Raw genomic sequence first — 144,179 nt, forward strand, 5'->3', positions numbered from 1 at the left:
TGATCATTTCTGCTCCATAATATTTAATTATCATCGAATAATCCGACTAGATTACATGATTTTGAGGTTTAAATCGGGGATTTGAAATTAGGGATTTGGAAATAAGATTTGATGATTTGGAGGTCGAGTTGAGGTCGGATTGTGGTAAAATCAGTGTGGTTAGACTCGTGGTTGAATGGGCTATCAGACTTTGTAACATTTATTGGGTTCCGAGACGTGGACGCCACAAGCGATTTTTGAGCTAAATTTCGGATTTTATTGGAAAACTAGTATTTCCTAATGGAATTAATTCCAATAAATTTTGTTGATTGAATCGAATAATTTTTGGCTAGATTCTAGCTGTTTGGAAACTAATTCATGAGGCAAGGGCCTAGCGTAGTAAAGAATTATACGGTTTGAGGTAAGTAACACTTCTAAACTTGGTTCTGAGGGTATAATCCCCGTATTTGTGTTATATGAATTGTTTGGAGGTGACGCACACAATAGTTGACGAGCTTGTGGACGTGCACCATTGAAATTGTGACTTGAATAAATTCTGTGAAGTTGTAAAAAAAATTAAAGAATCATGTTATTATCTGAACATTTTTCACGTGTTAGGGAAATTGAGCTGAGGCTTTATTAAAGATCATGTTTAGGCTACGTGCCAATATTTTGGGGCCCATGGGGTCATGTTGCTGTTGAATTAATTATTTAAAAAATATACATTTCACACTCAGTCATATTCGACCATTGTGAGGATATTTATGGGATCAAGTTGCATGCCGCAACAGGATATATTGACTTTATATATATTATCAATAAATGGATCGATCTGCGCGACACAGCATGCCATAATGGCTTTATACATTATTATTATATGGATCGGGGTTGCCCGCCTACAGCAGGCCTTATAGGCTTTACTATTTTATGGATCGGGGCTGCCCGCCTGCAGCAGGCCTTATAGGATTTGTTATTATACGGATCGGGACTACCCGCCTGCAGTAGGCCATATAGGCTTTATATCATGCTTGGGGTGAAGGAGCCCTTCCGGAGTCTGTACACACCCCCAGTGAGCGCAGATGGTTATATATATTCGGGATGGATTTTCGCAGGGCATGGACTTGCCTTACTTATTTATATTGTAATGATTTTACCTGGATATGGGTCTTGTCCGTATTATTTACATTTGGGGATAAATTACCCCAGGGCTGGATTGTCCTTATACGGTACTGAGTGACTAACTTTCAGTCGATGTGTATTTATATATGGGTTGGAACACCCTTGGGATGGATTGGCTATAAACAGTACCGACTGACCGAATAATTGGTAACCTATATTTACTTGAGGTCTTTCTACTGAGATGTCATATTCCTGATATCATGCAGTATTGATCTATTTCACTTGTACTGAGTTTAACTATTAAACTTGAAAGCATGCCTACATTTTTGTACAATTATTTATACTGGACTGTACCTGCGGAGCTCGTCACTACTTTCAGCCCAGAGGTTAGTCTTGTTACGTATTGAGTTAGTTGTACTCATACTACACTCTGCACCTCGTGTGCAGATCCAGGTGCTCCGGGATACGACGGCTGCTAGATTTCGAAGTTAATTCTGTTGGCAACTATCAAGGTAGTTGCTTGACGTCCGCAGACTGGATTCCTTTTCTATTTAGTTATTATATTGTTCTATATTTTTCAGACAATGATTTTTATCCGTCAGACTTTGTATTCATATTAGATGCTCATGTACTAGTGACATCGGGTTTTGGGAGTGTTATATTTGAAACTGTGAGTTTCTTCCACTCAATTTAGTTATTTTGTTTTTAAACTTAAACGATATGGTGGTTTATTAATATTGTTGGCTTGCCTAGTATTGATATAGGCACCATCACGACAGGTGAGATTTTGGGTCGTGACATGGAGGCACTTAGTATTTGCTCCTAGAAGCCTGTGACTTGTTTCCACCAGGTTTTGGGAGTTTGTAAATTATGGATTTGCAGTTTTATATTTATATATCATGTGTTGAGATTGGAGTTCAATTTATTGTTTATTTATTTTGTAAATTATTAGGCTTACCTAGTCTGAGAGACTAAGTGCCATCACGACGTCCTACGGAGGAAAAAATGGGGTCGTGACACACCCCTTATAAACTCTCTGTGAAAATTGACCCCGACTTTTGTTGGGTACTATCCTACCAACGATAATTTTCACTCACTATTTAGTGTGGATTAGACGTGGATCGGAACGCAAAGTAGTAGAGGGATTACCCTTTGCGAATGCGACCGTACTCACGCGAATGTGAAGGTTTAGGGGATTCTGGGGTGAGGCAGGTTGTAACTCTGCCCGAATGGGCCTGGAGGGGTTAAGCCTTCGCGAACGCAAGGGTTACATCATGAATGCGTAGGCCATTTTGTGCTGCTGCATCGCAATCGCGTCAGGTGCTTCGCGAACACGAAGAGTACCTGACCCCTAGTGATTTAAACATTTCAAAATCGGGATTTCTCTTCATTTTTCATTATTTTCAAGTATGAGCTTGCCCTAGAGGTGATTTGGAAGAGGTTTTTCATCCCAACTTTATAGGTTAGTAGATTTTAACTTATTTCATTAAAAATTTATAATCACCCATTGATTTTGACCCTTAATCAAAGCTTTTTCATGGTAGAAATTAGGGATTTAGGTAAAAATTGGAGATTTTGAAAAATTAAGATTTAGACCTCAAATTGAGGTCGAATTTTGAAACTAATGACAAAACCGAGATCGGGGGTGAACAAAAATTGGGTTTTGGTCCGAATTTCGGGTTTTAACAAAGCGGGCCCGGGGTTGACCTTTGTTGACTTTTTCCCATAACATTTAAGATTGAATCTTTTTCACTCTGAGGTAGTTTCTAAAGCCTATTTTGAATTATTTGAACTATATTTGGCTAGATTTGATTGGTTTGGAGGCTAATTCTAGAGGAAAATCCGTGATTGAGCATTGATTTGGTTGTGGAGTGAGGTAAGTGTCGTGATTAACCTTGACTTGAGAGATTAGAACTTGTTGGTTTATTTGCTACGTGATTATGCGTGGGAATGACGTATATACGAGGTGATGAGTGCATATGCGTTGTTATGAGGTTAAAGCATGCGGGTGAGAATTGTTTCTTTGTTCTAAATTGTTCATTTTACTTTGTTCTCCATGCTTAGGTTAGATTATCATTTTTAATTATTCGTCTCATATTTATTATTTATTTTGAAGATTTTGGAAATTTTTGAAAGTTGAGTTTGATATCATGGACTATAATTGAAGTGAAATTATTTTCCGCCTTGTATTTATTATTTGGATTTGTATTGTTGATTGGTGAGGAAGAGGGAAAAACGCGAAGGGTATTGTCGTGCCTTATTTGCATTCATTATCATATATTGAGAGGTTGAGAGGATTAAAGCATGAAGGGTGATGTCGTGCCTGAGAGTAAAAGCACAAAGGGTGATGTCGTGCCATTTTATTATTATATTACATGGTGACAACGAGAGTAAAAGACCGAAGGGTGATGCCGTGCCATCTTTATTTCATTACATTATTTAATTTCAGGTTTTCGTGATTTACTTGGTTATACTGTTGCTTATTTCAGAAGATGCTATTTGGTGATTTCCTACTTTCCATTTTCATGATATTACCCCTTTCGCATGTCCCCTCCCTGTTAATATCTTATCGGTCTACTTGTCATAGACTCGTCACTACCTCGTCGAGCACTTATGAAGTATATTGTGTTAGTTGTACTCATGCTACACTTCTGCACTTCTTGTGCAGATACTGGTATTGATTCCAGCGGTGTTTAGAGGTGCATCTGCTCGGATCGTATTTTCTTCGGAGACTTGAGGTAGAGCTGCTGGCGTTCGCAGAACTTGAAGTCCTCTTCCACTTTCTATCTTTACTATTTATCTCATTCGAACAATTGTATTTATTTCAAACTATACTTGTAGATTTCTAGTCGCTCATGTACTTGTGACTCCAGATTCTGGGAGTAGATAGTATCGCGTTACTTTTATTCATAGTGTGTTAAATTCTGACTTTATTTCTCGTTAGATGTCATTACTTTATGTTAATTGTTAAAAATTCATTAAATACTTTATTAACGTCGGTGTAACGACCCGACCGATCATTTTGAGTATTACCACCCTGTTTCCCCATTTACTGCTTACTATATGTTCAAATATAATTATGAGACTTATCGGGGAGGTTTCAGAATGAATTGGAACACTTAGTTCCAAGAATTAAGGTTTAAGTTAAAATATTTGACCAGATGGCGAATTATGTGTAAACGACCCCAAAATAGAGTTTTGATGATTCAAATAGCTCCGTATGGTGATTTTGGACTTAGGAGCGTGTTCGGAAAATTATTTGGAAGTCCGTAGCTAAATTAGGCTTGAAATGGCTAAAATAGAAATTTAAGTTTGGAAGTTTGACCGGGGAGTTGATATTTTAATATCGGGGTCGGAATCTAGTTCTGAAAATTTTTATAGCGTTGTTATGTCATTTATGACTTGTGTGCAAAATTTGAGGTCAATTGGAATTGATTTGATAGGTTTCGACATTAAATGTAGAAGTTGGAAATTCTTAAGTTCCTTAAGCTTGAATTAATGTATGATTCCTGGTTCTAGCATTGTTTGACGTGATTTGAAGTTTCGACTAAGTTCATATGATGTTTTAGGACTTGTTGGTATGATTTGACAGGTCCCGAGGGGCTTAGGTATATTTTTGGATCATTGAGAGACTAGTAAAGTTAAGAAATTTGGGAGTTTCCTCATTGTTAATATCTGGTCAAGACGACCTCTTTTCAGTATTTTGAGTGCGCGAGCAGGTCCGTAGCGTGTTTTATGATTGAAATTCATATATGGTATGTGTCCGGGAGGTTTTGGGCGAGTTTCGAATGGCTAACAGAACAAAATTTCGACTTAAACAGATGCTGGAAATTTCTATTGCTGGAAAAATCGGGGTCATGAAAATCGTGGTCATGAAAATCGAGGTCAAGAAAATCGAGGTCATGAAAATCGAGGCTGGAGAAAATCGAGGTCATAAAAATCGAGGCTGAAGAAAATCAAGGTCATAAAAATAGAGGCTGGAGAAAAATCGAGGTCATAAAAACCAAGGCTAGAGAAAATCAAGGTCATAAAAATAAAGGCTGGAGAAAAATCGAGGTCAAAAAAATCGAGGCTGGAAAAAATCGAGGTCATGAAAATTGAGGCCAGGCTGAACAGAAACTTTAAGTTATAAGATAAGGGGGTTTCGTCCCATTTTTCCATTTTTGACAAATTAGAGCTTGGGGAGAGGCGATTTTTGAGAGATTCTCAAGGAAAAATATTGGGGTAAGTGATTTTAACTCGGATTTGATCAATATACACGAATATAACATTGTTTCATCATTTAATTAGTGTTTTGAGATGAAAATTTGGGAAAAATGAGAAAGAGTTCTTGGACAAGAATTTGAGGTTTTAAATGGGATTTTGTTATCGAATTTGAGTAAAATTGGTATGGTTAGACTCGTTAGTGAATGGGCTTTCTGGTTTTGTAACTTTTGTCTGGTTCCGAGACGTGATTTTTGAGCTAAATTTAAGATTTTGTTGGAAAATTAATATTTTGTTATGGAATAAATTACAATAAATTTATTGAATGAATAGAATTATTTGTGGCAAGATTCGAGGCATTTGGTGGCCAATTCATGAGGAAAAGACATTGCAGAATAAAGAATTACACGGCTTGAGGTAAGTAACTCTTATAATCTTGGAGCTGAGGGTATGAATACTGAATATGCGTATTATGTGAATTGTTTGGAGGTGACACACCTGCTAGGTGACGAGCGTGTGGGCGTGCAATATAGAAATTGTGACGTAATTGGTTCCGTGAAATTTTGTAGTCAAATAATCTTGGCATTTTCTATGTAGTTTTATGTGTTAAAGAAATTGAGCTGAGAATCATATTAAAAATCATGCTGAGTCTATGTGTTAATATTATTGAGACCCACAGAGGTCATATTGCTGTTGAATTATTTGTTTAAAATAAAATTAGATACTCAGTCATGTTCATTCATTTCATATCATCTATCAGTCTCTGTTGCTATATATTGATTCATCATATCATCATTTTGCGCTAGTTTCATGATATTGTGAGCCTGAGAGACTGGAGAGATTGATGACTGAGTTAGGCCGAGGGCCTGATTGTGAGGATAGTTATGGGATCGGGCTACACACCACAGCAGGCCATATTGGCTTTATATACTTATTATTATGGGATCGGGTTGCACGCCGCAGCAGGCCAGATTGGCTTATTATAGTACGTGAGTTGTCCGTGTGGATCCAGATATTGATACTATAACGCGTGAGTTATCCGTGCAGATTATAGCGCTTGCGATGAAGGAGCCCCTCCGGAGTCTGTACACACCCCCAATGAGCGTAGGTACCTTTTGAGTGCGAGTGCCGAGTGCGAAAGCTGAGCGATTGGGAGGATTGAGTGACTGTGAGGTCTGAGTAACGAGGAGGACTGTAACGACCCGGCTGGTCATTTTGAGAGTAATAGCCCCGATCCCCTATTTACTGCTTCTCCCCGGGAGGTTTCAGTTTTGGTTTTTGGAGTGTTTTGGGACACTTAGTCCCTAAATGGAGGTTTAAGTCTCAGTATTTTTACCGTAGTCGAAAGTGTGTGAAGATGACTCCTCCAAAATGGAGTTCCGTCAGTTTTGTTGTGTGATTTTGGACTTAGGAGCGTGTCCGGACTGTGAATTGGAGGTCTGTAACTAATTTAGGCTTGAAATGGCGAAAGTCGAATTTTTGGGAAGTTTGACCGGGGGGTTGACTTTTTGATATCGCGGTCGTATTCTGATTTCGAAAGTTAGAGTAGGCTCATAATGTTGAATACTACTTGTGTGCAAAATTTGAGGACAATCGGACGTGGTTTGGTAGGGTTCAGCTTCGTTTGTGGAATTTGAAAGTTTAGAAGTTCTTTAGGCTTGAATCCGGGTGTAATTGGTGTTTTGATATTGTTTTGAGTGATCGAAAGGCTCGACTAAGTTCGTATGATGTTTTGGGATATTTTGGTATGTTTGGTTGTGGTCCCGGGGGCCTCGGGTTGATTCCGGGTGGTTAACGGAAGGTTTGGAGTTGGACAAGTGCTGTTGAAGCTGCTGCTACTGGTGCTTTCCGCACCTACGGAGTCGGAACCGAAGGTGCGAGGATGCAGGAGCGAAGGAAAAGTCGTAGGTGCGGCTAAGGGAGACCTAGGCTCAGACTGCAGGAGCAATGGAAATCCCGCATCTGCGATGGTCGCAGAAGCAATTTGGAAGGCACAGATGCGCAGATGGATCGCATGTGCGGCTTAGGACCCGCATCTGTTGTAACCGCAGATGCGGTCACGTGATCGCAGTAGCGGAGTCAGGCTTTTAATGAATTTTCGCAAAAGCGGAGCCCGTTTTTGAGAGACCAAATGATGTCAGATTTTGATGAATTTAGTATGGTTAGATTCGTGAGTGAATGGGCTTTCGGGTTTGGTGACATTTGTCAAATTTTGAGAAATGGGCCCGGGGGGTCGGGTTTGAGTCGATTTCTGATTTTGGCTCTAATTTAGTAGTTTTCTTGTGGAATTTATCCATTTAGCCTTTACTGATTATGTTGTATTACTTGTGGCTAGATTTAGGACGTTTGGAGGCCGATTTGAGAGGCAAAGGCTTCACAGAGTAGGATTTTTCTTTGATTGAGGTAAGTAACAGTCTTAAATATGATTTTGAGGGTATGCAACCCCGAGAATTTGTATGATGTGAATATTGGAGGTGACGCACATGCTAGGTGACGGCGTGTGAGCGTGCACCATGAGGGATTGTGACTTGGTCCGTCCCGTGAGACTGTAAATTCGAATAGCCATTGTTATTTCTTATTTTTCCTCGCCTTGAGCAGTTGACTGCCTTTCATGCTAGAACCCATGCTTAGGCCATATGATATCACTGTTGGGACCCACATCGGTCAAATACTTGTTGAATTGACTGCTAATTGTTGTCTTGTACTCTATCACAGTCCTACATGTGTGTTATATCTCCATTACCTCTCATTTCTTATTGATACTTGTGATATTCGGTGAGGTTGGAGAGGCTAGTGACTGAGATAGGGCCTGAGTGCCAGATTGAGAGCTATGTGAGGTATATTGGATCGGGTAGCATGCCACAATAAGCCTTCGAGCCATATATCAGATCGGACTGCACGTCGCAACAGTACTTGGAACGGGTTGCGCGCCATAGAAATATATAGATCGGGCTGCACGCCGCAACATTATATGGGTCGGGCTGCATGCCGTAGCAATATAGCGCTTGGGCTATAGGATCCCCTCCGGAGTCTGTACACCACCAGTGAGTGCAAGTACCTTTGATTGTGGGTATTGAGGCTGAGAGCTGAGTGATTGAGCTATTGAAATAGATGAGTGACAGTCGCCCTGTGAGGCTGTACTTGCTCTTATTTGTTGTTGCACTTCGTTGCTAATTGTTGTTGTTGTGAAATTTTCTGGAGGGCTTATATTGTTATACCTTAGCTCAAAATGTTTTGATTTAAAACATTGGATTGAAAGCATGCCTATTTTTCTTACTGAAATGAACTGTATTTGTGTAGCTCGTCCCTTCTTCTCAGTTCCTTATTTAATTCTGTTACTTATTGAGTTTGAAGTACTCACGTTACTCCGTGCACCTTGTGTGAAGATCCAGGAGTGACCGGACGTGTAGGTCATTGAGCTCGTGCACAGTTGATTTTCAGGAGATTTACGAGGTTGTTGCCGGCGTTCGCACACCTTGTGCTCCTTCCTTATTTTCTTTTTTTTCTCTGTATTGATATCTAGATGCAGACTAGTGTAGACACTGTCTTTTTGATTGAGAGTATAGTTGCTCATGACTTAGTGACACCCTGATGTCGGGCTATTTTTTCGCACTTATGTTTTTTTTTGGTTTTACCCCCGTTTTACGGAAAAGTCCGGTTATTTTAAATGTCTTAATTTATTTCTGTTAAATTTTGAAAGTATTTTGGAAAGGCCGGCTTGCCTAGTACCACGATAGATGCCATCACGACGGGTTAGGTTTTGGGTCGTGACAAGTTGGTATCAGAGCCTAGGTTACATAGATCTCACGAGTCATGAGAAGGATTAGTAGAGTCTTGCGGATCGATACGGAGATGTCTGTACTTATCTTCGAGAGGCTGCAGAACCCTTAGGAAACTCCACATTATTGAATGCTTATCGTGTGAATGTGTTGACTCTAGTAACTAAATATATGTTGTTTCATTCTCTTACAGATGGTGAGGTCGCGTACTACGGGACAGGATGGACAGCCACCAGTACCACCAGTTAGGGCCGCGAGTGGACGAGGTCGCAGTAGGGGCAGAGGTGTAGCCTGCATAGCAGCTGGGGCAGTACTTGCAAGTCCACCAGTTGTAGATGTTCCAGCAGGACCAGCCTAGGCACCACCCGTGCCTATTGTGGTTCCAGGCCTTAAGGAGGCCTTAACTCAGATTCTGACCGCGTGTACCAGTCTTGCTCAAGCGGTCTATGTTCTGGCCGCAGCAGCCACTTCTCAGGCTGGCGGAGGTGCTCAGACTCCCGCTGCCCGCACACTAGAGCACGTGCTACTGGGATTCCAGTCACCGGGGGCACCACCAGCCTAGCCGGTTGTAGGTGCTTAGGACTATGTGGCTCTTGCTATGCCTGAGGATGAGCAGCGTAGATTGGAGAGGTTTGGGAGACTCCAGCCTCAATCTTTCAGTGGTACAGAGGGAGATGATGCACAAGGTTTCTTGGACAGGTGTCAGAGGATATGTCACAACTCCAAATTCCCTCCGTAGGAGGTCGTGATGGTACCTAGTCTCTAAGACTAGGTAAGCCTATCAATGCGTAATAATCATAAATATCTGAAATAAATAAGCTACAATTCAAATAATTACAACTCCCAAAACCTGGTAAAAATAAGTCACAAGCTTATAAAAATTTATTCTTAATGTTTCTATGTATCAAGGTCTAAAGAAAAATAAGGAAGCAACATAAAAATGATAGAAGGGGACTCCGGAGTCTGCGGATGCTGGCAGATATACCTCGAAGTTTCTGTACGCAGGTAACTCACTAACGTCTAGACCGGTAAGATGTACCTAGATCTGCACAAAAAGATATACAGAAGCGTAGTATGAGTACACCACAACGGTACCTAGTAAGTGCCAAGCCTAACATCGGTAGAGTAGTGACGAGGTCAGGTCAGGCCCTACTGGAGAATAGATAATGACATGGAAAAATGTTTAAACAATTTAATAAAATAAAATAACTATAGAAATGAATCAAATAGTATGTCACATTTATTGACACCAAATAATTGCAAATAATATTTCGTGGAATCAAAACAGAATTCCTTTCAACTTTATGAAAATCACTACAATTAATCGAAGGCAACTGTGGCCATAAATCAATATCAACAAGGACACTATCTAGGTACCGCCTCGTAGTCCCAAATCATAAATAAATTCACAATATCTCATTTCCTTATCTCACCGCGGGAGCACTCACAATTTATTTTAAAGAAAACATTTTTTCCGAAATAGCATCCCGCGTTTTATCCATCCTTATCACACTGCATGACTTCTAGTAGTTCTCCCTACTAGCCACGCGTATCAAGCCACCTTATCTCACCGCATGTGTTTCAATACCCAGACCTTATACCACCGCATGCGTATCAATATCTCAATATATCACAATTTGCACCTCAAGTGCCCAAATATTTCAATTTGCCAAAATAAATCATCAATAATATTTTTCCACAATAAAGAGCCCACGGCTTCATCACAATGAGTTCAAACATCTTACAAAAATATTCATGAATAAATAATTTAGCAAAATAATATTTCAAAATCTTTAACACGTTGCTTCAATACCAAATTTAAAATGTCAAATACTTCATATTAATAATATTTAATTTAAATAAAATCATTTTCAAATAATGCACAGAATAAAAGAAACCAAGTTTCAACCAAACACGTAAAACAATTAGCAAGAAAAGGTCAAGCAAATTTAAAGTATACAAATCAAATCAATGATGGAGAATATAACCAGATTTAATTAATTAATTAATTAATATGAAACAGTGATCTTCACAATTTAAAAACATAATCCTTCACATTTAGTCTGTGTACACACTCGTCACCTCGTGTACACGACTTTCATCACATTATAATTAATACCAATCCTAGGGGAAATTTTTTCCATACAAGGTTAGATAAGTCACTTACCTCGACTTGCTCCAATTTAACCAAGTAGTATGTTTTTTCCTCAATTTTTCGATTCCGGTCGACTTGTATCTAGTCATAATTAATTCAATACAGTCAACAAAAATTATAGAATTAATTATGTAAGAAAATACTACATTTTCAATAAAAATTCGAAATTAACTCAAAAAGGGTCTCGGAACTCGACAAAAGTTAAAAATCCGAAAGCCCATTCAACCACGAGTCTAACCATACCAATTTTATCAAAATCTGACAACAACTCGACCCTCAAAGCTTCAAATCTTATTTTCAAATCCCTAAGTTCCAACCTCCGATTTACACCTCAAAAACATGTAATCTAGTCGGATTATTTGATGATAATTCAATATTATGGAGTAGAAATTATCACAAGGGACTTACCTCAAGTTTTTCCGTGAAAACCTTGTTCAAAATCGCCCAACCCGAGCTTGAAATGCCCAAAAAATGGCAAAAGCTCGGAACCCCTCTGTTTTTGTACTATCCAGGGATTTTTGCATCTACGGCAACTTGGCCGCTTTTGCGCCAAACGCATGTGCAGAAAAAGTCCCGTATCTGCGCCTTTGCCTGCATCTGCGTGCCTATTTGCGCTCCTGCGCAGGCCGCTTCTGCGTGCATCCCTCCGCATTTGCGCTCACGCAAGTGCAGAATTTTCCTTGCACCTGCGACCATTGCCCCTTGTCCATTTGCGCATCTGCGCTTGCCAGGCTCGCTTCTGCGAGCTCGCACCTGTGATAGAAGTTCCGTAGGTGTGAATGCAGCAGAGGGAAGAAACTTCAGCTATTTCTTCTAAGTCTGAATTTGATCCGTTAACCATCCGAAACCCACCCAAGGCCTCCAGGACCTCAACCAATTGTACCAACAAGTCCTAAAATATCATAAGAACTTAGTCGAGCTTTCAAATCACATCCAACAACACTAAAACACGAATCACACATAGATTCAAGCCTAATGAACTTTGAAATTTCTAATTTCTACAAATGACTCCGGAACCTATCAAATCATGTCCGATTTACCTCAAATTTTGCATACAAGTCATAAATGACATAACGGAGGTACTCAAATTTTCAGAATCGGATTTCGACCCCGATATCAAAAAGTCAACCCCTCGTTCAACCTTTATAAAAATTCAACTTTCGGCATTTCAAACCTAATTCCACTACGGACTTCCAAATAAAATTCCGATCACGCTCCTAAGTCCAAAATCACCATACTGAGTTGTTGGAGTCATCAAAATTTTATTCCGGGGTTATTTACATATAATTCGCCATCCGGTCACTATTTGAACTTAAACTTTTATTTTTTTTTATCAAAATTCCATATCTCTGGCTAGGGACCTCGGAATTTGATTCCGTGCATACACCCAAGTTTGAATTCACGATAAAAACCTACCGGAACTATAAAAATACTGATCCGAGTCCGTTTGCTCAAAATGTTGACCAAAGTCAACTCAGTTGAGTTTTAAAGCTCTAATTCATATTTTAATCCATTTTTCACATAAAACCTTTGCAGAAGATTTTACGGACCGTGCACGCAAGTCGAGGAATGATAAATAGTACTTTTTGAGGTCTTAGAATACAGAATTAATTATTAAATTTAAAGATGACATTTTGGGTCATCACAGGATACTCCGTACAACAAGTATTCTGGAGACCAGTGGGGTCTTGTTAACTACCTTTCAATTCTGTGGGGCTGCATTCAGTTGGTGGGAGGCTTACGAGAGGCGTAGGCCGGTCGGCACAGTACCCCTTACTTGGCAATAATTCTCCGTTATCTTTCTTGAGAAGTTCGTGCCTCAGTCCCACAGAGAGGAGCTGCGCATGCAGTTTGAGCAGCTTCGTCAGGGTGATATATCTGTGATGTAGTATGAGATGCGATGCTCAGAATTGGCCCGTCATGCTATCTGGTTGGTTCCCACAGACAGGGAGAGGATCAGGAGGTTTATAGATGGCCTCACTTATCTGTTGCGATTGCTTATGACCAGAGAGAGAGTGTCTGGTGCTACTTTTGATGAGGTTGTCGATATTGCTCGGCAGATTGAGATGGTTCGTGGTCAGGAGAGGGTTTAGTGGTACTCCTTTTGGGGGTCAGTTCCCCCACGGTAGAGGCCGTCCATTCAGACATGCTCTGACAGCTCACCCAGTTCACTGTGGTGCATTATCTGGCCATGGCTCTCACAGTTATCAGCAGGATCATTCATCTCTTGGTGCCCTTCCAGCGCAAAGTTCTTCTCGTGCTCCATCGAGTCAAGGTTCGTCTATGCCAGGGTGTTGCTATAAGTGTGGGGAGATTGGTCACATGAAGAGAGAGTGTTCCCGTCTAATGGGAGGTCCCGCTCCATAGAGGAGCCAGTCTATGTCATCAGCATTAGTTCCTCCACCACCCGCCCAGTCAGCTAAGGGTCGCCCGAGAGGGGGAGGCAGATCAGGGGGTGTCCAGGCCCATTTCTATGCCCTCCTTGCCAGACCAGATGCTATTGCTTCAGATGCTGTGATTACAGGTATTGTCTCAGTTTGTCGCAGAGATGCCTCTGTATTATTTGACCCTGGCTCCACGTATTCATATGTTTCCTCATATTTCGCTCAAGTTCTGGATATGCCCCGTGAGTCTTTAGTATTATATGTTCATGTATCTACTCCTGTGGGCGATACTATTGTTGTGCACCGCGTATACCGGTCAAGTGTGGTGACTATTGGTGGTCTGAAGACCCGAGTAGACCTTTTGCTACTCAATATGGTTGACTTCGATATGATATTGGGTATGGATTGGTTGTCTCCATGCCATGCGGTTCTAAATTGTCATGCTAAGACGTTGGCGATGCCGGATTTTCCGAGGGTTCAGTGGAGCGGTTCTATAGATTATGTACCTAGTAGGGTGATTGTCACGCCCCGAAGCTGGGGGCGAGACCGACACTCGGTGCCTCGCCTATCCTTGCGTACCAACTTGCGACTAAGGGATTCTGAACATATAATGTCATACTTTGGCCATGGGCCACATTGCAAGACAATTGCGAATGCTAACTAAACATCAATATAATGCTTGGCCGACAAGGCTGTCATAACTACTACAGCTGGCAAACCAACACAATATGCATAAAAGGCCTACACGCCCAAAATATTGCACTAACTAACAGGATATACTGTGATAGGAAAAGGGCCCCGACCTACTCATATCATATATACGTACATACACAAGATGTACATAAAGCTCTAGACCCCACAACTCCGAAGGGCATGGAGCTTACCGATCAAGCTAAACCCGGGCAACACCTAATGAGGAGATCTACCCGTCTGTCTGTCTGAACCTGATTGCATGAAATGCAGCACCCCCAAAAAAGGAACGTCAGCACAAAATAATGTACCGAGTATGTAAGACAATATACTGAAAGGTGAAACTGAACTGATAATATAATAACGGAAAGTAACTGGTAGTCAAAGATAATCTGAAGATATGCTCACCTGCTGATACCGACTCAACTCTCTCAATATAGTAAGTAAAATAGTTGTCCGTCCTTATAACTGTTATGCCGTAGTAGGATTGCTCATAGGCGCTCGACCATACTAGGCTCAGTATATCAGCCAATTGGGCTCGGTATATAACTTACCATCTGATCAAAGGTTGCCCAATAGGGGCCTGCCCATCGATTATAGCTCGATGGTAATGAAAATACTGTAATACTGTATATATAGGCTCTATGCTTTCTTGACTGGAAGAAGACAATACTCAATTAAATATGAAGTCCCGATAAGGAGAATAGTGTAATTTATGAGACTAGGATAATGTATATAAATTCGGGAGTATGAACTTCTCTTTATGCCTCGTTATCAAACACATGTAATTACGAGATCATGCCAAAATGAAGGAAGGGCTTAACCTTAACATACCTGATCCGGTTCTCTGGACAACCCTTCTAGCATACATGTCAATTGCGACAACATGTAATCGGCAATACCAGAGTAGGGAAGAATCCGTATGATATGCTTGAGAAAGATTGTACCGTACTCCCTTAGAATCAAAATCTCACATTGCGATAACATTAGGTACACTTCGTATGAAATCTTTGAATCAATTTCGTTGCTATTGAAACATTAGCTTTGCTGAAGCTTTAAGAATGAGAATTCCATCTGTTAGCTAACTTGGCATCCAACTTGCTGGTCTAATTCTAAAGTGTCAAGCAAGTCATAACTCATCATCCAAACCAAGTTATATTACCACTAAATCTCCATGTTATGCCATAATATGGCTGATCTAATTTTCCAAGTTATATTACCACTAAAGAAACCAAAATCCAAGGAACATTTCACGTGTAAACAACACATGTTGTGACTTATGACTCATCATTCATATTGGTTCCTCTTTGGCTTAGTTTAATGCCAAGTGGCAGCCCCAACAAGGATCCTCATCCACTCTTTTTCTTAATTAACTAGTTAATTTTCCACTAATCCAATAATTACCCAATTATCCACATAATTAAGAATTATCTCAAATTACTTAAAATACTACTCACTTTTAACACACTTTGTACACCTTACTATTATGGGCATGTGGTACCTTTTATGGCACTAGTCATAAATACCGGGTATTATAGCTCGGACCGAATTTTATCCCAAATTGTCAAATTTCAACGAAACTCATTTTCTTCGATTTGCTTACCCTCTCACCTTCACGAATTTACTTATCCCTTATTTGAAATAGCATAATAATTATAATCCCAAAATAATCTCATTCTCGAGCTTACGTCGATTAACTTAAGATGAAACTTTAACGTACAAAAATGCAGGATGTAACATCTCATTTCTGAGCTTTCATCAATTTATTTATGGCATACTTTCACATACAAAAATTATGGGGTGTAACATTATTCCCATCTTTGGAACATTCATCCTCGAATGTTGACTGAGGCACTTATCATTCTCATACCCCATAGCTCTTACGAATACTTTAATATTCTCCTTGCTATTTAGGCAACTGTTCTTTGAATAAATCCAAAGGTCAGGGCATTCCCCCATTCAGTTCTCTTTCTCATACCATGACTTTCCTCCAACTCTTAGCCAATCTCTAGGCCTCACTTCATGAACATATACAAAATTATGTCAAGCTATCCCTATGGGCGTCATTAGCTTTACTACATCTATGTAGGCCATACTATACCATAACTCGTACTTCGACTTATTGTTACTGAGGTCTGCAACCAAACTCCAGGTTACTCTCATTGCTTATCCTATATACATTAAATTAAGTCTTTTAATGCTTCCTTATTACTGTTCATCTTAAGAATGACGACCTAATCTCAGCTTATACTTTGTAACTTTTGTCTATCCATTATGATTTGCCTCAATATTGATCTACAATATACCACTGATAACTTGAAACTTCTTACGTAATACATTGCCACTAGGGCTTATATTGCATCGAGGAACATTTGTGGTGATTTTCCTGATCCACTTAGGCGCGATACTATACTTCAATAATCGTATTTTATAGCATCCCAATGTGATTTACCTTACGTGGGTATTTTAATTTCCTGCAATCCATGAAATCCTTTTCAAATTATAACTCAATCGAAGGCTCAACCGTCATCCTTTATCTATCACAATTACACCTCCATTCTACTACCAGTACAACATTCCATCTCTTCCAAATGCTACTAGTCTTAGATTCCTTTGATTTCATTCAGGCTATACTGAGCTTTCTATAATTTATAGAAGCCATCAGCTATCTTGTTTTCATGGGCTTAATCTCGAGGACTCATCCATTTCTCGTTACCTTCTCACTCACCCTTTTTTATCCTTACTCTTGTCTTCCTAAAACCTTCTCGCTCTATCATACTTTATCTTGCATCCCATACATATCCATTTATACTACTCGCAGCCTTCCTTTAACTACCTTGCACCATAGATTTCCTTGTGTTATTCTGGAACATCAAGCGAGACATCTTATTGTCTCCAACTCTTCTTTACTCTCTTGAATAGATCTCTCGGTGCCTACAAGCCATAGGCTAGAAGATAGGCCACTAATGACACCGCTATCATTCCTGGATACTGAATCACAGCGCTTCTAGCCCTCTATCTGATGTATGGATTATTCACAACCTTCTGCACCTGAGTGTCTCGTACGTTGTTCATCTTTACCTTGCTTACCTTAAAATCTCACATCTTAACTTCTATCTCTTTCATAACCCCACTTCCTCATAGGAATGATTTGCATCCACAACTTGAAACTTTATTCTAATACTTGCACCTCTAGCGCATACGCAATCCGGTGAGAGCTTCATATGGACTTCTTAAGAGGCTGGTACTTTTCTAATTGGCTTTATCGTAGAGCCGTTATAGAATATGGTTGTTGTGCTATCTCTCTTGCACCTTTGATATTAAGATTGATTCTTCTATGTTCTCAATCATGATTTCTATAATTCTCTGGGTCCAATAATCAGACTCTTGATTTACTTAGTTGATTAAACTCTTTAGTTTCCTCTTTCGTCTAATCAGCCTTTATGTAGGCTTAAGCTATCTTTCGATCTGCGGCTCCTGGTATTAGTTATTACTTTAGCCTTTCATGGGCTCTATGGAATATCCATGATAAAATCTTTTAACAATTTAATCCTTTGTCTATGCCCTGGACTCAATTCTTTCTTTTAACTTATACCGGAGTCTTCTACGACTGTATGAATGTCAACATATATGCTGCATGGATAATACCCCGAACTCTTAAGTGTGTTCATAACGTAACTAACTATGGATCATTAATCGAATAATTCTTTTCGTTCATTCTCAACTTTCTTTAAATGCAAGCAATTGCTTTTCCTGGTTGTTCTGCCACTTGTTGCGTGCATACTTAACTTATCTTAGTGCCCATACATATTGGAATTCCATACAACTCATATAATCTTGAATATCACTTTTGATTTTTACTTCCCGTCCATTAGCCACGGTAGATGCCACTTTCTTATGGAGTGCATACAATGTTGTTGTGAGACTGTTGTTACAAGATCACTTCCTCTTTAGGTCACTGAGCTTAGGTTGAAGCCTTCCTCCTTACTTCCTCAGATAGCCTTTCATTGTAGTACTTAGGGAGGACCCTCTGACTCTTGTAATGTTGCGAGCTTGTTATATTGTATACCCGAAGAAGTTTTCGATATTCTTACTCGTCTATAAATATCCGTAATTACATACCTCTGTGCACTTGTGCTCGTGCGGTTGCTTCTGAACTAAAGTTTTGACTGTCTTCCAAGTGGAATTCTCTTTTATTTCCGTAATACTTATACGATACATTTAACTACCCCAACTCTTATCTGAATATTTCCTAAGAATTCTGATGTCATATTTGCGAGACTGAATTCCCCATATTAGGGTTCACTATGCTCATCTTGCATGATCTGCTAATTTGTCGGTAACCCCTTGTCTAGCCATGACTAGGCTCTTCCTGAATCAACTACTAATTACTCGTTGACCCATTCTCATATCAATATCTCGCAAAATCTTTCTTGGTTTATTTACTTTGTCTTAACTTACCTCTCGCATTGGCTCCTTATTTATCAATAACATCCTCGGCAGGAACCCTTACTTCCTTTCCTTGACATCGTGTTTGCATAATGTTCTAGAATTGTAGCCTATCTGTAGGATTTGAATAAGTGCATTTTCATCCCTTTCTCATTTTTATCGCATTCTTTTTTTACCATTCCATACTGATTTCTATTACTCTGGGTTTTACTTTTCCTTTTGTAATCACGTTAGAGTCACGAACTTATTTCTCGAAATGAGGATATGCCTTTATGTCCTATACTATTTTGTTGTCTTAAGGCCTATCACCTCTCGTCTCTTCCTTCACCTGACTATGGACCTTGAAATACCGTCATCTTTTTTATCTATGGTTGTTATTGATGCATCACATCTTACTCATAATGCTTCCTTATCTCTATTATCATTTCCCTGCTAATATTTCTGCCTATCCCTTTCTTGTGAAAACTTCAACAAGACATTCTTTTTCTTTTAGCTCCCCTTGCTTCCTTCATCGGCTCTTGGGTTGCTCAACGTCCTCGCTCTACTAGGGACGGGAGCCACACTAAGGTAATATTTATCCCTTCCAGGCTTTCAGTGCCTATGTTCTAAATTCTTTTTTGTCATGCTAGTATTCACATCTAATTGTAATATTGTAAAGTGCACCATCTGGGTGTCTCACAAGGAGATCTATTAGCACATTTGTAATATCCTTCGGAAATGTCAATTAACACAAATAATCCATTCACCATTTTGGATAACTCTAACCCCAGCCAGATCCTGATGTCCCGTCCTTTTCTTAAACTACACCTGTTAGCCCCCATAGGGCATAACTGAGATGGGTGTGGCCAATTATACATACCTCTGTTACAATTAAAGGTAACTCAAAATGATTATATTTCTCTGCTTGAATTGTAAATACTGATAATCTTAATTAACTGGGCACCACGTACCCTTCTTCATCTTTCTTCTTTTACTTGTTAAAACTTGTACCTATTTTTTGAATCTCCCATTGCTTGCTTCTTTTTTTTTTTTACCATAAGAGCGGATATTCTTACCTTAAGGCTCATTATCAAGAAGCTTACACACATGTTCGGCTGAAAACTTTACATTTACTCATCATAAGCATGATACAAAATCGAGTTCCTCTGACTCAATTCTTCCACAGCTATCTCTCTTACTAACCGTCTTTTTGGATGTAGGTATCGTTGTATTAAGAATAAGATAGAGTTTAGAAAATTGATTTCTTACAACTGGGTTTTGCCACACGATCTAGAGTAAGAAGAAAGAGTGACAGTCCTAAATGCCCTGTAGCCTCCGGCTTATAAGTGTGGTGCACAACACACCCATAAACAAGACTCTACTAGACATAGCTTGTAGACTCGATGGATATGAGGGAGATGATGAAATATGGTGTCACGCCCCAAACCTGGGGGGCAAGACCGGCACCCGATGCCTCACCTATCCTTGCGTACCATCTTGCGACTAAGGGACTCTGAACATATAATGTCATACTTTGGTCATGAGCCACATTGCAAGATAATTGAGAATGCTGACTAAACATTAATATAATGTTGGGCCGACAAGGCCATCATAACTACTCCAGCTGGCAACCCAACAAAATATACATAAAAGGCCTACACGCCCAAAATATTGCACAAACTGACAGGATATACTGTGATCAGAATAGGGCCCCGACCTACTCATATCATATATACGTACATACACAAGATGTACATAAAGCTCTAGACCCAGCAACTCCGAAGGTCTTGGAGCTTATCGATCAAGCTGAACTCGGGCAACACCTAATGAGGAGATCTACCCGGCTGTCTGTCTGAACGTGCACGCATGAAATGTAGGGCCCCTAGAAAAGGGATGTCAGTATGAAATAATGTACCGAGTATGTAAGACAATATACTGAAAGGTGAAACTAAACTGATAATATAATAACTGAAAGTAACTGGGAGTCAAAGATAATCTGAAGATATGCTCACCTGATGATACTGACTCAACTCTCTCAATATAGTAAGTAAAATAGTTGTCCGGCCTTATAAGGTTCGGTATATATAACTTCTCTGCCGTAGTAGGCTCGCTCATAGGCGCTCGGCCATACTAAGCTCTGTATCTCGGCCAACTAGGCTCGCTCATAGGCGCTCGACCACAGTAGGCTCGGTATATAGCTTACCATCTTATCAGAGGTTGCCCAATAGGGGCCTGCCCATTGATTATAGCTCGATGGTAATAAAAATACTGTAATACTGTATATATAGGCTCTCTGCTTTCTTGACTAGAAGAAGACAATACTAAATTAAATATGAAGTCCCCATAAGGAGAATAGTGTAATTTATGAGACTAGGATAATGTATATAAATTCGGGAGTATGAACTTCTCTTTGTGCCTCGTTATCAAACACATGTAATTACAAGATCATGCCAAAATGAAGGAAGGGCTTCGCCTTAACATACCTGAGCTGGTTCTCTTGACAATCCCTTTAATACATGTCAATTGCGACAACATGTAATCAGCAAGACCGGAGTAGGGAAGAATCCGTATGATATTCTTTAGAAAGATTGTACCGTACTCCCTTAGAATCAAAATCTCATGCTGCGATAACATTAGGTAGACTTCGTATGAAATATTTCAATCAATTTCGTTGTTATTGCAACATTAGCTTTGCTGCAGCTTTAAGAATGAGAATTCCATCTTTTAGCTAACTTGGCATCCGACTTGCTGGTCTACTTCTAAAGTGGAAAGAATGTCATAACTCATCATCCAAGCTAAGTTATATTACCACTAAATCTCCAGGTTATTCCATAATGTGGCTGGTCTAATTTTCCAAGTTACATTACCACTAAAGAAACCAAAATCCAAGGAATATTTCACGTGTAAACAAGGCATGTTGTGTCTTATGACTCATCATTTATATTGGTTCCACTTTGGCTTAGCTTAATGCCAAGTGGCAGCCCCAACAAGGATCCTTATCCACCTATTTTATTAATTAACTAGTTAATTCCCCATTAATCCAATAATTACCCAATTATTCACTTAATTAAGAATTATCTCAAATTACTTAAAATACTACTCACTTTTAACACACTTTGTACACCTTACTATTATGGTCATGTGGTACCTTGTATGACACTAGTCCATAAATACCGGGTATTATAGATCGGACCGTATTTTATTCCAAATTGTCAAATTTCAACGAAACTCATTTTCTTCGATTTGCTTACCCTCTCGCCTTCACGAATTTACTTATCCCCTATTTGAAATAGCGTAATACTTATAATCCCAAAATAATCTCATTCCCGAGCTTACGTCGATTAACTTACGATAAAACTTTAACGTACAAAAATGCGGGATGTAACATCTCATTTCCGAGCTTTCATCAATTTATTTATGGCGTACTTTCACATACAAAAAGAATTATGGGGTGTAACAATGATCTCATATTTTAAGGCTCAGCGGATGGTTGAGAAGGGTTGTCTATCCTATTTGGCTTTTGTGAGGGATGCTAGTGCAGAGACTTCTATCATTGATTTTGTTCCGGTGGTACGTGACTTTCTAGATATGTTTCCTTTAGACCTGCCGGGCATACTGCCTGATAGGGATATTGACTTTGGTATTGATTTGGTGTTGGGCACTCAGCCCATTTCTATTCCACCGTATCGTATGGCACCGGTAGAGTTGAAGGAGTTAAAAGAACAGTTTCAGAAAATCCTTGATAAGGGATTTATTCAGCCTAATGTGTCGCCTTGGGTGCACATGTGCTATTTGTGAAGAAGAAGGATGGTTCTCTGAGGATGTGCATTAATTACATGCAGTTGAACAAGGTCACAATCAAGAACAAGTATCCTTTGCCGCGTATTGATGATTTATTTGACCAGATTCAGGGAGCGATGTTGTTTTCCAAGATTGATTTGAGGTCAGGGTATCACCAGCTGAAGATTCGAGGCTCAGATATTCCTAAGACAGCTTTTAGGACCCGATATGGTCATTATGAGTTCCTTGTGATATCTTTTGGGCTGAATAACGCCCCAGCAGGGTTCATGCATTTGATGAACATTGTGTTTCAGCCTTATTTGGAATCGTTCATTATTGTATTCATTGATGATATCCTGTGTACTCTCGTAGCCAGGAGGAGCATGTCCAGCATCTGAGGATTATGTTATAGAGGTTGAGGGAGGAGAAGCTTTATGCAAAGTTCTCCAAGTGTAAGTTTTGGCTCGCTTCAGTGGCGTTCTTGGGGCACGTGGTGCCCAGTGAGGGTATTCAGGTTGATCCAAAAAAGAATGAGGTGGTGCACAGTTGGCCCATACCGTCCTCAACTACAGAGATTAGGAACTTTCTTGGTTTGGCTGATTATTACCGTCAGTTCGTGTAGGGATTTTCATCTATTGCATCACCCTTGACCAAATTGACCCAAAAGGGTGCTCCATTTAGGTGGTCGGATGAGTGCGATGAGAGATTTCAGAAGCTCAAGACTGCTTTGATCACGGCTCCAGTTCTAGTTCTGCCATCAGCTTCAGGTTCTTACACTGTATATTGTGATGCTTTAAGGATAGATATTGGATGTGTTCTGATGCAGGATTGTCGGGTGATTGCCTATGCCTCGCACCAGTTGAAGAATCATGAGAAGAACTATCATGTCCATGATCTTGAGTTAGCGACTATTGTGCATGCCTTAAAGATTTGGCGGCACTATTTGTACGGGGTTCAGTGTGAGATCTATACTGATCACCGGAGTTTTCAGCACTTGTTCAAGCAGAAGAATCTTAATTTGCGCTAGTGGAGATGCTTTGAGCTTCTCAAGGACTATGATATCACTATTTTGTACCATCCAGGGAAGGACAATGTGGTGGCCGATGCTTTGAGTCACCGGGCGGAGAGTTTGGGGAGTTTAGTATAACTTCCAGCAGTAGAGAGTCCTTTGGAATTGGATGTTCAGGCCTTAGCTGGCCAGCTTGTTAGATTGGATATTTTGGAGCCGAGTCGGGTACTGGCTTGTGTGATCTCCAGGTCTTCTCTTTATGAACGTATCAAGGAGCGTCAATATGATGACCCCCCACCTACTCATTTTTTAGGATAGGGTTCAGCGAGGTGATGCTAAATATGTGACTATCGGTGATTATGGCATGTTGAGGATGCAGGGCCGGATATGTGTAACCAATGCGGATGAGCTTCAGGAGTTGATTCTTGAGGAGGCCCACAGCTCGCGATATTCCATCCATCTGGGTGCCGCGAAGATGTACCAGGATTTAAGATAGCACTATTGGTGGAGGCGGATAAAAAAGGATATAGTTGGGTTTGTGGCTCAGTGTCTCAACTGTCAGCAGGTTAAGTATGAGCATCATAGACCGGGTGGCTTGCTTCAGAGGTTAGAGATCCAAGAGTGGAAGTGGGAGCGGATCACCATGGACTTCGTAGTTGGGATCCCACGGACTTCGAGGAAGTTCGATGCTATTTGGGTTATTGTTGATCGGCTAACCAAGTCCGCGCACTTTATTCCAGTTGATACTACTTACTCTTCAGAGCGGTTGGTTGAGACTTACACCCGAGAGATTGTTCGCCTTCATGGTGTCCCACATTCCATCATTTCAGATAGGGGCACTCAGTTTAGATCGCAGTTTTGGAAGGCCGTGCAGCGAGAGTTGGGTACTCAGGTTGAGTTGAGCACAGCCTTTCACCCTCAGACGGACGGATAGTCCGAGCGCACAATCCAGATATTGGAGGATATGTTACACGCTTGTGTCATTGACTTTAGGGGTTCATGGGACCAGTTTCTGCCGCTCGCGGAGTTTGCATATAACATCAGTTATCAGTCGAGCATTCAAATGGCTCCGTATGAGGCTTTATATGGAAGGAGATATAGATCTCCAGTAGGATGGTTTGAGCCGGGTTAGGCTAGGCTCTTGGGTACAAACTTGGTCCAGGATGCATTAGACAAGGTAAAATTGATTCAGGAGCGGCTTCGCACGGCGCTGCCTAGGCAGAAGTGCTATGCGGACAAGAAGGTCCGTGATGTGTCTTTCATGGTCGAAGAGAATGTTTTGCTGAAGGTATCAACCACGAAGGGTGTTATGAGGTTTGGGAAGAGGGGCAAGTTCAGCCCCCGGTTCTTTGGGCCTTTTGAGGTGCTTCAGAGGATAGGGGAGGTGGCTTATAAGCCTGCCTTTCCACCCAGCTTGTCAAGTGTGTATCCAGTATTTCACGCTTCTATGCTCCAAAATTATATTGGAGATCCGTCCCATATTTTGGACTTTAGCACGGTTTAGTTGGATGGTGATATGACTTATGATGTGGAGCCGGTGGCCATTTTGGATTGGCAGGTTCGGAAGTTGAGGTTAAAGGATATAACTTTGGTATAGGTGCAGTAGAGAGGTCAGCCTGTTTAAGAGGTCACCTGGGAGACCGAGCGGGAGATGCAGAGCAAATATCCATACCTATTTGAGACTCCAGGTATGTTTCTAGACCCGTTCGAGGACGAACGATTATTTTAAGAAAGGGGAGGATGTAAGGACCCGGCTGGTCGTTTTGAGAGTAATAGACTTGATCCCCATTTTAATGCTTCTCCCATATCTATTTCTGATATTGTGACTTTCCGGGAGATTTTGATTTTGGTTTTTGGAGTGTTTTGGGATACTTAGTTCCTAAATGGAGGTTTAAGTCTCAGGATTTATACCGTAGTCGGAAGTGTGTGAAGACGACTCCGGAATGGAGTTCCGTTCGGTGATTTTGGACTTATGAGCGTATCTGGATTGTGAATTTGAGGTCTATAGCTAATTTAGGCTTAAAATGGTGAAAGTCGAATTTTTGGAAAGTTTGACCGGGGGGGTTGACTTTTTGATATCGTGGTCTGATTCTGATTCCGAAAGTTGGAGTAGGTCCGTAAAGTTGAATATGACTTGTGTGCAAAATTTGAGGTCAATAGGACGTGGTTTGGTAGGTTTCAGTGTCATTTGTGGAATTTGAAAGTTTAGAAATTCTTTAGTCTTGAATCCTGGTTCAATTGGTGTTTTGATGTTATTTTGAATGATCTGAAGGCTCGAATAAGTTCGTATGATGTTTTGGGATATATTGGTATGTTTTGTTGTGGTCTCGAGGGCCTCGAGGTGATTCCGGGTGATTAACGGAAGGTTTGGAGTTGGAGAAGTGCGGCTGAAGTTGCTGCTACTGGTGCTTTCCGCACTTGCGGAGTGGGAACCGCAGATGCGTGGACACAAGTGCGAAGGAAAAGCCGCAGGTGTGGCTAAGGGAGACCTGGGCCCAGACCGCAGGTGCGATGGAAATCTCGCATCTACGGTGGTCGCAGAAGCGGTTTGGGAGGCGCAGATGGATAGCAGGTGCGGCTTGGGTCCCACATCTGGCCGCACCTACGGTAACCGCAAATGCGGTCACGTGATCGCAGGAGCAGAGTCAGGCTTTTAATGAATTTCCGCAGAAGCGGAGCCCGGTTCGCAGATGTGGTTCCGCAGTTGCGGTTTTTACTGGGCAGAAAACCCCAGCTCGAGGTTTTGTCATCCATTTTCATTTTTGGACTTGGGGAGCTCCGGAGTGGCCCGTATTGGTCTAATTTCGTGAATCCATGGCTTTATTCATCATTTAATTAGTGGGGTTTTGGAGTGAAATTTGGGGTTAGGGCTTAGGATTTTGGAGAGTGGAATTTGGGTATTTGAAAGACCAAATGATGTCGGATTTTGATGAATTTAGTATGGTTAGACTCGTGAGTGAATGGGCTTTCGGGTTTGGTGACTTTTGTCAGATTTCGAGACATGGGTCCGGAGGGCCGGGTTTGAGTCGATTTCGGATTTCGGCTCTAATTTAGTAGTTTTCTTGTGGAATTGATCCCTTTAGCCTTTATTGATTGTGTTGTATTACTTGTGGCTAGATTCGGAACGTTTGGAGGCCGATTTGAGAGGAAAAGGCATCGCAGAGTAGGATTTTGCTTGGATTGAGGTAAGTAACAGTCTTAAATATGGTTTTGAGGGTATAAAACCCCGAGAATTTGTATGATGTGAATATTGGAGGTGAAGCACATGCTAGGTGAAGGGCGTGTAAGCGTGCACCGTGAGGGATTGTGACTTGATCTTTCCCGTGAGATTGTAAAGTCGAATAGCCATTGTTATTTCTTGTTTTTCCTCGCCTTGAGCAATGGACTGCCTTTCATCTTAGAAACCATGCCAAGGCCATATGATATCACTGTTGGGACCCGCAACGGTCGAATACTTGTTGAATTTGCTGCTAATTGATGTCTTGTACTCAGTTACAGTCCTACATGTGTGTTATATCTCCATTCCCTCTCATTTCTTGTTGATACTTGTTATATTCTCTGTTTGGGCTATTTATTGTGATATTCGGTGAGGTTGGAGAGGCTAGTGACTGAGATAGGGCCTGAGTGCAGGGTTGAGAGTTATGTGAGATATATTGGATCGGGCTGCACGCCGCAGCAATATTGGATGGGGTTGCACACTGCAAAAAGCCTTAAGGCCATATATCGGATCGGGCTGCACGCCGCAACAGTACTTGGATTGGGCTGCATGCCGCAATAATAAATGGATCGGGTTGCATGCCGCAACAGTATTTAGGTCGGACTGCACGCCGCAGCAATATAGCACTTGGGCTGTAGGAGCCCCTCCGGAGTTTGTACACCCCTAGTGAGCGCAAGTACCTTTGATTGTAGGTATTGAGGCTGAGAGCCGAGTGATTGAGCTGTTGAGTTAGACGAGTGAGAGTAGCCTTGTGAGGTTGTACTTGCTCTTATTTGTTGTTGGACTTCGTTGCTAATTGTTGTATTTGTGAAATTTTCTAGAGGGCTTATATTGTTATACCTAAGCTCGAAATGTTTTGATTTAAAATATCGTATTGAAAGCATGCCTATTTTTCTTACTGAAATTAACTGTATTTGTGCAGCTCGTCACTGCTTCTCAGTTCCTTATTTAATTCGGTTACTTACTGAGTTGGAAGTACTCACGTTATACCCTGCACCTTGTGAGCAGATCCAGGTGTGACCGTATATGGAGGTCATTGAGCTCGTGCGTAGCTGATTTTCAGGAGAATTACGAGGTAGCTGCCGGCGTTCGCAGACCTTGTGCTCCTTCCTTATTATTTTTCTTTCTCTGTATTAATATCTAGATGCAGACTATTGTAGACACTGTCTTTTATATTGAGAGTCTAGTTGCTTATGATTTAGTGACACCCCGATATCGACCTATTTTTCCGCACTTATGGAAAACTCCGATTATTTCAAATGTCTTAATTCATTTCTGTTAAATTTTAAAAGTGTTTTGGAAAGGTCGTCTTACCTAGTACCACGATAGGCGCTATCATGACGGGCTAGGTTTTGGGTCGTGATAAGGACTGGGTGAATTGATACTCTGAGAAGTATGTATATGATTTTATCACTGAGATATATTGCATTGACAAGCACCTATGACATACAGACATATAGATGTATTTTTCTCACGCTGTACGGTATCACGTCATTCATGACTTTTCACACATATTGGCCTACTAGCATAGTGATGCATTTTTTTCACTCGCTATCTAGAAAGAAAATAAAATATCTTATCATTGTTGAAAGGATTTCTGGGAAAAATTACTGTTTTCAAACTTATTCATATTTTTGACAACTTCAGTAAACGACTTGGGACTTCCACTGATACACTTGAAAGGCATAACTATTTTTGAAAATCATGATTTAGCTGAGCATTTCTTCCTTGGATTACTTCTTTCATTACTTGCTTTATGTGGTTATGAACTGTTGTTGGTTATTGGAGTTGGACTCTGACCTTGATACAAGCTCGTCACTACTTTTAACCTAAAGTTAGGTTTGTTACTTATTGAGTACATGTGGTCGGTTGTACTCATACTACACTTCTGCACCTTGCGTTCAGATGTTGGGTGCTGATGTTGATGCGTTCTTCGAGAGCTGAATCTGAAGGGGTACCTGCGTTCCGGTTGTTCATGGTAGCCTTAGATTCATAAAACTCTGTTTATGTACTTTTCAAACAGATGATTTATTTATTTCATACCAGCTTTGTAAACTCTATTCTTAGAACCTCATGATTTGTACTACCAGTTCTTGGGGAAATGTATTGGTTTCATATATTTTCTTTTAATTAATTGACTTATTAAATTCATTAGAATTGTATAGTTGATAATTGGCTTACCTAGCGGGTTGGGTTAGGTGCCATCACGACTAGTCGAATTTCGGGTCGTGACAGTTGGTTTGCCTAGCAAATGGATGTTAGGCGTCATCACGATCCCGAGGTTGAGAATTTCGGGTCATGACAATGTATCAATTTTGTTCTCTTATATAGGCACTAAAGTTAAGCAAGAATTGAGAGAAAAATAGCAAGGCATTTTATGAACAATTCCTGTAAGTTTCAAGAATGTGAACCTAAAGCTATAAGAACGAGATTGAAGAACCAGTTCATGTGTTTGACTTTTATTCTAGTTCAATTATAATAGGAGTTTTTGAGTTGTACCTTTCAACTTTTCTTAGAAGCTCAGAGTTGTAGTAAAGTGTTGGAAACATCCTACCGGGAGGTTGGTCGTGGTTTTTTCACCTTTTGAAGCGGGTGTTTTCCACATAAAATACTTTTGTTCTTGACTTTATGCATTACTTATTCCGTAACAGTAGATTAAGGAACGCATAGAAGAGCCAGGTCCTTCTATAATCTAGTGCACGCTAAAATTGAACACCACACAAATCATCCACTCCCCCTCTTGTGTGGTATTGAAGTATAAAACATCATTTTTAAATTTCATAAACAAAAGAGGAAATTAGTTAAATGTATATCAAGTGTAAGAATATGTTCTACATAAATTTATACAAACACAAAAATCTATTTTATGAAAATTCTGTGATGTTACAAACAATAGTCTTTAAATTTGACTTTTAGATAATCACTAGCATAATAACCCGCGTGTTGCGAGAATGGTTCAAAAATATTAGTATGATAATATTGTTCTTAATTATTTGCTCATTTGAATACTATGAAAGTATGGTAAACTTACTACACAAATACAGAAATATGGTAATGGATACTGAACGTAAAAGGTAGACATCTCAAACTGAAAATCACATAGTTTCTAATAAAGATTATTGAAGGATCATGCCTAAAAACGTTACATTTAGGAACCTTTTCCCCATGTTCCTAAACTGGGATGTTGTGGCTTAAAGGCTGGAGTATTAAATCTTGTTTTTCCAATTTATTGGAATTCAATATCTCGTACATAAAACATATATTAGAAGTTTGAAGTCTTACAAACACAAGTACATATGAAAACCTTAACTACACAAAGAAACTTATTCAACACTTAATTCATTCACTTAGCTCACATATAATATTCAAAAGTTTCTTCTCATCATTCTTTGAATGATATAACAGCATAAACGTTCAAATGTGATATTAACACGATATTTCAAAACTTTGTAGTAGCTCTTATAATATCAATCAAGTCCATAACACAAAGAGTCAAAGTAACTTCAGATATTAGATCATGATTCTAAATGGTAGAAACCAAATTAAAATACAACTAAAACTATTTCTCCTTTAATACCAAAGTACTTGTTAATGCAATTGTCTGAATAATGTCATTTAAAATGAAGTAAATGCATCTATTCATGGATTTTTCTCCTGTTTAATCACTCCTTTGACCTTGTTACTTGATCATTTTGCATGATCATCATCAAATTCTACTACAGATGATCCACCATCTTCTCTACTTCTCTTGGCAGGGGTCTTTGCAGGAGAAATCATCGCATTATTATCTATAGAATCCTACAAAAGGAAAATAGTTAAGGCCCAAATAATTAGAAGAGAAAAATAAATTATTAAAACCATATTGTAGATTAGAAATTTTACGGGCAAAGTTTAAATTTATCACCTTTGAAAGTTGTGTCTGCATCAGTGACTTGTTCACAATTGAAATCTAGGTCCTATTAAAAAATAATAACATAATTAATTTTAACTTGATAATTGATAATATAAAATCAAAGAGTGTTTTCGGTGTATTATGAATTATTTGAATAATGATACACATACAGTGAATGTATCTGCTTGTGGAGAATGACTATATTGTTTATAAGGTTCTCGTCAACATTATAAACTTCCTTATGCAGTTCAATATTGGAGCTCTTAATAATCACTTTAAACATGACTTTTTTTTAATCAAGAATAGCATACCTCTCTACCGGATAAAAACACTAATCAACAGCACCAGATGTCTAAAATCGGATTAGTATTAGAAGTAATAAAATCACAACAAGAAATAAAATAAATTGTACATCTACTAAACCCTCTTTTAAATCATTAGCAGACTTTTCATTCTAGTAGACTCTGCATTATCTCATTTTATACTATACTTTTTATTTTGTTTTATTGTCCAGGTTAATTTTATAGAAAAAATATCGTTTGTTCTACAAAAATTGTTGCTGCCAAAAGTGGCAGAGGGAAAGGTATGAAAAGAAGTTAGAACTATTCCTTTTGCGATATAACAAATGGTCAGTTCCTATAAATATAAGGGTGTATTGGAGGTTCGAGTTAATATTTACTACAATTTTGCATATATACCATATTTACCTTAATTGAAAACATAAATTAACAATTGAAATAAAATAACATACCTCTATTAAACCTTCCTTTAAATCATTAGAAGGCCTCTCTATGACCTTTGTTGCTTCATGATCCCAAAGCAACAAAGATATAAAGCCGGTGCGATCCATTACTTGCACCTGAAGCTTGTACATGAAAGACACATTTAGAATAAAAAAATTTAAACTTAAGTTTTATTTAATTTTTTAAGTGAATAGAGAAACTTTCCAGTGGCGGAACTACCAAGGCGATCACATTTCTTGCAGTGAAATTTACTTCCAATTTTATCAATCTTCTTCCAGAATCTCTTGCACCCCAAATATGACAATTCCCTTTCAAGTTGCAGATTCACTACAGTCACAACAATTCAAATTTATCCTTCCTGAAAAAAAAGAATTAATGTTGTAGCAATGTATCTAGCAAATTTGATTGTTGGAATATCAATCTAAATGCCAAGGAGCATAAGTTGTGAAAATTTCATTATATTCCATTAAATGTTGATGTCCAAAACCAAATAGATAAGCAGTGGTAAGCATATATATTCAATCAGTTTCGTTTATATCGCTTATTAATTTCTGAATCTGAGATTGTGAGGTTTGGTACCATTATATTCCATTAAATGATGATGTTCAAAACCAAATAGATAAGCAGCAGTAAGTATTCATATTCAACTAGTTTCATTTCTGTCGTTTATTAATTATTAGATTTGAGATTATGAGGTTTGATACCATTTTACATATACCGATAATGAAATAGACGTGCATAAGGGCATTTCATTTCAACAGAAGCATTAAGTATTTAACACTGAAGTTTAAGATTGTGAATTACTCATAAACTTATGTAACAGGGAGAAAAAATATATATGTGCATATTTGAGAAAACAAATAGTCTATTCAGATATAACACTTTTATAAATAAACAACATAACATAAGTTAAGTACTAAAGTGGTTTAATACTTTAATCACCTCCATGCAGTCGACCAATTCTCTAATAGTTTTAACTTCTACAAATCCAGTAGCCAACTCATCAGAAACATAATAACTATGGTGAGAAGGTATTTGACTGATCATGGAAGAGTTAGCTTCATTCACGCTTCCCAATCTGCATTTATGCAGGGTTGTATTAGTTCTAAGTATAAACAATAATTGTTTTCGTATCCACATACACTTAATTTTTTAAATAACTAATCTGGACTTAAAATCTATAGCTTGAGAAAGATCGGGATTAATCCAGAGCTTTTGAGGCATGCCAAGTATTACGATACAAAATATTTGTCTACATATAACATTAGTTTCAGAACAAAAAAATAATATAAAATAAATGTCCTATGTCAAGAAGACAATTGGAATACCTTGAAATTTTCAAGCTTTTATCAGCAGCATAACCACTATGACTGGTTGATCGCGTGATACCTCCAAGTGTGGCAAGATCTGGTTTACGAATTCTTCCCAAAAAGTTGTTGAATTATTATTCATCCTACATAAATTATATAACAATTCAATCACATGGTAAGCAATCTTATTAAAATATATAACTAACTAAAGACATAGACGCAAGCATACTCATGATCCTCAAGCTCCACATTCATAAAAGTGTTGGTATTGCCACCTTGCTTTTTTTTTTTAATCGTTCTTCACCATAACTAACAAACTATCATATGACATCTACAACATTTTAAAAAAATAGTCATGACAAGGTTGATAGGACATTCACCTAAAGGAACTACGAAAGGAATAATTACCGAAGAGTTTACTTTCATCAACATCAAGTTGATTTACCAAATACTTATAAGGTCGAAAGTTGAAAATACTCGTACCAAAAAGTGGATAATTTGATTCCTCTACAGTCGTATTATGAGTAAATGCCAAATTCAATTTATGCCTAGTGGTTTTAAGTTTCATATTATTTGGTCCAACCACAAAGTTCTTCATAAAGTACAAATTTAGTTCCTTTATCTTTGGTTTGAACATACGTATAAGAAATCGACCAACAGTTGTGTCATAACCCGGAATTCCCACCCTCGGGACTGTGATAGCGCCTAACATTTCACTTGCTAAGCAAGCCAACGTTAGCTATATCTATTAACCATTTTTAATAATTTCCAAATTAAATGACAATAATAAAATTGAATAGTCTGAAATATGGTGATAAACTAATAAATGCCGAAATCCAAATACAATCCCAGATCTGGTGTCATGAATACATGAGCATCTGGAGTACTACAGATAATGGTCTGAAATAAACATAATTGTCCGAATCAAAATAAATAGCTAAAATTATGTAAAAGGGGCTGCGGACGCCATGCAGCTATACCTCAAGTCTTCACTGATAGCTAAATCCGAGCAAACCTCAGCTAGCGCAACTGGGACCAACTCTGGTATCTGCACAAGAAGTGCAGAGTGTAGTATGAGTATAACCGACCCCATGTACTCTGTAAGTGTCGAGCCTGAAATTACAATACCCATACTCTATTACTACCATAATCCCACACTGCAATTCAACTAAATCCTTCGTAAGTTCATGCAACACAAACCATGGAATACCTCAAATCATCTGCTAGGCTCGCACTCATTCTCGTGTCAGTCAAGTCGACTTTTTCAACCGATCAAAACTCAAATTGCAACACATGTAACTCACTGGTAGAAAGAATATCTCCACGTAATCATCCTAAGAATCACTCAACCTCAGAACGTACTGCAGGAGATAACCCACCTAATTAGCCTCAAACTGACATCTCTCCATGCCCTTTCATGTCCACAACTACTACGTAATTACTTAATCTTTCCGAGTCTGAACTTGTCAACAAAACATGAGAATCTACTTCGTTCCACAAATGTATATCTGAAAGGTCCCTCAACATCCTCACAACTCATAACTGTATACCACATCAAGACAAAAATCAAGCTCCAAATAGTCCTCTTCACATTCCAAGCAAACTATTCTCGCCAAGTCAAAGCCATATGAACAAATTCCGCAGTCACATCACACTCATCATATAACTATCCAACCACTCACCAAGCCATAAGCCCCACTCTTAGGGACACTACTCGACATAAGAGTCCAAAAATACATACTCATATAACTAAAACCATCGTGCCCCAAGCTGCGATCAAAACCCAACCTCAATTCCTCCAGACTAGCCCATCACCAAAACATAGAAAACACATATCGCACCTCATCCATGGAATGACAAGTTATCGATGCACAGATGATATCGAGCGCTCACATACACATCTGAGTGAGTGGCAGGAATTCAAAGAGGGAAGCTTCAAGATGAATCAATGTCGCACGATAAGAAAAGAAAGATGAGAAGTTTATCCTAGATGCCCTGTAACCTCTCGAAGATAGGTATGGATGTCATCATACCGATCCGCAAGACTCTACTAGACATTTGATCATAACTCATAGAACCTATGAACCTAGAGCTCTGATACCAACTTGTCACGATCCACACATTTAACTAATCGTGATGACATCAAACCCAACCCTCTAGGAAAGCCAATTAACAATAATTCAATTCAAAGTGAGATTTACTGAAAAAATAAATGATGAAATAACTTAACTTTTATACAAAAGTTCCAAGGAATTGTAGTACAAATCATCAGCTTGTAAGACTTAGAATTTACAAAGCTGGTATGAAATGAATACATCATCTGTTCGAGGCCTACATAAATAGATTTATAAATCTAAAGCTACCAAGAACGAGAGGCAACTATAACTGGAACGCAGGTATATTTTCAATGCCAGCTCCCTCCATACACAATAACATCAACTCCAAAATCTGCACGCAAGGTGCCATATAATGGTCAGATTCCAACATCATTAGCTGAAAACAACTCGTAACCATATAATGAAAACAGTTGATGTAATAACTCAAAGATATGATGCTCAGCTTGTTCACAATTACCAAAAATAGGCATGTTTTTCAGGTACAACAGTAAAACCTAAATCTTTTAACGAAATTACCAAAAGATGAGTACATAAGAAAAACTGTGATATTTTCAAATCTTTCAACAACAGATAGGATATTTCATTATTAGAAAGCATGAGGAAAGTACATCTCTATGACTATATGTCAATATGCATATCAAGTCATGAATGTCACAATACTGTCTAGCATGAGGAAAATACATCTTTATCCTACATGCCAAGTATCCATGTCAAATGAATGATTTCACAGTGATAATCCCAGATACTCACACTCTCAGAGTACTCAATCTGCATGTCTTAAACCCCCTCTCAACACTGTACAATACTTGCGCTCACTGCTGGCATGTCAGACTCTGGAGGGCCAGATCCTGCCCAAGCGCTAATATAAAGCCAATATGGCCTGCTGCGACGTGCAACTCAATCCCATAAATAATAATAAAGCCTATAAGGCCTGCTGTGGCATGCATCCCGATCCATAATAATAATAGAAAGATATAAAGCCAATAGAGCATGTTGTAGCGTGCATCCCAATCCCATAAGTAACACTCACAACTCGGCTCTCAGGCCTACCCCAGTCATCAATCTCTCAAGTCTCAAGGGCTCACAATCTCGAACCACTCAGCTTTCACGACCCTAGTTTCCCTCCGTAGGATGTTGTGACGACACCTAGTCTTCTAAGCCTAGGTAAGCCTAACACTTATTGAATTATTAGAAGTATTCAACCATCCACGAAGAATATGAAATAAAAATCATATACAAATTTCAATTCCCAAAACCGGTAGTACAAGTCATAAGCTCTACTGAGTTTGCTACAAAAACCTCTAAATATAACTGTTTCGAAATAGAGAATAAACAGAGCAAATACAATAACAGAAGGTAACTCTGAGGCATGTTAACGCTGTAGCAGGTTTACCTTGAGTCTCTACAGTAAGATCCGTACAGCTAGCTAGCGATTGACTGACTCCGAATTTCCTAGATTAGCACAAAACTGTGCAGAAGTGTAGTATGAGTACACCACAGTGGTACCCAACAAGTATCAAGACTAACCTCAGTGGAGTAGTGACGAGGGATAGTCAAGTCACCTACTGGACTAGATAACCTGAACAAGTATAGGTATAGAACTAACAGAGTACAATATCTCTACAGAACTATGCATAATGACAACAATAATATGGGGCTTATGATAGGAAATAAAAGCAACAATCAGTAGCGGAACACCACCAGTAATAACATAGTTTAAATTCGGTGAAAAACAAATAAAGGGAAGACAAGTAGCAATTAATAAGAATAACTGCTTCCGCACCAGGTTTATTCGATAATCCTCACGAGGTACCAAACCTCAAAAAAATCTCACATAATTCACGGGTCCTAATTCATGACCCTAGTCACTTGGCATCTTGTGCCCTTATTACAACTGAGAACTGCACGGACGACTCACGTGCCAATAGAATAACTTTTACATATAAGGTAAGTACACGGAGTACGAACAAATTATCGGTAGCATCAATGTTCATCTTCTTAAATCGATAGGGTGATAAAGTACGTGTATGCATGTGCAAGTGTTCTACCACAACTCAAGTCACAAGTAAGAGTAGAGATATTAAATGGCATATAAGAAACGATCACCACAAAATGTATACGGTATAACTCACACAGGGTAGACACACCACTACACAAATAACAGTATTAACAATACCCCCAGGCCATCACAGTCATCACAAATCAATCCCTAACATAGCCCACCTTGTCTCGCCACATGCGCAAATCCACATATATAACCCACCTTGTCACGCCGCATGTGCAAATATCAATAGTAACAATAGCACAGCAGAAGCCTTGTGCATACACCCGACAAAACCTCCCAACAATGTGCCAAGATCACCACATCATAATAGCCCTCGGCTCAACAAACTGAGTACACCAGCAGCAACAACAACAATAATACATGGGAATACGACAAGTAAATCAACTCAAGAGCTTTCGAACACAAAGAAACGGTAGAAAAAGCTCACAAAGGATAAACATAATAGAGAATACTGGCCACAATAAGAATAGCTCAACAAGGGAGAAATAATATGTAACCACGATTCCACAAAGTACAATTCGACAACAAGTAGGATAACGCTAGTCAATAATTCCAAATAAGGATGAGGCAGCTATGATAAAGGATAACTAACTTCATTTAGGGTGGAGAAATCACGAAAGAGATACACAAATTTCAATTAAGGATAAGCAATTAGGAAAAGATAACATGACAGTCGAAGAGGTTACAACTTCGGTTAAGGCACACAAGAGTCAAATAGGCAATAAGAGTGGAACATGAAGTGATTAATTCCAATTAAGACATATAGGGGTGAAACTAGTAAATGAGAAATTTAATATATCAAACATAAATTCATATCTAATGAACATAAGAACCCTAAACGGTAAACTTTCCACAAATATAGCCTGAGCACATACTCGCCACCTCGCGTACACGGGCTTCACATGACATAATTAGCATAAATGACTCAAATCCTAAGGGGCAATTCCTCCACACAAAGTTAGGCAAGATACTTACCTCAAATCTCGCTCAATCAATCGATAAGGTTGCCTTTCTCTCGATTTTCCAACTCTGAATGGCCCAAATCTAACCAAAAGAATTTACATATTATTAGCAAATAATCAAAAAATTGCCCCAAAGAGTCAACCCGGGCCCATATCTTGGAATCGGGTAAAAGTCACAAAATACGAACACCCATTCGATATCGAGTTTACCCATACTAAAATTACCAAAATTCGACACCAAGTCGCCACTCAAATCCCCAAATTAAACTCTCCCAAATCCCTAGCCTCAAACTCCCAATTTTCACCTTAAACACACACAATCTAGGTAGAAAAATCAACGGGAAACCTAGATTATTGATCAAAAATTAACACAAGGGACTTACCTCAAAAAATCATGCGAAAATGCTCTCAAATATCGCCAGGACCCGTGATCAAAATGTCGAAAAATGATAAAATCATGAACCCTTGGTTTAATATAGTCTGCCTAGGCTTTTTGCTTCTGCGAAAACTTAACTGCTTCTACGGCGTCACAGAAGCGACCACTCAGCCGCATCTGCTGCTTCTTCCTCTCTTGCGTCACCTCACTCCGCATATCCGGACTCACTTTTGCGAGCCTCCAAGCCGCTTCTGCGGTCCCAGCTCCCTTGCCAAATTTTGCTTCTACTGTGCCTTTACTTGCTTTTGCGGGGCCATGACCGCATCTGCGGTCTCAGCTGGGCAGTCCTAATTACGCTTCTGCGTCTCAATGGCAGCTTTTGCAGTGCCGCACCTACAGCACAAAATGCGCAGGTGCGATTACACCAGACACAACACAACTCAGCTATGCTCCAAGTCAATTTTTTGTCTGTTAACCACCCGGAATCCACCTGAGTCCCCCGGGACCTCAACCAAAAATACCAATCAGTCCTAAAATATCATACGAACTTAGTCGAGCCATTAGATCGCATCAAACAATGCTAAAAATATGAATTGCAAATCGATTCAAGCCTAATGAACTTTAAAACTTCAAAGTTCTACCTCCGACGCCGAAACCTATCAAGACGATTGACCTCAAATTTTGTACACAAGTCATAATTGACATTACGGTCCTACTCTAACTCCCGAAATCAGAATCCGACCCCGATATCAAAAATTTCACTCCCGTTCAAACTTTCCAAATATCATCCAACTTTCTAACTTTCGTCAATTGATTCTAAAATGACCTACGGACCTCTAATTCAACATCCGAACACGCTCCTAAGACCAAAATCACCATATGAAGCTGTTGGAATCTTCAAAACACCATTTCAGAGTCATTTTCTCAAAGTCAAAACTCCAATTGACTCTTACCACTTAAGCTTCCAGAACTAGGATCCTTCTTCCGAATTGACTTTGAATCATCCAAAGACTGAACTCGATCACACACGCAGGTCATAACACATAATGCAGAGCTGCTCGAGACCTTATGTAGCCGAACGGGATGTACTTTCTCAAAATGATCGGTCGTGTCGTTACATCAACCCAAATAATGATAACATGTGATGTAACAATGAATGATGAACAGAGATATGATATGCAAATAAAGAATCATGACTGAGTATATAAATACAGTTAGAACAAATAACTCAAAACAATAGAAATAGCCTCATTAGGTCTCAACCGAATAAGCACATGGCCTAAACATGATTTTTAACATGGTTCACATCCAATCAAACAAGCAGGGAGAACATGGATGTAATAAGATATAACAACAAAACAAGTCTGGTCATAGTCTAATAGTAACCTAGAATCATGATTTCCTCGGTGCACGCACACACACTCGTCACCTAGCATGTGCGTCACCTCAATACATCTTTTATAACATAGTTCCCATGGTTAAATACCCTCAAATCCAAGCTTAGATATGTTACTTACCTCGAACAAGCCAAATACAATACCGAGCAAATCAAAAAATACTTTAGAAATGCCATCTTGTGCGTATTGACCTCCGACAGACTCGAAACTAGCCAAAAGCAACTCAAAAATATCAAAAAATACCAAAGAAAACAAATTCAATCGATAAAGGTTGAATCTTTAATCAAAAGCCCAAATTTACCAAAAGGTCAAACTCGAGCTCGCACCTTGGAACCCAACAAACTCACAAAAATCCGACAACCCATTCAATTACGAGTCCAACCATACTAATTTCATCCAATTCTGACTCCGAATCGATATTCAAACCCAATTATTCTCTTTAGAAAAGTTTTTGATAAAATCCCTCAATTCTCCAATCAAAACATGGATTAATTCAAAAATGAACTATTGGAATCATGTTAAAGTACAAGAATTGTGATTAGATACTGACCCTCATGATAATACAAGAAGAACTCCGCAAAAATTATCTCAATCGGAGCTCTAGAACTAAAGATATGCTCAAAATACCAAAAGAACGCAGTCTGTTTTTTTATACACAAGGATGTTCGCTTTTGCGACTAAAAATCCGCACCTGCGGCTTTCCAGCTGTCATTTTCGCTTTTGCGGACCATTTTTCGCACCTGCGGCGTCGCAGATGCGAACCCAACTTCGCATCGGCGAAGCACCAGTCTCAACTTTCTTCTTTGACACTAAAATAAGCATAACTCCCTCATACGATGTCCAAATTCGATGATTCTTTTTGCTATGGCTCCGTAATTTGATTAATGTGGTACCATTTATGCTTGAAGAAACGACGTTGAAACATCAAAAAACGAGCGCAACACAACCCAAACCTATCGGAAACTCACTCGAGTCCCTCGGGACCCCGTCCGAACTTACAAATAAGTCCCAAAACATAATGCGGATCTACTTGAGTCCTCAAATCCCACCTAACAATATCAAAATCACAAATCATCTATCAAGATCATTTTCTTAAGTTCATTAACTTCAAATGTCGAACCAAGCGTCCGATTCAAGTCTAACCAATCCGGAATGAACCCAAATTATGCATACAAGTTCCAAATGACATGTCAAACCTATTCCAACTCCCGGAATAATAATCTAAACTCGATAACATTGAAGTTAACTCTCAGTCAAGCTTATGAGTATTACAAACTTTCAAATTTCCAACTTTCACCAAATAGTGTTGAAACCTTCTAGAAACATCCAAATGAAAATACGAGCATGCCCTATGTCCAAAATTACCATCTGAACCTAAAGGTCAAGATTCCTATCCAAGGTCAAATACACAAAAATCAAACCTGGTTAACTCTTTTAACTTAAAAGCTTTCTAGTTGAGATTCATTCTTCCAAATCAATCCCGAATCACCTGAAAACCAAAACCGATGATATTTGACACAAGTCATAATGCATCATATGAAGCTATTCAAGGCTTCAAACAGTTGAACGGAATGCAAATTCTCAAAATGATTGGTTGGGTCATTACAATAACTAAATGACAAGTAACAATTATAGCATGGAAGTTCAATAAGTATATTGTAATTAAGTCATGTAACAAGATACACTATGAAGTAACGAAAAGATGGAAGAAAATAACACAATGGCGCATATACCCTCGTCACCTCGTATATACGCCGTTTCCCACGTAATTCACATAACATGAAGTTCAAGGATTCCTATTTTCCTCAAATCAGGGTTAGACCTGACCCTTACCTCACTCTGCAACTCAAACATTCAATCGACCACGACCTTGCCTTTGGAACAAGCCTCCAAATCCACCAAATCAAGCAAATTATTAACTAAATGATTCAAAATAAGCTTTAGAAACACCCACAAATGAAAGAGGTTCAATTTAGATCATTTTCGAAAATTATCAACAAAAGTCAGCCCTAGGCTCGCTTGGTCAAAACCGTGGTTCGGATCAAAACCAGATTACCCATTCACCTCCGAGCTCGATTATGTGATTTGCTATGAAATACGACCTCAATTTGAGGTCTAAATCTCAATTTTACAAAAATCCCCAACTCTACCCAAATCCCTAATTTCTACCATGAAAATCCTAAATTTGATATTAAACTCTCATAAAATATAATGGGTAATTGAAAATAAATGGATTAAAGTCACTTACCAATGAATTTAGGATGAAACGTCTCTTGGAAAATTGCCTCCAGGATGTTTAGGGCTGAGAGATTGTGAGAAATGACCTAAGTCCCATTTTTTCCCTCTTTTACCCAGCTGCGGATGTCAGAATTGCGATGCCTTGTTCGCAATTGTGAACATCGCAAATGCGAGACAAGGTTCGCAAATGCGAACCCTATCTCAGAGCTACCCAAATCGCAAATGCCACCATTGTTCATTAGCAAATGCAAATATTTTTCTTGCAAATGTGAGGCTACCCAGTCCAGCCCATGCTCGCAAATGCGAACACTAGTTCGCAAAAGCAAAGCTCGCAATTGTGAGCCAAGCCTCGCAAATGCGAGATCTGCAGCAGAGCACTAGCACCAGAAGTTCAGCAGTTATTCCAACCTAAACCAAATTTATCTGAAACACCCATCTAAATCTACGAATCAATCGTCAAAACGAATGAAATTTCAAAATGGAACTCAAGAACTCTAGAATCGCTTTTAAGTGTCTGAATCATGTCAAATCGATTCCGAATTGAACCAAAATTTTCAAACAACTTTCAAATAGCAATACCAAACTATTCCAAGTTTCAACAAAAAAATCCGAACCCATTAGCTAAGAGTCAACTTATGGTCAAATTTGATAATCTTTCGACTTTCAAAAATGCTAGTTTTCGGCAAAATGAGTCAAGATAAGTTAAGGACTTTCGAATTCAATTCTGGGCACACGCAAAAGTTGAAACGTTGAAGGTTTGGAAGGTTGAGAGATTTCCCTGAGAGCTGACATTGTTGATATCGGGTTCAGATTGCGATTTCGGGAGTTGGAATAGCTTTGTTATGTCATTTGGGACTTGCATGCAAAATTTGACGTCATTCCCGGCGCGAGTTGTAGAAGTTGAAAGTTCTTAAATTCATTAAGTTTGGTTTTAGGTGGGATACGTAGTTTTGATGTTTTTTGATGTGATTTGAGGCCTCGATAAGGTCCGTGTTATGTTATGGAACTTGTTGGTATTTTTGGACAGGATCCCGATAGCCTCGAGTGTGTTTCAGATGGGCTACGGGCCATTTCCTCCCATTTTAGATTGTTGTTTTGTCATTTAGTGTATCCTTATTCGCGTTCGCAACTATACTTCCACGTTCACATAGCGTTTTTCGTGGAAGCCGCATTTTGTTCTTCACTGTCACGAAGAGGCGACCGTGTTTGCAAAGCTTTGAGGACTTTTGTAACGATCCAAAATCCACTATAGCTCGTGATGGCGCCTAACACCGCCGTCAGGAAAGCCAACCGTGATTGATCAATTTAATTACTCATTTTATTACTTTCAAAATCATAAATTTTTATAATAAAAGAAATTTACACTTTAAATCCACGGGAATGTACAAAATTTGTAGTTTGTAAAAGAAATGAAAGACGATGATAATATATAGAACCGAAAGAATCAACTAGTAAATCCCAAAATCCGGTGTCACAAGTGCATGAGCATTTACTAAGGAGTACAATAATAATACAACATCTGTCTAGAATGTAAATGATACAGGATAAAATAAACAGTACGATGGAGACTCGGTGGACTGCGATGCGTAGCCTGGAAAGCAACTCACGTAAAGTCTCCTCAATAGCTGCGCTTACGCGCCAAGATCATAACCAAATGAACCTGTCAGATCCTGTACATTTAGTGCAGAAGTGCAGCATGAGTACGTAAATCAACGCGTACCCAGTAAGTATCTAGCCTAACCCCAGAGAAGTAGTGACGAGGGGTCGACATTGACACTTACTAGTGGTGTCATGACCCAAAATCCACTATAGGTCGTGATGGCGCCTAACACCGCCGTCAGGCAAGCCAACATTGATTTACCAATTTTATTATTTATTTTATTACTTTCGAAATCACAAATTTTAATAAGAAATAGAGATTCACCCTTCTAAATCACAGGAATGTACATCATTTGTAATTTATCAAAGAAATGAAAGGCAATAATAATACACGAAACCCTAAGCATCAACTAGTATACCCCAAAGCCTGGTGTCACAAGCGCATGAGCATTTTCTAAGGAGTACAATAATAATACAACATCTGTACAGAATGTAAATAAGACATGATAAAATAAATATTACGATGGAGACTAGGTGGACTACGATGCGTAGCCTGGAATGCAGCTCACATAAAGTCTCCTCAACAGATGCGCCTACGCGCCAAGATGATTACCAAATGAACCTGTCAGATCCTGCACATTTAGTGCAGAAGTGCAACATAAGTACGTAAATCAACACGTACCCAGTAAATATCTAGCCTAACCCCAGAGAAGTAGTGACGAGGGGTCAACATCGACACTTACTAGAGGTCCAATGAAGCAATATGATGAATTACAAGCTGATATAAGGCACACGACAATAATGGGGTAAATCTGTAAGTGACATAATCTTTCAAATATTTATTTTAAGGTATGAATTTAGCAATCTTGTATTCCACCTTAAAATCTCCAAAAATGTCAAGTGCCAATATCAAGTAAATAAGGAACACCATATAAAATACCTGGCATCAGTGGAAAGATTATCTCGTGAACATTCAGACTACTAGCGATATCGCGCACGATTCTGCCGAGGTCATTCGGCCCGATCTAGAATAAAGTGTACACTGCCGAGTGTCAAGCGACATGAACCATAGATGCATCAATTATACTGCCGAGGCGTTCGGCCCGCTCCATAAGAAAGGAAAGAAGTTACCGAATTACGAGACACGTGCTTACAATACAGTATATGAGCACAAAGGGAATATAATCTTTATCGTTTCTCAAATTACTGGCCAACAACTCAAGGTGATAAGGCTCAGCCTAATATACATATATTTTTTTCTAAATCAACTTCAATTGTAATTTTAATTAATTAGGCCAGCAAAAATGAGTCCAAACAATTCAAATATTACATGATAAAGTCCTAAGTCTACCTGGACATAAACATGCTTTAGCTATGTATGGACTCTCGTCACCTCGTGCATACGTAGCACCCACAACTAGTTGCAGATAATAATAAGTATCACCTAAGGGGTAGTTTCCCCCTCACAAGGTTAGACAGGAGACTTACCTCGCTCCGAAGTTCCATAACTGCCTCTAACACCTCTCAAACACCTCAAACCGATGCCCGTCTCTCCAAAACTAGTCAAACAAGTGTGCAAATCCATAAATATATACTCTATTACCCATAATTAATCAATTCATAACAATCCCCAACTCCACTCTAAAAGTCAATAAAGTCGACCCTCGGGCCCACGTTCCCGGATTCTAAAATTTCTCAAAGATAAACTTTGCCCATAACATTACGAATCCAAATATATGATTTATTTCCAATTCCATGACCAATTTCGTGGAAAAAAATCCAAAAATACCAATTTCTAGGTTTTCTACCAAAACCCTACAATTTCTACTAGTTTTCATGTTTAAATCCTTATAGAATCCATGTATTTAACTCACAATATGTGGGAATTACTTACCTTGACATAGATGATGAAACATCTTCCCTCCAAGAGCTCCAAAAATCGCCCAACCAAATGAAAATGTGAGAGAAATGGGCTAAGTCTCGGATTAAAACACTCCCACTGCCCAACGACTTTCGCATATGCGGTCCATTAGCCGCTTCTGCGGAAAATCCATCGCACGGGCGGCTCCAGCTCAACCCAACAGTCCTCGCTTATGCGCTCCAAGTAGCACATATGCGCTTCCGCTTCTGCGGGCCTCAAGCGCTTCTGCGCTCGCGCACCTGCGCATCCATGTTCGCATCTGCGGCCCAGGCCTTTTGGCCAACCTACGATTTTGCACTTCTTCTCCGCATATGCGGCTTCGCAGGTGCGGACACATCCTCGCACCTGGGCTCCCAGACTTCCCCCATGATAACTGCACCTGTGATTGAATCTTCACACCTGCGACCACTCCTTCCGCAAGTGCGATGGCACCAGATTTCAGTAGCAAAAGCAGGTCCTCAACTTCCAAGTTCAATCCATTTTCAATCCGTTTAAAACCATAGGCCCTCGGGTCCCCAACCAAATGAACTAACCCATCCCAACACATAACACGAAACTACTCGGGGTCTCAAATCACACCAAACAACATCAAAATTGCGAATCGACGATCGAAATCTTTCCTTAAACTTTTAAACTTCCAAACTTCCAAACTACGAAAGCGTCTGAGTCACACTTAAACTTTCTGGAATGACGCCAAACTTTGTGCACAAGTCATAAATCACAATATGAACCTATTTCAAGGCTCGGGATCCCAAACAGGATTCGATAACACCAAAATCCACTTCAATTCAAACTTAAGAAATTCCTAAAACCTTCAAAATGCCAACTTCCACAATAAGCGCTGAAATGCTCCCGGATGGTCCTATACTCAACCCGAGCATACGCCCAAGTCCAAAATCATCATACGAATCTATTAGAACCTTTAAATCCCGATTACGAGGTCTTTTGCTCAAAAGTCAAACCTTAGTGAATTCTTCCAACTTAAAGCTTCCGAAATTAGAATTTTCTTTCCAAAGGAACTCCTAACTTCTCGAAATTCAATACCAACCATGCGTACAAGTCACAATACCTTAAGTGAAGCTACTCACGGCCTCCAACCTCCGTACACCGTGCTAGAGTTAAAAATGACCGATCGGGTCGTTACTAGTGGTTCAATAAATCAATATGGTAAATCATAAACAGATAAGAAGTACAACAGTAGTAGTTAGGTAAATCTGTAACTAACACAATCTTCTAATCATTTCTTTAAACGATATCAATCTCTCATCTTGTATCCTATCTCAACACCTAAGAAATATCCAATGCTAATATCAAATGAATAAGACATACCATATAAAAATGCAAGGCATCAGTGGAAGAAAATATCTCGTGAATATTCGGTCTGCTAGCGATGTAACGCACGATTATGCCGAGATCGTACGGCCAGATCTCAGAAGGAATGTAATAATGCCGAGGCAATCGGCCCGATCCCATTATATTTTGTACACAGCCGTGGGTCAAGCGGCATATACCATAGATGCATCTATTATACTACCGAGGCAAACGGCTCACTCCCATGAGAGTGTGGTACATAATCCTGTCTAGGAATTCAGCCCGCTCCACAAGAAGGAAAAGAATTATTGAATTACGAGACACGAGCTTACGATACAGTATATGAACACAAGGTGAGTATAACCTTTACCATTTCTCAAATAACTTTCCAACAACTCAAGGTGATAAGGCTCGGCCTAATATATATGTAATTTCTAAATCAAGTTCAACAATAATTTCAATTAGTTAAGCCAGCAGAATGAGTTCAAATAAATCAAATATTTCATAATAGAGTCCTAAGTCTACCCGGACATAAACATGCTTTAGCTACATACGGACTCTCGTCACCTCGTGCGTACACATCACCCACAAGTAGTAGCACATAACAATTACATCGCCTAGGGGGTAGTTTCCTCCTCACAAGGTTAGACATGAGACTTACCTCGCTCCGAAGTTCCATAACCGGCTCCAACGCCTCTATAACTCTTCAATACAAGCCAAACGATCCGAAACTAGTCAAACAATGTGCAACTCAATTAAAATATACTCCAATGCTTATAATTAATCAATTCATAACAATCTCCAACTCCGCTCTAAAAGTCAATCGGGTCGACCCTCGGGCCCACGTGCCCGGATTCCGAAACTTCATGAAGATAAACTTTACCCATAATACCACTAACTCAAATATATAATTTATTCCTAATTCCATGTCCAATTTTGAGGTAAAAATCCAAAAATACCAACTCCTATGTTTTCTACCAAAATCCCAAATTTCTACTAATTCTTATGATTAAATCCATATATAAACCATGTATTTAACTCATAATGTGAAGAAAACACTTACCCCATAATAGATGATGAAAATGGCACTCCAAAATTGCTCCAAAGTCGACTCCCATTAAAGAAATAAAGTGAAAATGAGCCAAACCCCCGATTTTAAAAGAACACTTCCCAGTTCGACCTTCTTCGCGAATGCGGCACTGACCTCGCGTTTGTGAAGCACAACCTGCTTCAGCTCCATAATCATCCTTTGCGATCGCGAAGATAGGCTCGCGAACGCGATGCCTTACCAGGCCTGACCATCGTGAATGTGGAAACATCCTTGAAAACGTGTAGGCTGAAATCTCCCAGGCCCAGCTTAACTTACGTGAACGCAACTAGTCAATCGCGAACGCGAAGCACAACTGTCCAGACCTTCGCGAACACGACTGCTATATCACAAACACGTTGAACAGAAATGCCAAATGCCCCACAGACCTTCGCGAACGCGAAGAAGGATGCATCAGACATCAGCAATAGCAGTCCAAACATAGCGAAAGTCCCGTAACCCTTCCGAAACTCACCTGAGGCCCTTGGAACCCCGTCCGATCACACCAGCAAGTCCTAATACATGATGCAAACCTGCTCGAGGCCTCAAATCATACCAAACAATGTCAAAACTATGAATCGATGATCAAATCCTTTCATTAAACTCTCAAACTTAAAAACTTTGACGAACGCGTCTGAATCATATCAATAGCAATACGAACCTATTCCAAGGCTCAGAACCGCAAATGGACATCGATAACATCAAAATCCATTTCAAACCAAACTTTGAAATTCGTATACCTTCAAAATGCCAACATTCCATAATAAGCGCTGAAATGCTTCCGGGTCACCCGATACTTAACCTGAACATACGCCCAGGTCCGAAATCATCATACAAACCTATTGGAACCTTCAAATCCCGATTCTAAGGTCGTTCGCTCAAAAGTGAAGCCTTAGTCAATTCTTCCAACTTAAAGCTTCAGAAATTGGAATTTTCCATCCGAATCGACCCTGAATTTCCCGAAATTCAACCCACCGAATGACATACTAGAGATCAAAACTACTGGGCGGGTAGTTACAACTTTTGTCTATGCATTTCGGTTATGGAATATGCGATCACGTACAAGGAAATCTAGAAGGGAGTGATCAAGGCTTGCTCTTCGCATTCGTGGAAGAGCATACACGTTCGTGATGTTGATGTGCTATTGGTCACCGCGTTCGCATTATCATAAAGTTAATGTTGGTAGTTCATGTTTTGTGCTTCGCGATTGCGAATCATTTTCCGCCATCGCGACGAATAAATCACTAGGCAGAATATAAGTACTCTATTTTGAGGGCTTTGATATTTTTATCAATTTTTTAGTTAGAGAGCTCGGATTTTGGTGATTTTGGAGAGGATTTTCACGTATTGGATTAGGGTAAGTGTTCTTGACCTAGATTTAATTATATTTCATGATTTCATCTTTATTTTTATCATTAAATTAGTGATTTGAGTTGGAGAAAAATAGAATTTTTGTAAAAACTTTCAGAAATGTAAAATAAGGATTTGAAGGCTGACGATGTCGAAAGTGGATAATTTTGGTATGGTTGAACTCATATTAGAATGAGTGTTCGGATTTTGTTAATTTTGTCGGGTTCCGAGGTGCGGGCCCGGGGTTGACTTTTTAGTTTTCATTAAAGATCGAAGCTTTACTATAGCCCGGGGTTGACTTTTTAGTTTTCATTAAAGATCGAAGCTTTACTATCCAGAATTGTTTTATATGGTTTTTGTTTATGATATTAAGTTATTTTGCTAGATTTGAGTTGTCCAGAGATTGTTTCACACGAGAAGGTCATTTCAGAGTATTGGTTTAGCTTCTTTGAGGTAAGTATCTTGCCGAACTTTGGGTGGGGGAACTACCCCTTAGGATTTGAGTTATTTCTGTTGTTTATGTTATGTGAAAGCCGTGTACGTGAGGTGACGAGTGCGTACTTGGGCGTATATATGGAAATTGATCGGTTTAGACTCTTAGGCTTCTTTCATATATTTATTTGAAACTTTTAGCACATGTTATATCTTTTATTTGTCTTGTTTACTTTCACATGCTTGATTTGAAGTTGTTGTTACATGTCATATCCTTTACTTGTCAAGTTTACTCTTATATGCTTTATTTGGAGTTGTTACCTCTTTTATTATAATGTGAGCTCCTTTAATATTGATTTACTCTTAATTGAAATTGTTGTTAAATGATATTCTTTCGTTGTCGGGTTATTCTTATGCATTTAGACGCAGTTGCTAGTTCATTCCATCTCTTTCGTTGTTAGTTTATTTCACACACTAGATTTTGGATGTTTGCCATTTCATGGAAATACCTTTATTATTGACTTTCTTAAGCAATTAATTGGAGTTGAAGTTATTAAAATTCATTACTCCATTTTAGTTGAGTAACTTTCCCGTTCATTTTGTTGTTATTGAGATTCTATGCACATTGTGTTTGACCCGTGGGCTATGTGATATGGTGATATTTGTATAGCTGTTTTTGAAAGGTTGTGGCCTATGGGCACTTGTGGAACGAGTTGATATGTCGGGTTGTTGTGATGTTAGCACATGTAAATTGTTGTATGGTTTGGTTGTTACTATGCGGAGCATAAGGGTGACATCTCATTATTGTTGTTATGCGGGGCATAAGGGTGGAATCTCACTGTTGTTGATTGTGCGGAGTGATACGGATGGCTATTATGCAGAGTGATACGGGTGGCTATCGGAGAGATAAGGATGGCAATGTCGGGGATGATATGTGATGTCCTGGGGAATTATGTTGACGATATTCGTGTGATAGGGTGATTCTGCTTGTGTATGTCATACACCTTACGTGACTTGTTCTATTGTTTTTCAATGAGCTACTCAATGTCTTTGATATTACTTGTTGACTTTGGCTGTAATAGTACACTCGCACAAACATACATAGTAGCTTGCCACTTATACTAGTTCAGGAGTAGGAAACTTAACATTTGTTGATTGTGCCCATGTATTCTTTTATTATTTCCTTTTGTGTTGATATTGAGCCTGTGACCATGCCAGGCGGATTGTGATTGTGAGCATGTGACCACGCCGAGCGGATTGTGATGTGAGCATATGATCATGTGTGGCGGATTAAAATATTGGCACGTGAGTTATCAATGCGGGTGTGATTAGAAGTTTGGGCACAAGGTGCCGTGAGAATATGATTTGTGGTTGAAACTCGTGAATTGTGATTATGAGATGAGGTATCTCGGAGTAATTCGCTGTGAGACCTGTTTTGGAGAGGCTTGCTTGTTTGTTGATTTTTGTTTCCCTTATATGTTCTCGCTGGTACTTTAACAGTGTTCTTGTTACATTAATGTTTAAATCATATGTTGATTCTTGTTTCCATTTACTGATTCCTGCTTTCAATATTAGCCTTATACTCTTATATTGCACGGGTTATTTTAACTAGTAGGTGTCTTGACTTGTACCTCATCACTACTCCACTGCAACGACCCGTCTGGTCGTTTGAGAGTTCTGGCCCCGTTCCCCCATTTACTGCTTATTTTATACTTTATAGCAGTTATGTGACTTGCCAGGATAGTCAGTACGGGTTCGGTGAGATTTCAGAATAAAATGAGATACATAGTCTCAAGGTTGAAAGCTTAAGTTGAAATGATTGATTGGATGTTGATATTTGAGTAAATGACTCCGGAACAAAGTTTTGATGGTTCTGTTAGCTCCGTTAGGTGAGTTTGGTCTTAGGAGCGTGTTCGAATTATGATTGGGAGGTTGGTAATGGAATTAGGCTTGAAATGGCGAAAGTCAATTTTTTTTAAAGTTTGACGGTCAGTGGACTTTTTGATGTCGGGGTCGGATTTCGATTATGGTAGTTGGAGTAGGTCCGTAATGTCAAATGTGACTTGTGCGCAAAATTTGGGGTCAATCAGACGTTATTTGATAGGTTTCGGCATCGTGTGTAGAAATTGGAAGTTCAAAGTTCATTAGGCTTGAATCTATGTGCGATTTGTGTTTTTAATGTTGTTCGGGATGATTTGAGGGCTCGACTAAGTTGTATCATGCTTTAGGACCCGTTGGTATGTTTGGTTGAGGCCTCGGGGGCCTCGGGTTGATTTCGGATGGTTGTCAGATCGATTTGAAGTTTGAGGGAATGCTGAAGCTTCTGGTGTAATCGCACTTGCAGAGTGGGGATCGCAGGTGCATTCTCGCAGAAGCAAGAAAGGAGCCGCAGAAGCGGCCAGGGAGGAAGTGAGCAGAGGTCGCAGGTGCGAGGTTTATTTCTGCACCTGCGTTGTCGCAGATGCGACGTTAGAAGCGCAAAAGTGGAGGGCTCGTAGGTGCGACGGTGAGTCCCTCACCTACGGTTGTGCAGATGCGAGACGAGGACCGCAGAAGTGGAGGCTCAGCTCCAGTAATTCACCACAGAAGTGGAATTTGGTCGCTTTTGCGACACCGCAGATGTGGTTAAGTGTTCGCAGAAGAGGAAAGGCTGGACAGAAAGTGAAATAGAAGGGTTCGCGAGTTTTGCTTCATTTCAAATATTTCAAGCATGGTTTAGATACGTTTTGAGAGGGTTTTCAAGGGGATTCTTTAGGTAAGTACATTGTGCTCATTTTTTATCAATAATCTTTCTTCCCCATTGATTTTTCCACCTACTTGGTGCGTATTTAAGGTGTAAATTGGGGGTTTGAGGCTAGGGATTTGGAGAGTTTGATTTGGGGATTTGGGTGACGATTTGGAGTCGGATTTTGATAAATTTGGTATGGTTAGACTCATGGTTGAGTGGGCTTTCAGGTTTTGTGATATTTATTGAATTTCGAGACGTAGGTCCGAGGGCCAGCTTTTGAGCCGATTTTTTATTTTTATTAATAGCTTAGCATTTTCTTATGGAATTGATTCTTTTAGCCCGTATTGATTATATCGCATTGTTTATGGTTAGATTTGAGGCATTCAGAGGCCGTTTCGTGCGGCAATGGTGTGTTGAAATAGAGATTTGCTCGGATTGAGGTAACTAGCAATTCTAAATTTGGTTCTGAGGGTACGAAATCCTGTTTACGTGTCATATATTTGGTTTTGAGGTGACGCAAATGCTAGGTGATGGGCGTGTTGGCGTGCACCATAGGAATTGTGACTTGGTCAAATTTCGTGTAACTGTATTGTTGTATAATCTGTTGCTATCAATACATTCTCCATGTAGTAGAGAAATTGAACTACAAATCATGTTAGAAATCATGTTTAGACTATGTGTTGGCACTATAGGGACTAACAGATGTCGTGTACACGTTGAATTATCTACTAAATTGCTATTTTTACTCAGTCACAAGTTTACTTGTTTATTATATCTCAGTCTCTGAGGGTACGAAATCCCGTTTTACGTGTCATATATTTGGTTTTGAGGTGACTCACATGCTAGGTGATAGGCGTGTTGGCATGCACCGTAGGAATTGTGACTTGGTCAAATTCCGTGTATCCGTATAGTTGTATAATCTGTTGCTATCTATACATTCTCCATGTAGTAGAGAAATTGAACCACAAATCATGTTAGAAATCATGTTTAGACTATGTGTTGGCACTGTAGGGACCAACATAGGTCGAGTACTTGTTGAATTATCTGCTAAATTGCTGTTTTTACTCAGTCACAGTTTTACTTGTTTATTATATCTCAGTCTCTGAGGGTACGAAAGCCCGTTTTACGTGTCATATATTTGGTTTTGAGGTGACGCACATGGCAGGTGATGGGCGTGTTGGCGTGCACTGTAGGAATTGTGACTTGGTCAAATTTCGTGTAATCGTGTAGTTGTATTTATTCAGTCACAATTTTACTTGTTTATTATATCTCAATCTATGAGGGTACGAAATCCCGTTTTACGTGTCATATATTTGGTTTTGAGGTGACGCACATGCTAGGTGATGGGCGTGTTGGCGTGCACCGTAGTAATTGTGACTTTGTCAAATTCCGTGTAACCGTGTAGTTGTATAATCTGTTGCTATCTATACATTCTCCGTGTAGTAGAGAAATTGAACCACAAATCATGTTAGAAATCATGTTTGGACTATGTGTTGGTACTGTAGGGACCAACATAGGTCGTGTACATGTTGAATTATCTGCTAAATTGCTGTTTTTACTCAGTCACAGTTTTACTTGTTTATTATATCTCAGTCTCTGAGGGTACAAAATCCCGTTTTACGTGTCATATATTTGGTTTTGAGGTGACGCACATGCTAGGTGATGGGTGTGTTGCCGTGCACCGTAGGAATTGTGACTTGGTCAAATTCCGTGTAACCGCGTAGTTGTATAATCTATTGCTATCTATACATTCTCCATGTAGTAGAAACATTGAACCACAAATCATGTTAGAAATCATGTTTGGACTATGTGTAAGCACTGTAGGGACTAACATAGGTCATGTACATGTTGAATTATCTGCTAAATTGCTGTTTTTACTCAGTCACAGTTTTACTTGTTTATTATATCTCAGTCTCTGAGGGTACGAAAGCCCGTTTTACGTGTCATATATTTGGTTTTGAGGTGACGCACATGCTAGGTGATGGGCGTGTTGGCGTGCACCATAGAATTATGAATTGGTCAAATTCCGTGTAACCGTGTAGTTGTATAATTTGTTGCTATCTTTACATTCACCATGTAGTAGAGAAATTGAACCACAAATCATGTTAGAAATCATGTTTAGACTAGATGTTGGCACTGTAGGGACCAACAGAGATCGTGTACATGTTGAATTATCTGCTAAATTGCTGTTTTTACTCAGTCACAGTTTTACTTGTTTATTATATCTCAGTCTCTGAGGGTGCAAAATCCCGTTTTACGTGTCATATATTTGGTTTTGAGGTGACACACATGCTAGGTGATAGGCGTGTTGGCGTGCACCATAGGAATTGTGACTTGGTCAAATTCCGTGTAACCGTGTAGTTGTATAATCTGTTGCTATCTATACATTCTCCATGTAGTAGAGAAATTGAACCACAAATAATGTTAGAAATCATGTTTGGACTATGTGTTAGCACTGTAGGGACCAACATAGGTCTTGTACATGTTGAATTATCTGCTAAATTGCCGTTTTTACTCAGTCACAGATTTACTTGTTTATTATATCTCAGTCTCTGAGGGTACAAAATCCCATTTTACGTGTCATATATTTGGTTTTGAGGTGACGCACATGCTAGGTGATAGGCGTGTTGGCGTGCACCGTAGGAATTGTGACTTGGTCAAATTCTGTGTAACCGTGTAGTTGTATAATCTGTTGCTATCTATACATTCTCCATGAAATAGAGAAATTAAAACACAAATCATGTTAGAAATCATGTTTAAACTATGTGTTGGCACTGTAGGGACCAACAGAGGTAATGTACATGTTGAATTATCTGCTAAATTTTTGTTTTTACTGAGTCACAGTTTTACTTGTTTATTATATCTTAGTCTCTGAGGGTACGAAATCCTGTTTTACGTGTCATATATTTGGTTTTGAGGTGACGCACATGCTAGGTGATGGGCGTGTTGGCGTGCACCGTAGGAATTGTGACTTTGTCAAATTCCGTGTAAACGTGTAGTTGTATAATCTGTTGCTATCTATAAATTCTCCATGTAGTAGAGAAATAGAAACACAAATCATTTTAGAAATCATGTTTAGACTATGTGTTGGCACAGTAGGGACCAATATAGGTCGTGTACATGTTAAATTATCTGCTAAATTGCTGTTTTTACACAGTCACAGTTTTATTTGTTTATTATATCTCAGTCTCCGAGGGTAATAAATCCCGTTTTACGTGTCATATATTTGGTTTTGAGGTGACGCACATGCTAGGTGATGGGCGTGTTTGCGTGCACCATAGGAATTGTGACTTGGTCAAATTCCGTGTAACCATGTAGTTGTATAATCTGTTGCTATCTATACATTCTCCATGTAGTAGAGAAATTGAACCACAAATAATGTTAGAAATCATGTTTGGACTATGTGTTAGCACTGTAGGGACCAACATAGGTCTTGTACATGTTGAATTATCTGCTAAATTGCCGTTTTTACTCAGTCACAGATTTACTTGTTTATTATATCTCAGTCTCTGAGGGTACAAAATCCCATTTTACGTGTCATATATTTGGTTTTGAGGTGACGCACATGCTAGGTGATAGGCGTGTTGGCGTGCACCTTAGGAATTGTGACTTGGTCAAATTCCGTGTAACCGTGTAGTTGTATAATCTGTTGCTATCTATACATTCTCCATGTAGTAGAGAAATTGAACCACAAATCATGTTAGAAATCATGTTTGGACTATGTGTTAGCACTGTAGGGACCAACATAGGTCGTGTACATGTTGAATTATCTGCTAAATTGTTGTTTTTACTCAGTCACAGTTTTACTTGTTTATTATATCTCAGTCTCTGTGGGTACAAAATCCCGTTTTACGTGTCATATATTTGGTTTTGAGGTGACGCACATGCTAGGTGATAGGCGTGTTGGCGTGCACTGTAGGAATTGTGACTTTGTCAAATTCCGTGTCACCGTGTAGTTGTATAATCTGTTGCTATCTATACATTCTCCATGTAGTAGAGAAATTGAACCACAAATCATGTTAGAAATCATGTTTGGACTATGTGTTAGCACTGTAGGGACCAACATAGGTCGTGTACATGTTGAATTATCTGCTAAATTGCTGTTTTTACTCAGTCACAGTTTTACTTGTTTATTATATCTCAGTCTCTGAGGGTACAAAATCCCGTTTTACGTGTCATATATTTGGTTTTGAGTTGACGCACATGCTAGGTGATAGGCGTGTTGGCGTGCACCGTAGGAATTATGACTTGGTCAAATTCCGTGTAACTGTGTAGTTGTATAATTTGTTGCTATCTATACATTCTCCATGTAGTAGAGAAATTGAACCACAAATCATGTTAGAAATCATGTCTGGACTATGTGTTGGCACTATAGGGACCAACATAGGTCGTGTACATGTTGAATTATCTGCTAAATTGCTGTTTTTAGTCAGTCACAGTTTTACTTGTTTATTATATCTCAGTCTCTGAGGGTACAAAATCCCATTTTACGTGTCATATATTTGGTTTTGAGGTGACGCACATACTAGGTGATAGGCGTGTTGGCGTGCACCTAAGGAATTGTTACTTGGTCAAATTCCATGTAACCGTGTAGTTGTATAATCTGTTGCTATCTATACATTCTCCATGTAGTAGAGAAATTGAACCACAAATCATGTTAGAAATCATGTTTGGACTATGTGTTAGCACTGTAGGGACCAACATAGGTCGTGTACATGTTGAATTATCTGCTAAATTGTTGTTTTTACTCAGTCACAGTTTTACTTGTTTATTATATCTCAGTCTCTGAGGGTACAAAATCCCGTTTTACGTGTCATATATTTGGTTTTGAGTTGACGCACATGCTAGGTGATAGGCGTGTTGGCGTGCACCGTAGGAATTGTGACTTGGTCAAATTTCGTGTAACCGTGTAGTTGTGTAATCTGTTACTATCTATTCATTCTCTATGTAGTAGAGAAATTGAACCACAAATCATGTTAGAAATCATGTTTAGACTATGTGTTGGCACTGTAGGGACCAACAGAGGTCGTGTACATGTTGAATTATCTGCTAAATTATTGTTTTTACTTAGTCAAGTTTTACTTGTTTATTATATCTCAGTCTCTGAGAGTACGAAATCCCGTTTTACGTGTCATATATTTGGTTTTGAGGTGACGCACATGCTAGGTGATGGGCGTGCACCGTAGGAATTGTGACTTGGTCAAATTCTGTGTAACCGTGTAGTTGTATAATCTGTTGCTATCTATACATTCTCCATGTAATAGAGAAATTAAAACACAAATCATGTTAGAAATCATGTTTAAACTATGTGTTGGCACTGTAGGGACCAACAGAGGTAATGTACATGTTGAATTATCTGCTAAATTTTTGTTTTTACTGAGTCACAGTTTTACTTGTTTATTATATCTTAGTCTCTGAGGGTACGAAATCACGTTTTACGTGTCATATATTTGGTTTTGAGGTGACGCACATGCTAGGTGATGGGCGTGTTTGCGTGCACCATAGGAATTGTGACTTGGTCAAATTCCGTGTAACCATGTAGTTGTATAATATGTTTCTATATATACATTCTCCATGTAGTAGAGAAATTGAACCACAAATCATGTTAGAAATCATATTTAGACAATGTGTTGGTAGTGTAGGGACCAATATAGGTCGTGTACATGTTAAATTATCTGCTAAATTGCTGTTTTTACTCAGTCACAGTTTTATTTGTTTATTATATCTCAGTCTCTGAGGGTACGAAATCCCGTTTTACGTGTCATATATTTGGTTTTGAGGTGACACACATGCTAGGTGATGGGCGTGTTGGCGTGCACCTTAGGAATTGTGACTTGGTCAAATTCCGTGTAAACGTGTAGTTTTATAATCTATTGCTATCTATACATTCTCCATGTAGTAGAGAAATTGAACCACAAATCATGTTAGAAATCATGTTTAGACTTTGTGTTGGCACTGTAGGGACCAACAGAGGTCGTGTACATATTTAATTATCTACTAAATTGCTATTTTTATTCAGTCAGAGTTTTACTTGTTTATTATATCTCAATCTCTGAGAGTATAAAACCCCGTTTTACGTGTCATATATTTGGTTTTGAGGTGACGCACATGATAGGTTATAGGCGTGTTGGCGTGCACCGTAGGAATTGTGACTTGGTCAAATTCCGTGTAACCGTGTAGTTGTATAGTCTATTGCTATCTATACATTCTCCATGTAGTAGAGAAATTGAACCACAAATCATGTTAGATATCATGTTTAGACTATGTGTTGGCACTGTATGGACCAACAGAGGTCGTGTACATATTGAATTATCTACTAAATTGTTGTTTTTATTCAGTCATAGTTTTACTTGTTTATTATATCTCAATCTCTGAGGGTACGAAATCCCATTTTACGTGTCATATATTTGGTTTTGAGGTGACGCACATGCTATGTGATGGGCGTGTTGGCGTGCACCGTAGGAATTGTGACTTGGTCAAATTCCGTGTAACCGTGTAGTTTTATAATCTATTGCTATCTATACATTCCCCATGTAGTATAGAAATTGAACCACAAATCATGTTAGAAATCATGTTTAGACTATGTGTTGGCACTGTAGGGACCAACATAGGTCGAGTACTTGTTGAATTATCTGCTAAATTGCTGTTTTTACTCAGTCACAGTTTTACTTGTTTATTATATCTCAGTCTCTATTGTTCCTTATTAATACAATATATCATTTATGTTCGGGGTAACTTTCATGACTACAGAGAGCCCGAGAGACTTGAGAGATTTATGACTGAGTGAGGCCTAGGGCCTGATTGTGAGATAGTAATACTATAGCATGTGAGTTGTCCGTGCGAATCTAGATATTATACTATAGCATGCGAGTTGTCCGTGTAGAACGTGAGTTATCCGTGTGAACCCAGATATTATACTATAGCACATGAGTTGTCCGTGTATCACGTGACTTGTCCGTGCAGATTATAATGTTTGGGCTGAAGGAGCCCCTCCGGAGTATAATATCTGGGTTCACATGGATAACTCACGTGCTGCATAGACAACTCGCATGCTCAGCACACAGCCCTAGTGCAATTACCTATTGAGTGCGAATGCCGAGTGCCGAGTTCTGAGGGAATGGGAGGGCTGAGTGACTGTGACCCTGAGAGGATGCATTTGATTTCATTATTGTTGCACTTAGCTGCGATGTATCACTATCTTGAAATTTCTGAAAGATATTACACTCTATTTCACTTAAACTTGTCATGGAGTAACTGTTTGATCTAATATATCGAACATGAGAGCATGACTACTTACCTATGTTGAAATCATTGTAATTGAACTATAACTGTGAAGCTCGTCACTACTTTTAGTTCTTTATTTAGTCTTGTTACTTACTTAGTTGGTTGTACTCACGCTACACCCTACACCTTGTGTGCAGACCCAAGTGCATCCGGTCATGACGGTTGCTGAGTTGTGGAGTTTGGATTCTCGGAGACTATCGAGGTAGCTGCTTGGCTTTTCGCAGACCTTGTTTCTCCTTCCCTATCTTTCCACTTACTATTTTTAGTTTCAGATTATCATAGACAGTATTTTCCGGACTTGGGATGTATAGATGCTCATGTATTTAGTGACACCCCAATGTTGGGAATTTCCGCGTTGTATTTTTTGTTCCTATCCCGTGTTGGAAATATTTTTAAATGTCAGCTTGCCTAGTACCACGATAGGTGCTATCACGACAGGTTAGGATTTTGGGTTGTGACAAGTTGGTATCACAGCCTAGGTTACATTGGTCTCATGAGTCATGAGCGATCACGAGGTTCATTGATGGCCTCATGTATCAGCGGTTGTTGCTTATGACTAGAGAGAGGGTATCTGGTGCCACTTTTGACAAGGTGGTTGACATTGCTCGGCATATAGAGATGGTTCGTAGTCAGAGCATGGTGAGAGGGAGGCCAAGAGGCCTCGAGGTTTGCGCAGTTTCGGTGGTGTACCTTCTGGGGGGCAGTACTACAACAACAAGGGTCGTCCTTATAGGCCCGCTCTAACGACTCATCCAGCTTATCGTGGCGTATTAGCTAGCCACGGTTCTTACAGTTCTCACTTAGGCCAGTCTTCATTCAGTGCACTTCCAGCGCAGAGTTCTCACTGTGCCTCATCCGTTCAGGTTTCTACAGGTAGTTCCTTGGGTTATCAGGAGCAACGTTTCTGTTAGAGGGGGAGTTGTTTCGAGTGCAAAGACTTTGGTCATATCAAGAGAGATTGCCCTAGGTTGTTGAGTGGGGCTCCACAACAGAGTTCTCGGCCGATGGCACCAGCACCAGCAGTTACACCACCCACTCAGACTGCTCGGGGTGGGGCTCAATCTACTAGGGGTCACTCTAGAGGGGGAGGCCGATCAGGTGGCGGTCAAGCCCGATTCTACGTTATCCCTGCCAGACCAGATGCTTTTGCCTCCGATGTAGTGATCACATGTATTATCTTAGTATGCCACAGGGATGCCTCTGCACTATTTGACCCTGGTTCCACTTATTCGTATGTATCATCGTATTTTGCTCATTATCTGGATATGCCCCGTGAGTCCTTAGTTTCATCTGTTCGTGTATCTACGCTAATAGATGATGCTATTATTGTGGACCATGTATATCGGTCGTGTGTAGTGACTATTGGGGAGTGGAGAATAGAGTTGAACTCTTACTGCTTAGTATGGTGAAATTCGATGTGATCTTGGGCATGGATTGGTTGTCTCCATGTCATGCTATTCTGGATTGTCATGCTAAGACTGTGACATTGGCGATGACGAGGTTTCCAAGGATTAACTGGAGAGGTTATCTAGACTATGTCCCCAGCAGAGTGATTTCATACTTGAAGGCCCAACAAATGATTGGGAAAGGTTGCTTATCTTACTTGGCCTTTGTGAGGGATGTTGGTGCTGATACTCCTTTTATTGATTCTGTTCCGGTGGTGCGACATTTTTCGGATGTGTTTCCTGCAAACTTATCAAGCATGCTTACCGACAGGGATATTGATTTTGGTATTGACTTGGTGCCAGGCAGCCAACCCATTTATACTCCACCGTATCGTATGGCACCAGCTGAGTTGAAGGAATTGAAGGAGAATCTTTAGAAACTCCTTGATAAGAGGTTTATTAGGCCTAGTGTTTCGCCTTGGGGTGCACTAGTTCTGTTTGTGAAGAAGAAGGATGGTACTATGTGTATGTGCATTGATTATAGTCAGGTGAATAAAGTTACAATCAATAACAAGTTTCCTTCATCGCGCATTGATGATCTATTCGACCAGCTTCAGGGAGCGAGGTTGTTGTCTAAGATTGACTTGAGGTCTGGGTATCACCAGTTGAAGATTCGGGACTCGGATATTCTAAAGACAACATTCAGGACCCATTATGGTCGTTATGAGTTCCTTGTGATGTCTTTTGGGAGGACCAACACCCCAGTAACATTCATACACCTGATGAACAATGTATTTCAGCCTCATCTTGACTCGTTTGTCATAGTGTTCATTGATGATATCCTGGTGTACTCTCGTAGCTAGGAGGAGCATGCCTAGCATTTGAGGATTGTGTAGTAGCGGTTGAGGGAGGAGAAGCTTTATCCTATGTTCTACAAATGTGAGTTTTGGCTTAGTTCAGTAGCATTCTTGGGGCACATGGTGTACAGTGAGGGTATTCAGTTGGATCCGAGGAATATAGAGGCGGTTCAGAGTTAGCCTAGACCATCCTCGACTATGGAGATTCGGACCTTTCTCGGCTTGGTCGGTTATTATTGTCGCTTCGTGGAGGATTTCTCATCTATTACATCGCCTTTGATCAAATTGACCCGAAAGGGTGCTATTTTTAGATGGTCGGATGAGTGTGAGGAGAGCTTTCGGAAGTTCAACACTGCCTTGACCACAGCTCCAGTTCTAGTTCTACCTTCAACTTCTGGTTCTTATACAATGTATTGTGATGCTTCTCAGATCGGTATTAGATATGTTTTGATGCAGGAGTGTAGAATGATTTCTTATGCTTTGCGTCAGTTAAAGCCTCATGAGAAAAACTACCCTGTCCATGATTTGGAGTTAGCTTCCATCGTTCATGCATTGAAGATTTGGAGGCATTATTTCTATAATGTGTCTTGTGAGGTGTTTACAGATCATCGGAGTCTCCAGCATTTGTTCAAATTGCCACAATCACTCATCCCTCCCATTCCCTCATCATTCGGCATTCGCACTTAGTAGGTACCTGCGCTCACTGGGGGTGTGTGCAGACTCCGGAGGGGCTCCTTCAGCCCAAGTGCTATAATCCGCACGGACAAATCACGTGCTACACGGACAACTCACGTGCTATAGTATAATATCTAGATCCGCACGGACAACTTACGTGTTGCACGAACAACTCACGTGCAATAGTATAATATCTGGATCCGCACGGACAACTCACGTGCTATAGTATAATATTTGGATCCGCACGGACAACTCACATGTTATAGTATTACTATCTCACAATCAGGCTCACGTCCTTACTCAGTTATAAATCTCTCTAGTCTCTCGGGCTCTCAGTAGTCATGAAAGTCAACCCGAATAGAAATGATATAACGTATCAGCATGGAACAATAGAGACTGAGATATAATAAACAAGAAAAAGTGTGACTGAGTACAAAATAGCAACAGATAATTCAACATGTACACAACCTTTGTGGGTCCCTACACTGCTAACACACAGTCTAAACATGATTTCTAACATGATTTTTGGTTCAATTTCTCTACGACATGGAGAATGTATAGATAACAACAGATTATACAACTACACGGTTCCATGTAATTTGACCAAGTCACAATTCCTATGGTGCATGCCCATATGCCCATCACCTAGCATGTGCGTCACCTCAAAACCAAATACATGACACGTAATACGAGATTTCGTACCATGAGTACAAAATTTAAAACTATTACTTACCTCAATCCGAGCAAATCTCTACTCCAACACATCCTTGCATCGCGAAACGGCCTCTGAATACCTCGAATCTATCCATAAACAATGCGATATAATCAATATGGGCCAAAGGAATCAACTCCATAAGAAAATGCTAAGCTATAAATAAAAAACTAAAATTGGCTCAAAAGCTGGCCCTGGATCCCATATCTCGATATTCGATAAAAGTAACAAAACCCGAAAACCCACTCAACCACGAGTCTAACCGTACCAAATTTATCAAAATCCGACACCAAATCATTACCCAAATCCCCATATTAAACTCTCCAAATCCATAGCATCAAACTCCCAATTTACACCCTAAATACACACCAACTAGGTGGGAAAATCAATGGGTAAGAAATATTATTGATAAAAAATGAGCACAAGGGACTTACCTCAAGAATCCCCTCGAAAACCGTCTCAAACATTGCCTAAACCGTGCTTGAAATATTTGAAATGAAGCCAAAATTGCGAACCCTTGTATTTAACTTTCTGTTCAGCCTTTCCACTTCTTCGAACACTTAACCACATCTGCGGTGTCGCAGAAGCGAGCAAAATTCCGCTTTTGCGGTGAACCACTAGACCTAAGCTTCCGCTTCTGTGGTCCTCGCCTCGCATCTGCGCAACCGCAGGTGCAGGATTCCCTGTCGCACCAGCGAGCCCTCTGCTTCTGTGCCCCTAATTTCGCATCTACGACCACGCAGGTGTGGAAATAACCTCGCACATGCGACCTCTGCTCACGTCGTCCCTGGCCGTTTATACGGCTCCTTTCTTGCTTTTGCGAGAATGCACCTGTGAACCCCACTCCGCAGGTGCGATTACACCAGAAACTGGTGAGCTTCAGCATTCCCTCAAACATCAAATCGATCCGATAACCATCAAACAACAACCCGAGGCCCCCGGGACTTCAACCAAACATACCAACGGGTCCTAAAATACGATACAAACTTATTCGAGCCCTCAAATCACCCCGAACAATATCAAAAACAAGAATTGCACATAGATTCAATCCTAATGAACTTTGAACTTTCAATTTCTACAAATGATGCCGAAACCTACCAATCACGTCTGATTGACCCCAAATTTTGCACACAAGTCACATTTGACATTACAGACCTACTCCAACTTCCGTAATTGGAATCCAACCCCGACATCAAAAAGTTCACTCCCGGTCAAACTTTCCAAAAATTCCAACTTTCGTCTTTTCAAGCCTAATTCCACTACGGACCTCCAAATCACAATCCGGACATGCTCCTAAGTCCAAAATCAACTAACGAAGCTAATAGAGCCATTAAAACTCCCTTACGGAGTCGTTTACTCAAAGATCAACATCCGTTCAATTATTTTAACTTAAGCTTTTAACCTTGAGACTAAGTGCCTCATTTCATTTTGAAATATCACCGGACCCGAACCGACTACTCCGGCAAGTCACATAACTGCTATAAAGTACAAAATGAGCATTAAATGGGGTAATGGGGCCACAACTTTCGAAATGACTGTGCCGGGTTTTACATCCTCCCCCTCTTTAACAAACGTTCGTCCTCGAACGGGTCTATAAATGTATTCGGAGTCTCAAATAGGCATGGATATCTTCTCCGCATCTCCTGCCCGGTCTCCCAAGTAGCCTCCTTAACTGGTTGACCTCTCCACTGCACCTTCACTCAAGCTATGTCCTTTGACCTCAACTTTCGAACCTGCCGATCCAAAATAGCGACCGACTCCACATCATAAGTCAGATTGCCATCCAATTGAACTGTGCTGAAATCCAAAACATGAGACGAATTGCTGACATAGTTCCGGAGCAAAGAAACATGAAAAACTGGATGCACACTCGATAAACTAGGTGGCAAGGCAAGTTTGTAAGCCACCTCCCATATCCTTTAGAGTACCTCAAATGGTCCAATATACCGAGGACTCAACATTCCCTTCTTTTCGAACCTCATAACACCCTTCATGGGTGAAACCTTGAGCAGTGCCTTCTCCCTGACCATGTAAGCAACATCAAGTACCTTCTTGTCGGCATAATTCTTCTGTCTAGACTGCGCTGTGCGAAGCCGCTCCTGAATCATCGTAACCTTGTCCAAAGCATCCAGGACTAAGTCAGTACCAAATATCCTAGCCTCACCAGGCTCAAACCAACCCACCAGCTATCTACACTGTCTTCCATACAAAACCTCATACGGAGCCATTTGAATGCGCGACTAGTAGCTGTTGTTGTAGGCAAACTCTACGAGTGGTAGAAACTGATCCCAAGAACCCCCAAAATCAATGATACAAGCGCGTAGCATATCCTCCAATATCTAAATAGTGTGCTCGAACAGTCCGTCCGTCTGATGGTGAAATGTTGTGCTCAACTCAACCTGGGCGCCTAAATCTCACTGCACGGCTCTCCAAAAATGCGATGTGAACTACGTTCCCCGATCTGAAATGATGGACACTGGCACGCCGTGGAGGCGAACGATCTCTCGGATGAAATCTTACGCAATCGCTCCGAAGAATAAGTAGTCCTAGCTGGAATGAAGTGCGCAGACTTGGTCAGCCGATCCAAAATCACCCAAAGAGCATCGAACTTCGTTGAAGTCCGTGGGAGCCGAACTACAACTTCTATGGTGATCCGCTCCCATTTCCACTCTGGAATCTCTAACCTCTGAAGCAATCCGCCACCCGGTCTCTGATGCTCGTACTTCACCTACTGACGGTTGAGGCATCGACCTACAAACCCCACTATATCCTTCTTCATTCTTCTCGACCAATAATGCTGCCTCAAGTCCTGATACATCTTCACGGCACCCAAATAAATAGAATACCACGAACTGTGGGCCTCCTCAAGAATCAACTCTTGTAGCCCATCTACATTAAGAACACAAATCCGACCCTGCATCTTCAATACTTCATCATCTCCAATACTAACATCTCTGGCATCATCGTGTTGAACCGTGTCCTTAAGGACAAGCAAATGGGTATCATCATATTGGCACTCTCTAATGCGATTATATAGGGAAGATCGAGATACCACACAAGCTACAACCCCGACTGGGCTCCGAGACATCTAATCTCACAAACTGGTTGGTTAAGGCCTGAACATCAACTGCAAGAGGTCTCTCACTAAAAGGAATGAATGCAAGGCTACCCATTCTCACCGCCTTTCTACTCAAGGATTCGGCCACCATATTGGCCTTCCCGAGATGATACAAAATAGTGATAACATAGTCCTTTAGTAGCTCCAGCCATCTCCGCTGCCTCAAATTTAGATGCCATGTATCAATGTCTTGAAATTTCTTAAAGATATTACACTCAGTTTCACTAAAACTTGTCACAAAGTAACTGCTTGATCTAATTTATCGAACTTGAGAGAATTCTTACTTTCCTATGTTGAAATCACTGTAATTGAACTATTACTGTGAAGCTCGTCACTACTTTCAGTTCTTTATTTAGTCTTGTTACTTGCCGAGTTGGTTATACTAATGCTACACCCTGCACCTTGTGTGCAGACCCAGGTGCATCCGGTCATGGCGGTTGCTGAGCTTGTGGAGTTCGGATTCTCGGAGACTTTCGAGGTAGTTGCTTGGCATTTCACATACCTTGTTTCTGCTTCCCTATCTTTCCACTTATTGTATTTAGTTTCAGATTATCATAGATAGTATTTTGCGGACTTGGGATGTATATATGCTAATGTACTCAGTGACACCCCGATGCTGGGAATTTTTGCATTGTATTTTGGGTCCTGTCCCGTTTATGAAATATTTTATTGTTTAAACTGCTTAAATTCAGTTTCTGTTAAAAGTGTTGGAAATAGTTTTATATGTGGTCTTGCCTAGTACCACGATAGGCGCCATCACGACAGGTTAGGATTTTGGGTCGTGACATCCACCGAGGTTATTCTTGATACTACACTTCTACACATTTATCTGTAGATCCAGGTATTGGAGATATCAAACTCGGGCAGAGTTAGTTTATTAATCGTGAGAATTCAAGGTAGAGTTGCTTGGTCATTACAGTCCCTTGGACTCCTTTCCTTGTACTATAAGCTTGTTATTTGAATAGTTTTGTATTTCGATCTTTGAGATCTTTCCATGTATTCAGCTAGATTTCGTGACACTGTATTACCTAGTCTTGGGAGAGAGTTATGATTAATGCCGCGTAATGCTTTTTTCGTTTTTGTTTTAGTATTCATATTAAACTCTGTTTCAAATTATCATTGTTAAATTGGCTTAATTGTCGTAAGTACACACACACACACACACACACACACACACACACACACACACACACACACACACACACACACACACACACACACACACACACACACACATATATATATATATATATATATATATATATATATATATATATATATATATATATATATATATATATATATATATATATATATATATATATAAGGAGAGAATTCGCGTACAGATTAAATTTGGTCTAGTTCGTTAGATAAGATAACCTGATGAAAATATAAAACAACACAACTCTAACCTCCAAATTTCATAGTACAAATACAAAAAATGCAATGTAAACAAATAATCAGATAGAGATTCTAGTTGATCTAATTTAGTAAAGAATAATAGCACATAAAACAGAATGCACTTTTTCATCTTGAATAAATAATTTAAGGGAGAAAGAGTTGTCTATTTAGTCTAGAATAAACTACAAAACAGATTTTGTTTAATATCAAGAGTTCTTTAGTTTGCTCACAAATTACTGCTTAGGGTTTGTCTTCAGTACATTATATATATATATATATATATATATATCCAACTAGACCATAAAAAACTAAAATTGCAGTAGACTAAGTACACGCAGAACTGATGAAAATACAATACTATACAACATCATTCCGAGTTTATTTGATATGATTCGGCGCGATTTGTAGAAGTTGAAAGTTCTTAAGTTCATTAAGTTCGCTTTGAGGTGTGATTCGTAGGTTTGATATTATTTGAAGTGATTTGAGGCCTCGAGCAGGTCCGCATTATGTTATGGAACATGTTGGTATGTTTGGACGGGGTCCCGGTGGCCTCGTGTGTGTTCCATTTGGTCTATGGGCCATTTCCTCCCATTTTAGATTGTTGTTCTGTCATCTGGTGTATATTTATTCGCGTTCGCGTAGCGTTTTCTGTGGAGGCCGCATTTTGTTCTTCGCGGCCGTGAAGAGGCGACCACGTTTGCGAATCTTTGAGGACTTTTGTCTACGCGTTCGCATTATGGAATACGCGATCGCGTATAAGGAAATCTAGAAGGGGGTCATCAGGGCTTGCTCTTCGCGTTCGCAGAAGAGAAGACGCGTTTGCGATGTTGTTGTGGACCTGGTCACTGTATTCACGTCCGTATTGTCGCGTTCGCGTAGAGTCAATGTTGGCAGTTCATGTTTTGTCCTTCATGATCACGAATCATTTTACGCCATTGCGATGAGTAAATCATTGGGCAGAATATAAGTACTGTTGGCAGTTAGAGAGCTCAGATTTGGGCGATTATGGAGAGGATTTTCATGTATTGGATTGGGGTAAGTGTTCTTGACCCGTATTTGATTATATTTTATGATTCCATCATTATTTTTATTATTAAATTAGTGATTTGAGTTGGAGAAAGTGAGAATTTTTGTAAAAACTTTCAAAAATGTAAAATCAGGATTTGAAGGCTAATGATATCAGAATTGGATAATTTTGGTATGATTGGACTCATATCGGAATGGGTCTTTGAATTTTGTAAAAATTTTCGGGTTCCGAGGTGCGAGCCTGAGGTTGACGTTTTAGCTTTCATTAAAGATCAAGCTTTATTATCCGGAATTATTTCCTATGGTTTTTGTCACAACCCAAAATTCACTATGAGCCGTGATGGTTTCCAACATCACCGTTAGACAAGCCAACACTTAATTATTCATTTTATCATTTTTAAAATCATAAGACTTTCTTGGATAACGAGGTTAGTGCATTAAAATAAATCCTAGTTACGTATATTTTCATTAAAATAAATAAGTAAAAGTGAATCAGTGTAAAATAATCCATACAAAGATACAAGATTCTCTCTTCAAAAGCTTCCAAAAAAATTGTGTATTCAATGCTCTAAATGTAGCTTCTTTTTCAGACAAGATCTCCCACAAAAACCCTAGTTATTCTATTTATAATGGGCTAAAAGTCGGGGTCAAAATATGGCAAAAATACCCATGTAGATCAGATATACGATCGCAGAACGGGTCGTAGAATCACTTCGCGGCCCACATAATTATAACTTCGTCGCATAATTGAGTGTCCAGTTGCCCAGTTGTTCATCACAGATCTCTTATGCGGTCCGCGTATTGATTTTGTGATCGCAGATGATGCAAAATTGCCCTCGTAGAACTCTTTCTTGCACTTATGCGGTCGTTATGTGGTCCGCATAATAGATCGCACACTCCTCTCTCCAAAACTAGGAATAGTTGCTTCATTCTACGGTTGGTATGCAGCCCGTACATCACTTTTACGGTCGCAAACCTGCCGCATTTCTGCCCTCCTATGGGTTTTTGTCATCTTTTTCGTGTTCTTAGTTCTTCAAGTCTGGTATGCTGCAAAACACCAAAATTACATAAGAAATAACTTTAAATGCTTTAAAAGACGAGCGAAAGTCTATGTAATTAGTATTAAAAGTGCCGCAATTCTATCGCACATCAGAAGTTTCCTTTCCTGTTTTAATTTAATTGCTTTAACATGCTGTAATCATCGTACCTAGTCTAACTTCACATGTCTACTTGTCTTATCACTTATGTACAACTTGTACTACATGTTTAGTTGAATTACTTGCTTTCTTAAATTCCGTATTCATTATTTAAATTGTGGGATTCTTAATTGAAATTTGCTATCCTTGGAATACCTTGTTGTTGAGTTTGGTGTAGAAATACGAAGGCCGTGGTTTCTATTGAGGCAAAATGTAAGTTGTGAAATATCATCTTATTGAGTTGTTATATCTTGGCATTTGTGTTATTGTTGAGAGGATTGTGTGGTTATTTGCACGAGGTTTCTGTCGTGCTATTGTTACTCTTTGCACGAGGTTTCTGTCGTGCCGTTGTGATTATTGATATGCATGCGGTGGTATAAGGTATGGGTGTTGAAACACATGCGGTGAGAAAATGTGGGCTTGATACGTGTGGCTAGTAGGGGAACTACTAGAAGTCGTGCGGTATGATAAGGTGGGCCAAAACGCGGGGTGCTATTTCGGGAAAATGATTTTCAAAACTAAATGTAAAGGCCCCTGCGGTGATATAAGGAAAAACTGTAATTTACTTTTATGATTTGGGACTACGAGGCGGTACCTCGGGAGTGCCCCTGTTGATCTTTCTCTATTGCTTGTATTTTGTTTAGTTGTTGTTTTCCTTAACACGTGAAATCCTTCTTTTCCTCTCGGGTTGTATTAGCTTCCTTGATTCCGTGTTGTTATCATTCAGTAAATCCTTTGTTGTTTGATTTCCTTGTAATTATAATTATATCATTATATCTTCTGTCTTGTTTCTTATTATCTCTAGTAGGGCCTTAACCTTACCTCGTCACTACTCTACCGAGGTTAGGCTTAGCACTTATTGGGTACTGTTGTGGTGTACTCATACTACCCTTCTGCATATGTTTTTGTGCACATCCAGATACATCCTATTAGCCTTGGTATTAGCGCGCTGAGTTGCTTGCTTTTGGAGACTTCAAGGTTCACCTGCCCGCGTTCGCAGTCCTCGGAGTCCCCTTGTACCTTGTACTTCCTTATTTATTTTAATCTTTATTGACAGTGATGTATAGGATTGTTCGGTAGTGTATCTAGAGCTTGTGACTTATATCTTACCAGGTTTTGGGATTGTGAGTATTAAGGTTTTGGTAGATTCTATTTATGAAATTGTTGGGATGTTCAAGTTTTAATCACTTATTTAATGTTTCTGCATAATGTTAGCCTTACCTAGTCTTAGAGACTAGGTGCCATCACGATATCCTACGGAGGGAACTTGGGGTCGTGACAAATTAGTATCAGAGCTGTAGGTTCATAGGTGTTATGAGTCACTAGCAAGTTTAGTAGAGTCTCGCAGAATGATACGGAGACATGTGTACTTATCTTCGGGAGGCTATGGATCTATTAGGAAAAATCTTCACTTCTTTGATTCTTTATCGTGCGAAATTGTTGACTTCGGAATTCTAAATTTTTGTCTTTCTATTCTCAAACAGATGGTGAGGACACGTACAATCAGATCTGATGACCAGACACCTGTGCCCCCTGCTAGAGCAGCGAGAGGCCGGGGCCAGGATAGAGGCCGAGGACGTCCACGTGGTGCAGCCACAACACCTGCACCAGTAGCTCCAGTTGGAGAGAAGTCATCTGAGATGCCTGTTACCGCAACAGCACTCCATGAGGCTCTCGCTCTGTTTCTGAGCATGTTTGGCACTTTAGCTTAGGCAAGGTTGATTCCACTTGCTCCTGCCACAGCTCTGGCCGGGGGAGGCGCACAGACTCCCGCCGCCCATACTCCAGAGCAGCGGGTCCAGGTTGATAGGTCCCAGAGGTCATACCAGTGCAGCTTGTCGCCCCAGTTCAGCCCGAGGTTAGGGCTTCCGTTTCTGAGGGGGATCGACTCAGGCTCGAGAGGTACAAGAAGTACCTCCCTCCTACTTTCAGCGGCTTGGCTTCATAGGATGCCTAGGGTTTTCCTGAGGAGAGCCATTGTATCCTCCGTACTATGGATATTGCAGAGTCTAGTGGTTGCTTTCACTACGTTCCAGCTTAAGGGAGCGGCTTATCAGTGGTGGCGAGCATATGAGTTGGGTAGTCCGGCGGAGGCAGCTTCACTCACTTCGACTCAGTTCTCAGATATGTTCTTGAGGGAGTTTGTTCCCCAGAGTCTTAGAGATGCATGGCGCGCAGAGTTTGAGTAGTTGCACAAGGGTTCTATGACCGTGTCATAGTATGCGGTCCGGTTCAGTGATTTGTCTAGATATGCACCAGCCTTGGTTACAATTGTTAGAGAGCGAGTACCTCGATTTATCGAGGGGCTCAACCCCAGTATCAGATTTAGCATGGCCCGAGAGTTGGAGATGGATATCGCATACCAGCAGGTAGTGGAGATCACTAGGATATTAGAGGGTATGTGGACTCGGGAGAGAGATGAGAGGGAGGCAAAGAGGCCTCGAGATTCTGGCACATATAGTGGTACCAATGCTACAGTTGCAGCTCGTCATGGTAGGGGCTATGTGAGTTGCCCTTTTCATTCATGACTTACAGCCTCCAGTGGTATTCCAGCCAATCCATGGCCTCAGGCTCCCTATTACGCACCACCATTGTCTAGTGCACCTCCTGTACGGGGTGCTATCAGCGGTCAGTCCATCCAATCAGGCCCAAGCCAACCACGTACTCCGAAAGCTTGGTTTAAGTGTGGTGACAGTGGTCATATTGTGAGGGATTTCCCCAGACTCTGAAGGGGTGCACCTACAACGACTACTCAGGCTCCACGTATTCCACCGGGTCCTCAGGCTTCTCAGTCCATGATCGATGCACCAGTTGCCACTCCACCTTCACAACCAGCTAGAGGTGGAGGTTGAGAAGGTAGAGGTTGCCCTAGATGGGGAGGCCAGGACGGATATTACGTTCTTCCTGCTAGGACAGAGGCAGTCGCATCCGACTCAGTCATCACATGTATTGTTCCGGTCTATCATAGAGATGCATCAGTCTTATTTGTTCCAGGCTCCACTTATTCCTATGTGTCATCTTAGTTTGTTCCATATTTGGGTATATCCCATGATTCTTTGAGTTCTCCTGTCTATGTGTCCACACCTGTGGGAGATTCTATTATTGTTAACCGTGTGTATCGGTCATGTTTAGTTGTTCTTGGTGGTTTTGAGACAAGAGCCGATCTATTATAGATCAGTATGGCAGATTTTGATATTATTTTGGGCACGGACTGTTGTCGCCCTATCATGTTATTCTCGATTGTCATGCCAAGACCGTGATGTTAACTATGCCAGGATTACCCTGGATATAGTGGAGAGGTGCTTTAGATTATAATCCTAGCAAGGTTATCTCATTTCTAAAGGTTCAATGTATGGTTGAGAAGAGGTGTAATGCTTACCTAGATTTCGTGAGGGATGTCAGTGTTGATACTCCTACCGTGGAGTCAGTTCTGGTAGTGAGAGATTATCTAGATGTATTTCTGGCGGATCATCCATAGCATGCCGCCCAATAGGGATGTCAATTTTGGCATTGATTTGTTACCGGACACTCAGCCCATTTCTATTCCACCCTATCGTATGGCCCTAGCAGAGTTGAAAGAGTTAAAGGAGTTGTTGCAAGAGTTGTTTGATAAGGGCTTCATTCGTCCCAGTGTGTCACCTTGGGGTGCTCCAGTCTTATTTGTAAAGAAGAAGGATGGTTCTATGCGTATGTGTATTGTTTACCGCCAGTTGAACAAGGTTACAGTGAATAACAGGTATCCATTATCATGTATTGATGACCTATTTGATCAGCTACTGTGTGCAAGAGTGTTCTCTAAGATTGATTTGCGTTCAGACTATCATCAGTTGAAGATTCAGGAGCCAGATATCCTGAAAACTGCCTTCAGGACTCGGCATGGTCATTACGAATTCCTTGTAATGTCTTTTGGGCTAACCAACGCCCCAGCAACATTCATGCACTTGATAAATAGTGTATTCCGACCCTATCTTGACTCATTCGTCATTATGTTTATTGACGATATTTTGGTGTATACCCAGAGCCGGGTGGATCATGAGTAGCACTTGAGGATAGTGCTTCAGACCTTGAGAGAAAAGAAGTTATATGAAAATTTTTCAAAGTTTGAATTCTGGCTTGATTTGTTGGCATTTTTGGGTCATGTAGTGTCTAGTGAGGGGATCACGGTGGATTCGAAGAAGATTAAAGCAGTGCAGAGTTGTCCCATCCCGTATTCAGCTACAGAGATCCAGAGTTTTCTTGGTTTGGCGGGGTATTACCGTCGATTTGTAGAGGGTTTCTCGTCTATTATAGCACCTATGCCCAGATTGAACCAAATGGTGCTCCGTTAAGGTGGACAGAGGAGTTTGAGGAGACCTTTCAAAAGCTCAAGACAGCTTTGACTACAACCCCAGTGTTGGTGTTGCCTTCGGGTTCGGGGTCTTATACTATATACTATGATGCGTCGCGTATTGGGCTTGGCGCGGTGTTGATGCAGGACTATGGGGTTATTGCCTTCACGTCTAGACAACTGAAGGTGCATGAGAATGAATATCCTATCCATGACCTCGAGTTAGCAGCTATTGTTCATGCCTTGAAGATCTGGCGGCACTATTTGTACTATGTCCCTTGTGAGGTCTACACCGACCAACAGAGTTTACATCATCTGTTCAAAGAGAAGGATCTTAACTTACGGTAGTGAAGTTAGAGTTTCTTAAGGACTATGATATCAACATTCTATATCATTCTGGGAAGACCTATGTGGTGGCTAATTCCTTGATTCACAAGGCGGAGAGTTTGGGCAGCTTAGCATATCTACCGGTAGCAGAGAGGCCATTAGCCTTGGATGTTTAGGCCTTGGCCAACCAGTTTGTTAGATTGGATGTTTCTGAGATGAACCGAGTTTTGGCTTATGTGATTTCTCGGTCCTCTCTTTATGATCATATCAGAGAGCCTCAATATAACGACCCCCATCTCCTTGTGAGGCTTCATGGCGTACCGGTATCTATCATCTCTGATCGGGGTACGCATTTTACAATGCGGTTCTAGAGGGCCGTTCAACATGAGTTAGGCACACAGGTGGAGTGGAGTACAAAATTTCACCCTTAGACGGATGGACAGTCCCAACGCACTATTAAAATATTTGAGGATATGCTTCATGCATGTGTAATGGAATTTGGGGTTTCTTGGGTAGTTCTTACTGCTTGCGGAGTTTGCCTACAACAACAATTACCAGTCGAGCATTCAGATGGCCCCATATGAGACTTTGTATGGTAGGCGATGCCGGTCTCCGGTGGGTTGGTTTCAGCTGGTGAGGCTAGGCTATTGGGTACAGATTTGGTTCAGGAAGCTTTGGAAAAGGTTAAACTGATTCAGGATCGACTTCGTACATCCCAATCTAGACAAAAGAGTTATGCAAATTAAAAGGTTCGCGACATTGAATTCATGGTTGGGGAGCGGGTCTTCTCTGGGTTTCTCCCATGAAGGGTGTTATGAGGTTTGGAAAGAAGGGCAAGCTGAGCCCTAAGTATATCAGACCTTTTGAGATTCTTGAGAGGGTTGGAGAGGTGGCGTACAGACTTGCACTACCACCTAGTCTAGCTGCAGTTCATCCAGTGTTCCATGATTCTATGCTCCGAAAGTATCACGGCGATCCGTCTCATGTGTTAGACTTCAGCTCAGTCTAGTTGGATAAAGATTTGTCTTATGATGAGGAGCCGGGGGGACATTTTGGACATGCAGGTTCTTAAGTTGAGGTCGAAGAACATTGCTTCAGTGAAGGTTCAGTGGAGGGGTTAGCCAGTCGAGGAGGCGATTTGGGAGATCGAGCCTAATATGCGTAGCCGTTATCCTCATCTTTTCACCACTTTAGGTATGTCTCTATACTCGTTCGAGGACGAACATTTATTTTAAAAGAGGGAGGATGTAACGACTCGGGTGAGTTTCGTTACACTCAAAACTACTGGCTGGTTCATTACATCCTACCCCTCTTAAAACAAACGTTCATCCTCGAACGCGTATAGAGACATACCTAAAGTGGTGAAAAGATGAAGATAATGGCTGCAAGTCTGTAAGCCACCTCTCCAACCCTCTCAAGAATCTCAAAAGGCTTGATATGCCTAGGGCTCAACTTGCCCTTCCTCCAGAACCTCATAACGCCTTTCATGGGCGAAACCCGGAGCAAGACCCGCTCCCTAACCATGAATGCAATGTCGCGAGCCTTCCGATCCGCAAAACTCCTCTGTCCGGACTGGGCTGTACGAAGTCGATCCTGAATCAATTTAACTTTTTACAAAGCATCCTGAACCAAGTCTGTACCCAATAGTCTAGCCTTACCCAGCTCAAACCAACCCACCGGGGACCGGCACTGCCTACCATTCAAAGCCTCATACGGGGCCATCTGAATGCTCGACTGATAACTGTTGTTGTAGGCAAACTCCAAAAGTGGCAAGAACTAGTCCCAAGAACCCCTAAAAACCAGCACACACGCACGAAGCATTTCCTCCAATATCTGAATAGTGCGCTCGAACTGTCTATCCGTCTGAGGGTGAAATGTCGTACTCAACTCCACTTGAGTACCTAACTCATGTTGTATGGCTCTCTAGAACCGCTATGTAAATTGCGTACCCAGGTCAGAGATGATAGATACTTGCATGCCATGAAGCCTGACAATCTCGTGAATATAAACCTGGGCCAGCTGCTCTGAAGAGTAAGTAGTAACCATAGGAATGAAATGAGATGACTTGGTCAATCTATCCACAATCACCCAAACTACATCGAACTTCCTATGATTCCGTCGGAGCCCAACAACGTAATCTATAGTGATCCGCTCCCATTTCCACTCTGGAATCTCTAGCTTTTGAAGCAATCTACCAAGCAACTGATGCTCATACTTCACCTGCTGACAATTTAGGCACCGAGCTACATATTCCACTATGTCCTTCTTCATTCTTCACCACCAATAATGCTGCTTCAGGTCCTCATACATCTTTGCGGCACCTGGGTGAATGGAGTAATGTGAACTGCGAGCCTCCGAGAGATTCAACTCACGCAAACCATCTACATTAGGCACACATAGCCTGCCCTGCATCCATAATACACCGTCATCTCCAATAGTGACTTCCTTGGCATCGCCGTGCTGAACCGTGTCCTTAAGGACAAGCATATGGGGGTCATCATACTAACTCTCTCTGATATGATCATAAAGAGAAGACTGAGAAATCACACAAGCCAAAACTCGGCTCGGCTCGAAAATATCCAGTCTAACAAACTAGTTGGCCAAGGTCTGAACATCCAAGGATAGAGGCTTCTCTGCTACCGGTAGATAGGTTAAGTTGCCCAAACTCTCCCTCTTGTGACTCAAGGCATCGGCCACCATATTGGCCTTCCTGGGATGATAGAGAATGGAGATGTCATAATCTTTAAGCAACTCCAACCATCTCCGCTGCCACAAGTTAAGATCCTTCTGTTTAAATAGATGTTGTAGACTCCGAGATTGGTGTATACCTCACAAGGGACACCATACAAATAGTTCCGCTAGATCTTCAAGGCATGAACAATAGCTACTAACTCAAAGTCGTGGACATGATAGTTCTTCTCATGCATATTTAGTTGTCTAGACACATTGGCAATCACCCTACCGTCCTACATCAACATCGTGTCGAGACCAATGCGCTACTCATCACAATACACCGTATAGGACCCCGAACCAGTAGGCAATACCAACACTGGGGCTATCGTCAAAGCAGTCTTGAGCTTTTGAAAGCTCTTCTCACACTCCTCGGTCCACCTGAACTGAGCACCCTTCTGGGTCAATCTGGCAATAGGTGCTACAGTAGACGAGAAACCCTCTACAAATCGGCAGTAATATCCCGCCAAGACAAGAAAACTCCGGATTTCCATAGCCGATGATGGTCTGGGACAACTCTGAACTGCTTCAATCTTCTTCGGATCTACCTTGATCACCTCACTCGATACTACATGACTAAAAAATGCCACTGAATCCAGCTAGAATTCACACTTCGGAAATTTTGCATATAACTTCTTTTCTCTCAAGGTCTGAAGCACAATCCTCAAGTGTTGCTCATGATCCTCCTGGCTCCGGGAGTACACCAGAATGTCGTTAATAAATACAATGATGAACTAGTCAAGATAAGGGCTGAAATACAATGTTTATCAAGTGCATGAATGTTGCTGGGGTGTTGGTTAGCCTAATAGACATCACAACGAACTCGTAATGACCATAACGAGTCCTGAAAGTAGTCTTCGAGATATCTGGCTCCGGAATCTTCAACTGATGATAGCCTGAATGCAAGTCGATCTTAGAGAACACTCTAGCACCCTGGAACTGATCAAATAGGTCATCAATACTATCACGACCCAAAATCACACTTATCGCGATGGCACCTATTGTAATACCAGGCAAGGCGACAACCTCAATAAACCACAAATTCTTTTAAGATTGAAAATATAATATCTAAATTTAATAGAAAACCCCACACATACTGGTATAAGTACACTCCCAAAACCCGGTGTCACTGAGTACATGAGCATCTAAATGATAACAAAGTCTGACTGCTAAAAACAATGTCTAAAAATATAGAATATCGAAAAAACTGAAAGGAAAAAGAGTCAAGGTCTGCGGATGTCAAGCAGCTACCTCGATAATCTCCAACAGATAAAACTCTGAGAACTAGCAACCGCCGTGTCCGAAAGTACCTGGATCTGCACACGAGGTGCAGGGTGTAGTATGAGTACAACCAACTCAGCAAGTAACAATACTAAATAAAGAACTGAAAGTAGTGACGAGCTTCACAGCTAAGTCCAATTGTAGTAATTTCCAACATAAGAAGTAGGCATGCTTTCAAGCTCAACATTAAGACCCAAACAGTAATTTCATATCAAGTTCAAATGAAACAGAAAATAGTATTTCTCATAAATTTCCAAAATAGTGATATATGACAGTTGAAAGTGCAAAAATAATGAAATCAATGCATCCTCTCAATGCAACAGTCACTCAGTCTTCCCATTCACTCCAACCTCGCAAACACTATTTCCTCACAGTCACTCATTCCTCTCAATCACTAAGCACTCGGCACTCGACACTCGCACTCAGTAGGTACCTTCGCTCACTGTGGGTATGTACAAACTCCGGAGGGGCTCCTTTATCCCAAGCGTTATAACAAGCCAATCATGGCATATAACAGTGAAACATGTTGCGGCGTGCAGCCCGATCCCACAAATATCCTCACAATCAGGCCCTCGGCCTCACTCAGTCATCAACCTCTCCAGTCTTTCGGGCTCTCAGAAATCATGATAAGCATCCCAAACAGCAATGGTATGATGCATCAATAATGAACAATAGAGACTGAGATGATATGTGCAAGTAAAACTGTGACTGAGTGCAAAACAACTATTTAGCAGATAATTTAACAGGTACACGACCTCTGTGGGTCCCTACAGTGTAAACACATATTTTAAACATGATTTATAGATTGATTTCTCTAATACGTGGGAAAATGTACGGATATTAACAGATTATTCAACCACACAGTTCCATGGAATTTATCAAGTCAAAATTCCTACGGTGCACGCCCACACGCCTATCACCTAGCATGTGTGTCACCTCAAAATGAATCACATATCACAGAATCCGGGGTTTCATACCCCGAGGACCAAATTTAGAATTGTTACTTTCCTCAAACCATGTAATTCTTTATTCTGCTATGCCTTTGCCTCGCGAATCGCTCTCCAAACGTATCGAATCTAGTCATAATTAATTCAATTCAGTCAATACAAATTATAGGAATTAATTCCATATGAAAATACAATTTTTCCATCAAAAGCAAAATTGCACTCAAAAATAGCCCGTTGGACCCACGTCTCGGAACCCGACAAAAGTTACAAAATATGAACGCCCATTCAACCAGGAGTCCAACTATACCATATTTAGACAACAACTCGACCTTCAAATCCCCAAATCTCATTTTCAAATCCGTAGGGCCAAATTCTCTAATTTCGCCTCAAAAACATGTAATCTAGTCAAAATACTCAATGGTAATTCAATATTATTGACTAACAATGATCACAAGAGACTTACCTCAACTTTTCCCGTGAATTCTCTCTGAAAATCGCCCCAAAACCTTATTGGAAATGTCCAAAAATCACAAAACTTGGAATCCCTTCAAAAAGTATGTTTTCCAGGGGTTCCGCACCTGCGACTCACTTAGCCGCTTCTGCGGTCTCGCAGGTGCAAAAATCCAGCCACTTCTGCAGTTTGCCAAGGCCTTCTCTGCCTCTGCTTATGCGCCCCAAAAGCCACTTCTGCGGGCTCGCATATGCGAGGCTCAGTCCGCTTCTGCGCCCATCCGTCCGCATCTACGATCCCACAGGTGCGGAAATTCCCTCGCATCTGCGAATATTGCCTCATAGCCCCCTACCCGCATCTGCGCTTTCCAAGCTTGCTTCTGCGAGAAAATGTCCGCAGGTGCGATTGAACTAGAAGGCCAAAAATTCCAACAGCTGTTTAAGTCAAAATTTCGATCACGATAGCCATCTGAAACTCACCTAAGTCCCCCGAAACCAAAACCAAATATACCAACACGTCCTAAAACATCATACAAACTTAGTCGAAACCTTATATCACATCATACAACGTTAAAACCACGAATCATACCCCAATTCAAGCTTAATAAAACTAAGAAAGTCCAACTTCTACATTTGATACCGAAACCTATCAAATCAAGTCCGATTGACCTCAAATTTTGCACACAAGTCATAAATGATGCAACGGACCTATTCCAAATTTCCAAAATCGGATTCTGACCCCGATATCAAAATGTCAACTCCTCGGTCAAACTTCCAAACTTAAATTTCTATTTTAGCGATTTGAAGCCTAATTTAACTACAGTCTTCCAATTCATTTTCTGGACATGCTCCTAAGTCCAAAATCACCATACAGAACTATTGGAATCATCAAAAATCTATTCCGGGGTTGTTTACACATAAATCAACATCCGGTGAACTATTTCAACCTAAGCTTTAAACCTTGGAACTAAGTGTTCCAATTCATTCCAAAACCTCACCGGACCCGAACCAATTACTCCGGCAAGTCACATATCAATTGTAAAATACAAATTGAGCAGTAAATGGGGGAACATGGCTATAATACTCAAAATGATAGGCCGAGTCGCTACAAATACGTGGCAATGGATACCTGTTTTTCACTGTAACCTTGTTCAACTGGCGATAATCAATATACATTCGCATATAACCATCCTTCTTCTTGACAAACAAGACTGGATCACCCCAAGGCGACACACTGGGCCTAATAAATCCCTTATCAAGCAACTCTTTCGATTGTCCCTTTAACTCTTTCAACTCTACTGGGGCCATACAATAGGGTGGAATAGAAATGGGCTGAGTGCCCGGTAACAAATCAATACCAAAGTCGATATATCTATCGGGAGGCATGCTCAGAAGGTCCACCGGAAATACGTCTGGATAACCCTTCACTACCAGAACTGACTCGACGGTAGGAGTATAAGCACTAACATCCCTCACATATGCCAGATACGCATCACACCCATTCTCAACCATCCACTGAGCCTTTAGAAATGAGACAACCATGTTAGGAACATAATATAAAGTACCTCTCCACTCTAGCCACGGTAGACTTGGCATAGCCAATGTCACCGTCTTGGCGTGACAATCAAAGATAGCATTATAGAGCAACAACCAGTCCATGCCCAAAATAACATTGAAATCTACCATAGATAGATACACACGGTCAACAACAATGGAATCTCCCACAGGTGTAGACACATAGACAGGAGAACTCAAAGAATCACGGGATACACCCAAATACGGAGCAAAATGAGATGACACATGAATAAGTGGAGCCTGGATCAAATAAGGCTGATGCATCTCTTTGACAGCCCGAAACAATACATGTGATGACACAGTCGGATGCAACTTCCTCCGTCCAAGCAGGAAGGGCATAATATCTTGCATGGCCTCCCTCTCTAGGGTGACCTCTACCTGTCCGACCTCTACCTCGAGCTGGTTGTGCAGGTGGAGTGGTAGCTGGTGCTGTAACCAAAGCCCGAGGACCCGGTGGAGCACATGGTGCCTGAGTGGTATGTAGAGGTGCACCCCTCCTGAGTGTAGGGCAATCCTTCACCATATGACGAGTGTCACCACACTCAAAACAAGCTCTCGAAGGACTGACCGCTGAAATCACCCTGTGTAGGAGGTACACTAGACAATGGCGGTGCATAATAGGGAGCCTGTGGCCTATGAGTGGCCGGAGTACACTAGCGGATGGAAGTGATGAATGAACAGGGCTACCCATGTATCCCCTACCCTCACGAGCTACAGCTGGGGGCACAAGTACCACTATATGTGTCAGACTCTCGAGACCATTTGGCCTCCCTGTACTCTCTCTCCAGAGTCAACATACCCTCTAATATCCTAGCGATCCCCACCACCTGCTGGTATGCGATGTCCATCTCTAATTCTCGGGCCATACTAAATCTGATACTGGGGTTGAGCCCTCAATAAATCAACGAAACCTCTCCCGAACAGTAGCATCCAAGGTTGGTGCATGCCTGGCCAAATCACTGAACTACACCACATACTATTACACGGTCATACAACCCTGGCGTAACTGCTAAAACTCTGCGCGCCATGCATCTCTAAGATTCTGGGGACATACTCCCTCAAGAACATATCTTAGAACTAAGTCCAAGTAAGTGAGGTTTCCTTGGCCGGACTACGCAACTCGTATGCTCGCAACCGCTGATAGGCCGCTCCTCTAAGCAGGAACGTAGTGAAACAAACCCCACTGGAATCCATAATACCCATAGTACGGAGGATACAGTGACATTCCTCAAGAAAACCCTAAGCATCCTCTGAAGCCAAACCACTGAAAGTAGGAGGGTGGTACTTCTTGTACCTCTCGAGCCTGAGTTGCTCCCCTTCCGAAACTGCTGCCCTAGCCTCGGGTCGAACAAGGGCTACCAGCTGAATTACGATGACCTTGGGAACCTGATAGACATGGACCCGTTGCTCTGGGGTACGGGCAGCTGGAGTTTGTGCTCCTCCCTCGACATGAGATGTGGTAGGAGCAAGTGGTATCAATCCTGCCTTAGCCAAGGTGCTGAACATGCTCAGAATCTGGGCGAGAGTCTCCTGGAGGGTTGGTGCAGTAACGGGCGTCTCAAGTGCCTTCCCTCCAACTGGAGCTACTGGTGGCTCCTCTGTAGCAGCTTGTGCGGGTGCTCTAGCTGCACCACGTGGACGTCCTCGGCCTCTACCCCGGCCCCGGCCTCTCGCGCCTCTAGCAGGGGGCGGGGTTGTCTGGTCATCCGATCCAGTTGTACGTGTCCTCACCATTTATGAGAGAATAGAAAGACAAAAATTTAGAGTCCGAAGTCAAAATCTCGCATGATAGGGAATCAAAGAAGTGAAGCCTTTCCTAACAGTTCCATAGCCTCCCGAAGATAAGTACAAACGTCTCCGTACTGATCCGCGAGACTCTACTAAGCCTGCTTGTGACTCATAACACCTATGAACCTAGAGCTCTGCTGCTAACTTATCACGACCCCAATTTCCCTCCATAGGATGACGACACCTAGTTTCTAAGACTAGGTAAGCCTAACAATTATGCGGAATAATTGAATATTAAGCTGAAACTCAAAACCTCAATATCTGAAATGAATATAAACTATAATTCAAATAATTACAACTCCCAAAACCCGGTAGATACAAGTGGGCACTGGCAGATATAACTTGAAGTCTCCACGTACGGACTAGCTCACTAATATCTGGTCTGGTAGGATGTACATGGATCTGAATAAAAAGATGTGTTGAAGAGTAGTATAAGTACACCACAACGGTACCCAGTAAGTGCCAAGCCTAATCTCAGTAGAGTAGTGACGAGGTCAAGTCAGGGTCCTACTGGAAATAATAGGAAAAACAGGCTGAAGATATAATAATGTGTTTAATGACAGAGAAGTGTAATAAAAGAAATTCAGAGAAGATAACAACACGGAATTCAAAAAGACAACTACAACACGTAAGGAAACAAGAATCTTACAAGTAAAGAAACAACAACAACAACAATACAACAAATAGAGTTAAACAACAGGGGTCCTCCCGATCGACCGCCTCGTAGTCCTAAAAGTAAATATCTCACAATGGCACAACAGAAACCTTGTGCAAACAATGATAACTGCACGGAAGAAACCTCGTGCCACAATAAGACTCCGCATGGCATAAACCTCATTCCACAATAACACTCCGCACGATAGAAACCTCGTGACATAACTAATCAGTTATCTTCACAAAAATCATGAAAACAACACATAACAAATGGAACAATACAACAAGGAATCCTATAGTTAACGAATGAATATGAAATCAAAGGAAGTAGGTAATTCAACTAAGCATGTTGCAAAAATTGCAAGTAAAAGATAAGACACACAGACATGTGACATTAGGCTAAACACGATGACTACACGTGATAGAGTACCTCAATTAAGGGAAATAAAAGGAACTATTTAGCAAAAACCGGATGTTCAACATTTGGCCCGAGTACGCACTTGTCACCTCGCGTACCCAGCCTTCACGTATTGCAAATACCATTAAAGTATCAAATCCTAAGGGGAATTTTTCCCACACAAGGTTAGACAAGTCACTTACCTCAAACCTCGCTCAATCAATCAATAAGAAGTCTTTTCCTTCGATTTTTCGACCCTGAATGGCTCAAATCTAGCCAAAACTAATTACATACTATAAATAAAACGGGTAAAAGTCACAAATTATAAATACCCATTCGACCATGAGTCCACCCATACCAAAATTACTCAAATCAGATACAAAAATCTCGATCAAAACCTCAATATTCGGCCTAAGGATTTTCCACCTTTTCCCCCTAATTCCTCAACCCAAATCCTTAATTAAATAAAGAAATTAATGATAGATTAGTGGAAATTAATCAAAAACGAGTCAAGAATCCTTACCCAAATGTTTTCTCTGACCGTGACTGACTACACGCGAACATGGACAAGAAGTACCCAGACCTATACAATCGCAAACGAAGCCACACGATCGTGAAGCAGTACCGCGGGTGAACTGCAGCACCCAAAACCTCTATGCGAACGCGGCCTACACCACGCGTTCGCGAAACGCTGTGAACCAACCTTTTGCGTTCGTGTACTATTCTCTGCAAACGCGTAGAGTAAAACACAGTCCACCCAAAAAACCACTTCGCGATCGTGGACCAATACACGTGACCGCATTAAAGGAAACCAGACTTGAGAAAAACCAGCAATTTCAGCTATTCTTCGAAGTACCGAACATGATCTTAATCACATCCGAGGTCTCAGGGACCTCAACCAATTGTACCAATAAGTCCTGAAATATCATACAAACTTAGTCGAGCCTTTAAATTACATCAAACAATGCTAAAACATGAATTTCGCATCAATTCAAGCCTAATGAACTTTAGAACTTCAAACTTCTACATCTTATGCCGAAACCTATCAAATCAAGTCCGATTGACCTCAAATTTTGCACACAAGCCATAATTGATATTACAGACCTATTCTAACTTCCGCAATCAAAATCTGACCCCGATATCAAAAAGTCCACTCCCGGTCATAATTTCCAAAAATCATCCAACTTTCGCCAATTAACACCAAAATGACCTACGGACCTCCAAATTAACATCCGGACATGCTCCTAAGACCAAAATTTCCCGTGGAGCTATTGGGACCATCAAAATTCTATTCCGGAGTCGTCTTCATACAATTCAAACTACAGCCGACTCCTACGACTTAAAGTTTTATTTTTAGGGACTATGTGTCCCATTTCACTCCGAACCCAAAACCCAAACCTCCCGGCAAGTCATGTAACCATAGTATAATACAGAGAAGGTAATAATTAGGGGGACATGGCTAATACACTCAAAATGACCCTCCGGGTCATTACACGAGTGCGTGCCTTTTTCCGCATAAGCGAATTCTTTGGGCTTAAGTGAATTCCGCACCTGCGATGGTTTTCCCACAGGTGCAGAGCTGCAGATGCGGCAGTGTGGTCGTAGGTGCTATGTAACTAGGCAGGAAAGGGGATTTTTCGAGGGTTTTTCTTCATTTTAATTTTGGGATTTTGAGAGCTCGGTTTGAGGCGAAATGTTGAGGGATTTTCAGAAGAATTGTTGGGGTAAGGATTCTTGACTCGTTTTTTTATTTATTCACATGAATCTACTGTTAATTACATCTTTTAATTAGTGTTTTGGAGTTTAAAATTGGGGAAAAAATATAGAATTCCTTAGATTAAATTCTTGAGTTTTGAGAGGCGAAATGAGGTCGGATTTGGACAATTCTTGTATGGTTGAACTCGATAACGAATGGGTGTTCGGATTTTATCATTTTGGTCGGGTTCCGAGATGCGGGCCCGACTCGACTTTTTGGAGAAATTTTTTAATTCTTTGCTAAAATCATAATTTCATTATTTAAATTAGTTTCCTATAAATATATTTATAGTATGAAATTATTTTGGCTAGATTCGAGCCGTTTGGAGTTGGAAAATTTAAGGGAAAGGCCTTTTAGTTGATTGATTTATTGCGGTTAGAGGTAAGTGATTTGTCTAACCTTGTGTGGAGAAAATTTCCCTTAGGATTTGGTATTGTTGTAATAATTGTGATATATGAAAGCTGTGTACACAAGGTGACGAGTGAGTGCACATGCTAAATGTGAAATTCCCCATTTTTAGCTAGGTAGATTTATTTCCTCTTTTAATTGAGTTGCTTTAACATGTTGTAGTCATCGTACCTAGTCTAACTTCACATGTCTACTTGTCTTATCGCTTATGTGCAACTTGTACTACATGTTTAGTTGAATTACTTGCTTTCTTAAATTCTGTATTCATTATTTAAACTGTGGGGTTCTTTACTTGAAATTTGCTATCCTTGAAATACATTGTTGTTGAGTTTGGTGTTGAATTGCCAAGGCCATGGTTTCTATTGAGGCAAAGTGTATGTTGTGAAATATCATCTTATTGAGTTGTTATGTCTTGGCATTTGTGTTATTGTTGAGAGGATTGTGTGGTTGTTTGCACGAGGTTTATGTCGTGCTGTTGTTACTATTTGCATGAGGTTTTTGACGTGCCATTGTGATTATTGATACGCATACGGTGGTATAAGGTATGGGTGTTGACACATGCGGTGAGATAAGGTGGGCTTGATATGCGTGGCTAGTAGGGGAACTACTAGAAGTCGTGCAGTGTTATTTGGTAGGCTAAAATGCAGGGTGCTATTTTGGGACCCCCGCGGTGATATAAGAAAAGATTGTGATTTACTTTTATGATTTGGGACTACAGGGCGGTACCTCGGGAGTGCCCCTATTGATCTTTCTCTATTTGCTGTATTTTGTTTGGTTGTTATTTTCCTTAACATGTGAAATCCTTGTTTTCCTCCTGGGTTGTATTAGCTGCCTTAAGTACGTGTTGTTATCTTTCAGTAAATTCTTTGTTTTTTCATTTCCTTATAATTATAATTATATCATTATATCTTCTGTCTTGATTCTTATTATCTCGAGTAAGGTGTTTACTTGACGTCGTCACTACTCTACCGAGGTTAGACTTGGCACTTACTGGATACTATTATAGTGTACCCATACTACGCTTCTGCACATATTTTTGTGCAGGTCTAGGTACATCCTATCAGCCTCGGTATTAGCGTACTGAGTTGCTTGCTTTTGGCGACTTCAAGGTACACATGCCTGCGTCTGCAGGCCTCAGAGTTCCCTTCTACCCTGCCCTTCCTTATTTCTTTTTATCTTTTTAGACGGTGATGTATAGGATTGTTCGGTACTGTATCTAGAGCTTGTGACTTATATCTCACCAGGTTTTGGGATTGTGCATATTGAGTTTTTGGTAGATTCTACTTATGAAATTGTTGGGATGTTCAAGTTATGATCTCTTATTTAATGTTTCTACATATTTATAGGCTTACCTAATCTCAGAGGGTAGGTGCTGTCACGATATCCTATGGAGAAAGATTGGGGTCGTGACATAGGCCGAGCTCAAACTTGAAAATGGTGAGAAATGGGAAGAATACCCATTTTTGGACTGTTTTAATCATTGGTGCCATGTCTTCTTCGCGTTCACGAAGGACCTGACGCGATCACGAAGAAAAACGGCCCAATTGGCCTTCGGGTTCGCGAGATGCTCTACGTGTTTGAGATGGCCTCTCCCCCATGGACTTCGCGTTTGCGAGCCTAGGATCGCGTTCTGGTATAATATCACACAGATTCCCTCCCAGACCCCATAACCTACGCGTTTGCAAGTGGACGATGGCATTCGCGAAGGATAAGCCCTCCACTACTTCGCGTTCGCGAATAACGATTTGTGCCCCCACCTAAATTCCCCTTCGCGATCGTGAGTGTAGCTTCCCGATCGCAAAGCACATTACACCAAACATCAGCGACAACAAAGACCAGCAACTTTTCAAGTTCAAAATGGTCTGTAGCCTATCTGAAACTCACCGGAGTCCCTCAGGCTCCAAACCAAACATGTACACAAGTGTAATAACATTATACCAACTCGCTCGCATGATCAAAACACCAAAATAACACATAAAACTACGAATCAGACATCAAAATGCATGAAATTTTCAAAGAAACACAAGAATTTCCAAATTCGCAACCGAGCGTCCGAATCGTATTAAATCAAATCCTCTTTGCATCAAATTTTGCAAACAAGTTTAAATAGTTTAATGAACATATACCAAGTTTCGAAACTGAAATCCGAACCCGATAGCCATAAAGTAAACCTACGGTTAAACCTAGGAAATCTTTAAACCTTCAAATTACTAGTTCTCAACAAATCACGTCAAATTAAGTTAGGGACTTCCGAATTTAATTTCAGGCATATGCCTAAATCTAAAATTACTGTCATGACCAAAAATTCACCTAGTTGTGATGGCACCTAACCCAACAAGTCAGGTAAGCCAATTAACAATTATCCAATTTAGATGAGATTTATTAAGAAAAGAAAGGATAATAAAACTAATTTTATACAAGAATTCCCAAGGACTGGTAGTACAAATCATGAGCTTCTAAGATTAGAATTTACAAAGCTGGTATGAAATAAATACATCGTTTGTTTGAAATGTACATAAATAGATTTTTAGAAATCTAAGGCTGCCATGAACAAGAGACAGCTACAACTGGAACGCATGTACGTCTTCAAATCCCGCTCTCGTCGATCACACCAACATCAGCATCCAATATATACACGCAAGGTGCAGAAGTGTAGTATGAGTACAACTGACCTCATGTACTCAATAATTAACAAACCGAACCTTAGGTTAAAAGTAGTGACGAGCTGGAACACAAGTCAAAGTCCAACACCAATAGCCAACAGCAGCTCATAACAATATAATAAAGTGGTATAGGAAATAACTCGGAAATAGAAGGTTCAGCTCGTTCACAGTTACAGAAAATAGACATGCTTTTCAAGTATACAAATGAAATCCCAATTTTTTTACCGAAAGCACCAAAATATGAGAAAGTTAGTAAAATCGTGATTTTCATTCCAAAACTTTTCAACAGGTAAATGTTTCATTATGAAATGGCATGAGGAAAAGTACATCTCTATGCCCACATGTCAATGTGTATGAGAAGTCATGAATGACGTGATACCGTACATCATGAGGAAAAATGTGTCACTATGCTTGTATGTCAAGTGTGCATGTCAATGTAGTACAAAATATGAAATCAAATGCATCCTCTCAGGGCCACAGTCGCTCAACCTTCCCATTCACTCAGCACTCAGCACACTCGGCACTCGCACTCAATAGGTACCTGCGCTTACTGGGTGTGTGTGCAGACTCCGGAGGGGCTCCTTCAGCCCAAGCGCTATAATCCACACGGATAACTCACGTGTTGCACGGACAACTCACGTGCTATAACATAATATTTGGATCCTCACGGACAACTCACGTGCTGCACGAACAAATTACGTGCTATAGTATCAATATTTGATTCCGCACGGACAACTCACGTGCTATAGTATCAATATTTGATTCCGCACAGACAACTCACATGCTGCACGGACAACTCATGTGCTATAGTATCATAACCTCACAATCAGGCCTTCGACCTCACTAAGTCATCAATCTCTCCAGTCTCTAAGGCTCACTATGTCATGAAACTAGCCCAAAATGATGACATGACGTATCAAAAAATAACAATAGAGACTGAGATATGATATGCAATAAATGAACATGACTGAGTATGAAATTAAAATGTAAACAAATCACTCAACAAAAGTAATGACCTCAGTGGGTCCTAACAACATAAGCACGTAGCCTAGACATGGTTTCTAACATGGATCACAACTCAAAAGCTCTAGTACTTAGAGATTTCATGGTAACATATAAGATGAGGCAACTACAAAGTGCCACAGAAATAATGGAGTCACAATTCATACGGTTCATGCCCACACACCCGTCACCTAGCATGTGCATCACCTAAACACCAAACACATAATAATTCAAGGTTTCATAACCTCAGTACAAAGTTTAGAAGTGTTAATTACCTCGAACAAGCCAAATTAAATAACGAGTAAGCCAAATGATGCTCCAAAATACCTTCACACGCGTACCAACCTCCGAACGGCTCGAAACTAGCCAAAAACAACTCAAAACATCAAAATCGCCTCAATCTGAGTCCCACGTCTCAAAATATGAACAAAAAACCAAAACCTCGATATATAGCTTCTGCCCAGCATTTACACATATGCAATCACATTATCACATCTGCGACCTCCGCTTCTACGGACTATTCCCAGTTCTGCGAATCCCTCTGAAGACTAGACTTCCGCACTTGCAGAGCTTTCCCCGCTTCTATGCACACGCAGGTGCGACAAACAACTCCCTCTTCTGCACCACACATCGCTTATGAGGCTAGTCTTACGCTTCTGTAGACACGCAGATGCGCCCATACTTCCACTTGTGCGGTCTTCCTCACCAGCTCGCACCTCAATTATGTGACTCCTCTGTTGCTTCTGCGACCATCTCACCTGCGCAACCCAGCCGCAGGTGCGATCACACCAGATCTGCCACCAGCAACTTTAGCCAAAAATGATCCAAACAAATCCAAACCTTGTCGGAACCTCACCCGAGCCCCTCGGGACCACGTCTGAACATACTAACAAGTCCCATAACCTAGTACGGACCTACTTGAGGCCTCAAATAATGCATAACAATATCAAAACGACGAATCGCACCTCAAATCGAACTTAATGAACTTTGAACTTTTCAACTTCCAAAACTCGCGCTGAAAACATATCAAATAAACCCGGAATGAACTTAACTTTTGCACACAAGTCCCAACTGACATAACGAAGCTATTCCAATTCCTAGAACCACAATCCGAATCAAATATCCTCAAAGTCAACTCTCGGTCAAACTTATGAACTTTCCAAGCCTTCAAATTCCCAACTTTCGCCAATTAGTGCCAAATCCTTCTACGGACATCCAAATATAAATCTGGGCATACGTCCGAGTCCAAAATCTCCATCCGGACCTAACGGAACCATCAAAACTCCGTTCCAGGGTCAAATTCACAAAAGTCAAACTTTGTCAACTCTTCCATCTTAAAGCTTAAAGCTTAAATCATGAAATTCATTCTTCCAAATCGATGCCGCATAACCTGAAAACCAAAACCGATGATAAGCATAAGTCATAATACATCATACGGAGCTACGCATGCCCTCAAACTACTAATCGAAGTGCAAATGCTCGAAATGACCGGTCGGGTCGTTACATCATCCCCCACTTAAACATGCATTAGTCCTCAAACGTGTCAAGAGTTGTTCCAAAGACATCAACCGCCGTGTAACCTTACCATGCACATAGCCGGGGGTGATCCCACGTCACCCTATTCTATATAGGTTATACAACACAATATATTGAAGATCATTACTTCAACCTTAGACCCTAAACCACATAATCCACTTTCCAATATCCTGAATTTCTTATATGATCTAAGTCTCGCACCTATACACTGTATTGGTGTGAATAAGTTGTATCGAGCCATGACCTTAACCTAAGATGTAATCACATGATATACCACATAACGCAGATGCTCACAACAATAACGTTTGACCATAACAACTACTCAAAATACACCCAATACCGGAAATGAACCTCGTATCAAACAAAACCTCGTTCTAAAACCTTCGTACACTGCCAATGATGAAAGAAACACGCAGAAACTGAAAATCACTTGTCATATCAACAAGCCATGGAGCTCCCTCTCCTTCGACAGGAACTATAGCAAATTCTAAGCTGATCAACGATATTATCCATCCAAATATACCACTAACAAATACGATAGCACTCATACTAGGTCCGACGACCTCATCTTATCAAATAAAAGTTACTCTACAAACATGTCATGCCAATACTACCCGGGGCCACAATCCATGCACCAATACGCAACAATTCAAGTGTATTCAACATAGAAAATCACTCAAATGAGAGAACCATCCCGCAAGCTCAACAAGTACCGCCACAATGAAATGCTAAGGACTCATCACACACCGTAGAACCATAACACACGAATATAACACTAAGGGTCATATCGTAACATAACCCCGCTGTAATGCATGACCCCATCCAAACACTGGTCCATATGAAATACCTCAAGCCACCATGCTCAAAATCAATAACTACACGCAATTCGACATCAAATACCCAAAGTGTATGACCATAACCACGGAGAAGTAAGTAGCATAATATACCGTAGTCCAGAGATAACATAACCAAATGCGCAATCAATCATTCAACACTCTAACATCTATCTCTCTCAAATACCGCTATAAGGCCCAAATATGAACGCATTATGTGTGCATATAACCAACAAATCGCAACCCCTCGTAGCATAGAAGAGTAACTCATAAAACATATCAGGACACGAACAAGCTCAACTCTAACCGACTGACTCACCCCTCAACACTAACCGTATGGAGTCAACAATTCCGACCTAGTGTAGAATACACATCCTCATTGGGCCTACCAATAGAACCCAAATCAACTCTTGTCACCCACAAATAGATATATACTCCTTGGAAAGTCCACAATGACCTAGCCGTAACATATAGTATCATCTGGCTAGCTTTGGCCACATTTTCACAGTCCACAACCACGAAAGAATCTGCTTCTGAGAACTCCCAGTCTCCAAATTCATAAAACACACGAATCACCATATCTGCTCCCAACTCCACCGCTCGAATATCTAACACATCTCTCATACACGATCATCCCACGAGGAATACTTCTATAATTCTTCCGTGCCACATAGCAAAATCTGAATATCGGTGGTCGATCAACCAGAAAAGTACTGCAATATCAATGAAGCATCCGTAAGTCAAAAGACAGTGCACCTTCTAAAATGTACACTCTCCTCGGCCAATACCAAATAGTTATAGCATTCATCTAAACCTCGGAAACCCTCCATACTGCCTAAGAATTCTTTACCTCCCCTTCAAAACTGAATCGCGACCTTGCACATACAAATCTCGATCTTACACAATACACCACCGTTATCATGTCATCATATGAAAAGTACGAGAATCGCATAATCAACTCTGAGTCCAGAAGAAATACACACTCAATAAGCCAGGAACCTTCCATTTGATCTCATCCAGTGGAAACTCACAACACGCTACACGCTCCCCATGGCAACAGGAATATATACCCCAAACTGTGGTAGAAACCATTGAGAACACTTTGAAATCCATTTGCCCATAACCCAGCCATCAGACCTGAGTCCCTCTAACTCAACCACTCCACGCAGGTTGCCAAAACACACGAGCATTGACACAAACCACCTGTAGAGACTCGCCGCATCATAAGTACCCAAAGAAGAAATCCCGCTCTAACGCAACCGAGCAAATTCGTACACCGTGCGCACCACATCTTCCGCAATAATAACTCAACTCATTCCATGATTTCGATATACCCATAAAGTGTAATATAACCTGCATCCAAAAATTCCTTTACTGGAGTCATCCTCGATCTCAACCTTTGCAAGTCATATCTGATTCACAAGTATGCCTCAAACCGAAATCAGCATAATGCATAACCACGCAATCAAATCGTCGATAGCAAACTCCCCCACTTGGCTCAAAGCCAGTAAACAAAACTCTCAATAACTTATAGTACATATACTCTATTACTGCCATAATCTTGCACCGAGGTTCAACTCAATCCTTCATAAGCTCATTTAACACAAACCATCTAATATCTCCAATCACCTGCAAATCTCGCATTCATCCACATGACGATCATGTCAACTTTTTCAACCAAATTCAAAATTCAAATCTCAATACATATACCCCGCTGGTAGAAAGAAAACTCTCCACACAACATTATAAGGCTCACATCTCCGTAAATTACTTCACAGGATATAACCCCCTACTTAGCGTCAAACTGACATCTCTTTATACCCTTTCACAGCCACAGCTACTACACAATCGCTTAATCTTCCTGACTCTAAACTCATCAACAAGACATGAAAATCTTTTTCGCCCCACAAATAAACAACGTGAAAGATTCTGCATTATGATCATAACTCGAGACTATACAATATATTAGGACAGAAATCAAACACCCAATAGTCCTTTTTACATCTCAAGAAAACTATTCTCGTCATAATCAAGCCATTGGAACACATCTTGTAGTCACACCATACTCATCATATCGCCATCCAGCCGCTCATCGAGCCATAAGTTCCACCCATAGGGACGCTACCGATCACATAAGTTCCCAAAAGCACGTGCGCACACAACCGAAATCCATGTGCTCAAGCTATAGTCAAAACCTGGCCTCAAGTCCTCCAGACTGGCCCATCATCAGAACCCAAAAATCACATCTCGCACCTCATCCATGGGAATCACCAGCCAATATCGAGCATGCGTGGAGGGAATTTAAAGAGTTATGTTTGAAGCTTAATCAATGCCGCGTGATAAGGAAACAAAGATGGGAAGCTTATCCTAAATGTCGCGTAGCCTCTCAAAGATAGGTATGGACGTCATCATACCGATCCACAAGACTCTACTAGACACTTGCTCTTGACTTGTAGAACCTATGAACCTAGAGCTCTGATACCACCTTGTCACGACCCAAAATTCACCTAGTCGTGATGGCACCTAACCCAACCCGTCAGGTAAGCTAGTTAACAACTATCCAATTTAGATGAGATGTATTAAGAAAATAAAGGATAATAAAACTGCGTTTATACAAGAATTCTCAAGGACTGGTAGCACAAATCATGATCTTCTAAAATTAGAATTTATAAAGCTGGTATGAAATAAATACATCGTCTATTCGAAATATACATAAACAAATTTTTATAAATTTAAGGCTACCATGAACAAGAGGCAGCTACAACCAGAACTCAGGTACGTCTTCAAATCCCGCTCCCATCGATCACAACAACATCAACATCCAATATCTGCACGCAAGGTGCAGAAGTGTAGTATGAGTACAACCGACCCCATGTACTCAATAAATAACAAACCTAACCTTAGGTTAAAAGTAATGATGAGCTGGAACACAAGTCAAAGTCAAACACCAATAGCCAACAACAACTCATAACAATATAATAAAGTGGTAGAGGAAATAACTCGAAAATAGAAGGTTCAGCTCGTTCGCAGTTCCAGAAAATAGACATAACTTTCAAGTATAACAATGAAATCCCAAATCTTTTACCGGAAACATCAAAAAATGAGAAAGTTTGTAAAATCGTGATTTTCTTTCCGAAACTTTTCAACAGGTAAATGTTTCATTATCAAATGGCATGAAGTAAAGTACATATCTATTCCTACATGTCAATGTGTATGAGAAGTCATGAATGACATGATACCGTACAACATGAGAAAAAATGTGTCTCTATGCTTGTATGTCAAGTGTGCATGTCAATGCAATATAACATAGTGAACAACCATATGCATACTCTCAGAGTATCAATCCTCTTAGTCTTCCCAATCACTCGGCACTCACACTCGCACTCAATAGGTACCTGCCCTCACTAGGGGTGTGTGCAGACTCCGGTGGGGCTGCTTCAGCCCAAGTGCTATAATCCGCACGGACAACTCACGTGCTATAGTATCAATATCTGGATTCGTATGGACAATTCACGTGCTGCAAGGATAACTCACGTGTTATAGTACCAATAACCTCACAATCAGGCCCTCGGCCTCACTCAATCATCAATCTCTCGAGTCTCTTGGGCTCACTATGTCATGAAACTAGCCCAAAATGATGATATGATGTATCAATAAATAACAACAAAGACTGAGATATGATATGCAATAAATGAACATGACTGAGTATGAAATTCCAATGTAAGAAAATAACTCAACAACAGTAATGACCTCTATGAGTCCCAACAACATAAGCATGTAGCCTAGCCATGGTTTCTAACATGGATCACAGCACAAAAGCTCTAGTACGTAGAGATTTCATGGATACAGATAAGCTAAGGTAACTACACAGTACCACAAAAATAACGGAGTTACGATTCACACGGTGCACGCCCACATGCCCGTCACCTAGCATGTGCGTCACCTCAACAACAAACACATAATACAAAATACGGGATTTCATACCCTCAGTACCAAGTTTAGAAGTGTTACTTACCTCGAACACGCCAAATCTAATACCGAGCAAGTCAAACGATGCTCTACAATGCCATCCCGCCCGTACTGACCTTCGAACGGCTCGAAACCCAATCCTTGTGATGACATTTGCCTATAAAATTTCCTCAATTGAGTCCCACGTCTCAAAATTTGAACAAAAGAACCAAAACCTAGATATATAGCTTCTGCCCAGCATTTCTGCATATGCGGTCACATTGTCGCAACTGTGACCTCCGCTTCTGCGGACTATTCTCGCTTCTGTGAAGCCCTCTGAAGACCATACTTCCGCACATGTGGAGCTTTCCTCGCTTCTGCGCACACACAACTCCCACTTCTGCGCCACACGCTGCTTCTGCGGCTAGTCTTACTCTTCCGCAGACGCGCAGATGCGCCCTTACTTCCGCTTATGCGGTCTTCCTCACCAGCTCGCACCTCGCTTCTGCGACTCCTCTGTCACTTTTGTAAACATCTCACCCGCGCAACCCAGTTGCAGGTGCGATCACACCAAATCTGCCACCAATAACTTTAGCCAAAAATGATCCAAACAAATACGAACCTCGTTCAAAACTCATCTGAGCCCCTCAGGATCGCGTCTAAACATACCAACAAGTCCCATAACCTAATACGGACCTACTCGAGGCCTCAAATCACTCATAACAACATCGAAACGATGAATCGCACCTCAAATCGAACCTAATGTACTTTGAACTCTTCAACTTCCAAAACTCGCGCCGAAATATATCAAATCAACCCGCAATGCACTCAAATTTTACACACAAGTCCCAAATGACGTAACGAAACTATTCTAATTCCCAAAACCACAATCTGAATCCAATATCCTCAAAGTCAACTCTAGGTCAAACTTGTGATCTTTTCAAGCCTTCAAATTCCTAACTTTCGCCAATTAGTATCAAATCCTTCTACAGACATCCAAATATAAATTCGGGCGTATGCCCGAGTTCAAAATCACCATCCGGACCTAACGGAACCATCAAAACTCAGTTCCGGGGTCAAATTTAAAAAAGTCAAACTTGCTCAACTCCTTCATCTTAAAGCTTAAAGCTTAAATCATGAAATTCATTCTTCCAAATCGAATGTGCATAACTTGAAAATCAATCCCGACGATTCGCATAAGTCATAATACATCATACGGAACTACTCATACCCTCAAACTACCGAATGAAGTAAAAATGCTCAAAACGACCAGTTGGGTCGTTACAATTACAATATGGACCCACCGGGATTGTCAAAATATCGATTCGTGATCGTTTACACAAAATGTTGACCGTACTCAGCTCAAGTCATTTTTAAAACTAAAATTCACGAATTGAGCACGAAAATCGAGAAACACTAAACGGAACAAATCAAAATCTGGTAATACGAAAATAAGGGCTAGAACTCTAAATGACCTATCGGGTCATCACAAGCGGCTAGCAGAACAAATATCATTTCAACAAACATACCTCGACTTGGATTCTTTTTTGGAGATGTTAAAATGTAATAATTGCTGGAAAATTTTGAACCTTTTCCAAATAGAAATTCCTTCAATTTTTATATTAACCATTCGGATCTGAGGAGTGTTTAGCCCGTTTCTGATTTTGTATACATATGTCGTTTCTTGTTGTGAGTTTCTTCTGATCTTCTATGACCAGGTGCTCTTGACAATTTAGTTAACATGAGAAATGGGAATTGTTTTAGAAAGAGATAGGATAAGAAGGTATAGCAAATATATGCACGGTTCTTTTCTTTTAAGTTTTGGTGTTTCAGTATTTTTCAATACTTTTTAATTTATTTAGATGAAAAAAATATACAATTAACTTTATGTAAAGGAAATTTTCTAGAAAATAACCAATAAAAATGGGATGATTGAATGTTTCTTTTTTGAAAAATCCGTGTGTTACAACATTTATTTTTATATTAATAAGGTTGCCAAGTGACTTGTTAATAGATTGTCGCTTGACTTGTTAATAACTTGCCACTTGGCTTAATGGCAAGCAAGGGCGGATTTAGGGGAGTGAAAGGGGGTTTGCCCCCTTCACCAAAAAATTATAGTATATATATAAAAGAAAAATCCGTTTTGTACATTTATATTTTATATTTGAATCTCCTTAACATTGCCCAAAAGCATAGCTCAGTGGTGAAGGGGGTTCAAAACCTCTGTAAGGTTGTTATTAGTCCCACTTACCACAATCTCTTTTAATATTTTAACTTTTTTTCTTTTTTAAACCCACTTAGTGAAAATCCTGTCTATGCCAATTATATATGATAACTTTATTCCTTTAATATATATATATATATATATATATATATATATATATATATATATATATATATATATTCGCCGGCTATAGACAAAAAAACTCTGGATGCAGAATTTTCTCTCTTTGTTTGATCAATAACTGTAATTGAACAAACCATTTGAATTGTAAAAAATAAAGACAATAATAGTGATGTGAAATACTAGAACGTCTATATATATATGTTGGATATAATTGTAAGGCTATTATATATTGGATATAATTGTAAATGTAATAACTATTTTCTTCAAAATAAATAAAAAAACTAATTATCGGCTATTTGCCTAGAGTTTACCCTGTTTGGGATTCTTGCCTTTACATCCTTTTTGATCAGCTTTGGATTCAAATTCTGTGTCACGACCCAATTTCATCTTAGGTCGCAATGGCGCCCAACACCATTGATAGGCAAGCCAATACTGATTAAACTAATAGTTTCTCGTTTAAATAAATTACTAAATGGATAACATTTTCTCATTTGTTTAAAAGATTTAGAAATTTGTAAATGTGACATAATTAAACGGAAGCAAACGAGTACAAATCGTAAACATGTAAATAAATCTAAATCACAAGTCTACCAGTGTGTGTACCAAGACCTTGTATCACAAGTATGTGGCCAATCTAGTAGAATATACAAAAGAACACTAGCCTACTCTCTGAAATGAAATAAACAGAAAAAAACATAAGGGAGGCTCCAACTGCTGCAGAACGGCTCAGAAGACAGCTCACCGTGAAGTCTCGATATGGGGATCAACCTTGCGCACCTGACTGGTAACTAGATGCACCTTCCTCAAATTCTGTACAATTAAGTACAGAAGTGTAGCGTAAGTACATAAATAATATGTACCTAGTAAGTATCTAGTCTAACCTCGAAGAAGTAGTGACGAGGGGTCGACTCCGACACTAACTAGGGCCAATAACATGCTAATATGAAATTCTAATTAAGCATGATATACAACAATAAGACTCAAAACAAGAAGTAACTGAACAAGTCTTCAAAAATATTTAAGAGCTTGAATCACTTGCTTCCTTTAAAACATATGATCATACAAATAATGAATTTATACCGATTATGAAAGGAACTTTCAGTTCTATTATCACACACGAATACCACTGGGGATGTTTGGCCCGATCCAACATAAATGTAAATTGTGCACTACCGAGGGTCGAACGGCGTGAACCATAGATGCATCTGTTACCCCACTAGCGGATCATACATGCGACGCGGTCAAATATATATTTATCAATAAATTATAACCCTTTCTTGATTCTTTTCAAAATAAAGACAATTTGACTTGAAGCTTGTAAATCCTTAAAAACCCCCAACTCAGTTCTATTTGATACAATTAAGAAATATAATCAAATAACGGTATCCACAAGCATGGTGTAAACCTAAAACTACCCCAAAATAAATAGGAATAGTAGCTACGTACAGACTCTCGTCACTTCGTACGTACGTAGCCCCCACAAATAATAACACGTATTAATTAAGTTCACTTATGGGGTAAGTTCCTTCTTACAAGGTTAGAAAAGAGACTTACCTCGTCTCAAAGCTTACTTCCCAATTCAAGAATGCGCTCAAACATCCAAATTTGATGTCAAACGATTCGGAACTAGCCAAACATTATATAAATCGATCAATCTATGCTCAAAAGTTCATATGTCACGACCCAAAATCCCACCACAGTCGTCGTGATGGCACCTAGTCTCTAAGACTAGCTAAATCGATTTCAATTACACTTTTAAAGCTATGTTTTTAAAAATTTAAATAAGTAATCAAAACTAACAGCGGAACAAATATGAATATACAACCTCCCAAGACTGGTAGTACTGAGTCATGAACTCTAACTGAATACATGAAATTGTCACGAGGACCGTATATACAATACTATTGGATTGCTAATTAATAGTACAATGAAATTAAAAAGACTCCAAGGGACTGCAAAAAGTTCTACCTTGAGTCCTTACGATCCCGCCTTAACTCTTCTCAAGTACGATATCTCCAATACCTGGCTCTGCACAAAAATATGCAGAAGTATAGTATGAGTACACCACGGTCGGTACCCAGTAAGTATCAAGACTAACCTCAGTCGAGTAGAGACGAGGTAAAGTCAAGACACTCACTAATCTAATAGCCTGTGCAATATAATATATAAAATAATAGGAAACAGATAACAATAAAGGCAGGATAAAACAACCAGTGATATGCATAGCAAGACAACAAGAATACCATAAATATTACTCAACAATTAATAAATACAGGTATGTCCAATTAATTCGAGTTTTTCAAATAAATATCCTTCACATATAATTCTTCCAAATAACTCTCTTTCAAATATAGTTTTCTCAACTAATTATCTTTCACATATAATTCTTTCATATAATATTTTATAAATAAAAATCCTTCCAAATAAATATTTTAAATATAATTCTTTCAAATTAAAAAGTTACCATGTGGCACATCATTTCAAAATAAAAAATTATACCGGTCTCAGCCCAATTTTATATTTTTCGTAAACACGGTCTCATCCCATTTTTCATATTTCCACGGCACTTCGTACCCATCATTAAATCATATTACTTCACCGGCACCTCGTGCTCTCATTTCATATCACAATTGCACTGACAATTCACGTGCCAAATATCATTATCAATTAATCACATCACCTTGTGCCCACATTTCATGCCACAACTTCACGAACAATTCACGTGTCAATATCCTCCTTATTTACTCACAGCACATAGTGCCCACATTTTATTTTATAATCCACCCGACAATAGCCATAGGCTCCCAATTTCAATATAAATAAGATTCTTATCAATTTACTAACAAGAAGACAATTTGCACAAGGTATAAAAATAAACACAAGAAAATCACTACATCACATGAAAATCACCAACACCACAACTCCACATCATCACATATCGTCCCTGACAATAGCCACTCTTATCGCTCCTATTGCCACCCTTATCGCTCCTATAACCACCCTTATCGCTCCGCCCAGACAATAGCAATAGCCACCCTTATCGCTCCTATTGCCACCCTTATCGCTCCTATTGTCACCCTTATCGCTCCTCTAGCCACCATTATCCCTCCGTTCAGACAATAGCAATAGCCACCCTTATCGCTCCTATTGCCACCCTTATCGCTCCTATTGCCACCCTTATCGCTCTTATTGCCAACTTTATCGCTCCTATAGCCTCCCTTACCGCTCCGCCCAGACAATATTCCAACAAACACAACAACAGTGAAATGCCACCTTATACCACATAATATCAACGGTGAATTGCCGCCCTTATCTCGTCAAAATAATAACTCACACAGCACAATAATTTACACGGTAAATTATCACGACAACATAACAAAATCAATTCACATTAAAGTTTGCCCAATGGCCATAACAAATTCTAAGAATATAACAAAATCAATTAATTTTACAACCAATAGCCCAAGGACCACATAATGTATATATAAAACCTCAAAATCAATCAGTAGAGATAGAAAAATAATCAACATTGGTCACACCTTCATTAATTCAGATTTAGAAAACTATATTAACACCTCTTCTTAAGTTAATTTAATTAATCATTTGCATAGGAAAAAATCATACTGAAATTAATTTCCAAGAAATATTAAACCAAAAATTCTCACAAAATTTCATAAATATTTCAAGTAATAATCACATCAAATTGTCATATAAAAATAAATTCAACAACAAGGATTTAGGCATGGCAAACAGATAATTTAATAATTATTCATAATTATTCAATTTACTACACAATAATGCCTAATGCTTTAATCCAATAAAAGTTGTACATATAAGCCCGCGTACGTACTCGTCACCTCGCGTACACGACTTTTCACATTTCATAATGGTACATAAGACTCGATGCCTAAGGGGTAATTCCCCCACTCGAGGTTAATCAAGACACTTACCTTTTTGAAGTTATGCCGATATTCCAAAATCGCCTTCTTGCTTGAATTGACCTCCGGACAACCCAAATCTATCCAAATTAATTGTATAACTTCATTAAAATTCATCGAAAATAATTCCGGATAATAATATGTCGACTTAAAAATTTATTCCAAAAAGTCAACAAAAGTCAACGCGGGGCTCGCCCCTCGGAACCCGACATAATTTTCAGAAAATCCGAATACCCATTCCGATACGAGTTCAACCATACCAATTTTATAGAATTCTAATAACAACTCGACCTCCAAATCTTAAATTTCCGGACACGCTCCTAAGTCCAAAATCACCATATAGAGCTATTGACATCATCAAAATTCCATTCCGGAGTCGTTTACTTTAAAGTCGACTCTCCGGTCAACTCTTTCGATTTAAGCTTCTAAATAAGGATTGTTTTTTTAATTAAATTCTGAATCTTCAGTAAATCAAACTCGACCATACCCGCGGGTCATAATACATATTGCGAAGCGGCTCGAGATCTTAAGTCACTGAACGGGGCGTTAATTCTTAAAACGACAAGTCGGGTCGTTACATTCTCCACCTCTTAAACAAACATTCATCCTCGAACATGCTAAGAATTATTATGAGTTTACCCAATTGATGATCTTTCATTTACACATATACTCACGGTTGATCCCCCGTTACCGCATTTGAGATAAACCCGACAATACCATCTCATTTGAAATTATTTCTTTTATCCATATTTGTAAACTTTAAGACCAATTTATTACACTCCAAATATTTTCAAAAAGGCCTAATTTTCATAACAACGCACAATATTAGTCTCAACTGGCTGTAGCAACTCGTGCCTACACGCACATCAACTTTCTTGATAGTGTTGAAGTACTTCAAAAAAATTTTGGGGTATTACATTCTCCCCCCGCTTAGAATCATTCGCCCTCAAACACATAACATAACTTATCTCTTCCTTTGCAAATCTCAATCCTCCAAATTTTACTAACTCCCAAATTTTTTCAGGAATTTTGGCAAAGTCTCCCCTGTAATTTGGCCTATCCACCGCTAGAGTAACACCAAAACAACTCCTGACAACACATCCACAACCAAACAAAATACCATAAGGTATATATCAATAACACCAATCTCAACATTATAAGTACCTCATTATCATAATGATATCAGTACATGAAGCACATCATATGTATGCTCATCACCACATCTCTCATCTTAAAAGTTGTTCATAATTAATTCCAGCATCATCAATTAATCTCATATTAACCACCACCTTATTTCGAATTTTTCACAATACTGATAACAGAATATGAGGCATGAAGACCACATGATTACTTACTCGGATTAATGAGTCACATTTAACGCCACTTGGGTACTCATCTCATATGTTAAAACTCAATGTTTACAGCACGAAAATGGCTGAATATGCACAGAAAATATACAAGAATTATCAGATAAGCCTAACAGGCATGACTCCATATTAATATTATTGTAAAAATTAGATTTAACACAGGGATAATTTTAAACTCATAAATATTTCACCACAAGGACCTCGTCCTTATATAACTTCCTCCGCGGCTTGTAGCCCGGTTTAAGCATTTCACATCACATATAAAATGCGAGGATCTCGTCCTCAACTCCAAATCACAAGTATTTTGCACATTGTGCCAACTGAAATTTCAATTTCCTTTCTTTCTTCTTTTTAAAATATTTCATAAACAGTTTTCACAACACATAATGAACCCTCATACCATTAGGGCGTATAATTCATAAACAAAATTGGAATCAATCATTCCGAAACACATTAAACCCAATGTAATGATTTATAAAAATTACCTTTGGACTTATAGCCCTCAATGGTGTATAGAAATAAAATGACAGACACGGGCTCACATCTTCAAATCTCCCAACAGGGATAAACATATAAGTGGGTCACAAAAATTTACGAAGCTCACCCATAAGCAGAGCATGATAGGAGGACTCACCTCAATATTCAAAACCGAATCAAATTAAGGGACAAATATCCTTTTATAATAAAATCAGGATTGTACCTGTAACACCACCATCTGGTGTATTGGCCTCAGCCAAATCATAGCGATTATGTCAACGGGTTGGGTCTCCACCTCTTAGGCACCCACTACCCGTCTGTCCTCCACCTCTAGCTGACTGTGCATGCGGAGTATCAACTGGAATAAAGCTTGTAGCTAGAATGTTCTGATGAAATCCGCCCCTCCCAAGTATGGGACAATATCTCATGATGTGCCTAATATCACCACACTCATAATAACCCCTATGAGGTCGCGGCTGCACGTACTGAGTCTGTGCCGGATAACTTGAATAACCATAGTAAGAATCTTATGTCCAAAGTACACTATATAACTGGAGTACCCCGAGTAATCTTATGTGCGGACTAAGCTGACCGACTGCTCGAGCCTCCACTATAATGGGTCCTAGCTGAAGAATAAAATCCACTGAACCCTCCAGATCTTCGAGACCTTTTGGCCTCCTTAGACTCCCTTTCCTCGCCTAAAACACCCTCAATCTTTCTTGCAATCTCCACTACTTGTTGAAATGGAGTATCAGTTTGCAATTCTCGAGCCATGCATATTTTAATATCACAATCGAGCCCTTCAATGAATCTGCGGACCCACTCTTTGATTGTAGGAACCAATATAGGTGCATGCCGGGCTAACTAACTGAACCTGATAACATATTCTGACACTGTCATAGTGCCTTGATGCAACCGTTCAAATTCTTCGCACCACGCATCTCGGAGAGTCTGGGGACCAAACTGTTTCAAGAATATTTTTGAAAATTGAGCCCAAGTTGGTGGTGTTGCATTGGCTGGTCTACCTTCTTCATAGATTTGCCACCACATATACGCTACGCCTGATAGTTGAAATGTAGTAAAGGTAACTCCGCTCACTTCCAGAATTCCCATGGTGCGGAGAATACGGTGAAAAATTTCTAGAAATCCTTGGGCATCCTCTGTAGTTGTGCCACTGAAAGTAGGTGGACTATACCTCTTAAACCTTTCAAGCCTCTTTTGTTCTTCTTCTGATGCCTCTAGACTGACCTCGGGCCGAACCGGAATACCAGGTTGTACCGGTATTGCACCCGGAACCTAACCAACGTGAACCTGCTGCTCTGGAGTTGTGGTAGGAGTCCGCTCTACTCCCCCAATCTGCAAAATATTTGGTGCAACAAAGATCAATCCCGCCTAAGTTAATGTACCAAACATACTCAGGAATTGTGCTAAGGTCTCCTGAAGTCCGGGGGTAACAACAGGTGCTTCTGGTACTTGTCCCCTAACTGGAGCTATTGGTGGCTCCTCAACTGTTGTTCTGACAGATGCTCTAGTCACAACACGTGACCTTCCTCAACCTCTACCTCGGCCCCGGCCTCTTGCAGCCCTAGTAGTATGTGTGGATGCCTGCTCAGCTAACCTAGTAGTACGTGTCCTCACCATCTCTTAGAGAATAGAGATACAAAGAATCAAATTCCAAATTCAATAAATTCTGCACAACAGGAATGAAAGAAGTGGAAATTTCCTAACAGTTTCGTAACCTCTCGAAGATAAGTACAAACGTCTCCGTATCGATCCGCAAGACTCTACTAAACTCGTTCACTCGTAGAACCTATGAACCTAGAGCTCTGATACCAACTTGTCATGACCCAAAATCCCACCAGAGACGTCGTGATAGCACCTAGTCTCTAAGACTAGGTAAGCCGATTTCAATTATATTTTTAAAGCCATTTTTAATTTAAATAAGTAATCAAAACTAACAGCGGAACAAATATTAATATACAACCTCCCAAGACTGGTAGTACTGAGTCACGAACTCTAACTGAATACATGGAATGGTCACAAGGACCGAATATACAATACTGTTGGATTACAAATTAACAGTGCAATGAAATGATAAAGACTCCAAGAGACTGCGACGACCAAGCAACTCTACCTTGAGTCCTTACGATCCCGCTTTAACTATGCTCAAATCCGATATCTCCAATACCTGGCTCTGCACAAAAATGTGCAGAAGTGTAGTATGAGTACACTACGGTCGATACCCAGTAAGTATCAAGACTAACCTCAATGTAGTAGAGACGAGGTAAAGTCAAGATACTCACTAGTCTAATAGCATGTGCAATATAATATACAAAATAATAGAAAACAGATAACAATAAGGGCGGGATAAAACAACTAGTGATATGCATAGCAAGACAACAAGAATACCATAAATATTACACAAGAATTAATAAATACACGTACACCCAATTAATTCAAGTTTTTCAAATAAATATCCTTCACATATAATTCTTCCAAATAACTCTCTTTCAAATATTGTTTTCTCAAATAATTATCTTTCACATATAATTCTTTCATATAATATTTTATAAATAAAAATCCTTCCAAATAAATATTTTGAATATAATTCTTTCAAATGAAAAAGTCACCATGTGGCACCTCATTTCAAAATCATAAATTATACGGATCTCAGCCCAATTTCATATTTTTCGTAAACATGGTCTCAGCCCATTTTTCATATTTTCACGGCACTTCGGGCCTATCATTAAATCATATTACTTCCCCGACGCCTCGTGCTCACATTTCATATCATAACTGCACGAACAATTCACGTGCCAATATCCTCATTATTTACTCACAGTACGTCATGCCCACATTTCATTTTATAATATGCCTGGCAATAGCCACAGGCTCCCAATTTCAACATAAATCAGATTATTATCAATTTTCCAACAACAAGACAATTTGCACAAGGTATAAAAATAAACACAAGAAAATCACAAAATCACATGAAAATCACCAACACCACAACTCCACATCATCACATATCGTCCCTGACAATAGCCACCCTTATCGCTCCTATAGCCACCCTTATCGCTCCGCCCAGACAATAGCAATAGCCACCCTTATCGCTCATATTGCCACCCTTATCGCTCCTATTGCCACCCTTATCGCTCCACCCAGACAATATCAATAGCCACCCTTATCACTCTTATTGCCACCCTTATCGCTCCTATAACCGCCCTTATCGCTCTGCCCAGACAATATTCCAACAAACACAACAACAGTGAAATGCCACCCTTATACCCACATAATATCAGTGGTGAATTGCCATCATTATCTCCTCAAAATAATAACTCACACAACACAACAATTTACACGGCAAATTACCACGGCAACATAACAAAATCAATTCATATTACAGTTTGCCCAATGGCCACAACAAATTCCAAGGATATAACAAAATCAATTAATTTCACAACCAATAGCCCAAGGCCCACACAATGTATATATAAAACCTCAAAATCAATCAACAAAGATAGGAAAATAATCAACATAGGTCACACCTTCATTAATTCAGATTTAGATAATTATATTAACACCTCTTCTTAAGTTTATTTAATTAATCATTTGCATAGGGAAAATTCATATTGAAATTAATTTCCAAGAAATATTAAACCAACAATTCTCACAAAATTTCATAAATAATTCAAGTAACAATCACATCAAATTATCATATAAAAACAAATTCAACAACAAAGATTTAGGAATGGCAAATAGATGATTTAATAATTATCCACAATTACCCAATTTACTACACAATAATTCCTAAGACTTTAATCCAATAAAATTTGCACATATAAGCCCGAGTACGTACTCGTCACCTTGCGTACACGACTTTTCACATTTCACAATGGCACATAAGACTCGATGCCTAAGGGGTAATTCCCCCACTCGAGGTTAAGCAAGACACTTATCTTTTTGAAGGTATGTCGATATTTCAAAATCGCCTTCTTGCTTGAATTGACCTCCGGACAGCCCAAATCTATCCAAATTAATTGTATAACTTCATTAAAATTCATCAAAAATAATTCCGTATAATAATACGTCGACTTACAAATTTATTCCAAAAAGTCAACAAAAGTCAATGGAGGGCATGCCCCTCGGAAACTGACATAATTTTCATGAAATCTAAATACCCATTCCGATACGAGTTCAACCATATCAATTTTATCGAATTCCAATAACAACTCGACCTCCAAATCTTAAATTTCTGGACACGCTCCTAAGTCCAAAATCACCATACAGAGCTATTGACATCATCAAAATTCAATTCTGGAGTCGTTTACTCAAAAGTCGACTCTCCGGTCAACTCTTTCGATTTAAGCTTCTAAAGAAGGATTGTTCTTTTAATTAAATTCAGAATCTTCAGTAAATCAAATTCGACCACACATGCGGGTCATAATACATAATGAGAAGCGGCTCGAGACCTTAAGTCACTGAACAGGGCGTTAATTCTTAAAACGACAAGTCTAGTCGTTACATCATATCTCCATTATTAAAGTGATTACCCAACCAAAATTGCAAGATTTCTAAAATTCACCCCGAGGCCCACACGCCCGGATTTCGGAAATGTTTGAAGAAGGTTGTTACCCATAACCTTAGGAACATAATATTTGATTTTCACTAAGTATCATAATCATTTTCATGGTAAAATCTCATTTTTTATTAAACCCTAGGTTTTTCATCTCAACCCATGATTTCTACCAAATTTGCATGTGGAAATCTACCTATAATATATGTACTAAACACATATTCAAAAGAAATTACTTACCTCACAAAGCGAGGTTGAAATCCCCTCCTTAGAAGCTCTCAAATCGCCCCAGAGTGGAAGAAAATGTGATAAAAATGGTCCTGACCCATAATAAATGAGGCTCACTACCTCCAGCGGTTTCCGTACCTGCGGCCATAGGGCCGCACCTGCTCCCTCGCTTCTGCAGACAAGGGTCCGCTTTTTTGGAATTCACTAGGCCGGCTGGATCGCTTCTGCGGACGGGTACCCGCTTTTGCGAAGGATGGGCCATATCTATGGAACCTGGGCTGCCCTCCTTTGTCCGCTTCTGCGAGGCTTGGCCCGCACCTACAAGCTCGTACCTGCGGCTGACCAAGCACAAGTGCGGTTTTGACAGATCTGGTGCATCAACTGTTGCTCCAAATTCCCATCTTGGTCCGAGCCTTGTCCGATTGACACTCGGGGCCCCGCCCAAACATACCAACATGTTTCGAATCATAAAACGGACTCGCTCGAACTCTCAGAACGCTCGAAACAACATTAAAACTAAGAATTGCACCCCAAAACCAATTGAATCAAACTTAAGAACTTCAAGTTCTTCAATTTACTTCCAATGCGCCAAAACGTACTTAAACTACTGGTAATGACACCAAATTTTACATGCAAGTCTTAAATGACATTACAGAACTATTCCCGATCTCGAAATTCCGTTTGGATCTCGATATCACCAAAATCCGCTCCAAACCAAATTTAAAGAACTTTTAAAACCTTCAAGAACCAACTTTCACTATTACGCGCCGACACGCTCCCGGGTCATCAAAAACCTGATCCGAACATACGCTCAAGTCCAAAATTATCATACGAACCTATTGGAACCATTAAATCCCGATTCCGAGGTCGTTTACTCAAAAAATATTGACCGAAGTCCAACTTGGCCTTTTAAGCCAACCTTAAGGAACCAAATGCTCCAATTTCAACCCGAACCCTTCCAAATCCCGAACTAACCATCCCCGCAAGTCATAAAATAGTAAAAGCATGTACGAGAAGTATTATTTAGGGGAACGGGGTTCTAGAAAGCAAAATGAACGGTCGGGTTGTTACATTCTCCACCTCTTAAACAAACGTTCGTCCTCGAACGGTTTTAGAATCATACATGAAGTGCTGAATAAGTGTGGATATATGCTCTACATGTCCTCCTCGGACTCCCAGGTCACCTCCTCAATTGGTTGGACACTCCACTGGACCTTTACCGGGGAAATCCTCTTAGATCTCAACTGGTGATCCTGTCTAGCAACAATGGCAATTGGCTCCTCCTCAAAACCCAAGCTCTTATCCAGCTAAATAGTGCTAAAGTCTAACACATGTGATAAGTTGGCGTGATACCTCCGGAGCATAGACACGTGAAAAAACAGATGAACCCCTGATAGGCTGGGAGGTAAAGCAAGGTCATAAGCAACCTCCCCAACATGCCTCAACACCTCAAATGGGCCTATAAACCTTGGGCTCAACTTGCCCTTCTTCCCGAATCTTATAATGCCCTTCATCGGCAAGACTTTTAAGAGAACCTTCTCGCCTACCATAAATGATACATCATGCGCCTTCTAATCCGCGTAACTCTTCTGTCTGGACTGTGCTGTGCGATGTCGCTCCTGAATCTACTTTACCTTTTCCAAGGCATCATTCACCAAATCAGTACCATATAACTTAGCCTCGTCGGGCTCAAATCACCCGATAGGAGAACGACATCGCCAACCATACAAAGCCTCAAATGGAGCTATCTCAATGCTGGACTGATAACTGTTGTTGTAAGAAAAGTCGGCCAAAGGCAAGAACTGATCCCACTATCCCCCAAAGTCAATCACACATGCTATGAGCATGTACTCTAAGATCTGGATTGTCCGCTCTGACTGCACGTAGGTCTGTGGATGGAATGTAGTGCTGAGCTCTACACGGGTCCCCAACTCACTTTGTACAGCTATCCAGAAATGCAAAGTGAACTGAAGGCCACCGTCTGATATGATGGAAACAGGCACATCGTGCAACCGAACTATCTCCCGAATATAAATTTGGGCCAACCTCTCTGATGTATAAGTAGTTGCAATTAGAATGAAGTGTGCTGACTTGGTAAACCTGTCAACAATGACCCAAACTGCATCTAACTTCTGCAAGGTCTGTGGCAACCCAACTACGAAGTCCATAGTAATGCGTTCCCATTTCCACTCTAGTATAGTCATTTACTGGAGTAAGCCACCTGGCCTCTGGTGCTCATACTTAATCTGCTGGTAATTTAGGCACCTAGATACATACTCAACTATGTCTTTCTTCATCCCCCGCCACGAATAATGTTGTCTCAGGTCCCGATACATCTTCGTAGCACCTGGATAAATGGAATATCGAGAACTGTGTGCCTCCTCTAGAATACTTTCCCTCAAGCCATTGACATTAGGAACACATAGACGACCCTGGAGTCGCAGGACACCATCCTCACCAATAGAAACCTCCTTGGCAACATCATGTAGTACCGTCTCCCTGAGAACTGCCAGGTGCAAATCATCAAACTATCGACCCTTGATCTACTCCAATACTGAAGACTGGGTAACAACACATGCAAGAACTCGGCTGGGCTCTGAAATATCCAACCTTACAAGTCTGTTAGCCAAGGACTGAATGTCTAAAGCTAGTGGTCTCTCATCTGCTGAAATGATTGCCAAGCTACCCATGCTCTCTGCCTTCCTACTCAAGGCATCCACGACTACATTCGCCTTGCCGGGATGATAGAGAATAGTGATATCATAGTCCTTTAGTAACTCAAGCCATCTGTGCTGCCTCAAAATGATATCCCTTCACTTGAAAGAGTGCTGCAAACTGCAGTGATCAGTGTAAACCTCACAAGGCACCCCATATAGATAATGCCTCCAGATCTTAAGAGCATGAACAATCGTGGCCAACTCCAAGTCATGCACAAGAACATTCTTCCCATGGGGCTTCAACTAACGTGAAGCATATGCAATAACTCGCCCCTCCTGCATCAATACACAACCCAGGCCAACGCGTGAAGCATCGCAATACACAGTATACATCCCCGAACTGGATGGCAACACTAGAACTGGTGTTGTAGTCAAGGCCATCTTGAGCTTCTAAAAGCTCGCCTCATAATCACCGATCCAACAGAATGGAGCACCCTTCTGGGTCAATCTACTCAAAGGTGCTGCAATGGATGAGAAGCCCTCCACAAATCGATGATAATAAACTGCTAGCCCCAAGAAACTCCTAATCTCAGTCGCCAAAGTAGGATGTGGCCAACTTTAAATCGCCTCAATATTCTTGGGATCCACCTTATTACCCTCGCCTGATACCAGATGCCCCAAGAATGCTATAGAATCTAACCAAAACTCACATTTGGAGAGCTTAGAATATAACATCTGTTCCCTCAAGGTCTGAAGCACCACTCTCAAATGCTGCTCATGCTCCTCCATGCTATGTGAGTAAATCAAGATGTCATCAATGAAGATAATAACAAAGGAATCGATATAAAGCCTGAACATCCTGTTCATCAAATCCATAAATGTCGCTGGGGCATTAGTCAGGCCGGAGGACATCACTAGAAACTCATAATGGCCATATCTAGTATGGAAGGCAGTCTTCGGAACATTTGAGTCCCGAATCTTTAACTGATGGTATCCCGATCTCAAGTCGATCTTAGAAATTACCCTAGCACCCTGAAACTGGTCAAACAAATCATCAATACGTGACAACGGGTACTTGTTCTTAATGGTGACTTTGTTCAACTGGCGGTAATCAATGCATATCCGCATAGTCCCATCCTTCTTCTTCAAAAATAATACTGGTGCACCCAAAGGTGACACACTCGGCCTGACGAACCCCTTCACTAGCAACTCCACAAGATGTTCCTTCAACTCTTTTAATTCTTTCGGAGCAATACGATACAGTGGGAAGGATATATGCTAAGTGCCTAGAGCCAAGTCAATAAAGAAATCAATATCATGATCCGGTGGCATGCCTGGAAGCTTAGAAGGAAACACATCGGCGAACTCATGAACTACTGGCACTGAATTAATCGCCAAAGACTCTGCGGTGGTATCCCGAACATAGGCTAGATAAGCCAAACAACCTGTCTCGACCATATTTTGAGCCTTCAGAAAAGAGATAACCCGACTAGATGTACTGACAGACAAACCCTTCCATTCCAATCTATGCAACTCTGGCATTACTAAGGTAACAGTCTTGGCATGGCAATCAAGGATGGCATGATATAGGGACAACCATTCCATGCCCGAGATGACCTCAAAGTTGGTCATATCAAGTAATAAAAGGTCCGCTCTAGTCTCGTAACCACAGAATGCGACCACACAGGACCGATAGATCCGATCCACAAACGCAGAATTGCCCACAAGAGTGGACACATAAACAGGAGTACCCAAGGACTCACGAGGAATATCCAGGAAATGAGCAAACAAAGATGATACATATGAACAGGTAGATTCCGGATCAAATAGTACTGAAACATCCCTACCGTAGATAGAAATAATACATGTGATCACGGCATCTGAGGCCACTACATCTGGTCTGGCCGGAAAAGCATAGAATCTAGTTGGAGTGCGGGTTGGCTGGCCTCCACCTGACTGAACAATAGCTGGCTGACCTCCCCCTTCCTGGCCTCTACCTCTAGGCTGGCCCCTACCTTCCTGTCTCCCACCTCTGGGCGGTCGAACGGCTGGTGCTGCAATCATGGGATGATGACCCTGATGTACTGCTTTGCCCTGAAGTCTGGGACAAATTCTCTTCATGTGACCCGGATCTCTAGACTCGTAACAACCTCTCGGTACCATAGACTGTTGCTCTAAAGTCTGACCCTGATGGCCTAAATACCCACTAGAAGAACCATGAATGGCTAGTGAGCGGTATGAACTCTCTGGCATGGCGCTGAAATAGGCACTGGAAGAATCCTGATGAGCTGGTGGGCGATAAGAACTCTTTGGCATAGCACTAAAATACGGTTGCACCGGAGCACCCTGAGGAGGTGGTGGTGCTCGATATGTGGCCCTGCTAAGCTGACCCCTCCCAAACTTCTCTTTTCCCCTTGCCAGGGCACCTCTAAACTCTGCAGAGAATCAAGCCCTCTTGTCCTGCTGTATATCCTTTATACCCCTCTGGTAGTAGCCCTCAATCCTCCGAGCAATCTCCACTACTAGCTGATAACCAGTACCCATCTCAACGTTTGGGGCCATACTATCCCGAAAACCGGGGTGCAACCTCGCAACAAATCTTCACACTCTCTCTGCGTCGGTAGGAAATATTATAAGTGCATGGCGAGACAACTCGGAGAATTTCGCCTCATAATTGGTCACTAACATCTGACCCTGCTCGAGCTGCTCGAATTGACCTCGCAACTCTTACCTCTGATAGGCTAGAATATACCTATCCAAGAAAACTTGTGTAAGCTGGTCCCAAGTCATGGGAGGAAAACCCACTAGTCTGCGAAGAAGATAAGACTGCCACCATCTACGGGCCCTGCCCTCCAATTGGAAAGTAGTGAAATCCACCCCATGGGATTCCAATATCCTCATATTGTGTAGTATGTCCCTGCACAGGTCAATAAAATCCTGGGGATCCTCATGCCGCTCTCCCCCGAAGAGAAGAGGGTGTAGCCTAGTCCATTTGTCCAATAGCTTATGCGGATAGCCATCAACAACTGGTCTAGCCTCAGGTGCAACCGCTGTAACTGGCTGGGCTCCGCCCACGGGTAGTGTACCCGGAGTCTGATATACTGCAGATGCATGCCCCAGAGCATGGGCAGTAGGGGTATGTGCTCCCCCTCATTGAGATGTGGCTGGGTCTGCTGGAAATAAACCAGCCTGAGTCATAGTGTCCATGAACCGCAACATACGGCCCATGACCTCCTGAAAACCCGGTGCTTACATGAAATCTACCGGGACTAGCTCTATGGCGTGCACCTCACCCTCCTCCTCAATGGGGGTGCTACCGAGGCAGCTCTGTGACACCCTCGTACCCTACCTCGATCGGTTCCTCCCCCGGCCACTACCTCTGCCTCTAGCAATGGGGGGAGCAGCTCCTCCCGTGTTTGGGATGTCTGTCGTACGCGTCCTCACCATCTGTGAGAGAATAGAAGAAAGAAACTTAGTATACCATCAATTGCACGATAGGAGATGAATAAAGAGTAGTTTCCTAACACCCTATAGCCTCTCGAAGATAAGTACGGATGTCTCTGCACTAATTCGCAAGACTCTACTAGGTCGGCCCATAACTTGTGAGACCTATGTGAACCTAGTACTTCGATACCATGTTGTCACGACCCAATTCCATCTTAGGCCACGATGGCGCCCAACACCATTGCTAGGAAAGCCAACACTGATCAAACTAATGATTTTCCGTCTAAATAAATTACAAAGTGGATAACATTTCCTCATTTGTTTAAAGGATTTAGAAATTTGCAAATGTGACATAATTAAACGGAAGCAAACGAGTACAAATCTTAATCATGTAAACAAATCCAAAATTATAAGTCTACCAGTGTGTGTGCCAAGACCTGGTGTCACAAGTATGTGGACAATCTGGTAGAATATACAAAAGAACAATAGCCTACTGTCTGAAATGAAATAGACAAAAAAATAAATAAGACATAAGGGAGACTCCAGCTGGTGCAGAACGACTGGGAAGGTAGCTCACCTTGAAGTCTCGAGATGGGGATCAAATCTGCGCACCAGACTGGTAACCAGATGCACCTGCCTCAGATCCTGTACAATTAAGTACAGAAGTGTAGTGTGAGTACATAAATAATATGTACCCAGTATATATCTAGTCTAACCTCAAAGAAGTAGTGACGAGGGGTCGACTCCGACACTTACTAGGGCCAATAACATGATAATATGAAATTCTAATTAAGCATGATATACAACAATAAGACTCGGAACAAGAAATAACTGAACAAGTCTTCAGAAATATTTAAGAGTTTGAATCACTTTCTTCCTTTAAAACAATTGATCACACAAACAATGAATTTATACCGATTATGAAGGGAGCTTCCAGTTCTATTATCACACACGAATACCACCGAGGACGTTCCGCCCGATCAAACATAAATGTATATTGTGCACTGCCGAGGGACGAACGACGCGAACCATAGATGCATCTGTTACCCCGCTAGCGGATCATACATGCGACGTGGTCAAATATATATTTATCAATAAATCATAACCCTTTCTTGATTCTTTTCAAAATAAAGACAATTCGACTTGAAGCTTTTAAATCCTTAAAAATCCTCAACCCAGTTCCATTTGACACACTTATCAAATATAATCAAATAACGACATCCACAAGCATGATGTAAACCTAAAACTACTCGGACATAAATAGGAATAGTAGCTACATACGGACTCTCGTCACTTCGTGCGTACGTAGCCCCCACAAATAACAACATGTATTAATTAAGTTCACCTATGGGGTAAGTTCCCTTTTACAAGGTTAGAAAAGAGACTTACCTCATCTCAAAGCTTACTTCCCAATTCAAGAATGCGCTCAAACCTCCAAATTTGCTGCCAAACGACTCGGAACTAGCCAAATATTATATAAATCGATCAATCTATGCTCAAAAGTTTATATCTTCACTATTTAAGTGATTACCCAACCAAAATTGCAAGATTCCTAAAATTCACCCCCAGGCCCACACGCCCGGATTCCGGAAATATTTGAAGAAAGTTGTTACCCATAACCTTAGGAACATAATATATGATTTTCACTAAGTTTCATAATCATTTTCGTGGTAAAATCTCATTTTTTATTAAACCCTGGGTTTTTCATCTCAACCCATGATTTCAACCCAATTTTTATGTGGAAATCTACCCATAATATATGTACTAAACTCATATTTAAAATAAATAACTTACCTCATAAAGCTAGGTCGAAATCCCCCTCTTAGAATCTCTCAAATCGCCCAATAGTGGAAGAAAATGTGATAAAAATGGCCCTAACCCGTAATAAATGAGGCTCACTGCCTCCAACGGTTTCCACACTTGCAGTCATAGGGCCGCACCTGCGCCCTTGCTTCTCTGGACAAGAATCCACTTCTGCGGAATTCACTAGGCCGGATGGGATCGCTTCTGCGGACAAGTACCTGCTTCTGTGATCCCGCTTCTGCGAAGGATGGGCCGCATCTGCGGAACCTAGACTGCCCTCCTTTGACCGCTTCTGTGAGGCTTGGCCCACATCTGCGAGCTCGTACCTACGGCTGACCAAGCGCAGGTGCGATTTTGACAAATCTGGTGCATCAGTTGTTGCTCCAAATTCTCCACTTGGTCCGAGCCTCGTCCGATTGACACTCGGGGCCCCCGGGGATCCACACGAACATACCAACAAGTTTGGAATCAAAAAAAAGGACTCGCTCGAACTCTCGGAACACCCGAAACAACATTAAAACTAAGAATCACACCCCAAAACCAATTGAATCAAACTTAAGAACTTCAAGTTCTTCAATTTACTTCCAATACGCCGAGACGTACGTAAACTACTCGTAATAACACCAAATTTTACGTACAAGTATTAAATGACATTACAGAACTATTCCCTATCTCAAATTTCCATTTGGACCTCGATATCACCAAAACCCGCTCCAAACCAAATTTAAAGAACTTTTAAAACCTTCAAAAATCAACTTTCACTATTAGGCGGCAAAATGCTCTCGGGTCATCCAAAACGCGATCCGAATATACGCCCAATTCCAAAATCATCATACGAACCTATTGAAACCATCAAATCTCGATTTCGAGGTCGTTTACTCAAAAATGTTGACCGAAGTCCATCTTGGCCTTTTAAGCCAACCTTAAGGAACCAAGTATTCCGATTTCAACCCGAACCCTTCCAAATCCCGAACTAACAATCCCCGCAAGTCATAAAATAGTAAAAGCATTTACGGGAAGTCTTATTTAGGAGAACGAGATTTTAAAAAGCAAAACTACCGGTCAGGTTGTTACATTCCGTTATCTATTTGGTCTTAGTTTAGGACACGTCCCTTTTGATCAGTTTGGGATTCAAAATCCATTGTCTATTTGGTCTTAGTTTAGGACTCAATTTCTTCAAAGTTTACTGACCGAATTAGGCTTCTCCTTTCGTTTCTTCCGAATGTTTTGGAATCAATACCGTATTAGGATTGTCCCTCCCATTTTTACTCTTTGTTTTGGAATCAATTTAGGTTTCTAGAATTTTACAACTATTAAAGAAGTGATTATTCTACATTCTTTGTCATAAACTGACGTCCCCATAGCGAATTTGCTTGTCACTTCAGTAAATTTCTATCTTGTACTATATTCTTGAAGTTATGTAATAATTCAACTATATATCTCATACATGATCATTGGTTTATGTCTCATGTATTATCATTGATTTAAAGTCACTTACAAATGTTGTACAAGTTGTTTGGATCATTGCATTCATCACATAAAATTGGTTAGGTATTCTAACTCATATCAAGTTAATATTTTATTAATTTAAAATTTTTATCACTCTATAGTTGATATATAATTTTAATTACTAATCATTATGCCACTCTATGGTTGATGTATAATTTTAATTACTAATTGTTATGCGAACTGAAGTTGCTCATATTTTCTCAGAAAATTAAATTTATTACCTCTTCTAATTGACTATAGTATACATATCACAATTTTATAATTGTGTTCTTAAAAAATAGCCCTTGACAATTGGTGTCGTTGAATCCACCCAAAGTTTTGACAATTTTCGTTGGTTCAGGTAAACAATTCTCCTTATCGATCTCATGAATAATATTTTATATTATCTTCTTGTTATGATATAATATATTATGTTCTAAAGTTATGTAGCTTTCTTGCAGTTCAACTATGATTTTTCTGTTACTCTTCAAAATTTGAGATTGGGATATTTTGTATTATCAATTTACATAAACTATATGCTAATTTAAATGCTTTGGTTTTATTTGATATTTATTATACTATTGAAAAGTTGGTTTTTCCTGTGCATAAAAATTATACATGATCAATGAGTTGTGTTCTTGCATATGTGATAACAATTTTGCGGCATGTTCTTGTATATGTCATAAAAATCTTATTAATCCTCAATTTTAGTAGTAGGCACATTGTGGCTGGATTAATATATGTTAGTGCATTAGCTATCCATATAATTGGTCTAAATATTTCTTTTAAATCTTCTTTTAAATAAAAACTTTATAATTATGAATGTCTTCTATGACTTTAGTGCCCTTTTGATATTAGACCACTTGTTCGCACTTGATTTCATGTACTCACAATGGCAACTGAAACTGCATTTGCAAACGAATGTGTGCTACATAACAGTTTGAGAAGATCTGATTTTCAGTGGATAATAAAAGTCTTACTTATTCAATGTGGAGTAGTTAAAGAATTTAAAAATGAACAAATCAAGGCCGCCTTCGATGGACTCTGACATTTGTAGATGAGGAAGTAATGTTATTTTTATCTTTTAATTATATCTAATATTTTTCGTATCATGTTCAATCACTATATTAAATTATGATAAAACTTTATAGGAAACAAAAATGCAAGCAATACTTTTCACTGATCAAGTGAATTTTCACTGATCAAGTGAATATGTGGAAGGAACATTCAGAACAAGGCAATATCTATTACATCATTAACGACCGCATAAATGATTGTAAACCTAATTTTCAATCAGTACACAAAGACTTTGAGATTTTGTTCAGTAACAATACTATAGTCAAGAAATGCAACAACCAATTTTTCACTGTTAGCTTCCCAAACAGTTTCATTTCGTTCGAAGAGGCAGTCCAATGCACCAATGGAATAATATTTGGTAATTTCTTTAGATTTATTTATTAATCTTACATTATGAATAATGTTTACTTAATAATTCCTAATAGTTATTTACACGTATTCTGTATTAATATTCTTTTTGCAGACACACTTGATAACTTAGTGAAAGTTAATGCTTCCATCGGACATGGTAACAAGAAACGAAGAGAAATAATGCTAATGAACGAAAGGTAAGTTGAAGTTAGTTAACTTAATCATTTATTATCATACATTAAATATAATATTATTAATTGATCAAATGTATTAAATATAGTTAATATAATATTGAATTGTAAAACTCAGGTATGATCGTCAAACTATAACTTTATGGGGAGAAATAGCAGAAAACGATGGTGATATGCTCCAAAATATGATGTATGAAAAACCTATTGTAGCCCTATGTGACGTTAAGGTGTCACAACCCGGAATTTTCACCTTCGGGACTGTGATGGTACCTAACATTTCACTTACTAGGCAAGCCAACGTTAGAGAACCGTTAAGTCAATTGTTATTTAATTTCAACAAATAAAGTCAATTAAGCCAAAATTAAACAAAATCGAGTGCGGAATAACATAAATGCCCATAATATCTACTACAATCCGGATCTGGAGTCACAACTCACGAGCTTCTAAGATTTTTTACAAACCGAGTCTGAAAGAAATACAATTATTTTGAACGAAAAGAAACAGTAAAATAGGAAAAATAAAAGGGGACTCCAAGGTCTGCGAATGCCAGCAGATCTACCTCGAGTCTCCAATCAATAAATCCAAGTTGCTACGCCTCACGAACAGCTAGGGCCGGTACCAAAGTCTGCACAAGAATTGCAGAGTGTAGTATGAGTACAACCGACCACATGTACTCGTAAGTGTCGAGCCTAACCTCGACGAAGTAGTGACAATACTATGACAAGACACCCACATAATAAACTTGTGCAGATAACAGTATATGTATAAGATAACAACAAATAAAATCTAAACACACAGTATTGGGAGGGAGACATGCTAAGGAGATACAAGATACGATAGATACAGCGGAAATGATAACCAGAACAGTCAATATGCCTTTAACCAGTAAAAGGAATTAAGCACAATGAAGAAAATTGTATGGCATCACCCTTCATGCTTTTACTCTCAACCTCCCAATGAAACAATGATTCTGCACGCATCACCCTTCGTGCTTTTACTCTCACTCTCAGTGTAAATTAGTAGATACGGCATGACATCACCCTTCGTGTATTAACTCTCATAACATAGCACGACATCACCCTTCGAGCATTAACACTCACAATATGGCACGACATCACCCTTCGTGCATTAACCCTCACATACGGCACGTCATCACCCTTCGTGCATTAACACTCTCCCTTACACATAACAATGAACAAATAATAACAGGGTGATAGGATCAACAAGAACAAGACTGACTTCAATAATAGTTCCACAATTCCAACCCCAACATTGGAATTAATACTCAATTATCACAAAGCCCATAAACACGGTAAGAATGATTAGTTTAATGAATAACTAGTCTAAGCATGGATAACATGATCAAAGTAAGCAATAATTTCAAGGAACAAGTCCCACCGCATGCTTTAACGCGACAAAAATGCATAAGTACTCGTCACTTCACATATACGTTGTACCCAACATCTAAACATGTAGCATATAGACAAACAAGTCCTAATCCTTCAAGCCAAGGTTAACTACGACACTTACCTCGCTCTAAAGGTCCACTCAAAGCTCAATCACAGCTTTGCCTTTCAAACAAGCCTCCGAATCAATAGAATCTAGCAAATTACCAACCAAACGATTCAAATTAAGTCTTAGGAACTACCCACGATTGCAAAGGATTCAATTTAGGTCATTATTGAGAAATTCAACAAAAGTCAACTCCCTGGCCCGCTTGGTCCAAACCTGAAATTCTGACCTAAACCAGATTATTCATTCCCCCCGAGCCCGGTTATATTATTTGTTTTGGAATCCGACCTCAATTTGAGGTATAATTCCCAATTTTACAAAAATACCTAATTCTACCCAAACCCCCAATTTTCACCATGAAAACACTAGATTTTAGGTTGAAATCTTAGGAAATGTAATGAGAGATTGAAAGAAAATAGGTTAGAATCACTTACCAATGATTCGGGGAAGAAGTGCTCTTGGGAAAATCGCCTCTAGGGTTTCTAAGTTTAAATATTTGAGAGAATAAAGAAAAATCTCGTCTCTCAGCTATTTGAACAGTCGCAGATGTCGCATTTGTGACCTGGGGTTCGCACATGCGAGCCCTGCAAATGCGAAGAAATAGTCGCAAAAGCTAAGTCCTCCCATCTCTGCTTTCATCACATTTGCGATGACTTGTTCGCAAATGCAAACATTGATCTTCTGTATTTGCGACCAAGCCTGCCCTAGCCCTACTTCGCAAATGCGAAGTATTGTTCGCAAATGCAAACTCTGGCTTCCCCGCAATTGCGACCTCTTGATCGCAAATGCGAACTCATGCTGACCCAGGTACTCTTCGCAAATGCGAAGAATTTGCTCGCAATTGCGAGCCTGTCAGGATTGGGAAATATTTGCAAATGCGAACACTGATCTCGCAATTGCGAGATCAGACACCAGTTACCAGAAATTGCAGAACCAGCTGAGTTTTCTAAGTCCAAACCACTCCATAGCCTATCCGAAAATCACCCAAGCCCTCGGGGCTCCAAACCAAACATGCATACAAATCTAAAAACATCGTACGAACACTAAAATAACACCTAGAACTATGCATCGGACACCAAAATCAAATGAAATTTTCAAGAAACTTTAGAATTGCTATATTAACAACCGGACATCGGAATCACGTCAAACTAACTCCGTTTCACACCAAATTTGACAGATAGGTCATAAATGTAGTATTGGATCGCGTTCGCGTTCCACCAGTCACATTCGCAAAGGCCAACTGCTCCAGGCCCCGCTCCCTCTTCCTTCTACGCATTCATGGCAGCTCTCCCGCGTTTGCGTAAGCTGTTCCAGACCCTCGTCTGCGTTCGCGGCCCTCGTGCTGCGTTTGCGATGAACAACCATCAGCAGCCCAAAAATCCTCCCTTCGTGATCGGGGGACTCCCTTTGCGTTCGCGAAGGACAACATCAGAACCAGCAATAACAGCAGCCAAAACAGTCCGAATTGATCCGAAACCATCCCGAAACACACCCAGGCCCCCGGGACCCCGTCCAAGTCGCACAAACCAGTCCCATAACATAACACAGACCTGCGCGAGGCCTCAAATCACATCAAACAACATCAAAATCATGAATACCACTCCAATTCTAACTTAATGTACTTTAGAACTTCAAACTTCTATAGTCGATGCCGAAACCCATCAAATCACGTTTGATTGACCTCAAATTTTGCACACAAGTCACATTCGACATTATGGACCTACTCCAACTTCCGGAATCGAAAACCGACCCCGATATCAAAAAGTCCACAACCGGTCAAACTTTCCAAAAACCTTCAAATTTCAATTTTTTGCCAAATGACACTGAAACGACCTACGGTCCTCCAAATCCACTTTTGGATGCGCCTCTAAGTCTAGAATCACGATACGGAGCTATTCCCAGGCTCGGAATCCTAATCGGATATCTATAACATTGAAATGCACTTCAACCAAAATTTATGAAATCCTTAAAAAATGCCAACTTTCCACAATAGGTGCTGAAACGCTCCCGAGTCATCCAAAACGCTATCCAGACATACGCCTAGGTCCAAAATCATCATACAAACCTGTTGGAACCGTCAAATCCTGATTCCGAGGTTGTTTACTAAAAATAACACCTTAGTAAATTCTTCCAACTTAATGCTTCCGAAATGAGAATTTTCTTTCTAAATCAACTCCGGATTTCCCGAAATTCAATTCCGACCACACATACAAGTCATAATACCCGAAGTGAAACTGCCTAGCGCCTCAAACCATGGAATAATGCATTAGAGCTCAAAATGACCGGTGGGGTCGTTACATTCTCTCCCACTTAAACATACGTTCGTCCTCGAATGTGCTAAGAACTGTTATGGAGTTGTTTGAAATCACTATTTAACACCTCGTGCACCTACCCGTGCTACCACAATTTAGTTGAGCATATTAGCTCGAGCAAATATGAAGATCTTCCGCTTTATTTAGTCAAGCACGTCTTAGAGTCAAATTCCAACATCCGGAATTCTCCACCAGGCATGTTTCCAACATACGAACACCGTATCAATCACTACACACTGCGCCAAGCATGATTGTATACCCTTACTAAATTCTTATCATGCATCGCATAATTCACATGACCATAATAATATCCTTTGATAGCAATAGCCAAAATTCCACGAATCTGATGCCCACGACACACTTCATGACATATATAAGTCATGTTCCCACTCTTGTAATGTTTCCACGATGGAAGAGATGTGTAGAAATTCATAACCAACTACCGAGTCAACAAATCATCGAGTCTCTCCTCTCAAAAAGAACCATTACCTCATTCTGGACTGAATAACAATATTTACTCTTTAATATGCCTTATATAAATCTAATCGCACTGATCCCAGGTCTAATAATCTCATTTCACCCACTACAAGCTGCTCATGCAATAAGCCACCTCAGATACTGCATAAGCATCATATGATGCCATATTGTGCTAACAAGCTACAAACTCGAATATGATACATAAGGAAAACGAACTCTGGAATGAACTACTCAACCCACGTAACTAATTTAAACAATCAAAAAGATGTTATGCACCTTCCTCAGGAAATGAAAAGCAAAACACACAATAATGACTATGGGAAATTGTGCTCGACATCATACTGTTGCGGCGTGCAAACCGACCCACACATGATACCGTTGTAGCGTGCAACTCGATCCAACCACGATACCCGTGGAGGTATGCCACCCGATCCAAACAACATATCTGTCACGGCGTGCCACCCGATCCAACCATATACCTATGGCGGTGTTCCACCCGATCTACACATGACAATAAATAGGAGACTACCCATCAGGCCGAATTGCATATACCTACGAAAAGCCTGAATATCGACCACGAGCACACCAAGTGCAAAATATAACTCTGGGAGACGGATAGCGCCATATGCGACAATACCAAGCACAACTAGGGTGCAATAAATGACCTGCATCTGGAGAGCCATCTCGCTCATATAACACATCAAACTACATAGGATCACAACACATGTGTGAATACTCAAGTCACCTCACAAACCACCTTGCATAATATAGATCACCTAGAATAGATGACAACATAAATAACATCCAAGGCTCGAAGACTCTTCCGCAAACAACGCTATGCTGAAATGAGCGCATCCGGCCCGATATAGAGCACACGCTCACATTTAGATCCATCCATGGACCCCAAGCCGATTCTGATCGTACCATACTGGGCCAATAACTTTTCAATGATCCACAATAACCCCTTTTTCCCATGACACACAAGAACAACCGTCGAATCCGAAACAACTTCTGCATCTCACAACCAAATGAATAGAGCGCCTTCCAAGCCTAAACCCTCACCTTTGCGATAGTACCATAATTTACATACTTGATTTCAGTCTTTAATCAATCAAGTGACAGCATGCCACACCTATGTAATCTTTCTAGGGGATACGCTCCCACGACCTTCCGCACAAGGTAATAAAGTCTGCACATCCAAACCACCAGCCATACAATGTTGTAAAGTAAATCGAGAATTCGCAAATCCGTACACAAGCCTCTTACACGGGACACCAATCTCAGGTGACGCTAAAGATAATACCAGCTTACTCTAAACATCTGAATCCTTTCCTGCTTTATCCAAGCTCGTAACATCCTTTACTACACCGAACCGCAACCTTGATCCTCAACTTCCAATTCCCATGCTGCTCACTGCACCTAACATGCCATTACGCGAGAGTACAAGAATTTCATCAAAACTCCTGAACCATTAATAGGGTAAACACTTCATCATGTAGAAACCTTTTACTTAGCTCATTTCAGAAGAACCAATGCAACACGCAACTAAATTCCCAAACCGCAAAAAAAAAACCTCATGTCGTAATCTAAACTGCCATAACTCTTCTGGAAATCCCTTTACACAGCAAAGCCATACGAATCGAATACCTCCCAAATCAACCAAGTTGTGGTGGTGCTCGAGCCCAAGTGTAGAACCACAAACCACATGTATAACTTCACGCTAGAGAAACTGGTCACTGCCATAACCGTGCCGATTCAACCATTACCAACCGATCCACTTCTTCTAATTTACTCGGGACTTGCCCTAGAAATAGTAATAGCTCCATTCAAAACATCATGAACCCAAATCTGGACTCATCCTGATTGACCTTATTTCACGAGACCACGTTGTCTCCAAAACCCACGAACCATCTCATACCCTCCTTATGCGCATATTTGCATCGTTAACTGGTACACCCATTCTGAAAATCCCTCTATGAATCCAAAGTTATTTTCTCCCATTACTCCAATGCCACACCACAGACCGAAGATAACGTAGAACACTCCAAGCCACTTTTCATAATCAATTGCAAAAGCTCAATACTTAACCATACTATTGGCTCAAAATCCTTAGGCACCGCACTTTGAATTTTTGAACCCACTAGAACCATTGTTGAGAGTCACCCACTCTGACTTGTTCCCAATTATGATCAAACTCCAAGGCCCTGCTAGCACATGAACACCCTCTCAAAGAAGCAACCGGCTGAATTCCTTTCCTTGTACATCACATCTACACGAAGCATAAACTCCGAGTCTTTCCAAAGCCTGAACATGAATCGATAAGGCCAAATATAGAACAAATTCCCCAAATACTTTTCTCAAATAACCATTGATGTTCTCTTTCCTTTGTCGTAACAACCCACCAATATGCCGATAACTAGAACCTCACAAGCAGACAACCTTGTAATCCAATCGTATGAGGTAGGGCTCTCCCACTTAAGCTTGAAGCTACCATTACATGACCCTATAACCTACCAAAATCCCTTCTTCCTTGATGACATGACCTCGCGCAATCGACCCGCCAAATTCCTCAAAATCTTCTTGTTAACCATTTCATGAACGCTCTGAATCACTAGCCACATTTACATATTCGACCTCTTATCGGATAGCCAGTAAAATTCTTCGTAGAAGCTTCATAAACACCACGCAACGGTTAACCTGCTCGCCGAAAATAACCCACCTATGGAAATCCCATGCCGACATCTTCCAACAACGCTGCACCGAGTACAATTACCACGAAACCAATAACCCATCCTCAGTCTGTGCTCATTCATCAGTTGTACAAGTCCGTTCACTCCTCATGGACATGAACTAAAGGTGCGACAATACATTCCAATCCAAAGTCATGTTGTATCCTTCTTTATACCATGCAACTACCTTTCCGTTGTAACCAACCCTTCTCCGTATAGCAGCCAATATTCCAAATTATGTTCGTAGACTTAGTCACTCTCCACCATGAGTCCCAAATCACTCTAAACTTTCTCAAGGTGTGTAGTTATCCTACCACATAACCCATATACTGCTCTCTACCACTCTCCCACTTTGGTCAAACTCACTCCTTTAAGCAAATACTCGACTCCTATTTCTCACACTTGGCCTTCTAGAAGTTTAACCACCGCAAGACACCTCCCACATGTCCTTTCTCTTTCTTCGCTGCCCAGTTGTTGCCTTAAATCAAAATTTATCTCTGTGACACTTGAACCAATCGATCGCTAGCAACTTTAAACCTTTCCGAAGATCATATTTCTCGAGCCGTCAATATTAGAAATACCCATTTAAATTCTGAAATTACTACACTTTGTTGTCTCTAACACCCGTTTCTTCGGCACCATTTCACAATACCCCGCCCCGAAAGCAAATTGAAGAAGACCACAACACCGACGAACTTAACGCATACAATCTATGACGATGACACCACATCACAGATGAAAATTCCATCGCGCTCGAACTACCCAGTCTTTTTATTCCATCACCCCAAACCCGAACGTTCGTAGTCCGATTGCCTCTCCTCCGTCGGAGCTAAATGTTGAACCTCTAAGCCGTGAAATGAGAAGTCCTTCTATCAAATTATTTACTGCCACGATCCATATATAATCACCCTACCATTATACAAACAATGTGTGATAGCAACGCACAAATCGTCATAACAATCAGTGCCAAATCCCAAACCACAGGCAACATTGATACTAAACTGAAATGATCGAACAACCTTCCGTAAGGCGACGACAATAGCCCAATCAAATGAGCAGGGAGAAACATCCCGCACCACATCTGCAGTACCATTAAATATTCTCGATTCCTAATTTATAACAAGTTCTTCACGTCTCACAAGATTGAATAGGAAGGAAATGAAGGCATATGCCTCAAAGGAATCAAATCGCACGATGAGGAATCAAGAAGGGAAGTTCTCCTAACAGTCCTGTAGCCTCTCGAAGATAAGTAAAGACGTCTCCGTAGCGATCCGCAAGACTCTACTAGACTCGCTCATGACTCATGAAACCTAAGTGAACCTAGTTCTCTGATACCATGTTGTCACGATCCAAATTCCATTAAAGGTCGTGATGGTGCCGAACACCGCTGTCAGGCAAACCAAAAATAAATACTTAATTTGGTTTTCATTTTAATATTTTTCAAATCATATTTCATTAAATTATAAAATATGGAATTTATAGAGTAAATAATAATATTTTTAACAATTTCAATATAGGACAACCCATAATCATCCCAAAACCCTGTGTCACAAATGCATGAGGCTCAGCTAGGAATGTAAAATAAAATACAACATCTGTCCATAATACAAATTAGGACAGGAGAAATATAAATACTCTGAAGGAGACTCTGTTGGCTGTGGATTGTAGTATATAATGCAACTCACCTAAGTCCCCGCAATAACTGCGCCTCTGCGCCTACAAGGTTACTAGACATATATGTACCTGTACAAAAATGTGCAGCAAGTGTAGTATGAGTACGTAAATCAACGCGTACCCAATAAGTATCCCACCTAACCTCGAAAAAGTAGTAACGATGGGTCGACTCCAACACTTACTATGGGCTATAAATAAATTACCAATGATATAGGTAAGCATGAATTACGCAGAACGACTGTAAGCTTAATATCATGAAATAAGTAAACCATTCTTTTGTTAACAAGAAATCTCCAAATTTATTTTTCATCGTTTATCATTTTGTATTTCGGGCCAATAAAGCAACACCAATTATCATAAATTCCAAAGCAACCAATTCAATCATGCGCAAATCATGCCGAGGTCGTACGACCCGATCCAACATAAATATTTAAATTGTGCACTGCCAAGGGTCGAACGGCGCGAACTATAGATGCATCTATCTGCTACCGAGGTGTTCGGCCCGCTCCACAAAAACAAAATATACATATTAAATAACCAATTCAAGATTTATTAAGGGGCAAATATTCAAAAAAATTCAAATTCTCATTTAACGGTCAAGTAAATGAAGTTTAACCTTTTTACAATTGATTTATCGAGTTTCTAAATGTTTTAAACAATTAAATTAACGAGTAGGGGGCAAACATCGCAAGTACAACATGATATGGGTCCTAGACTACCCGGACATAAGCATAATAGTAGCTACGCACGGACTCTCATCACCTCGTGCGTACGTAGCCCTCACAAATAGAAGCACACAATAATTTGATTCACCTATGGGGTTAATTCCCTCTTACAAGGTTAGAAAGGAGACTTACCTCGCTCCGAAATTCCACAACCGACTCCCAAGCCCTTCCAACAACTCAAACTGATGCCCAACGCTCCAAAACTAGTCAATAAATGTGCAAACCCATAAATATATACTCTAATACTGATTATAATTCAATTTAGAACAATTTCCAACTCCGTTCAAAAAGTTGATCAAATCACCCTCGGGCCCACGTGCCCGGATTCCGAAAACGTTCGAAGATAAACATTACCGATAGCATCAAGAACCCAAATATATAATTTATTCTCAATTCTATGCCCAAATTCGTTGTCAAAATCCAAAAAATACCAAATTTCTAGGTTTTCTACCAAAACCCCAAATTTCCACTAATTTTCCATGAATTGCAATGTTAAAATCTATATATAAGCCAAGTATTTAACTTGTAATAGGTGGGAATCACTTGCCTTGACATAGATGACAAAAATCTCCCTTCCAAGAGCTCAAAAAATCGCCCAACCAAATGAAAATGGAGGAAACTGGCCAAATCTCGTCTTTAAAACTTCACTGCCCAAGTCTAGCCTTCTTTGCGATCGTGGAAAGACCATCGCGATCGGGAAGGCCATAGAAACACTGCTTCAATTTCCTCTTCGCGTTCGGATCCTCCTGGTCACTTTTGCAAACATTTGAGACCACCACCCTTCGCGTTCGCATTCCACTAGCCGCGTTCGCGAAGGCCAACTGCTCATGGCCCCGCTCCCTCTTCATTCTACGCGTTCACGGCAGCTCTCCCGATTTCGCGTAGGCTGTTCCATACCCTTGTCCGCGTTCGCGGCCCCCGTTCCGCATTCGCGATGAACAACCATCAGGAGCCCAAAAATCCTCCATTCGCATTCGCGAAGGACAACATCAGAACCAGCAACGGCAGCATCAAAAACAGCCCGAGTTGATATGGAACCACCTCGAAACATACCCGAGGCTCCCGGGACCCTATCTAAGTCGCACAAACCAGCCCCATAACATAACACGGACCTGCTTGAGGCCTTAAATCACATCAAACAATATCAAAATCATGAATCACACTCCAATTCGAACTTAATGAACTTTAGAACTTCAAACTTCTACATTCGATTCCGAAACCCATTAAATCACGTCCGATTGACCTCAAATTTTGCACACACGTCACATTCGACATTATGGACCTACTCCAACTTCTAGAATCAGAATCCGACCCCGATATAAAAAAGTCCATACTCGTCAAACTTTCAAAAAACCTTCAAATTTCCATTTTCACCAGATGACCCAAAACGACCTACGGACCTCCAAATCCACTTCCGGATGCGGCCCTAAGTTCAGAATCACCACATGGAGCTATTCCTAGCCTCGAAATCCTAATCGGACATCGATAACATTGAAATGCACTTCAACTCAAATTTATGAAATCCTTCCAAAGTGCCAACTTTCCACAATAGGCGCCGAAACGCTCCCGGGTCATCCAAAACTCGATACGGACAGACGCCTAAGTCCAAAATCATCATACAAACCTGTTAGAACCTTCAAATCCCGATTCCGAGGTCGTTTACTCAAAATCACACCTTAGTAAATTCTTCCAACTTAAAGCTTCCGAAATGAGAATTTTCTTTCTAAATCAACTTCGGATTTCTCGAAATTCAATTCCGACCACACGTACAAGTCATACTACCCTAATTGAAACTGCTCAGGGCCTCAAATCGCCGAATAATGTGTTAGAGCTCAAAAAAACCTGTCGAGTCATTACACGCGTTGACTTTAGAATAAACTTTGAAGTCGACATTTTATAATCCGAAATTATTTCCGATGAATTTTAATAAAGTTATACAATTAATTTGGATTGATTTGAGCTTTCCGGAGGTCAATTTAAGCAAGAAGGCTATTTTGTAATATCGGCCTAACTTCAAAAAGGTTTGTATCTTGCCTAACATTGATTGGGGTAAATTTCCCCTTAGGCATTGAGTCTCATGTGGAAATTGTGTAATTGAAAACCATGTACGCGAGGTGACGAGTACGTACTTGGTTTATATGTGTAAATTATATCGGTTAAAATTCGTAGATGCCTTTATGTATTAAATTGGAAATTGTTGGCACTTATTAAATCCTTTATCTGTCATCCCTCATTCCTTGCTTGCCGGGGTTATTTTTATATGATAATTTGGTGTGATTGCCACTTTATTTTTATGTGAAATACCGTGGTTATTTGGGTTGACATTTCTTGGAAATAATCTCATTATGGATTCCTTATCTGTAAATAATTATTAAATAAGTTTAAAATGAGGCATTAATATATATTTGTCAAAATTTTGGATTAAAGAAGGCGTTGTCCTATGCTAAGTTATTTTTTCATCTTTTTTTATTGTTTTTGAGGTTTTATATATGTTGTGTGGAGCCTTGGGCTATTTGTTTTGAAATTAATTAATTTTGTGGTATATTTGGAGTTGGTTGTGGAAGGTGGGCAAATTGGAAAATGAATTGTTGTATTGTGTTGTCATTTAAACATTCTCCTTGATGTTATTTATGCTTCCTATCTTGCTTGTTAATGATATACATGTTCTTGGTAAGGAAGAGTGTAAAGCACGAAGGGTGATGTCGTGCCATTTGAGAGTGTAAAGCATGAATGGTGATGTTTTGCCATTTGAGAGTGTAAATCACGAAGGGTGATGCCGTGCCATTTGAGAGTGTAAAGCACGAAGGGTGATGCCGTGTCATTTCAGTTATATTATCATGTGAGGAAAGGTATAAATCACGAAGGGTGATGTCATGCTATTCTTAATATGCACGAAGGATAATGCCGTGCCATTTCATTTATATTATCATGTAAGAATGAGAGTAAAAGCACGAAGGGTGATTCCGTGCCATTATTTTTATATTATCATATGTTCGGTGTTTCAGTGCAGGCGAGGACAAGAGACAGACATTATTTTGTGATATCTTTTTTCGTTGTGTATACATTTATGCATTTATCTTGAGCTTTTATTGTGTACCTATGTTTTCTATGTGACTTGAAGTCGTTGTTGCTTCCTGTGTGCCTCCCACTTTATTTCTTTTATTGTTATTGGCATTAATCCCACCTAGTTAGTATTGTTGTATGTATGCACGGTGAGAAATAGATAAATGCATGAAAAGAGATAAATGCACGAAGGGTGTTGCCGTGCCAATTGATTTGATCTACATATATATACATTAGGTGAGAATGAGACAAGTGCACGAAGGTATAACCGTGCCATTTGATGTGATATATTGAATATATTTCTCACACCAGGAAAGTTAAATGAGGTGTCACATGGTGACTTTTACTTGAAAGATATTTATTTGAAGGAATTATATTTTTTACAACTGTTATGTGACTTGTCGGTGTAATTGGTTCGGGTCCGGTGAGGTTTTGAAATGAATTGAGACACTTACTCTCCAAAATGAGAACTTAAGTTGAAAAGGTTGACCGGATGTTGGCTTATATGTAAACGACCTCGGAATGAAATTTTGATGGTTCCAATAGCTCCGTATGATAATTTTTGACATAGAAGCGTGTCCGGAAAATTATTTGGAAGTCCGTAGTTAAATTAGGCTTGAAATGGCTAAAATAGAAATTTAAGTTTGGAAGTTTGACCGGGTAGTTGACTTTTTGGTATCGAGGCCGGAATTCGATTCTAAAAATTTGAATACCTCCATTATGTCATTTATGACTTGTGTACAAAATTTGAGGTCAATCGGACTTGATTTGATAGGTTTCGGCATCGAATGTAGAAGTTGAACATTCTTAAGTTCATTAAGCTTGAATTGAGGTGTGATTTGTGATTTTAACCTTGTTTGATATGATTTGAGGCTTCGACTAAGTTTGTATGATGTTTTAGGACTTGTTGGTGTATTTGATTGAGGTCCCGGGGACCTCGGGTGAGTTTCAGATGGTTAATGGATAAAATTTGGACTTAGAAGAATTGAAACTTGCTGCTACCTTCTGATGCAATCGCACCTACAAAATTTGGCTCATAGGTGCGAGCTCACAGAAGAGAGCCTAGCATCGCAGAAGCGGATGGTCCGCAGAAGCGGATGAGGCATCGCAGAACCGCGACCGTAGAAGCGACGCAATGGTCGCAGATGCGACCTGTGCTAAGGGGGCCTTGGACCGCAAAAGCAGACTCCTTGTCCGCAGAAGTGAAGGCTGTCAGAAGTGGGAGATTTACCGCAAAAATGGAACCGCATATGCGGTTAAAAATTCCGAAGAAGCGGAACCTCTGGGCAGTGTACAAAAATAGAGGGTTCCGATTGTTTGTCATTTTTGGACATTTCCAACACGGCTTTCGGGCGATTTTTAGAGAGAATTCACAGGAAAACTTGAGGTAAGTCACTTGTGATCATTGTTAGTCAATAATATTGTATTATCATTGAGTATTTCGACTAGATTACATATTTTGAGATGAAATTAGAGGATTTGGGCCTAGGGATTTCAAAATAAGAATTTGAGATTTGGCGGTCGAGTTGATGTTGGAATTTGGTAAATTTGGTATGGTTGGACTCGTGGTTAAATGGGTGTTAATATTTTGTAAATTTTGTCGAGTTTCGAGACGTGGGCCACACATATAATTTTTGAGTTATATTTCGGGTTTTTATTGAAAAAATCTGTATTTTTATATGAAATTAATTCCTATAATTTGTATTCACTGAATCGAATTAAATGTGACTAGATTCGAGGGAAAGTCATTCTTATTGACAGATTGAGCTTGGCTTGAGGTAAGTGACATGTCTAACTTTGTGTGGGGGAAATCTCCTTAGGATTCGGTACTGTTGTAACAATTTGTGATATGCAAGCGTCGTGTACGCGAGGTGATGAGTGCGTACAACAGGCTGATTATGGAAAAATTCGGTTCTTGATGATTTATCTTCTTTTAAAATACATTAACTGAGTTGCCTTACCATATGTAGTGATCATTTCTAGCCTAGTATCACATGTCTACGTGCCTTAACTCTTACGTCCAATATGTGCAACATGCTTAACTGAATTACATGCTTTCCTTGATTTGATTTAAATCTTTAACTGTAAGATTTCTTGCTGTACATTTATTGTTCCTCCAACTACCTGCCGCATATTTACTTTTGGACTACGCGGTATTTCCTCAAGTGATCCCCCTATATTACATATTTACTTTTGGGACTCTGAGGCGGTTCCTCGAGAGATCCCCCTATACTGCATATTTACTTTTGGGACTACGAGGCGGTTCCTCGGGAGATCCCCTTGTACTGTATATTTACTTTTGGGACTACGAGGCGGTTCCTCCAGAGATCCCCTTCTACTGCATATTTACTTTTGGGACTACGAGGCAATACCTCGAGAGCTCCCCTGTTGTTTACCTCTATTTGCTGTGTTGTTCACTTCTCAGTCATTTCGTTACTTTATTATATACTCTGTCATACGTTTCTATTATTTCCAGTAGGGCCTGACCTGACCTCATCACTACTCTACCGAGGTTAGGCTTGGCACTTACTGGGTACCGCTGTGGTATACCCATACTATGCTTCTGCACTTATTTTTGTGTAGATCCAAGTACTTCTTACCCGCCCAAAAATCAGTGAGCTACCTGTGTGCGGAGACTTCAAGGTACATCTGCCAGCGTCGGCAAACCTCGGAGTCCCCCTCTATCATCATCATGTTGTTTTCCATATTTTAGTTGTCTTTGATGTATAGAGACATAAGTATTTCTCTTTGCAGCTTGTGACTTGTTTCTACCGGGTTTTGGGAGATTGAAGTTCTTTGACTTGCAGTTTTCATTTATTACAACTGTTGAGGTTTGAGTTTCAAAATCTTATTATGTTTTTCAGCAATTTGTTAGGCTTGCCTAGTCTTAGAGACTAGGTGCCATCATAACATCCTATGGATGGTGATTCGGGGTCGTGACAAGTTGTTATCAGAGCTCTAGGTTCATAGGTGTTATGAGTCACACGCAGGTTTAGTAGAGTCTCGCGGATCAGTACAGAGACGTCTGTACCTGTCTTCGGGAGGCTACGAAACTATTAGGAAAATGTTCACTTCTTTGATTCCTTATCGTGTGCATTTGTTGACTTCAAAATTCTAAACCCTTGTATTTCTTTTCTCTCATAGATGGTGAGGACACGCACAACTGGATTTGATGATCAGATACCCATGCCCCATGTTAGAGCCGCAAGAGGCCGGGGCCGGGGACAGAGGCCGAGCCAGAGGTAGAGGAAGACCACGTGGTGCATCCATAGCACCTGTACGAGCTGCTACAACACAGCCACCAGTGACTCCGTTTGGAGAGCAGGCACCTGAGACACCTGTTACTACCCCTGCACTTCAGGAGACTGTTGCCCAGTTTTTGAGCATGTTCGGCACTCTAGCTCAGGCAAGGTTGATTTCACTTGCTTCTGCCACATCTCAGGCCGGGGGAGGAGCACAGACTCCCACTACAAGTACCCCAGAGCCACGGGCCCAGGTTGACAATGCCCTAGAGGTTATACCAGTGCAGCCAGTTTTCCCAGTTGGCTAGGCATGCACTAGCCTTGGTTGCTACTGTGCGAGAGCGGGTTCGCCGATTTATTGAGGGGCTCCACCCTAGTATCTGATTCAATATGGCCTGAGAGTTGGAGATGGACATCGCATACCAGCAGGTGGTGTCAATTCCTAGGATATTGGAGTGAATGCATATCATGGAGAGAGAAGAGAGGGAAGCTAAGTGACCTTGAGATTCTGGCATGTATAACAGTTCTCGTGCCCCATCTACAGCTCGTTAGGGCAGGGGTTATGGGAGTCTCCCTGTTCATTCGGCACTTCCAGTCGACAGCGGTACTCCAGCCACTCCTAGTCCCCAGGATCCCTATTATACACCGCCAGTGTCTAGTGTACCTCCTGTACAGGGTGTTTCCAGCGGTTAGTCCAATCGATCAGGCCTGATCCAGTCACAGCAGACGCGTCCTCTGAAAGCTTGTTTTGAGTGTGGTGACACTCGTCATATGGTGAGGGATTTCCCTAGAGTCAGGAGGCTGCACCTTCACATATTTTGCAGGCTCCACCTATTCCACAGAGCCCTCAGGCTTCTCAGACCATGATTTCTGCACCAGCTACCACTCCACCTGCACAGCCAGCTAGAGGCGTAGCCCGTTTCTATTCCACCATATAGTATGGTCCCAACATAATTGAAAGAATTAAAAGAGAAGTTATAAGAGCTGCTTGATAAGGGTTTTGTTCGGCCCAGTATATCACCTTGGGGTGCTCCTGTCTTATTTGTGAAGAAGAAGGATGGTTCTATGTGGATGTGTATTGATTTCCGCCAATTGAACAAGGTTACAGTGAAAAACATGTATCCATTCCCTCGTATTGTTGACCTATTTGATTAGCTTCAGGGTGCCAGAGTGTTCTCTAAGATCGACTTGCGTTCAGGCTATTATCAGTTGAAGATTCGGGAGCCAGATATCCCGAAAACTGCTTTCAAGACTCGGTATGGTCATTATGAGTTCCTTGTAATGTCTTTTGGGCTGTCAAACGCCCCAGTAACATTTATGCATTTCATAAATAGTGTATTTCAGCCCTATCTTGACTCATTGGTCATTGTATTTATTGACGACATTTTGGTATATTCTCGGAGTTGGAGGAACATGAGAAGCACCTGAGGACTGTGCTTCAGATTTTGAGAGAAAAGAAGTTATATGAAAAATGTTTAAAGTGTGAATTATGGATTGATTTAGTGTGAGTTTTGGGTCATATAGTTTCGTGCGAGGGGATCCAGGTAGATTCGAAGAAAATTGAAGCAATGCAGAGTTTGCCCAGACCGTCATCAGCTACTGAGATCCGGAGTTTTCTTGGCTTGGCGGGGTATTATCGTCGATTTGTAAAGGGTTTCTCTTCTATTGCTGCACCTATGACCAAATTGACCTAGAAGGGTTCTCCGTTCATGTGGACCGAGGAATGTGAGGAGAGCTTTCTAAAGCTTAAGACAACTTTAACTACAGCCCTAGTATTGGTATTACATACAGGTTTAGGGTCTTATACTGTGTATTGTGATACGTCGCGTATTAGTCTCGACGCAGTATTGATGCAAGACGGTAGGGTAATTGCCTATGCATCCAAACAGTTAAAGGTACATGAGAAATATTATCCGGTTCCCGATCTTGAATTAGTAGCTATTGTTCATGCCTTGAAGATTTGGTTGCATTATTTGTACGGTGTCCATTATGAGGTCTACACCGATCACCGGAGTCTATAACATCTGTTTAACATAAGGATCTTAATTTGCGGCATCGGAGATGGTTGGAGTTGCTTAAAGATTATGATATCACCATTCTCTATCATTCCGGGAAGGCCAATGTAGTGGCCGATGCCTTGAGTCATAAGGCGGATAGTTTGGGCTGCTTAGCATATTTACCGGTAGCAGAGAGGCCTTTATCCTTGGATGTTCAAGCCTTGACCAACCGGTTTGTTAGATTGGATGTTTCTGAGCCGAATCGAGTTTTGGCTTGTGTGGTTTCTCAGTCTTCTCTTTATGATCGTATCAGAGAGCATCAATATGATGACCCCCATCTGCTTGTCCTTAAGGACACAGTTCAACATGGTGATGCCATGGAAGTCACTACTGGAGATGACGGTGTTTTACGGATCCAGGGCAGGCTATGTGTGCCTAATGTGGATGGTTTGCGTGAGTTGATTCTCCAAGAGGCTCACAATTTGCGACACTCCATTCATCCAGGTGCCGCGAAGATGTATCAGGATTTGAGGCAACACTATTGGTGGAGGCGAATGAAGAAAGATATAGTTGGGTTTGTAGCTTGGTGTTTAAATTGTCAACAGGTGAAGTACGAGCATCAGAGACCGGGAGGATTACTTCAGAGAGTTGAAATTCCGGAGAGGAAGTGGGAGCGTATCACCATGGACTTTGTAGTTGGGCTTCCACGAATTTTGAGGAAGTTTTATGTTGTTTGGGTAATTGTAGATCGGTTAACCAAGTCCGCACATTTTATTCCAGTTGGTACTACTTATTCTTTGGAGCGGTTAGCTAAGATTTATATCCGCGAGATTGTTCGCCTACACGGTGTGCCAGTGTACATCATTTTGGATTGGGGCACGCAGTTTACATCACAATTTTGGAGTGCAGTGTAGCGAGAATTAGGTACACAGGTTTAGTTGAGTATAACATTTCACCCTCAGACGGACGGACAGTCCGAGCGCACTATTCAGATATTGGAGGATATGTTACGCACTTGTGTCATTGATTTTAGGGGTTCTTGGGATCAGTTTCTTCCACTTGTAGAATTTGCTTACAATACCAGCTTCCAATCGAGCATCCAGATGGCTCTGTATGAGGCTTTTTATGGGAGACGGTGTCGGTCTCCAGTGGGTTGGTTCGAGCCGGGCGAGGCTAGGCTATTGGGTACATACTTGGTTCAGGATGCTTTGGAAAAGTTTAAATTGATACAGGATCGATTTCGTACAGCCCAATCTAGACAGAAGAGTTATGCGGATCAGAAGGTTCGTGATGTTGAATTCATGGTTGGTGAGCGGGTCTTTCTTTGGGTTTCGCCCATGAAGGGTGTTATGAGATTTGGGAAGAAGGGCAAGTTGAATCCTAGGTATATTGGACCTTTTGAAATACTTAAGAAGATTGGAGAGGTGGCTTATGAACTTGTATTGCCGCCTAATCTATCGGGTGTTCATCTAGTGTTTCATGTATTTATGCTTTGGAAGTATGTCGGGGATCCGTCTCATGTTCTAGATTTCAGCACAGTGCAATTGGATGGTAAATTGACTTATGACGTGGAGCCGGTTGCCATTTTAGACCGGCAGGTTCGAAAGTTGAGATCAAAGAACATCGCTTCAGTGAAAGTGAAGTGGAGAGGCCACCCAGTCGGAGAAGCTACCTGGGAGATTGAGCACTAGATGCAGAGAAAATAACCACACCTATTTGAGCCTCCAGGTATGATTCTAAACCCGTTCGAGGACGAACGTTTGTTTAAGAGGGGGAGAATGTAACGACCCGTCCAGTTGTTTTGAGTATAACAACCTCGTTCCCTTATTTACTACTAAATTTGTGCTTTAAAGTTGTTATGAGACTTGTCGGGGTAATTGGTTCGGGTCTGGAGGATTTGAAATGAATTGAGACACTTAGTCTCCAAAATGAGAACTTAAGTTAAAAAGGTTGACCGGATGTTGGCTAATGTATAAATGACCGCGAAATGGAATCTTGATTATTCCAATAGCTCCTTATGATAATTTTGGACTTAGGAGCATGTCCGAAAAATTATTTGGAAGTCCGTAGTTAAATTAGGCTTGAAATGGCTAAAATAAAAATTTAAGTTTGGAAGATTGACCGGGGAGTTGACTTTTTGATAGCGGGCCGGAATCTGATTTTAAAAATTTGAATACCTCCGTTATGTCATTTATGACTTATGTGCAAAATTTGAGGTTAATCCGACTTGATTTGATAGGTTTCTGCATCAAATGTAGAAGTTGAAAATTCTTAAGTTCATTAAGCTTGAATTGAGGTGTGATTTGTGATTTTAGCATTGTTTGATGTGATTTGAGGCTTCAACTAAAATCGTATGATGTTTTAGGACATGTTGGTGAATTTTGTTGAGGTCCCGGGGGTCTCGTGTGAGTTTCAGATGGTTAACAGATCAAATTTGGACATAGAACAATTGAAACTTGTTGATTCCTACTGACGCAATCGCACCTGCGGAATTTGGCTCGCAGAAGCGAGCCTGGCATCGCAGAAGTGGATGGTCCGCAAAAGCGGATGAGGCATCGTAGAAGTGCGACCACAGAAGTGGCGCAAAGGTCACAGATGCGGCCTGGGCTAAGAGGGCCTTGGACCCTAGAAGCGGACTCCTTGCCCGCAGAAGCGGGAGATTTACCGCAAAAGTGGAACCGCTGATACGGTTAAATATTCCGCAGATGCGGAACCTCTGGACAATGTACAAAAATAGAGGGTTCCGAGTTTTTGTCATTTTTGGACATTTCCAACCCGATTTTGGGGCGATTTTCAGAGAGAATTCACGGGAAAACTTAAGGTAAGTCACTTGTGATCATTTTTAGTCAATAATATTGGATTATTATTGAGTATTTCGACATGATTACATGTTTTAGAGGTGAAATTAGAGGATTTGGGCCTAGGGATTTCAAGATAAGAATTTGAGATTTGGAGGTCGAGTTGATGTCGGCATTTGGTAAATTTGGTATGGTTGGACTTGTGGTTGAATGAGAGTTCATATTTTGTAACTTTTGTCGGGTTCCGAGACATGGGGCCCACAGTCGATTTTTGAGTTAATTTTTGGTTTTTTAATGAAAAATCTGTATCTTCATATGGAATTAATTCCTATAATTTGTATACACAGAATCGAATTAATTGTTACTAGATTCGAGCCGATTGGATTCGAAACATGTAGGGAAAGGCATTCTTATTGACTGATTGAGCTTGGCTTGAGGTAAGTGACTTGTCTAACTTTGGGGGGGGGGGAATCCCCTTAGGATTTGGTACTGTTGTAATAATTTGTGATATGCAAGTATCGTGTACGCGTGGTGACGAGTGCGTACACAGGCAGATCAGGGAAAAATTCGGTTCTTCTTGATTTGGCTTCTTTAAAAATACATTAACTGATATGCCTTAGCATATGTAGTTATCATGTCTAGCCTAGTATCACATGTCTACGTGCCTTAACTCTTATGTGCAATATCTGCAACATGCTTAGCTGAATTACCTGCTTTCCTTGATTTGATTTAAATCTTTAACTGTAAGATTTCTTGCTGTAAATTTATTGTTCCTCCGACTACCTACCGTATATTTACTTTGGGACTGCGAGGCGGTTCCTCGGGAGACCCCACTGTTCTGCATATTTACTTTTGGGACTACGAGACAGTTCCTCGGGAGATCCTCCTCAACTGCATAATTACTTTTGGGACTACGAGGCAGTTACTCGGGAGATCCCCCTCTACTGCATAATTACTTTTTGGACTGCGAGGCGGTTCCTCGGGAGTGCCCTTGTTGTTTACTTCTCAGTCATTTCGGTACATTATTATATCCTCTATCTTACTTTTCTATTATTTTCGGTTGGGCCTGACCTGACCTCGTCACTACTCTATCAAGATTAGGCTTGGCACTTATTGGGTACCGCTGTGGTGTACTCATACTACGCTTCTGCACATCGTTTTCTGCCGATCTAGGTACTTCTTACCAGCCCAGATATCAATGAGCTACCTGTGTGCAGAGACTTCATGGTACATCTGCCAGCGTTCGCAGACCTCGGAGTCACTCTCTATCCTTATCATGTTGTTTTCCTTATTTTAGTAGACTCTAATGTATAGAGACATCCGTATTTCTCTTATAAGCTTGTGACTTATTTCTACTGGGTTTTGGGAGATTGTAGTTCTTTGACTTGCAGTTTTCATTTATTACAACTATTGAGGTTTGAGTTTCAGACTCTTATTATGTTATTCCGCAATTTGTTAGGCTTACCTAGTCTTAGAGACTAGGTGCCATCACGACATCCTACGGAGGGTGAATCGGGGTCGTGACAGGTGTCACGTGGTGACTTTTACTTGAAAAGAATTATATTCGAAAGGTATTTACTTGAAAGAATTATATTAGAAAGATATTTACTTGAAAGAATTATATTTGAAAGATATTTATTTGAAAGAATTATATTCGTAAGATATTTATTTGAAGGAAGTATATTTGGGATATATTTAATTGTACGGATTACATTCTAAAGATATTTATTTGAAAAGATTTTTATTTGAAACACTTATAGTGTTGATACTTACTGGGTACCGACTGTACTTGTGCTTATTATTCGTTTGAGCAATATTTATTGTGTTCCTGTTGCCTTGATGTTTATGTCACAAGTTGATTATTGTTTCCATCACTGCTATTTGTTTTCTATTATTTTTGTATGCTATATTGCACATGTTATTTGACTAGTGAGTGTCTTCACTGTACCTCATCACTACTCCACCGAGGTTAGTCTTGATACTCACTGGGTACCAACTGTGGTGTACTCATACTATACTTCTGCACATTTTTGTTCAGAGCCAGGTATTGGAGATATTAGATTCGGACAGAGATTAGAGTATGATCGCAAGGATTCAAGGTAGGACTGCTTGGTCATCGCAGTCCCTTGGAGTTTTTATATTATATTGTATTGTCAACTCTTATTCGAACAGTATTGTATATTAGATCCTTGAGATCATTGCATGTATTCAGTTAGAGTTCGTGACTCTGTATTACCAGTCTTGGGAGGTTGTTATAATTATTTCCGCTGTGGGTTTCGATTATCTATTTAAAAAAGGGCTTGAATTGTAATTGTAATTGGCTTACCTAGTCTTAGAGACTAAGTGCCATCATGACGCCTGTGGTGGGATTTTGGGTTGTGATAAGTTGGTATCAGAACCCTAGGTTCATAGGTTCTACGAGTCACGAGTAGTAGAGTCTTGCAGATCGGTACGGAGACGTCTGCACTTATCTTCAAGAGGCTACAGAGCTAGTAGGAAATTTTCCACTTCTTTCATTCCTTATCGTGCGGAATTTATTCATCTTGAAGCATATATCTTATGTACTTTTGCATCCACTCATGTATGAAATTGCGTACTCGGTATCAACTATGCGCCAACGGTTCTACTAGGGACACAAGAGGCTAGGGCCGAGGTACAGGCCGACATGTCGCAGCTAGAGCACCGATTAGGAGCAACATATCAATGGTGAAAATCTTATGAAGGGGGTAGACCAGCCGATGCAACACCACCAACTTGGGCTCAATTTTCAGAGATATTTTTGAAAAAGTTTGTTCCCTAGACTCTCTGGGATGCGTGGCGCACAGAGTTTGAACGGTTGTGTCAGGTCACCATGACGGTGTCAGAATATGCTATCAGGTTCAGTGAGTTAGCCCGTCATGCACCTATCTTGGTTCCTATAGTTAGAGAGAAAGTCCGCATATTCATTGAAGATCTTGATTATGATTTTAAAATATGTATGGCTCGAGAGGTGTAGACTTACATTCCATTTCAGCAAGTAGTAGAGATTGCAGAATGTTAAACGTGTTCGAAGTGAGGAAAATGAGTCTAAGGAGACCAAAAGGTCTCGAAACTCTGGAGAATTCAGTGGATTCTACTCTGCACCTATGACTCATCATGGCGGAGGCCTGGGAAATCGGT

The sequence above is a fragment of the Nicotiana tabacum genome, chromosome 23 (assembly GCF_000715075.1).
Source record: "Nicotiana tabacum cultivar K326 chromosome 23, ASM71507v2, whole genome shotgun sequence".
NCBI lineage: Eukaryota > Viridiplantae > Streptophyta > Magnoliopsida > Solanales > Solanaceae > Nicotiana > Nicotiana tabacum.